The sequence below is a fragment of the Gorilla gorilla genome, chromosome 14 (assembly GCF_029281585.2).
Source record: "Gorilla gorilla gorilla isolate KB3781 chromosome 14, NHGRI_mGorGor1-v2.1_pri, whole genome shotgun sequence".
Classification (NCBI taxonomy): domain Eukaryota; kingdom Metazoa; phylum Chordata; class Mammalia; order Primates; family Hominidae; genus Gorilla; species Gorilla gorilla.
In genome coordinates this window covers 23,015,357-23,159,535 of record NC_073238.2, presented here as the reverse complement: position 1 = coordinate 23,159,535, position 144,179 = coordinate 23,015,357, and positions in this window count along the sequence as shown.

Below are 144,179 nucleotides of genomic sequence, written 5' to 3'. Positions count from 1 at the left end.
CACTCCCTCTCCCTCGAGCCTGGAAGGCGCACTGGGCTCATAGGGGTGGAAACCTCTACCACGGCAGAGGCACAGCGCCAGGGCCAGGATGCTCGCTTTTATTTCAGACGTGAAAACCGAGGCCCGAAAGAGACAGCCAGTGTCCAACCCTGTCCAACGTCTCTGCTGATCGCGCCTCCTGTGTGCGGCCGGGGCCGGTGTGAGGGCAGCGGGCCCACCGCACGCCTGGCCCGCCCCAGGGCCTCGAGCCACTTCCTCAGGAGCTCCTGGCAGCTGCAGCGACGGCGTGCCCAGCGCCCGAGGGTCCCATGGAGCCAGGCTTCCCAGCACACAGGTGCGGTGGAGCCTCGGGGCAGGCATACACCCCGCGAGCTTGCGGGGGCTGGGCACTGCGGGTCCTCGGGTGGGGACTCTGGAGTTCAGTCTTGAAGGACAAGGTGACTGAGGGTCAGGGAACCAGGAGGGTAGGGAGGGTAGGGAGGGGTGCCTAGGCCTAGTGGGAGAAGCATGTGAAAGTTCCCTAAGAGGGCTGGGGGTGAACAAGTGGGCTGGGGGTGAACAAGTGCTCGGCCCGGCCTCTCCCGGTAGACTGCTCTGGTGCCCCGGAGCCTCCCTTCTCCAAGGCCCCACGTACGCTCCCAGAGGGGTGACGCCCTCGCCCACGCTGAGCTCTGAGTGCTGCACGAGAACTCCCAGAGCCGTGTGCACACGCACTCCCCATGTTATATGTAGGACTGAGGCACCAGGACCAGGAACTGGCTCAAGCTCGTAGAACTTCATGGCAGGATCTGAAACAGGCAGATCAGCTCCAAAATCCATGTTCTTTTCAAATTTTTTAATTGTGGTGAAAATATACCTAACATAAAATGCACAGTTGTACCATGTTTTAGTGTGGGGTTAACTGGCATTAAGTGCACTCACATTGTCACATATCCCCTACCACCGTCCATCTCCAGAACTTCTTCATCTTCCCAAAAGGAAACCATACCCATTGAACACCAACTCCCTCCTTTTGTTAACCACTGCTCTTTCTGTATTTGAATTTGCCCATTCTGGGCCCCTCATGTAAGTGAAATCACAATGTATTTGTCCTTTTGTGGCTGGCTTATTCCATCTAGCACAACGTCCTCAAGGTTCATACGTGTTGGCACGCCTCTCAGAATTTCCCTCCTGGCTGGGTGATATTATAGGCTCACGCCTATTATCCTAGCTGTTAGGGAGGTAGAGGTAGGAAGATAGCTTGAACCCAGGAGTTCGAGACCTGCCTGGGCAATATAGCGAGACTGCATTTTCCACAAAAAGAAAGAAAGTAAGAAAAAAAAGAATCTCCTTCCTGGTAAAGGTTCAGTAACAGTCTACTGTATGCATAACCACATTTCACTTGCCCATCCACTCACCCATAGACCCTCAGAATGCTTCTACCTTTTGACTCTTGTGAATCACGCTGCTTTGAACATGGGTGTGCAAATATCTGTGAGAGTGCCTGCTCTCAAAAAAATCCACATTCTTGGCACCATGAAGAATCACCTCTCACAGACACCAGGGAAAAGCAAGTCTGTCTGAGAGCAGAGGGTGAGGAGGGGAAAGCCGGGCTGCGGATCACAGTGGGCGTAGGAAAGCCCATCCGTGTGTTCCCATGTGTGGGAGGAGAGAGGAGATATGCCCTCTAGTGAAGGAACTCTTGTAGCAGCCAGCTCCATTCCTGCTTGGCCTGCGGAGGGCCAGCTCAGGAGCCCAGACCAGGAAGAAGTCAAATGACCGACAAGATCCATCAGGAAGCAGAAGTGTGCTGTGTCTCATCGGCAACAACAAACAGAGCTAGGACCAGCCACCCACCCCTCAACCCAGGGGAAATGCACCCACCACGCAACTACCACCGCTGCGCTCATGACACTCTCAGAGACAGGCACGGGAGCTCCTGGCAAGGCACAACCAGGGCAAGTGACAGTTTGCCAGTCCTGGGCAAGCAGACACTTATCCTCTCTCCAGTCCCCAATCCCACCAGCCTGCACAAGCAGAGAAACATCCTGCATAAATTAAAAGATTATCCGGATCATCAAAAGATCTGAGCAAACAAAACGACTGAGTCAAAAAACAAAGAAAACAAAACAAACAAAAACCAGAACAACAACAGAAGAACACTCACTTTTACAGAGAGATTTGAGCCCATCCCAACAGAGTACAACGCTCTTTCCAAGCTCATGGATGGCGTTTGGGAAAATTTAGCTGTGCTAAAGGAGCAGGAAAGCCTCAGCCCCTTTCCCAAGAATTGCTGTTACACAAATCACATTCTCTCACCAGGGTGCAAAAAAATTAGAAACATACAATAACAAAGACCATGTTAAAAGTGCATTTTGGGGCCGGGCATGGTGGCTCATGCCTGTAATCACAGCACTTTGAGAGGCTGAAGTGGGTGGATCACCCGAGGTCAGGAGATCGAGACCAGCCTGGGCAACATGACGAAACCCTGTCTCTACTAAAAATACAAAAAATTAGCCAGGCATAGTGGCAAGAGCCTGTAAACCCAGCTACTAGGGAGGCTGAGGCAACAAAATCACCTAAACTTAGGAGGCAGAGGTTGCAGTGAGCTGAGATTGTGCTACTGCACTCAAGCCTGAGCGACAGAGTGAGACTCTGTCTCAAAAAAAAAAAAGAAAAAGTGTGTTTTGGAAACAAAGTTAGTTTTCACAGTGAAAATTATAAAATGCCTGGAACTCAATAGCAATAGGGTATTACATATTAAAATTATGAAACTCAACAAAATTGACATTTAGGGAGAGATTTATATCCTCAGATTAATTTGTCAGAAACAGGATAAAAGGAGAAAGCTAATGATAATTTGAGTAAAAGAGAAAATAAAAACTAAAATGAAAAACTTTTCAGAAACAAACTACAATAAGTGTGTGACCTATCAAAATCTCTGGATGTGTCCAAAGCAGTTCTCAGGGGAAACGTTATAGCTGGAAGTGTTTGTTAATATGCTTCAACAAAAGACATATAAAATTATATAAACTAAGTAAACATACAAGAAGCTTTTTTAAGGAAAACAAGAAATAAATGTATTTAATTTTAAAACAGCCATAATAAAAGTAGACTTGATAAATAAAACCCAAAACCACTTCTTTGAAAAGACCGTTAAAAAAACCTCTGAGAAGTCAAGCAAAAGAGAAAGAAAAGGCACAAATTTTAAAATGTTAGATTTAGAAAAATGGCATAATAACCAACGTGGAGAAGCTGCTTCGAATCAAGGAGATGGGAGGCCAGCTTCATTCCATGGGAGGCCAGCTTCATTCCAGTAGGTTCTGTTTCACCTGGATGAAATGGAAGATTTTCTTGGAATGTATAAATTGGCTTAGCAGGAGGCAGAAAACCTGAATAAACAGAACAAACAGAAATGGTAAGCAGGTGCTCGAGGGGCTCCATCAGCCTCCAGGGATGGGCTGCTGTGTTAGGGAGGGCCAGAGCACAGGGGAAGTGGAGTGTAATTCTTTCTACAAGATTAGCAAGCTGAACTTGAATCTCACACACACACACACACACCACAGTGACATGGAAAGAATCCACAGGACACTTATGAGAGGTAAAAATAGAAAGTTTCTGCACAAAACAATCGTGTGTGTTTAAAAGATACCATGTGGCAGAAAATAGTGATCTACGTTTGCCAGTGTCTAAGAAGAAACCTTGAAGGCGCACGCCAGACTGGCAGCTGGGTTGGCTAGGGAGGAGACGATGGGGTGGGAGCAGCTAAGGATGACACACACTCTTTTAACTCTGTTCCTGTGTTGCCGGGACGTTTACAAGCTGAAGATATATATTTTTAATTAATTATTTTTTTTTAAATTTTACTTTAAGTTCTGGGATACACTTGCAGAACATGTAGGTTTATTACATAGGTATACATGTGCCATGGTGGTTTGCTGCACCTATCAACTTGTCATGTAGGTTTTAAGCCCTGCATGCATTAGGTATTTGTCCTAATGCTCTCCTTTCCCTTGCCCCCAACCCCTGGATAGAACCTGGTGTGTGATGTTCCCCTCCCTGTGTCTACGTGTTCTCATTGTTCAACTCCCACTTATGAGTGAGAACATGCGGTACAAACTGCAGATATTTATACATTACTTTAAAGTAATTAAGTTAAACTAAACTAAATGTAAGCCAACTACATGTAAATAAATAAAACCAATAATTAATAACAAGATAAAAGTAATTAATACTTTAATAATTATTAATTTATTTCTCAGCTAAAAATTAAAAATTTAGAAAATGTGGAAATGTGTTTCATAATAGGAGGATATTTAAAATGAAAGGGCATTTCTGTAGTCAAAGGGGTAGGAGACTCACCCAAACAAGACACAACCTCAAAACCAAAAGGAAAACTATCAGGTTTGATTATACAAATACTGAAAACCTCTGAATACATGAAAGGCAAATTCTATATCCCATGAAACTACCCTTCAGAAATGAAGAGAGAAATAAAGACATTCTCAGAGGAAGAGAATATAGGAATTTGTCACTGGTCAATTTAGAAATGCTAAAAAGTGGCTACAGAAATATGTTCTGTCATTTCCACAATACAAAAAATTAAAACAAAAAAATCAAAATAAAAAAATGGCTATAGAAAGTTCTTATGCAGAAGGGATGAATATGGGACTATGGGAGGAGGGACAAAGGAAAGACCAGAAATGTGGATACATACGCGAGACAATCCACAGTTCTTAAAATCACATTTGACGACTGAAACAAAAACTATACCACCACCTAATACTCAAGCCAGTGATTTATACAAGTGGAAAAGGTAAAGAGACATAAATGCAAGGCAGGTTTCCACACTTTGAAGTGGTAAATACTGGTACCAGTAGACTACTATATTACAATACACATATTGTAACATCCAGAGCAAACACTTTAAGACTATACAAAGAGATACACGCAACATTATACAGAAACAGATCAAGATGGAGGGAAAGAAAAAGGAAACAAAAAAGCAAATAATAAAAACATCAGACATAAGCAATTATGTAACAATAAGCACCTTAAATGTAAATGGTCTAAATAAACCAAAAGACAGATTGATGGAGAGCCTATAATAAACACATGGTCCAACTAAATACTGTTCATAAGAAACTTCAAACTCACTTAAGGACCTAAGTAGGTTGAAAGTAAAAGAATGGAGAAAGATATCCTGTGAAATCATTAATTTTTTAAGGCAGCAGGAGTGAATATATTAATATCTCATGAAGTAGACTTCAAGCAAAATAATTTACCAGAGCTGGAGAGGGTCTTCGCTGAATTTTAAGATCTAAAATTTCCTATGCTGCCTTGACATCTTTGAGCCTCACAGGGCCCCAAAGGCCTAGCTGTGGGTTTTCCTGTTTCTACCAGACACCCCCTACCCCGCCACCCAACAGGAAACGCTCCCCACCTGGCTAGTTCTTTTATCAGCCAGAACAGTTGCACCTCAGCCTAAGAAGCTTCACTTCACCTGTCTGCCAGCCCATGAGTTTATTCAAACAAGCCAATTGCATTCCCCCTCGGGAACCATTGGTCATTGTGTGCTCTTGTTACTACCAAGCCCGCCTGCTTCCTCAGCCCCCCAGCCCTCACTCCGCTACAGAGTGCGGTGCCCATCTGACCCTGTGTGGCATGCAGTGTCCTCCTCTGAGCTGTGGGTATATGTGACTAAAACACTGCTGTCAATCTCATCCATCCACGCCAGGTGTCGTGTTCACCCATCGCCTACACTTTAGGGCAGGTACCCCTCCTTCACCAATGGGGTGAAAAGGAAGTGACCACAACAACTACTTAATGCCAAAAGGATTAACCCACCAAGAAGACATCTACTTCAACATCCTCCTCTTAGCAACTGTTAAAACTAGGCAGAGGCTGGGCACAGTGGCTCATGCCTGTAATCCCAGAACTCTGGGAGGCAAAAACAAAGGATAGCTTGAGGCAAGGAGTTCGAGCCTGGGCAACATAGCAAGGCCTCATCTCTCCAAAAAATTTTAAATTTAGCCAGGTGTGGCGGCACACACCTATAGTACCAGCTACTCAGGAGGTTAAGCCAGGGGAAGTACTTGACCTTAGGAAGTCAAGGCTGCAGTGAGTCATGTTCGTGCCACCGCACTCTAGTGTAAGTGACAGAGTGAAACTAGGCAGAAAAGGAGCAAGGATTTACAAAAGATCTGAACAGCCAACAAGCAAAATCTGACATCCATAACACTCCACTCCCCAACAGCAAAACACACACATTTTTAAAGGCAATAGAAATCTACCAAGATGAAGTACATTTGGGGCAATAAAAGAAATCACAGCAAATCTCACCGTGCCCCTCTCTGCGCCTTCTTTTCTCACCATGGGGAAGCGTTTGGGGGCCTCTTGAGGGACCCCCTAGATGCTTCTACTCAGAGCCCCCAAAGCCGAGGAGCCTCCACTCCTCTGTCTGCAGCCTCCCCTGTCGGTTCTCGCTACCCAGGGTTCAGTGGCCTGGGGGCTGACGGAGGGGGTCGCCTCTGCCAAGGCCCCTCCCAGCGCCTCCCTGGCTCTTCCAGCCCACCTTCCTCCCACGCTGGCTCACGCAAAGTGCTCTGGTCACCAGGAGCCCTTCCTGACCAGCCCCGGCCCCTTCTTGGCCTTCGCCCACCTGGCCTCCCCTGGAGCCCTGACCTGGGTGCCGGGCCTGCTGGGTCCAGAGCCCACCCCGCCCTGAACAACCCCGAGTCTCAGCCACCCTCAGTTCTTACCCTTTCACAGCTGGGGAGTGGAGCCTGGGCCTGCGCCTGCGCCGCCTCGCCGCGCCTGCGCCGCCTCGCCGCGCCTGCGCCGCCTCGCCGCGCCTGCGCCGCCTCGCCGCGCCGCTGTCCGCCTCGCCGCCGCGCCGCCGCCGGCCGCCTCTCCGCCGCGCCGCCGCCGGCCGCCTCTCCGCCGCGACGCCGCCGTCCGCTTCTCCGCCGCCGTCCGCCTCTCCGCCGCGCCGCCGCGCCGCCGCCGACCGCCTCGCCGCCGCCGTCCGCCTGTCCGCCGCGCCGCCGCCGTCCGCTTCTCCGCCGCCGTCCGCCTCTCCGCCGCGCCGCCGCCGACCGCCTCTCCGCCGCGCCGCCGCCGACCGCCTCTCCGCCGCGCCGCCGCCGACCGCCGCCGGCCGCCGCTCCGCCGCGCCAACGCTGGCCACCTCTCCGCGGCTGTCCGCCTCTCCGCCACGCCGGCGCCAGCGCTGCGTGCCTTTGCGAGTGGGGAGCTGCGTTCTCCTCAGCACAGACCCGGAGAGCATTGCGAGGGCGGAGCTGAGTTCTCCTCTGCACAGACTTCGGAGATACAGCTAAGGCAGAGCAATGTTGTCCTCAGCACAGACCCGGGCGGGCGGGCCGGTGGCACCGCGAGGGCGGAGCTGCGTTCTGCTCTGCACAGACCTTGGGGGCACTGCCTCGCTTTGGGACAACTAGGGGCCGCACGGATGGTGAATAAAATCCTTTCTGTTTGCAGCCCTGTTTGTGGTTGGTGGCAGCGATGGACACTGCAGCCAGCCAGAGTGTAGAAAGGCGTCGGGGTAAGTGCGCTATCCAGGCTGCACTGTGGGTGGCCTGGGACGGGTTGGGAGCCCTATCTCAGGCGTCACTGCTCGTCTTGGGTGGCCGGTTGGGTGTGCTATCTGGGGCTGTGCTGCCTGCACGGGGGCGGGGGTGGTTTGGGGGCCCAAACCCGGGCTGGACTGCCTTTGGTGGGGAGCCGGTTGGGGGCACTATCCCAGACTGTATTGCTGGCAACAGTGAGGTGGGCTAAGTGTGCTATTCGGGGCTGCACTGTGCGGCTGTGGGGGGGGGGGTGGCGGTTTCGGGTTGAGGGCGCCATGGGGTGCTGTAATGCCCATGGTGTGGGGAGGCGGGGCAGTTAGGGTATGTTGGGTGTGTTATTGGGGGAGTGACACTGCTGGTGGTAGGAGGCAGGGTGGGTTGGGGGCCATATCAGGGGCTGCACTGATTGCTTTAGCTAGGATTTCTGGTACTGTGTTAAACAACAGTGGTGACAGGGGGCATCCTTATCATGTTCCAGATCTTAGAGGAAAAGCTTTCCATTTTTCCCCGTTCCATGTGATTCTAGCTGTGGGTGTCTTTCCTGTAGTTTTTATTATGTTGCGGTATGTTTCTTCTGTGCCCGTTTCTTTGAGGATTTATAGCATGAAGGGATGTTGAATTTCATCAAATGCTTTTTCGGTTTCAGTTGACGTGATGATACTGTTTTTGTCTTTTATTTGGTTGATATGATGTATCACATTGTATGTTGAGTGACTCTTGCATCCCAGGGATACATCCCACTTGATCATGATTAATTATCTTTTTAATGTATTACTGAATTTGATTCACTGGTATTTTGTTGAGGATTTTTGCATCAACATTAGAGATCCTGGCCTGTAGTTTCCTTCTTTGATGCTTTTGTCTGATTTTGGTATCACAGTAATAATGGTCTCATAGAATAAGTTTGGAAGTATTCCCTCCTGTTTTTCAAAATAGTTTGAGCAGGATTCGTACTAGGTCTTTAAATTGTTTGGTGTGAAGACATCAGTTCCTGGGCTTTTCTTTACTGGGAGACTTTTTCTGATGGCTTCAATCTCATTACTTTTTACCAATCTGTTCTTGTCTTGGATGTTTTCGTTGTTTAACCTAAGTAGGTTGTATGCATCTAGGAATTTGCCAATTTCTACTAGGCTTTCCAATTTCTTGGCATATAATAGCCAGTTATGATCCTTTGAATTTCTGAAGTATTAGTTGTAATTTCTCCTTTTTTTAATCTGTTGATTTTATTTATTTGAATCTTGTCTCTTTTCTTAGCCTGGTTAAAAGTTTGTCAATTTTATTTAGCTTTCCAGAAAACCAACTTTTCGTTTAATCTTGTGTGTTTTTTATTTCAATTTTGTTTGTGCTACAATCTTATTTATTTTCTTATTTTTGGTTTAGTTTGTTCTTTACTAATTCTTTAAGATATATTGTTTATTTGAAGTTTTTCTTTTGTTTGGATGGTAGGCACTTATGGCTGTAAATCTCTGCCTTTGTACTGCTTTCTGCATAACAAATTTTGGTATACTGTGTTTTCATTACCCTTTGTTTCATGAAATTTTTGAATTTCTGTCTTAGTATCTTCATTGACCCACTAGTCATTTATTCAGGAGGGTAGTGTTTAACTTCCATGTGATTGTATTGTTTCCAAAATTACTTTTCTTATTGATACCTAGTTTTATTCCTTTATAGTGAAAGAAGATGGCCACGGAGACAGACAGCGGCGTGGTCAGAGTGGTAGGAGCCGGCCATCAGCGAGAGCTGCTCCATGCCTGGCTGCTGGTTCCTAGAGCCTGTGGCCCACTGGCTTGCCTCACTGTGGTTGGTGGTGGTGGTGACAGAGAATGCAGGACGACCAGAGTGGTAGGACAGGGGCTATCCAGGGCTGCACCTTTCGCAGTGTGGGGTGGGTTGGGGGCGCTATCCAGGGTGTCATTGCCTGCATTAGGGGTACTGGTTGGTAGCACTGTACAGAGCTGCACTGCCCACGGCAGGGAGGGTGGGTTATGGCTGCTTTCTGGGGCTGCAATGCCCATGGAGGAGGACAGGTTAGGGCACTATCGGGTATACGCTACTGGCGGCATTGGGTGACGGAGGTGAGGGGCGCTATTGAGGGCAGGACTAGCCGTGGAGCGGGGGCGAGTTTGGTGCTATCAGGGGCTGCACTGCTGGTGGCTGTCAACAGAGTTGGCATCCAAGGAAGGAGTGGTTCTCCTCTCCCTGACTCCACACTCCAGAGAGCGACCCACTCTTGGTCATACTGGAGTGTGGCAGGGCACGCAGCGCTTGCGTGGGAATCCTGAGCATGGCAGAGCCCCCACACCCACCATGGTTCCTGGGCCTGTGTACTCTGGGTCTGTGCCTCAGAGGCTGCCAGGCACCCCTGGGGACACCACGGGGGACAGGGCCTTGTGCGTGGAGGCGTCCGGAACAGGAATTGGCACCTGGGTGCGGAGGGTTGGCTGGGTCTGAATTTTTCTGCTTCTCCTGCTCCCCGAGGAGTGCAGCCCCAGTGGGCCCAATGGTTCCTGTAGAGTGGGGAGGTGGGTGCTGTGGTGTCTCCAGCACCCACCCCAGACCCCAGTTCCCGGCCAGCTTGGGCCAAAAGGAGAGGCTGGACTTTGGAGGGTGGGTGTGAGTGCCTTTGCTGAAACTGGCCCCTGCCACCCAGTGGCCGGCATGACAAGTTGAGGCTCTAACCCTTCCACCCCTCACATTTTTCTCTAGGCTTTTCTGGCTTTGCCCGCCCAGCTGCTCCATGCCAGGAGGAGGAGGAGACCCCTAGAGCCTGCGACACCATGGCTCGCCTCGCTGCGAGTGGGCAGCAGTGACGGAGACTGCAGTGCACCAGAGCGGTAGGAGAGCGGCCGCGCTAGGAGGGCAGGCGGCTGCAGCCAGGGTTGGGGGTCAGGCTTACAGCGATGGACGGGCTGCAGCAGTGGCCAGGTGGTAGGAGCCTTGTAGGGAGGGCTGGTGCATTGGCAATGGGCCTGGCTTTGCCCTGTGCCTGCCGTGGATCTGGCCCTGTACTGCCCTGCCTTGCCCTGTACCTGCCCTACTGTTACTTGGACTCTTGGCCTTGTCCTGCTCTGGTCCCATCCTGACCCTGTCTTGGCCCTGTGCTACCCTGTCCCTGCCCTGGTCTTGCCCTGGCACTGGCCCTGCCCTGAACCTGCACTGGCCTGACCTTGGCTCTGGCCCTGGCTCTGGCCCTGCCTCTTGTCCTGACCCTGGTTGTGTCATGGCACTGGCCCTGCCAATGGTCATGGTCCTGCTCCTGTTCTGGCCCTGACCTGGCCTTGGACATGTCCTGGCCCTGCTTTGGCCCATCCCTGCCCTGGCCCCACCATGGGCCTGCCTGTTCTGCCCTCTCCTGGCACTGACCTTGCCCTGTCATGGCCCAGTGGTGCCATTGCCCTGCCTTACCCTGTGCTGGTTGTGCCTTGGCCCCGCTTGGTGCTGGCCGCTCCCTGGACCTGCCCTGGACCTGCCCTGACCCTGCCTTGGCTTTTGCCCTGCCCTCACTATGGCCTGGCCCTGGCCCTAGCCCTGGCCCTGCCATATCCCTGGCCCTGCCCTTATCCAGGCCCTGCCCCTGCTTCTGCCCTGGCCCTGGTCTGGAACCTGGTCCTGTCAAGGACCTGCCCTGACTCTGCCATGGCCCTGGCCTTGCTCTGCCTTGTTCCTGGCCCTGACCCAGACCCAGACCCTTTCCTGGCTCTGCACTGGACTTTCCCTGGCCCTGAGCTGGCAGTGGTCTGCCCCTGGTCTTGCCATCACCCTGCCCTGCTGCGCTATGGATGTGTCATCACCCTGCCCTGGCCCTACTCTGCCTTTGACCCTGCCCTGGCCTTACCTTGGCCCTCACCCTAGTCTTCGCTAGAACCTGCTCTGGGGCTGGCCCTAGCACAGACCTGGCCCTGATCCTGGCCCTGGTCTTTGTCCTGCCATAGCCCTGGCCCTGAAGTGGACTTGGAGTTGTCCTGGCCCCGGCGTAACATGGCTCTGCATTGGCCTGTCTGTGCCCTGCTGCTACCATCACCTTGCTCTGCTCTGTCCTGTCCCAGTACTGACCCGGCCATGCTATTTTCCTGCCCTACCCTGCCTTGGCTGTGCCCTGGTTCAGTTCTGGCCCTGGCCCTGGCCCTGTCCTGGACATGCTCTGACACTGCCTCAGCCTCGGTACTAGCCTGGCTCTTTCTTGGCATCAGCCCTGCTCTCTGTGTGGACCGGCTCTTGTCCTGTCCTGCACTGGCTATACCATGCCCTGCCCTGCCCATACCATGCCCTGCCCTGCCCTGATTCAGCCCTGGCTCAGCCGTGGCCCAGCCTTGGCCTTGGCATTGCCCCTGGTCCTGCCATATTTCTTGCCCTGTCCCTACCCTGGCCTTGGCCCTGACCCTTACCTTGCCCTGGCCCTGCCCTTGCCCTAACGCAGCCACTGGCCCTGTCATGGCCCTGCCCTGGACCTGACCTGGCCATTGCCCTTCCCTGCTTGAGACCTTTCCCTGGTTCTCCCCTGGCCCTGACCTTGAAATGCCTGGCCCTACCCTGGCCTTGCACTGCTCTGGCCCTTGCCCTGACTCTGGTCCTGTCACTGGCCTAGCCCCAGCCCTGTTGCTGGTCTTACCATGGCCCAGACCCTGCCTTGGCCCTTCCCTGACACTGTCCTGGACCCTGGCTGTGCCAAGAACCTGCACTGTCCTTGCCATTGTTTTGCTCCTGCCCTGAACCTGGCCCTCCCCAGGTCTTGGCACTGTCCTGGCCCTGCCCTGCCCTGTCCCTATGCTTTCCTGGCCCTGCCTTGCCGGCCCTGGCCCTGCCTTGGCCCTAGCCTGGCTTTGACCCTGCCCTGACCCTACCTTGGCCTTCACCCTAGCCTTACCTGGGCACTGTGTTGGACCTGGCCATAGCACAGACCTGGTTGTGGCCCTGGTACTGCCGTGGCCCTGTCTCAGACCCTAGCCCTGCCAGGTACCTGTCCTGGCCCAGCTCTGGGCCTGGCTTTGTCCCTGGTTCTTAGATGAACATGGCCCTGCCCCTGCCCTTGCTCTTGCCCTGGCACTGGCCTTGGACATGTCCGTGGTCCTAACCCTGGCCCTGCCCCGGAGCTGCCACTGTCTTGGCCATGCCCTGGCTCTGGCCCTGCCCCAGCCCCAGCCGTAGACCTGCCCTGGTTGGTCGTGCCCTACCTTAACCCTGTGCTATCCTGGGCCTGCTCCACCCTGCCCTGGCCCGGCCCTCCCTTTGGCCCTGACCTGACCCTGCGTTGGCCCTCACACTGGCCCTAGCACAGACCTGGTCCTATGTGTGGCCTTGGCCTGGCATTGACCCCTGCTCCTGACCCTAGTCCTGCCATGGCCCTGGCCCTGCCAATGACCCTGGCAGCCCTGACCCTGGCCCTGTCTTGGCCCTGGCCCTGAACTGGCCCTGCCCTGACCCTGGCTCTGAAGTGGATTTGCAGGTGTCTTGTCCCTATTTAACCTGGTCTTAACCATGGCCCTCTCCCTCCCCTGGCTCTGTCCTGGTCTTCTGCTGACCCTGACCCAGACCTTGGCCCTGCCCCAGCCTTGTCCTAGATCTGGCCATGGCCTGCCTCTGCCCTGGACCGGCGCTGGCCCTGGCATGGACCCTGGCCCTGGCCATTCACTACTTAAGGCCATACCCTGGCCCAGCCCTGGTCCTGACCCTGTCCTGGCCCTAATTTGGCATGGCTCTACCCTGGCATGCTATTCTGGCCCTAGCCCTGACCCTGTCCCTGTCCCTGTCCTGGCCCCAGCCCCGTTGCTGGTCCTGCCATGGCCCTTGTCCTGACATTGCCCTTTCCTGGTTCTGACCCTGGCCCTGTCCCAGCCCTGCTCTGGCCCTGGTCTGAACCCTGGCCCTGCAATAGACCTGCCTTGGTCCTGCCCAGACCCTGGCTCTGGCCCTACCTCTGCCCTGGCCATACCCTTGCCCTGGCCTGGACCCTGGTCCTGGTCCTTGTCCTGCCTCAGCCATGGCCCTGGCCCTGCCCTGCCTGTGCACTGTTCTATCCTGGGCTGGCCCTGCCATGGCCTGGTCTTGCCATTGCCCTGCCCTAGCCTGCCCTGCTTGTGCCCTAGATCTGCCCCGGCCTTTGCCCCTGTCTTGGTTCTAGCCTTGACTCAGCCCTGGACCTTCCCTGACCTTGCCTCAGCCCTCGCACTACCCTGGCCTTGCCTTGGCATTTGCCCTACTCTCTCTATGGCCTGGCTCTGGTCCTGCCCTGCTCTGCTCTTGTTCTGTCCTGGCCCAGCCCTGGCCCTGGCTCTGGCCCTGCCGTATCACTGGCTCTGGTCCTGTCCTTATGCAGACCTGACCCTGCCACTTCCTTGGCTTTGGGCTGGACCTTGGCCATACAGTGACCCTGCCATGACCCTTTCCTGGCCCTGGCCTGGAACCTGGCCCTGCCAAGGACTCGCCGTGGCTCTGTCATGGCCCTGGCCCTTTCCTGGATTTGGATGTGTCCTGTCCCTTATTTGCCCTGGCCCTTCCCTGGCTCTGCCATACCCCTTCTCTGGGGTAGGGCCAGGGTCAGGACCAGACCAGGGCAGGGTCAGGACCAGGGTAGGGCCATGGTAAGGCCTGAAGATGGGAAGGGCCAGGGCAGCAGCTGGACCAGGAAGGGTCAGGGCCAGGGATGTAGTAGGACTAGGGGCAGAGCTGGCACTAGGGCTGAGCCAGGGCAGAGCAGCAGGAGAGATTACATTAGGCTGTTACATAAAATTTTTATTTTTGATTTTTAAGATAACTATAGTAGTAGTAATGTCTATACTATACTGTTTGTAATAGTAATAATATTTGCAGTAATCACTAAATTTTAACTAATACTATCTTAGCTTCCAGTAGTGTTCTATGAGTATAATTTTATCAATATGTAAATATGTGAGGCATTGATTCTCGCAATAATTCTATGTGCTAGGTACTTACAGCATCCCCATTTTCCAAATGTAGGAAACAGGCATAAAGAAGTTAAATACTTGGCCAGATTACTCCTGTAATCCCAGCACTTTGGGAAGCCAAGGCAGGCAGATGGCTTGAGCTCAGGAGTTTGGAACCAGCCTGGGCAACATTGTGAAGCCCCATCTCTACTAAAAATGCACAAAAAGAACTAATTTAAGTTTCTTGTAGGATTCTGGTTATAAAACACTGGTCAAACACACAGGGCATGGATAGGGCAGGGCCAGGGACAAGGTCAGGCCAGGAAGGGGCCAGGGCCAAGGCAGGGCCAGAGCTGGACTTGGAGGTGTCCTGGTCTGATTTGCCCTGCCCCAACATTGGCCCAGCCCTGCTCTGGCACGTCCTGTCATGCCCTGCTCTGGCACGTCCTGTCATGCCCTGTCCCTGGCCTGAGCATTGGCCCTGGCCCTGTCCTGCTTCTGGCCCTGCCCTGGAGTTGACCAGGCACTGCCATGGCCCAGTCCTGCATTGCCCTACCCTCCTCTGCCCTGGTGCTACTATGGCCCTGCTTGGGCCCTAGCTCTGCCTCTACTCTTGACCTGCCCTGACTCTGCTCAGCCCTGGATCTACCCTGACTCTGCCTTGGTGTTGCCCTCCCATCTCTATGGCCTGGCTCTGGCCATGCCTTGCACAGGCCATGCTCTGCCCTGCATGTCCCAGCCTGGGCCCAGCCCTCGTCCTACCATATTCCTGACCCCAGCCATACCCTTGTTCTGGCCGTGACCCTGCCATGGCCCTCTCCCGGCCCTTCCTTGGTCCTGCCCTGCCCTTCTATGCCCTGGCCTTGCCCTCACCCTGCGTTGGCCCTGCACTGGTCCTGCCCTGCCCTGGCACTGCCTTGGCCCCAGCCCTGCCTTCTCCCTGGCCTTGCCTTTGCCCTGCCCTGGCCTGACCCCAGGCCTACCGAGTCCATGAAATGGCCCTGGACCTGCCTTGCCATCCTCTGACCTGGCCCTGTATTGTCCCCACCATGCTGTGGTCCAGTGCTTGCCCTGGCCCTGTTGCTAGTCGTGCCACTGTTATGGCCCTGCCCTGTTTTTGGCCATGCCCTGTGCTACCCTAGCCCTGCCCTGCCTTGGCCTTGGCCCTACCATGGCCTTCTCCTACCCTGGCCTGGCCCTACACTGGCCTTTTCTACCCTGGCCTTGCCCTTCCCTGGTCTTGCCCTGTCCTGGCCTTGCCCTGCCCTGGCCTTGGCTTTGCCTTATCCTGGTCCTGGTTCTGCCCTGACCCTGGCCTTGCTCTGGATCCTCTCTGGTTCTGCTTTCTCCCTGGCCCTGCCCTTGCTCTGGCCCTGTCCCTGGCCCAGCCTTGACCCTGACCCTGGCCCTGACAATCCCCAGGTCTGACACTGGCCATGCTTGGCCCTGGCCCCTCCTTTTGGCCCTGCCCTGGCCCTGCCTTAGCCCTGTGCTATCTTAGTCCTGCCCTGGCCCTGAACTCACCCTGGCCCTAACCTCACCCTACACTGGCCCCGCCCTACCCTGGCCTTGCCCTGCCCTGGCCCTGCCTTTGGCCTGCTCTGGCTCTGGTTCTGCCCTGGCCTTGCCCTTGCCCTGGACCCTCCCTGGCCGTGTTTTTTCCATGGACCTTCTCTGGCCTTGCCCTTGTCCTTTCCCCTTTCTGGTCCTGCCATGTTTCTGGCCCTGTCCTGTCCGTGTCCTGGACCTGACTCTGGCCCTGGACCTCCCTGTCCCTGCCCTGCCATACCCTGGCCCGTTCCTTGCTCTACACTGACCCTGCCCTGCCTTGGCCCTGTGCTACCCTAGCCCTGCCCTGGCCTTCTTCTGACCTTGATCCTGCCATGGCCCTGGCTCTGCCATATCCCTGCCCTGGCCCTGGTTCTGCCCTGCTTCTGGCCCTGGCCTTGGTCCTCTCATGTCCCTGGCTGTGACCCTGCCCCTGGTTTTTCTCTGGCCATGACCATGCCCCTGTTCTGTCCTATCCCTGGCCCTGTCTTAGTTCTGTCCTAGACCTGGCCTTTCACAGTACTTTATGCTTAGTAAGGGCTCCATGGTGTCTGTGAGTTGAATGTGGTGTTCATAGTATCTGCCAAAACAGAAAGAAAAAAACCAAAATATTTTGATAAGAAGTTAAAGCTTTGTATATAATATGCCTTGAATTGTAAGTGCCTGTTATTAGTTGTATTACATATAGGTCATGGTTTTGTACACATAACTCCAAACCATTGATACTGTTAAAAGAATATATGAATATATGAAAGAATGTATAAACGTAAGAATGTATCAGTATCTAATGACCTTTCCAAATTAATTTTTATTTTTAGCTCTATTAGATTTTTCTCAGTGTAACAAATGTTTATTCCTATGTAATTAAGGGCGTATTTCTTGTACAGAATATTCATATTACCTAATTGAAAATTATATGATACAAAAATATAATACTATTTTTAGGCCAGGCATGGTGGCTCATACCTGTAATCCCAACATTTTGAGAGGCCAAGTTTGGAGAATAATTTGAGTCCAGGCGTTGACCAGCCTGGGCAACATAGTGAGACCTTGTCCTTATTAAATAAATAAATAAATAAATAAATAAATAAATAGGTTGGGCACTGCGGCTCATATCTGTCATCCCAGCATTTTGGGTTGCCAATGCAGGAGGATTGCTTGAGCCCAGGAGTTTGAGACCAGCCTGGGCAGAATAGCAAGACTCCATCTCTACAAATAACAAAATATTAACCGGGTGTGGTGGTGCGCACCTGGGGTCCCAGCTACCTGGGAGGCCTAATGTGGGAGGTTTTCTCGAGGCTGCAGTGAACTGTGAATGCACCACTGCATTCCAGCCTAGGCCACAGAACAGGACCTTGTCTATGAATAAAGAAATAAATAAAAATATAAATAAAAATAAGTAGAAAGAAATATAAGTAAATATAAATATAAATACATATAAATATAAAAATGCATGCATGAAAAGAAACAATTTTTAAATTTAACATCACTGAGGGCATCCTATCCATTTCATTTCATGATTCCATTACGTCATTTCACTTAGATGAAATCATAAGATGACTTGAGATGAGATGAAATGATGAGATGAAATGACAAAATGATGAGATGAGATGATGAGATGAAATTTTGAGATGAAATGGTGAGTAGAAATGATGAGATGAAATGATGAGACGAAATGACAAAGTTGAAAAGAAATTGAAAGGAGATGAGATGAAATGATGAGATGATAGATGAAATGATGAGATGAAACGAGATGAAATGATGAGATAAAATGAAATGAAATAATGAAATGATTTGAAATAATGAAATTGAAATGAGATTAGATGAGATGAAATAATGAGATAAAATGAGATGAAATGAGATGAACGATGAGATGACATGATGAGATGAAATGAGATGAAAAATGATGAGATGAAAAATGAGATGAATGAAATGAAATAATGAAATGAAATAATGAAATGAGATGAAATGAAATGAAATGAAATAATGAAAGGAAATTATGAAATGTAATGAAATTGAAATGAGATGAGTTGAAATGATGAAATGAAATGATGAAATGAGATGAGATGAAGTGAGATGAAATAATGAGATGAAATGAGATGATGAGATGAGATGAAATCATGAGATGAAATGATGAAATGAAATGAAATGATGCATGAAATGAGATGAAATGAGATGAAATGTAATGAGATGAAATGAAATGACATAATGAAATGAAATAATGAAATGAGATGAAATGAAATAATGAAATGATGAAATAATGAAAATGAAATGGAAATGATGAGATGAGAAGAAATGATGAGATGAAATGAGATGAGATAAAATGAGATGAAATGATGAGATGAAATGAAATGATGAGATGAGATGAAATGAGATGAAATATGATGAGATGAAATATAATGAAATGAAATGAAATGGAATAATGAAATGGAAATGAGATGAGATGCAATGAGTTGAAATGAGATGAAATGATGGGATGAAATGATGAGATGAGATGTGATGAAATGATGACATGAAATGATGACATGAAATGATGACATAAAATGAGATGAAATGTAATGATGAAATGAGATGAGATGAAATGAGAAGAAATGATGAGATGAGATAAAATGATATGAAATGATGAGATGATGAAATGATGAGATGAACTGATGAGATGAAATGAAATGAAATAATGAAATGAAATTGAAATAAATAAAATTGAAATGAGATGAGATGAAATGAGATGATGAAATAAAATGATAAAATGATGAGATGTGATGAGATGAAATGATGAGATGACATGAAATAATGAAATGAATGAAATTGAAATGAGATGAGAATATAGGAGATGAGATGATGAGATGAAATGATGAAATGATGAGATAAGATGAAAAGAGTTGATGAGATGATAAGATGAAATGATGAGATGAAAAGATGAAATGAGATGAAATGAGATGAAATGAAATGAGATGAAATGTAATGAGATGAAATGAAATGACAATGAAATGAAAATGTGAAATAACGAAATGAGGTGAAATTAAATGAGATGATGAAATTAAATGATGAAATGAAATAATGAAATGGAAATGATGAGATGAAATGACGAGATGAATGATGAGATGAAATGAGATGAAATGATGAGATGCAATGATGAGATGAAATGATGAAATGATGAGATGAGATGAGATGTAATGATGAGAGGAAATGATGAGATGTAATGAAATGAGATGAAATGAATGAGATGAAATAATGAAAGGAAATTGAATTGAGATATGAGATGAAATGAGATAAAGTGAGATGAAATAAGAAATGATGAGATGAAATGATGAAATGCTGAGGTGAGATGAGATGAAATGAGATGAAACGATGAGATGAAATGAAAGGATGAGATGAAATGATGAGGTGAGATGAGATGAAATGAGATGAAATGAGATGAAATGATGAAATGATGAGATGAGACGAGAAGAAATGATGAGATGAAATGAGATAAAATGAGATGAAATGAAATGAAGTGAAATGAAATAATGAAATTGAAATGAGATGAGATGAAATGAGATAAAATGATGAGATGAAATGATGAGAAGAAATGAGATGAAATGATGAGATGAGATGATGAGATGAAAAATGAGATGAAAAATGAGATGAAATGATGAGATGAATTGAAATGAAATGAAATAATGAAATGAGATGAGATGAAATGATGAAATGATATTGAAATGAAATTGAAAGATGAGATGAAATGATGAGATGAAATGATGAAATGTTGAAATGAAATGATGAAATGACTAGATGTGACATGAAATGATGAGCTGAAATGATGAGATGAAATGAGATTAAATGATGAGATGAAAAATGATGACATGAAAAATGAGATGAAAAATGATGAGATGAAATGAGATGAACTGAGATGAGATGAAATAATGAAATTAGGTGAAATAATGAAATGAGATGAAATAATGAAATTGAAATGAGATGAAATATTGTAATGAGGAAATGAGATGAGATGAAATGATGAGATGACTTGAGATGAAATGAGATGAAAAATGATATGAAAAATGATATCAAAAATATGAGATGAAATGAAATGAGATTATATGAAATGACAATGAAATAAATGAAACTAGATGAAATGAAATGAAATAGTGAAATGAAATGATGAAATGAAATAATGAAAATGAAATGGAAATGAGATGAGATGAGATTTGATGAAATGATGAGATGAAATGATGAGATGAGATGGGATGAGATAAAATGAGATAAAATGATGAGATGAAATGATGAGATGAAACGATGAGGTGAAGTGATGCACTGCCACGTGTGTGTCTATTCTTTTTCCCAAGCAACAAAAATTATAATTCATTAATTTTAATTTTATTTAAGAATATTCTTAAGAGTTGAAGGAAAAATAATATCTGTACATTATGCGTTACAATCTAAGTATAAATAATACATAAATATATTAAAACTTACAAAGAATATGTTTTGGAATCGAATATACCATGCTTCTGTGATGACAGTTATTTCATGCTGGTTGTCACAATTTTACATGAAAAACTAATGAAAAAATGTTTTTAACTGTTTCTAAAAATAACAGTTTCCAAAACAGTTTTACATTCGAAATATGAAAAAGATGTCTTTGTGTTCCTTAATCTGATGAGATTTTCACACTCTGCACATAATTGTTAGATTTTTATTGTATTGATAAATTGTATATCAAATAAAAAATGTTATTACCTCTTAAATTAGGATTTTTAGGTGATATAGGCAGAAAGGAAGGCAAGTTTTTATAACTTTGTCTAAATGAACTTTCTAAATGCCTGAGTATTAAAAGATAGCATGTCTATAAATCACAATGTATATATTACTGTATGACCTAGGACCAATCAAAACCGTTACCTCTGATAACATTATATTGTGCCCAGTATAAAATAGATATAATAATACCTCAAACTTAAATCCAGGCATTGTCATTGAATATCTTAAGAATATGCAACAAACGTGCTTTTAAAAATACAAGCTAGTGATTGTACCAAATTTGTAAATCACATAGGATAGTGGGTCATTTTAAGAATATTAGTTATTTCAATTATAAACGTGGATGTCTTTCCTTTTTTGTGTTTTCTTTAATTTCTTCCATTAATATTTGTCATTTTTGTTGTCGAAATATTTTACTTCCTTGGTTAAGTTTATTTCTAAGTACATTTTTGTAGCTATTGTAAAAGGAATTACTTTCTTAATTTCTTGTTTCAGCTAGTTTACTATCAATATGTAGAAATGCTACTGATTTTTGTATGTTGATTTATATCGTGCAACTTTATTAATTTCATGTATCACCCTAAGAAGCTTTTGGTAGAGTCTTATTTTTTTCCGTGTATAAGATCACATTGTCTTTAAACAGGGACAGTTTGACTGTCTCCTTTCCAATTCAGATGTCCTTTATTTCTTTCTCTCACCTAATTGTCCTGGCTAAGACTTTCACTATGTGAAATATGATTGGTGAGAATAGGCATCCTTTTCTTGTTCCAGTAAAATCTTTTTCTTGTTCACAATAAAATCTTTCACCTTTTCCACACTCAGTATGATCTTAGTTGTAGATTTGTCCTTTATGTCCTTCTGTGTTAAGGCATATATTTTCTATACTAAATTGTTGAGGGGTTTTTTGTCATGTAAGAATATTTAATTTTGCCAAATGCTTTTATTGTGTTTATTAATTTAATCATATGGTTTTCAGTATATATCCAAAGGAAAGAAAATCAGTATATCAAAGACTTACCTGCACCCCGATGTTTATTACAGCACTATTCACAAAAGCCAAGATATGGAATCAACAAAAGTGTCCATCAACAGATGAATGGATAAAGAAATGTGACATACATATATAATGGAATACTATTTAGTCATAATAAAGAACAAAATCCTGTTATTTGTGGCAACAAGAATGCAAGTGGAGGGCATTATGTTAGGTGAAATAAGCCTGGCATAGAAACATAAACACCACATAACTACGTGTTCTCACTTATGTATGGAAGCTAAAATTTTTAATCTCGTAGAAGTAGATAGTAGAGTTTTGGTTACCATATCCTGGAAAGAGTAGGAGAAAGAAGAGTATAAAAAAAATGTGGTTAATACATACAAAATTACAGCTGGAGAGAAGGAAGAAGTTCTAGTTCTCTACAGCACTGTTGGGTGACTGTAGTTAATGGGAATTTATTGTGTGTTTTCAAATAACTAAAATAAAAGATTTTGAATATTCTCACTGCAAAGAAATAATACATGATTTAGGTAATGGATATGATAATGACTCTGACTTGATCTTTACGCATTGCATAAATATATCAAAATATCACTCTGTACCCCATAACATGTACATTTATTATATGTCAATTAAATTTAAAAGAGAAAAAATGAGGTAAAGGTAAATATACATAATTTAATTACTTTTTCTTCTATAAAACCCGAGTCAGTACCAAGAAGAGTCAATTTATTAGTTTTCTAAAATAAAAAAAATCAAAATCACCAAAAAAGAGCAATATCCAAGAAAACATTGAAAATGAAACACAACATTTAGTAAGAATAGAAAACTTGGGCACTGTATCACCCTGTTCCTAGATACCGATTTACTGATGGCCATTTAAATAGAATTTTATTCTGTCTAATTCATTTATACTCCCAGAGTTCGAAATTACATTTTACCTACAATAAATGAGATAACACTTGTAAATTATATGGTACTCTGCCTAACACACGTTAATAACTCAATACATGTTAGCAATAAGCTTTTAGTATAGTAGTCAAGGTATTAATTTCTCACATTGCAATTTCCTTCAAAGACATGAATACAACTTTTCTAATGACTCCTTGTTCATCAAGATACCTCTTCAAATTATTCTATTTGTTTCATTCAGTATATTTTCTGTGTATACCGATATTACACTCTTTTCTTTTTTTGAGATGGAATCTCATTCTGTTACTGATGCTGGAGTGAGGTGGCATGATCTCGGTTCACTGCAACCTCCACCTCCCAGGTTCAAGCGATTCTCCTGTCTCAGCCCCCCAAGTAGCTAGGACTACAGGTGCATACCACCATGCCTGGCTAATTTTTGTATTTTTAGTACAGTCAGAGTTTCACCTTGTTGTCCAGGCTGGTCTCGAACTCCTGACCTCAGGTGATCCACCCACCATGGCCTCCCAAAGTGCTGGGATTACAGGCATAAGCCACCGCACCCAGCCTGATATTGCACTCTTGGATTTTGAACACTGAATATCTTTTTGAAAGATTACACCTCTTTACTTCTTTGTGCTTCAGAAATTATTTTCCTTCAAGTCTTCTAAGAGTCTAATGAAGAATGAAGTCATGTTTTATCACTTTTGTCCTTAAAGATTTCAGACATGCTGAAACTGATTGAAGTATCATTTGCTACTAGATAGATTAATTATCTCTAGTTGTAGGAGTGGATACATCTTTAATGGTCTATTTTGGGTTATTGTCTTATTTTTGATGCAGTATTCTATAAATAATTTATTAAACCTGGCATCCTTGGGTGAGCATAGATTTTTCAACTTTGGTGTTATATTGTGTTTGCTTTTAAAAACTGCTTTTGAGGCCAGGTATGGTGGCTCTTGCCCATACCCAGCACTTTGGGAGGCCAAGGTGGGCGGATTACCTCAGGTCAGGAGTTCAAGACCAGCCTGGTCAACATGGCAAAGCCATGTCTCTACTAAAAACACAAAATTAGCCAGGTGTGGTGGTGCATGCTTGTAGTCCTAACCACTCAAGAGGCTGAGGCGAGAGAATCACCTGAACCTGGGAGGCAAAAGTTGCTAGGTTGCTGTGAGCCAAATTCGCACCATTGCCCTCCAGCCTGGGTGAAAAGAGCAAAACTCTGTCTCAAAAAAAAAAAAAAAACCCACCAGAGACTGCTTTTGAATGGAGTTGTACATATAATTTTTATGAAAAAAATTATCAAGTACATAAGTTCATAATAGAAAAACTAATAATACTCCAGGCACAAGTTAGTACTAAAAAAATTATGTTGAATATGCTCTAATACAACATGCTTTTTCCCTTCATGAACTATTTGTGTTTTACTGAGAAGAGTCATTGTTTATGGTAGACATTAGACTACAGATGAATATATACTTTAAACACTCTTAGTTGCTTTCTTAATTTTATATCTGCTGCTTTATGCTTCTGTTTATTTTCATTCTTTCCAATGTCCACATTCTAGTAAATTTGAATATTTTAATCCAAGTTTATATACTATTTAATATTGCTTGTATAGTTTAGTATTTTTAAGACTCAAAAAGGTTTACAGAAAGAAAAAGATCAACATGTTATTAATCATTTAAAGATCATTTTAAAATCTTTGACCTTTATATTTTAATGAATAAAATGTTAGTAGTTATTAGTATAAAATAATTTATGTCTTTTGGACTTAGCATCCAGTATTTCTTTTTTAATAAAGAAAATAATTATTCTCTTGCAATGTACTATGTTTATCTGGGTTTTGAAAAGTGATGTTTCCTAATATGAGAAAGCCATTTACATTTTTAAATCTACAAAGGCAAATGGAATGGTACTAAATTATTTACATAATAATGTTTAGATGGTGGCCCTTATAACATTCTTTCTATACTTCCTACAGAGTTGGGGATATGCAATCCTAGAATATTTCTGGGAGCTAATCCTTTAGCTTGATGAACGAAACAAGACTTTTAAATAAAATTAAACTTTCAAATTATCCAGGTAATGGGCCTGTCTTTTAATTCAATGGATATGGAACATAATGAATTAACCCCTGTTCATTGGGTAATAAGTTCTCATTCCTATAATACTCAAAATGTCCTTTAATCTTTAATTTTTGATAGTCATATCATTATCCCTAGGTATTTTAGCTTCTATCTTAAATTCTAAAATAATTTTGAAATAGGAGAAAGTATTCTTTATTACTATATGTATTAAACATCATGGTTTTCAAATTTAACTGCAAATGTATCTTTTTATTGCTTCTTGATGACGCCCTTCACCCTATCCACATTGTCACTACCAAGTGGTGATTACTTTTCAGGTTCACATACTTATTCTTTAGAAAAATCTTCTCTGTGCCTTATAAAGAATATGATTGTTGGCATTCAAAAGCCAGCAAAGTATACATTATTAGCCCATTGCCTAACTCATTTCTTTAAGAAACTGCACTAATTACCCACATACTTATGTTTTTATTTCCTCATTATTTCTGGAGAAAACAAATACTGGTAACATGATATTTGTAAGAGAGAAAAAAGTCTTTTCTTGAAAAGTGCTGTCATTGTAGTACTAACTTATAGTATCAACTTCTTTATAAACTCCTTATACACTTTTTATTCTGAGAGAAATAAAAAAGCTAAAAGTCAAATGACTTTTTTTACTCTCCATATTATAAGCACCCATCTTGGTAATTTAGGGTCTTTATAGTTAAGGTAAGTTGTGTCATACCGAGGTTACAAAATAAAAAGTATTTCGTCTCTTTGGGCCTTTCCTTATTCAGTAATACTGTCAGTTTGGCTTTTTTTGTAGGTCAACTTATTGAACTCAGTATTCTGAAATAATATGTTTACTATCTTTTGATAAGCACTTAAAATATTAGATTTATTGTTACTCTTCTGCCTTTATTGGGCTGGAAGAATAATTGTTTCACTCCACAAAAGCCAAGTTGCGGAGAAAAACACATAGACATTCAACTGCAAAGCAGAGAAACTTGACTATTTTCTGCAATTTTAAAGTGTATATTGAATAAAACCATCTTTTTATTTTCTTTTTTGCTCACTGGCAAATATTAACAACATCAAGTGTATTATTATAATGTTATCTAGTTAAAAATCTCAAAAAGTTTTCATAATTACCATTTAAAAATATATAAATAGGTGACCTAATGTTAATTTGTATTGTCTGAGACCATGTCTGTTATTTCATTCTTTACAATCAGTAATGCAGAACCTAGCACTTAATAGATACTCAAAAATTATTTGCTGAATAAAAAAAGTTTAAACATGTAATATATACAAAATGTACTGGAAAAAATGCACCGAACAATTTTGTTATACCAGTTTAATGTAAATATTGCCTTTAAAAGATAATATAGTTTTCAGGTGTCTACAGTGATTTTGTAATATTTGTGCACAGATAAAATAATATTTCCAAAAATGTAATCCAGTGGGGAAATATACTTTCTAAATTCTAGATTTATAATTTAGGTTTAAATTATAAAATCATTAAATAAGACACAAGTGAAATGTAGTCAAATATCCCCTTGGAAAAAAATTAAGTGGCCTTTAAAGTGAGGTATTCATATATGTAATTTTACAATCCTCTAGTGATAGAATTAATTAAATACACCACCAAATTGATTAATTCCTACAGTGTTAAAAGAGAAGCACTAACAATGCCAGTGACCATGTAACATGGATTTAAGCTACAAGTCATAGAAATGTGATGAGAAGCCTCAGCGCTGTAAAACAGAGGGTGAAGGAAAGCTTTTCCTCTCTCAAATGAGCTTTGCCCAGGTATACTTCTTGAAGGATAGGAAGTTGAAGTGTTCAGGACTTTTATGTCTATTCTGCTTTGGCTTAGTTTACATGATTCTTAGTTTATTAGCCTAGAAATGGCCAAGAAAACTTAAGTCTCAATAATTAGTTATAAATATGAAGTATCCCCAATTTTTAAGATAAAAACAACTTATAAATGTATTTGTCTGTAAAAATTGTGTATATTTTTACAGAACATCTATTTCTTTTTTTTATATTTTTTAATTATACTTTAAATTCTAGGGTACACATGCACAATGTGCAGGTTTGTTGCATATGTATACATGTGCCGTGTTGGTGTGCTGCACCCATTAACTCATCATTTATATTAGGCATATCTCCTAATGCTATCCCTCCCCCCTCCCCCCACCCCACAACAGGCCCTGGTGTGTGATGTTCCCCTTCCTGTGTCCAAGTGTTCTCATTGTTCAATTCCCACCTATGAGTGAGAACATGTGGTGTTTGGTTTTTTGTCCTTGCGATAGTTTGCTGAGAATGATGGTGTCCAGCTTCAACCATGTCCCTACAAAAGACATGAACTCATCATTTTTTGTGGATGCATAGTATTCCATGGTGTGTATGTACCACATTTTCTTAATCCAATCTATCATTTTTGGACATTTGGGTTGGTTCCAAGTCTTTGCTATTGTGAATAGTGCCTCAATAAACATACGTGTGCATGTGTCTTTATGGCAGCATGATTTATAATCCTTTGAGTATATACCCAGTAGTGGGATGGCTGGGTCAAATGGTATTTCTAGTTCTACATCCCTGAGGAATGGCCACACTGTCTTCCACAATGGTTGAACTAGTTTACAGTCCCACCAACAGTGTAAAAGTGTTCCTATTTCTCCACATCCTCTCCAGCACCTGTTGTTTCCTGACTTTTTAATGATCGCCATTCTAACTGGTGTGAGATGGTATCTCATTGTGGTTTTGATTTGCATTTCTCTGATGGGTCTATTTCTTTAAAACAAAGGGAGGGGAGTCTCTCATTTACATTAGTTTTTTTCATAGCCTTTTGGACTTTGCAATTTCTACGTTTTGGAACTTATTTCTTAGTTTTTCTATGCTAAACTCTGTCCTGGTCAGTTCCAGAGTGTATGAAGAACCAAATGATGTAATTGTATGTGACCTGGCTGTAGTGGAACAAATTTGACTCTTAAGTATGCAGGCTCTAATTTTCCTGTCTGGTTTTGGTAAGTATTCCTTACATAGGTTTTTCCTTTGAAAATCTGGGATTGAGAGGTTGATGAATGAAAATTAATCCTTTCACTTTGTTGTATATAGGTTTGCAATAATTAGGTCACAGTGGAGTTTTAAGGTCATGAAGGGGGCTGATGACTTACAAATAATGGGCTCTGATTGGGCAACTACTCATCTGAGTTCCTTCCATTTGACCTAATTAAGCTTGTGAAATTTACACTAAGCCATGAGCTCATTTTTAAAGTTTTATTAAAAGATTTTCAGCTGTTCCAAATGGGACTTATTAGTGGAATGTGTTTTAAAGGATCATATCAGATGAATGAAAGGTATTTGATCCTTTCTTTCCTTAATAATAAAATGATGGTTTGGAAAAATAGACTACAGTCTAACCACAGTGCTATTATTAGGCTTTCTTGTTAAACATAGGTCTAAGCCTAAGTATGTCAATACAACAAATACTTACTGTTTCATTTCTAGTAATAAAAAAAAAACAACAAGTCTTTCTGGCATAAGGATGATTTTCATCTGGTTATTTTGAAACATTTTTGTAAAATAAATTTACGTCTATAAAGAACATTTTTATTTGTAAGGAGGGGTATGTCTCTGTGCACTGGAAGAGAGGGAGGACTAAATCACTGGGAAGTCTTATGATAAAGACGCCATTGGCTTAAATCAGCAAAGCAAGCCATCCCTTGGTTTAAGGTGTTTTTCCTGGCCATCCTGTCTTGACTAGAACTTTACCTACACCTTCCTTTTTGGTTTAGGCAAATTATATCTAAACCTGAAGTCTCAGCTCTGTGTCTTTGAGATATAAATGTTCTACCATGTCTTCTCTGGAACCTGATAACTATCTATCTCTTTAAAATGCAAGTCTAGGGAGATGACTCATCAGAAAAAGAAAAAAAAAGAGGTATTTGGAAATTGTGCAAATTAAAGCAGCCCCTGATGCCAAAGTCTACACATTCCTGAGTGAGTCAGTTCTGGCCAGTTCTAGCTGGATCAAGAGAGCTCTGCTGGGCAGGCCTGAAGAGCAGCTGGATGGCAGACACCTGAGGAGCCAGGTGCCTGAAATTTCCTCCACCTGCTTGAGGAGCACCAAAGCCCAGGTGCTGGCTGGACAACCCCTTCTGGCTGCCTAAGCAGGTGGCAGAAGAAGGAAAAAAGGTCAGAGGCAGAGTGTTGAACCCTGACTCCCAGGTGGGTGGAAGATGCCTGTCACCAAACTAGGGCCCAGCTTGCCGGGTGAGGTGGGTGAACTGGTGATCCCCCGAGAGAGTGGATGTCAGAACTACATGGTCCCGGACTTCACCTCAGCCAGTGAAGGAGAGAGAGGGTTAATGTTAACTGCACAAGGCTCGCTCTAGCCTTAAATTCTGTAATTCAAACCCTTCCCTTGGAGACAAACATGACAAGGAATTCTGAGGTCAGGGGACAAGAATCACAAGTTCCCTAGTGGGAGACTGAGGAGGCAGTGTCCTTTCTGCCCTTGGTCTACTGGCTAAGAACCTTCCTCAGCCTGACCTTTCCACATTTAACTTTCAGCTCTGTTTGCAATTTTCCTCCTTTAGTGCTGAGGGAATCCCAGTGTTCGATCCTGAAATCTATACATTCCTAATGGGTGGTTAAAAAAAACCTCAGCAAGAGAAGCAGAAAATATTTCCTCTTCCTGAAAAACTGTAGAAAGGCAGGCACCATTCTGGGTGGGACATGGTCCTTACAAAAGTCTTTATTTTTTTTTTTTATTTTGAGATGAAGTTTTGCTCTTGTTGCCCAGACTGGAGTGCAGTGGTGTGATCTCTGCTCATTGCAACCTCCGCCTCCTGAGTTCAAGCAATTCTCCTACCTCAGCCTCCTGAGTAGCTGGAATTACAGGCACCTGCCACCACACCTGGCTAGTTTTTTGTATTTTTAGTAGAGATGGAGTTTTGCCATGTTGGCCATGTTGGTCTCGAACTCCTGACCTCAAGTGAGCCACCCGCTTCTGCCTCCCAAAGTGCTGGGATTACAGGCGTGAGTCACTGTGCCCGGCCAAGATTCTGTTTTGATAGAACACTTGTGTCTCTCTCACCTTGTATTTAGAAAAGTTAGAAAGTAAAGGATAATGCATATAGAAAGCTTTTTTAAGACTCTTAAGAAGTTCATAAATATGGGGCACTATGACTATGCATATGAAAATATTTCCTATCAGTTGGCAGTTACCACCTCTTATAGTGGCATGGAACCTCTTGAGTTAAACCAATGCTCAGTGAGATTTGGTGATTTAGGTAGTGTCATTTTATGAACAAGGGGGACCCTACTCAGGTCTTTTATTTTATTATACTTGTCTTTGACATTCACTCCAGTTAAAGAACTCTTTCAAAAGACCTCATGCCTGGTCTCAAGGAGATTCAAGGGTGTTTGAGTCCTTCCTTTTTATGCCCTTGGAAGATGCTTTGAGGACCCCAGTGATGAATCCCAAGAACTCTGTCTCCATTATCCCTGGTATAGGGCACCTCATCACTCTGGCGTTATCCCTGAAGGGCCTTCATAATAATGTGCTTAAAGAGTCCCCTATTATGTCCTTCAGGATGGAGCTTGACTTGCCCAAATTGCTATGTACATGTTAAAGAGAGGCTGGAACTGAAGTTGGTCATTTCTCACTGGATCAGTCAACAAGATTTGAGTACTTTCTGTGTTCTCTGCGTCATTGTGAGTACTCTGGGGGACAGAATAAGGCATGGCTCCTGCCTTCAAGGAGTATGGAATTTAATAGAATATGACAACATACATGATTGTAAATCTATCTACATGAGAGTGCCTAATTGTGAGATTCCTAATAAATGGCAAGATATGTTCTGAAAATGTGAAACATAAATGAGGTTGAAGAAATTGTGAAAAGTTTAGCAGAGGAGGAATAATTCGTCAGGTCCTTTAAATACAAGTAAAGGGGAAAGGAAGGACCATTTTTAAGTTTAGATATTCCAAGTGTTAGTGGTGAGGTTGATTATGGTATGTCTTCTCGTTGATGAGGGAGGAGACTGGCGAATAGTGGAAAATAAAGTTAAATAGCTAGGGTGGGGCCAAATTATGGGTTTTAATAAAAGCCAGCCATAGAAATTTAGATTGGGGTGGTAGAAAAAGGAAGGCTTTAAAAGATTTTGAGCCAATGAATGACATCATACAAGTTCTATATAAAGAGCAGTGATTTCAGGATGGGAGAGAATGGCATCAGAAAGACCCACTTGAATGCTGGTAAGTAATGTTACTAACAGTGCCATTAGTAACATTAATGTTACTAGGGCCTGGACTGATACGCTGATGGAAGTGAGAATGAAGAATAAAGTAGGATGACAGAGATTTTGACAAGAGTTTTTTAATGAACCTGAAACGGGAAAAGGCGAGATTAACTAAGCCTGCTTGCCATGGACAGCAATGGGGTTGCTGGAAGATTAGCTGTGCGGAAAAAGTTATGCATTTACCTTTGGGCATAATGAAATGCAATTGACTCTCCATATTCATGGGTTCTACATCCACTGATTCAAACAACTGTGGAACAAAATTGTCAGAAAAAACAATACAATGATAAATGATACAAATAAAAAACATGGTATACCAACTATTTATATAGCATTTACATCGTATTAAGTGTTATTAAGTAATCTAGAGATGATTTAAAGTATATAGGAGGATGTGTGTAGGTTATATGCAAATACTACACTATTTTATACCAGTAACTTGAGCATCCATGGATTTTGGTATACAAGGGGGATCCTGGAACCAATTCGCCATGCATATCAAAGGATGACTGTATGAGTTATCTGTAAAATGGTTTGGTTGAAATGTTTAGAAAACAGCTAGAAATACAAGACTGGCTGTTGGATGAAAAAAACATAGGACTAGGAAATTCAGGTATGCTAGTCTTTTTGAGTATTGCTTAAAGCCATGGGAAAAGAGCTCTCTGTGAGTTCCAAGACAGATGCAAGGACTGGCATTCATGCACAGCTTCTAACAGATAAATCTGAAGAGTTCTTAGTATGCATGTTGACTGAAATTACTTCAGAAGTAATTTTTCTCCTGGTGATAAAAGGCATGTAAGGCTATTTTAGGAAATTGAAAAATGCAAAAAGGTATAAAGAAAAAGAAAAGATAATCATTAATAGTACGTTAGTAAACAAGATTTGACTAAAGATATGACTTTCCTCCCGCTTGTTTTCTTATGCATATAAAGGGATAGGAAATATGTATGTATGTATGTGTGTGTATAGGATCATGCACTATATATAGCTTGCTTCTTTTTCCATCATGATAATTTTCCCATGTCAAGAATTACGGCTTGCAAGTGCTTATTCTTAAAGGGCTGCATTGTTTTTCATTATTTGGATTTATTGTTATTTAATTGGAGCTCTATTATTGAACATTTAGACTGCTTCCAAAACTTTTTGCTCTTGTTAATATATTGTAATAAACTTCTGTGAAACACATACTCTTCACCTGCTACTTACATATGACTTCTGTAAGCAGAGACCTCTGTATCCCCAGGACCTAGAAGGTTACCTGGACATAGTAGTTGCTTAATTAAAAAAAAAAAGTATTGATTGAATGAAAGAAGACTATTAAATGTTCAGTTCTTCTTTTTTTATTCTGATTCCCTGTGTATCCAGGGGCCTCTTATTTGTCTGCATGTATGAGTTTGGCTGTAATGAAAGTATTGGCCATATATGACCATAAACAGGCATTCCTATTTCTGTCACAGTTATATTTGTCATTCTGTATTAATACATTTATATCCTGATTTCTATTGAAGCATGGTTATTTTTGTTTGCTTCTAAGCAATGTAGCTACCCTATTGATGATGATAAAAATAAATTTCTGAACCTATAAGACTAAGGATTGGGCCTAGGTTGTGGTAAATTGGCAAGATAATGGATGCTACCCTGTCAAGAGCCCTCTGAAGAGAATAGTCTGCCACCCTTCACCAGGTAGAAACTCCTGGCAGTGCCACATTTTCCAGTTTGACGCCCTGTGATACCCTGAAAAGACAGATGTTTGACTCTTTTCAAATAATATTTTAACATATTTTAAGATGCAAAGGCATTGTGTCAGACTTTTTCCTTAAGAATATATTTCATTACCACTCAGAAGTTAGCTTCCAAAAGAAATAAGTGTGTGCAAAGGTTTATGATAGTGGTGTAGAGAAGTTTTTAAAATAAATGTGCATCTTTTATGGTAATAAAAGCACATTAATGAAGAATTTTTTAGGTCCAGTTCACAGATTCTTGTGCCTGGGGAAAACTTTATTAGAAAATTAGATCATTTCTAATTTGATTAGGGGAAGTCTAATGGGAAAACTTTTTAACTGAGCGGTCCAATTCGAAACATGAATATCTGTGCTGGAAGCTTCTATTGAACTTTACTTAAGTCACATCTAAGACCCGCTGCCTGTCAGTCCACCATTACCCTAACAGTGGTAGAAATTATTTATATGACACCTAGATCTTTTTTTGTTGCACTTTTAAGCTGTGTAGGAAACACACTGCCCACATGTTCATACAACACAGAGTGATTATCCACTTAGTTCCTAAAAAGTTGTATTTGGTTATGGGGTTTGATCCCACTTGTCCAGGGTTTAGGTGAGCTACTGAAGATTAGGATATCTGGGTACCTCTTACTGGAGAATCCATTCCTGTTTTCATTTCATTCCTGGGGGCAATATTCAATCTGGTGTGGCCCTCTGTATTATAAAATGTTTCCCAGATTGTGTTTATCTGAAATACAAATCCAAGAAGAAGCATGGTGTTAATTGCCATGGAAAAAAGATTCCAGAGTCAAGAGCTTGAGAAGTTCTATTCCTTCTTTCATAGGTTCAATTGTTTAACCCAGCATTTTTCAAACATATTTTACTCCTAGAACCTGTTTTTCCTCAGACATATTTAAGAAAAAAGCGTTTTGTAGAACACATTTGGACAAATGATACTTTATATCATTGCTTTGTTTTTTAAATTTTAGTTTGACTCAATTTTACAGTTTCAGGATTTTGTTTCTGTTTCAGGTTTTAAGCTTTTCTTTTATAAATAGTTACTTTCCTAGTCTGAAATCTATACATTGTTTCAGTAAAGAATTCATTATGTAAATTTGCCCATCATTCATCTAAAGGGAATAAACGTTAAATTTTTTTTTTAAATTTTGACTTGTGTCACATATGAGAATATAAAGTATATCTGTACAATAAAGGAAAATGAAACATCAAAGTATCTACCTCAGGTTAAGAAGCAGAACTTGGCTGAGCATGGTGGCTCACACCTGTAATCCCAGCACTTTGGGAGGCAGAAGTGGGAAGATCACTTGAAGCCAGGAGTTGGAGACCAGCTTGTTCAATAAAGGAAGACCTCATCTCTAACAACAACCACAACAGCAAAAAATTAGCCAGGCACGGTGGCACATGCTTATAGTCCCAGCTACTGGTGCAGCCTTGAACTCCTGGTCTCAAGCCATCTTCCCACCTCAGCCTCATGTTGTAGTGAACTTTGTTATGCAGTGTCTCCTATTCTACATGTGCAGGAGTATTTTTACAGTATGTACCTGGAGTGGAATTGCTTGGTCATTGGGCATGTGTGTGTTCAGCTCTATTGAGTGACATCAAACTGTTCTCCAAAGCAGTTGTACCAATCTACACCCTCACCAACAGTGAATAGTCTTCCCATTGTTCTTCCTCAATGAAACTGGATATTCACAGCCTTTTAGGTTTTTCCTAGAGTATGAAGTGGTATCTCTTTGGGGTTTTAATGTTTATTTCCCTGATTAGAATTGTAGTTGAGCATCTTTTATTATGTTTATGGGCCATTTATGTTTTCTCTTCTGGGAAATTCCTATTCGGGTTTTTTGCTCATTTTAAATGTTGTTGTTTGTGTTTTTCTTATATAGGAATTCTTCACGCATTCAAGATGCACATATGTTGTTCAGAATAGTACCTGAGACATAGAAACAACTTTGTAAGAATAGCTATCATTATATTACCATTGTATTTAATCCTTTGTTTTTATGTGTTACAATTATCTTCTGCTAGTTTGTGGCTTATTTTTCATTCTGTGATGCTAATTTTTTAACCTAGTATTCTATTATTTTAAAAATACACAATCTTGAGTAGTCTACATGTTCATAACCATGACATATTCATGTTGCATATGTTCTGTGTCATAACCCAGAACTTTTTTTTTTTTTTGAGATGGAGTTTTGCTTTTGTCACCCAGGCTGCAGTGCAATGGCCTGATCTTGGCTCACTGCAACCTCTGCCTCCTGGGTTCAAGTGATTCTCCTGCCTCAGCCTCCCGAGTAGCTGGGATTACAGGCACCTGCCACCATGCCCAGCTAATTTTTGTATTTTTAGTAATGACGTTGTTTCTCCATGTTGGCCAGGCTGGTATCGAAATCCTGACCTCAGGTTATCTGCCCACCTTGGCCTCCCAAAGTGTTGAGATTACAGGCATGAGCAGCTGCACCCTGCCAACTTTCAGTCTTAAGTACCATTTTTTGCTGCTGTTTCTTTTTTTGAACCCCAGGAAAAAATTAACTCATTTAATCCCCTATTCAAACTGTTACAATTTTATTTTCAGTGTTGTCGCCTGGTTGTAGATGCATTTGTCTCTCCAAATGCACTGTGATTATTTCAAAGACAAAACATTTTTGGCATTGTGATATATATATATATATATATGTATATATAGGTATATAATATATATTTTATAAATATTTATTTATATTTTATATATCATAAAAATTATATATATATATAAATGCCACTTATCCCTAATATAGGGACTCGATTAGTTTCTGTTAGTGTGGAGACAAGTCATATCATGGCTAGGGGCCACGATGGTAGGAGCAGTCAGAGGATTTCTTGCATTGTGATGAGTGCATATAAGTTAAATGAGCCACTTATCAGTAGATTTGATAGCAGGATAACAGTTATATCACTGATACCTAGGCAGTACATGACACTCGCTAAAGAATAGATTAATCCTCATGCTCTTCATCTTCCTCCTAATCTCTTTACCTGTGCTGCCCTCCAGCTTTCAAAGTGCTCTGAGTCATCACTTACACAGTGTTCCTTAGCTGCCCCTTCAGTTGGCCAGTGTTTCTGTGCCCCAGTGTTCCTGAGAGTTAGAACACAGAAAACAGAGCAGGCTCTTGCCCACATCACAGAACATCTTTGTCTCCCTGTGGATCCCGCACATTTGTTCATTAGAGCTCAGGAATTGCCAGAGACTGGCTTTTCTGGCAGTGGACACTAGATTCTTCAGAAGAATATTGGTTGAAATATTCCTGCTGTGACAGTTCCCTGCATGCAGGGCAGGAATGTGTGCTTCTTCCCAGCAAAGGCAGAGACAGGGCCTACAGAAACTGTGCCCGCAGCCTATAGTGATGGGGTCTATGAGGTAATTCAGACAGATGAGGCAGGTGAGTTCTTTCTGGAAGGCTTGTGGGAAGTCTAAGTCCATTTTTCTGAGGGAAGAAAACCAGAAGAATTTATTCTTATGCCATAGAGAGACAAAGATCTACACAAAGTTTGAATCCAGTTTCGAGTAGGATCCGCTCACAGGTTTAAATCTATAGCAGGATATGATTTTATTTTGCACATAACAAAAATGAAAAACTGAGGCACAGAATTCAAGCTTTGCAGAAAAATGTGTTGGCTCCCTAACCAACACACACACACACACCTACTTTCCCAAATTCTTTCCTCCTGTATGAAAAAAACTTAAGGCTGGGCACAGTAGCTCATGCTTGTAATCCAGCACTTTGGGAGGCTGAGGCAGCAGGATTGCTTGATCCAAGGAGCCCAAGACCAGCCTGGGCAACATGATGAGACCCTGTCTCTACAAAAAGAAAAGGAGAAAAAAATTAGCTGAGCATGCCAATAGTCCCAGCTACTAGGGAGGCCGAGGTGAGAGGATTGCTTGAGCCCAGGAGGTCAAGGCGGCAGTGAGCCATAATCCAGCCACTATACTCTAGCCTGAATGACAGAGCAAGACTCTATCTCAAAAATGAAGAAAGAAAGAAAAAAAGAGAGAGAGGGAGGGAAGGAGGAAAGAAGGAAGGAAGAAAAGGAAGGAAGGAAGTTTACAGAGTTTTTTGAGGTGTTAGTGTTCCCTAAATTGTATGGTCTTCAGAGGTTTACCCTCCTATAGCTTCAAAGGGTGAGTCCTGACTGGTAGGAAAATCAATCACACTCTTACTTGCCAGTGATTCATTTAGGGAAGACAGCTAACTAAGCTCTTCCACTTTGATTATTTCATTTAATTGTAACAACCATCTTATCATGACTTCTTCAAAATTGCCCTGCCAGTAAGTGTTGGAGGACTCCCCAGAAGCAGAAACCACCATGCTTCCTGTATAACCTATGGAACTATGAGCCAACTAAAGGTGTTTCTCAGTTATTTCTTTATATCTTTGGCCAAAATTAAAGAGTTAGGCTTTACTCTCCAAGATACTGCAACAGACAAAAACAAGCCACCACTGTTTTCTAATGTTGTTTTCTTGTTAATTCAATCAACAGGTATTTTCTGGTAAGTTTAGTGTTCCAGAGACTGTTAACCTGGTGATGCACCGGTTAATAAAACATCCTTAAGAGAAATAAAAGTTTAAAAATAAAACAGATGATAAAATGCAGTAGTGTACACAATGCCACTTATCTGCATGTCTTCTGTCTCTCACCCATGATCCAGAAAATGTCTTTAGTATAAGCCGTTGATAAAGATGCCTGAAAAATTTACGTATAGAACATATAGTCACAAAATTATTTATTTCCTTTGACATCCCTTGTTACCTCAAACAGAATTTACCACTCCAATTCGATTTCTGAATACATGGGAGTTAATAGAATACTCCTAATCCATTTATAGGATCTACAGTAAGTAAAAAAAATTAAAGACATCTGAAAACTATTTTGTGAGTCCTTAAAATCCATATCAACAATCATGGAATATATTAAGTAATAGACCAAAAATTAATCATCATATTAACCAAAAACACATAACAAGACAAGATAACTAAATATTTTCATTTGGAAATTGGAAAATTTAGTCAATTTTAAAACTCAGCAAATGAGATCATTTCACAGAAGTAACCCAGGTTTGCTGGTAAATTAAAATTATGACATTTTGTTTTGGTTTGGGAGGGTAGTTCCTCTTCTGTAAACTGTGTACTCACATAAGAAATATATCTATGTTCTCATGGACACTTGCTGTAGAGGTAATAATATGAAGTTAGCTCAGGGATCAGGGCCTCACAGTGCAGTGCTGGTAGCTTTTTTTTTTTTTTTTTTTTTTTTTTTTTTTTTTTTTTTTTTTTGCCCTGCACCTTGAGTAAAAGTTTCCTGAGGCATCTCCGGAAGCAGAAACCACCATGCTTCCTGTATAGCCTATGGAACCGTGAACCAACTAAATGTATTTCTCGTGTATTTCTTTATAGCAATGCAAGAACGTACTAATACAGCTAAGCAGAGGCCATCAGGACCAGCAACAGTCTGAGCTGGATGAGAGACAAAGCTAAACTTTGAACAGCAGCAGGAGCTGCCAGGGAGACAGAAAGGAAGGACGGACTCCTAAATTCCAAGATGTCTCCTTTAAGTCTGTAAGAAGCTCAGCCACCGTCTCCTTACCTGACTCCTCTGGGAAAGAGTTTCCCTAGGTTAAGCCATACAGGGATAGAGTAGGAGATGCCATTTGGATCTAGGAGCAGAGGGCAGAGACTCAGCAGGAAGAGTGTCTCTAAGAGAAGGAGACACAGTGGAGCAGGTGTGTAGGTTCACAGGGCCAGCTATGGGTAGAGTCGGGTGTACATTTTTAGAAGCCACAATTCCCAAAAATCTCCTGACTATAACATCAGTGCACAGAGCCAGTCAAATGGAGGAGGGGTGGGTCCAGGCAATTCAGGAAGAAGGAAAGTAACAAATGAGTGGTTGCAGGAGGACAATTTTTCTGTCGAGGTCACTTGACAAAACATTGTCTCCTCCCCTTAACTTCGGAAACAAGCAATGGAGGGTAAGAGTGTTGCCTGGGCCCTGGGGGCAAAGGCAGTAGATAACTTCTCTGTCGTGTTCTCCAGAAGGGCCCATTCCAGCCTCACAGGCCGAGAAGTCTGTTCGGTTCCCAAGTACTAGAGATGCTGCTATAAGGGGACTCCCAAATTTCCTCCCTGAACCAGAGGCTGCCCAGGATTTTCTTCCTGTTTTATTTTTTCCCAGGAAGAAACTTGCCTGTAGAATTACAAGGTTCTATGGTTCTAAATTCCAATCTAGTCTTCCACATCATTTTGAAGGTATAATATTATTTGTCAAAGTGGGATGATAGAAGATATGTGTGGACATAAAATTAAATTGTTGACAAGGAAAAAAACTAAAATAAGAAAATAAGAGAGAAAAAATATATGTATGTACAGTGGTTAGCTAGAAATATGCCTTTTAAATATTTGGCATGTGGTATGTGGGCCTCAATGTGCACTATTGCACTTGCTTCCCAAATATTAAAGGATGTCTTTTAAAAGAAAAACCTCTTGCTAAAAGGTTAACAGTTAAAATAACCACAGTGGCACAGGTACCAGTCATTAAGTGAAACCTTTCCTCTTCCCAGAATAGTACCTGTTCCCAAGCCAGCTTCTTTGAAATTCACTTTTCTCTCCTTTACTATTTAGTTTACAGATTGTATAGTAACAATACAGAAACCACAATAGTAGCAAAAAAATAAAGAATATTTTTAAATGAAAACTCACATCCTAACTCTACCAAAACATGAAAATTAAACCTGAATGCCTCCCATTCCTGATATATTTTTCACCTAAATATTCAGCTCTGGGATTGCATTGTTTTTGGATTGAGTGGAAATTATTGCCTGGTCTTGAAATATTCCATAATGTTTGTGTGTGTGTGCGTGTGTGCGTGTGTGTGTGTGTATGTCTGTATGTGTGGTGAATATATTTCTTTTTGTTCAGAGCAAAGATTTTTTCAGTATGTATATTTATTTTACGCAGATTATGCTAGTAATTTTCTACAAATGTGCTTTTTAAAAAATAACCTTTAATTTAAAAATATTCTTACTCGGTGGCCCACAATTGTTAAAAATGCTACTAATGGAGCTGGATATGGTGACAAACACCTGTCACCCCAGCTACTTGGGAGACTGAGGCAGGGGTATTGCTTAAACTTGGGAATGGGAAACCAGCCTGGGCAACATAGTGAGATCCCAATCTCAAAAATCAATCAATTATTAAAAAATAAAATAAAACACTACTAATAGCTTTTTAAAAAATAGTTCTTAACCAATTTTCCTAGCACCTTCCTTTCCTCAGTGAAGTATAGAAATACGTGGTCAGGCACTGTGGCTCACACCTATAATCCCAATAATTTGGGAAGCCAAGGCATGAGGATCAGTTGATTCCAGGAGTTCAAGACTAGCCAGGGTGACATAATGAGACTTGGTCTCTGACAAAATTTTTTTTTCTTTAATTACCAGGGCATGATGGAGCATGCCTGTAGCCCAGCTACTTGGAAGGCTGAGGTAGGAGAATCACTTGAGCCCAGGAGGTCAAGGCTGCAGTGAGCCATGGTTGCACTACTGCACTCCATACCTGGGTGACAGAGTGAGACACAGTATCAAACACAAACAAACAACAACAAAAAGTATTTGTTTTAGAAAAAACATTTGGTGAGGTTTGGGCTTAAAAGTATATTATTCTAAAATATTCATAAATATTCTCTAGTAATAAGATTAAAGTGACAAAGACAAACTTTTTTCCTGTGCAGTTCCATCTCTCACCTTCCCATAATTTGTCTGTCCCAGCCAGCTTCCAAAGGAAATTATTTACAAAATAATGTCCGCATCCTGGGTCTATATATCTATTGCCTATGAGGAGAGCGTTTAAGATCTGAGCCATCTTCAAGTCTTATATTTTGTGTATAACTCTCATGTTTTTGCAGGTTAAGTAAGTTTGTATACCCTTTCTTTTATTAATCTGTGTATGGTCAGTTCATTTCGGGTAATCTTCAGAGGGTGAAAGCGGAAGTTTTTCACTTCATTCCTACTGTGACAACTAACTACCTTCTTACTTATTCAATTGTTTTAGTCTATATCAACACTTTCATATACATTTACTTTTAAACAAAATTTTGCATCATTACACTTAAAATTTTATTTACCTTTTAAAAAGGAAATTAAAAACAAAATTAAAAATTATAAAATTTTACATAATAAAAATAAAATAAATGATTTATATAAAAATTAATCTGACCTGTGAAAAACACTATCCAGAGGCCAGGCGCAGTGGCTAACGCTTGTAATCCCAGCACTTTGGGAGGCCGAGGTGGGTGGATCATGAGGTCAGGCGATCTAGACCACGATGAAACCCCTCTCTACCAAAAATACAAAAAATTAGCCAGGCGTAGTGGTGGGCGCCTGTAGTCCCAGCCACTCGGAGAGGCTGAGGCAGGAGAATGGCGTGAACCCGGGAGGCGGAGCTTGCAGTGAGCCGCAATGCACCACTGCACTCCAGCCTGGGCGACAGAGCGAGACTCCGTCTCAAAAAAAAAAAAAAAAAAAAAAAGTTAAACATATCACACCACCTAGTCATTCAAATCCTGCTTATTTGCCCAAGACAAATGAAAGCGTATGTCCAAACGATTGGACAAACATTCGTAGCAACTTTATTTGAAATAGCAAAAACAACTGGAAGCAAACCAAATGTCCATCAAGAGGTGAATAGATACACTAACTGTAGAATATCCATAAAATAAAACTTTTTTTTTAACTACGGGGCAAAAAACAAAAAACCAAAGTTAGAATCTAACTTCTTGGTAAATACATTCACTATTAGGGTTTTTATAACAGAGAAGTCATTCTTTATTAACACTCTTTTGACTATGAAAATATTTTGACATCAAATATCTGCAAAATATGAAGAAACAAAGGACACACAGCTTTTTCTATTTTTTATTTTTATTTTATTTTTATTTTTTTGAGAAGGAGTCTCTTTCTGTCACCCAGGCTGGAGTGCAGTGGCGCAATCTTAGCTCACTGCAAGCTGCGCCTCCCGGTTCACACCATTCTCCTGCCTCAGTCTCCCAAATAGCTGGGACTACAGGCACCCGCCACCAAGCCCGGCTAATTTTTTGTATTTTTAGTAGAGATGGGATTTCAAGCCAGGATGGTTTCAGTCTCCTGACCTCGTGATCTGCCCACCTCGGCCTCTCAAAGTGCTGGGATTACAGGCATGAGCCACTGGCCCCGGCCCCAGGACACACAGCTTTAAAATTTCTCCTTGGTCTCACCCAGTGCCAACCACCTAAAACCTCTCATTTTCCCCCAGACATTTCTTCTGCCTCCAGGATGGAGGTAGAGAATCTTGGCCTTGGGCCACGCACTGGGGACCATGCTGGGCTGCCGTGGTCAGTGACGGACTCAGGTTCTCACCAGGATCCCCAAAATAGGCCCCTGAAAAAAATGTTACCATCAGGGTGCGATCCCTGATTCTTGTGTCTGCTGGAAGGAGGAAATCAAGCCAGGAACATTGTCAGGATAGAGATGAAAATGGGGCTCACTTTTCTGTCTCTTGTGATGTCAGACAAGCCTTTCAGCTCTGTCTCCTCAGCCCTCATGGAATTGTTTGGTGTGGACGCACCGAGATTCTGAACTGGGTCCCCTTTCCCTCTGCCCTTCTCTGGGGCCAGATTCTGAGCTCTCCATTCCAATTTTTCCCCCAATTTGCCCTTGCATTTATTTATCTGGATTACTGTCTGCCTGTCCCAAAGAATAAAAGCTTTATCACAGTGGGGGTTTTGTTTAAAAAAATAATAATAACAGCTATATTTTTAAGATCCACGACACTGTCCAGCATATCGGTGGTATCTGATAAAAAATGTTTGTTGACTGAATGAACAAATATATTATTCACAATTCACATTATCCTGAACTGGCTAGAAAATTAAATACCTGATATCAGTATTGGCAACATTATGAATTAAATATAATTCTGATACAGTGCTCGTGAAAGTCTAATATGAAATGCTCATTTTAGAAAACACTTTCTTGTAGATTTGAAAATGTTTCATCTCCATGAACTAGTTGTATATCTGCAAGTTGTGTATCTTTGGGTTAGGCAGAATAATTGCCCCCCACCAAAGACAGCCACATCCCAGTCTTCAGATAAGGTGAACATGCTAATGTAAGTTAGCATGTTCAAAGGGACTTGGCAGATGTGATTACCATTAAGGGCATTGAAATGGGGAAATTACCTTGAATTACCTTGGTGAGCCAATCTAATCTCATAATTACTTGAGAGCAGAGAATATTTTCCGGATGCTAAGATTCAGACAGGTGGCAGTATGAGAAAGATGTGGCCTGCTATTACTGGCTTTTAAAGCAGTGGTAGGGGGCCACAAGCCAAGGAAAGCCAGTGACCTTTAGAAGCTGGGAATGACCCAAAGTTTACAACCAGGAAGAAACTGAGGATCTACAACCACAAGGAACTGAATTCTGCCAACAACCCAGATGCTCTTTTAGAGCCTTCAGAAAGAAATGCAGCCTGCTAACATCTTGATGTTAGTTCAGTGAGAGCCATGCCAGATTTCCAACCAAAACAATTCTAAGACAATAAGTTTGTGTGTGTTTTTTAAAACTGACTCAAATCTTACAAAAATGTGTTCCTTTAAGCCACTGAATTTCCGGTAAATTGTTACAGCAGGAATAGAAAACTGATACAACCCTAGAGAAAGTCTTGTACATGTGCCCTATAAACACTCAGCAGAATTTTTTTAACTTTTTATTGAGTTAAAAAATATATATATAATTTACCATCTGTACATTTTTAGAGGACAGTTTAGTGGTGATAAAAACATTTATATTTTCTTCTCTTAATCTCCTCTTCCCACTCCCCTTGCTGGCCTCTAGCAACCACCAATTTACTTTCTATCTTCATGAGATCCACTTTTTTACTGCCCACATATGAGTGACAACATGTGGTATATGCCTTTCTGTGCTTGGCTCATTCCACTTAACCTAATGGCCTATGTTCATTACGTTAAGCCAAATGGCCAGCGCCACCTATGTTGCTGCGAATGACAGAATTTCATTCTTCTTTGTATCTGAGTAGTATTCCATTATGTATATATATGACTTTTAAAATCTATTCATTTGTTGATGAGCACTTACGTTGATTCCATATTTTGTCTATTGTGAATAGTGCTGCAGTACACATCGGCATGTAGATATGTCTTTGCTACATTAATTTCCTTTATTTTGGATATATATCCAGTAAAGAAATTGCTGGACCACATGGTAGTTTTATTTTTACTTTTTTGAGGAACCTCCATACTGCTCTCCATAGTGGCTTTTTTAATGTAGATTCCCACCAACAGTGTACTAGTATTTCCCTTTCTCCACATCCTTGCCAGCATCTGTTATTACCTGTGTTTTTGAAACAAGTCATTTCAACCACGGTTAGATGATATTGCATTGTGATTTTGATTTGCATTTCTTTGACGATTAGTGATATTGAACATTTTTTCATCTTCCTATTGGCCATTTGTATGTCTTCTTTTGAGAAAATATCTGTTCAGATCTTTAGCCCATTTTTAAATTGTATTTATTTATATATTTTTAACTTATTTTTTTAGAAGCAAGGTCTTGCTTTGTCACCCAAGCTAAAGGGCAGTAGCATAATCATAGCTCACTGTAACCTCAAACTCCTGGGATTAAGAAATCCCCCTGACCAGGCGCTGTGGCTCACACCTGTATTCCCAGCACTTTGGGAGGCTGAGGCGGGCAGATCACGAGGTCAGGAGATCGAGACCATCCTGGCTAACACGGTGAAACCCCGTCTCTACTAAAAATACAAAAAATTAGCCGGGCTTGGTGCTGGGCGCCTGTAGTCCCAGCTACTCAGGAGGCTGAGGCAGGAGAATGGCGTGAACCCCGGGGGAACAGAGCCTGCAGTGAGCCAAGATCGCCCCACTGCACTCCAACCTGGGCGACAGCGAGACTCCATCTCAAAAAAAAAAAAAAAAAAAGAAAGAAATCTTCCTACCTCAGCCTCTTCAGTAGCCCATTTTTCAATCAGATTTTTTGTTTGTTTATTATTGAGTTGTTTGAGCTCCTTATATATTCTACTTGTTAATCCTTTATCAGATAGATAGTTTGAAAATATTTTGTCCCATTCTGTGGTTGGCTCTTCACTTTGTTGATTGTTTCCTTTGCTTGAGGCTCTTTAGTTTGATATAATCCCATTGTCTATTTTTGCTTTTGTTGCCTGTGCTTCTGAGGTCTTACGCAAAAAAATCTTTGCCCAGACTAATGTCCTGGAGCATTTCTCCTATGCTTTCATTTTTTCTTTCTTTTTTTTTTTCACGCCATTCTCCTGCCTCAGCCTCCCGAGTAGCTGGGACTACAGGCGCCCACCATCATGCCCCGCTATTTTTTTTTTTTTTTTTGTATTTTTAGTAGAGACGGAGTTTCACCGTGTTAGCCAGGGAGGTCTCGATCTCCTGACCTTGTGATCCACCCGCCTTGGCCTCCCAAAGTGCTGAGATTACAGACGTGAGCCACCGCGCCCGGCCTTTCCTATGCTTTTTTTTTTTTTTTTACTAGCTTCACAGTTTCAGGTCTCAGATTCAAGTCTTTAATCCATTTTTATTTGATTTGATTTTTGTGTATGGTAAGATGGGTTTAATTTTATCCTTCTGCATATGGTTATTCAGTTTTCCCAGGATCATTTATTGAAAAGACTGTTGTTTTCCCAGTGTATGTTCTTGATGTCTTTGTCAGAGATGAGTTATTTGTAAATGTGTAGATTTGTCTGCTGTCTCTATTCTGTTCCACTGTCGTATGTGTCTGTTTTTATGCCAGTAGAAATATATTGGCAATAGTTAGTACAGAAAAGCTGAAACAATGAAAAGACAAAAGTGAATTATACTGATATAATTCATTATGCTCACTAAATGCAATAGCATACAGCTAGGAGAACAATGTAGTGCACAAGGTATTAAAATACAACACAATTCAATATACACAGTGCTCACAGTGGCCATCGTTAGAGTGTTGAAGAAGGGGAAATAGTCAGCAAAAGTTGTACAGGTGACTTCAAAAGTAATCATAAGCACTTATGATTACTTTTGGCTTAATTTCTTAAACCAAGACTGGAGACACAGGTGTTCATTATGTGCTTATTATATATATAAAATAAATATTTTAGAAATATATTGTTTCTATTCAGTATTTCATAAAGTAAATCAATAGAAAAGGTTAAAAAGCAATGCACACATATTTCAAATATTTTTTGCTCCAAATTATATAAACATTGCATAGTTATTGCCCTCGGCCTGGCAAGGTGACTCACACCTCTCATCCTAGCACTTTAGGAGACTGAGGCAGGAGGATAGCTTCAGCCCCAGAGGTCAAGGCTGCAGTGAGCCTTAATTGCACTACTGCACTCCAGCCTAGGTGACAGAGCAAGATGCTGTCTGAAGATAAAAATAAAAATAAGTTAATAAATAAATATATGTTTATATATTAACTGATTTTATTAACTATATATATATATTTGTTGTCTTGGTCTATAGACAATCTTACAGTGCTTAAGACTTTGATACTGAGAACAGATCTCCTAGGTATATGCCGTGTTTCTGGGGTGACATGATGCTCTCATCTGGCCTCCGTGAGCCTAATTCTATCTTACATTTACCCCACTCTTCAACAACAACTTGGGGAGGTGTCCCTAAACATTCCTAGGTGAACCCAAACCTGTGGCCCTCAACACATTTCTAGGTAAAGCAAGCTCCTGACATATCTGTGGATATCCTGTCATTGGAAGAAGGGGGAAGAGACCATCTCAAAATAATTCATTTAACATAGCTTTTCAGCATTAATTTTATTTTGATAAAGAGACACACAGTAAATAAAATTTCTAAAAAACTATAAACTTTCAAGCATTCTCACACTAAATCTAGCCCTGCTCACATGCCAGGGAAATATAAAGGTAATCTGTTTCTCAACCTGACCAGGATGCTACAGAAATTAAAAATAAACTCAATCCCTGGATCCCTACCAAAGGGTCATTTCATATGGATCAAAGTTCTGGAAAAATTATTTGTCTGGAAATAGACTAATTCTCCAAAATATAATTGAAATAACAACCTTTGGAAAGGGCCAAATACGGCTCTTATTGAAAGAACAGCTAAATATAGGTCTGATGCTCATTCCGTGTGGACAACAATAGCAGCCATTCCCACAAATGGCTGATTTGTGGGAAGTAAACACTACTTTTGCAGAATCTTACATGATTTCAGTAGAAGGGCAAGGATATTTCAGTTGGGAACAGATTGCTCCGTGGTAATGTGATCACTATGTACTGAACAATGGCTCTTTCTTCCTAGCGTCAATGCAGATGTTATTTTCCCCTTAACTATTATCATTGCTGTTTCTAACCACATAAAAGTGTATACTTTATATATCTGAAGTAAATTCATACTAGTGGTGTAACATCTCCAGCCATTATTTAAGTGTAAAAACAGAAATGGTATGATGTGTTTACTTACTGTTTTATACTCCTAACGCATGAAGAGAAGATCCTTTTATTCATTGCCTATACTTTTATTTCTAAACTTTCTGTAACACTTTATCTTATATCCAGCATAGAATTGAGATTTGCTTTTTGATTGAATCTGAGAATATTTTTTCCTCTAGTAAGAGTTAAGCCCACTTACTTTTAATGATAAATTGTGTTTGGTTATATTTTGATTACAGTATATTATGCTATGATTTATATGCATATATCTGTCTTTTGCTTTCTTGTTTGTTTTTATTGCTTTTGTTTTGATGTTGTGATATTTGGAAGAGTGAAACTTTTATTCTGATGGCTACCTTATGTAATTTCATAAAATCATCTCTTTCTTTAGACAGTAGCTAATGTCTCTAAACTAAGAACAATGGTATTAGCTGTATTCTCTTTCTTGTCCTCCCTATGTGATTTTTCATCCCACAATTTGATTTAATCATATTAACTTTGTTTCCCCTGGTGCCATTAAGTATGCTTACATTTCTATAAACAATATCCTTTGACTCCCAGGCATTACAGATGAGCAGTCAGTAAAATCATTCTGAGGAATACTTTCTCTTTCCTTTTCTTCCATTTTTCTTAGTTGTGTCATTTCTATATTGCCAGAGCACCTACAGTTGCATTTCTTTCTGTCAGCTTTATCCAGCATTTGTTTTTGTCTTTTATTTGAAGTTAAATATATTCCTTGCTGACTACAACACTGGGGGAAGGAAGGTTTCTGTTGTCATTGTTGTGCTTGTACAGTTGTTTATTTAAAAACATTGGTGAAAACAAAAACTGTATGTAGATGGAATGGAGTTAAGACAGAAAATGAGAGAGACTGATGATGAGTGTGCTTATTCTAGACTGGGAGGCGTGGTACACTGAGCAGTGTCTCCAAGGCCACAGGAAAGGATGCTTGATTGTGAGCAGGTGTACTTTCCACTGGAGGAGAGAAGTCCTGCGCTCAACAACCTGTGCAGAACCAGAAACTGGTAATGGTTCAAATCAACTTACAGACCTGGAGGTAGAAATTTAAGAAAACTCGTTTAGCACCTAGTTTCCTAGAAAATATTAGCTACTATTTGCTGAGCATCTGTCAGTCTGTAGCATGGAAGATCTGAGTACAGGGGAAACTGGATTAGTAACAGTGGGTCAGAAAATTATATAATATTCAACCAAAATTCCTGCTTTACATACACAGCCCCTGGTATTTCCAGAACTAGAAGGTAAAGAAATTATTTGTTCTTGAACTTGCAGAAAACTGCCTTTTCCCTTCTTCTCTTGCATCTTAACCTGGAGCTTCCCTTTTCTTGAGCCTCAGTGTGCTTCCCAACTCAATTTATAATTGACTTCCTGCAGTTTCTCCTTAGGTCAGGGCTTTGTTTTGGGGGTGGTTAATTTGTAGGGTTCATAGGAAACAGACCACTCACAGCACTGCTTTTTGCCATCCTCACTCTCAGCTATGAGTTGAGGCCCAGGAAGCCTTCTGCCAGCCTCAGCTGCTGTTCTCAGATTAATCTGCTAAGTTCTTTTTGCCTAGTAAGAATCTCTGAATTTAGGAACATAGATGTTAGCACTTGGATTTCTAGGTTTTCCAGTTCCCAGGGCCATTAAACATTTTTTTCCTTTCCTTTTCTTCTTCCAAAAAAATTGGTGATTCCCCTGGGTCCCTGTGGTTTAACCTCACAAAAGGTCCATGATGACACCCTGTTACATTGTTTTGTCATAGTTAATACCTTGTTATCCCAGTTGCTCAGTCAGTTTTTGTGAGAGATTTAGGGATACTAATAAAACTGTGCTGCTACTGCAACTAACATCTTGCATAAAGGCCCTATTAATTAAAATGTTTATTTTGCATGTGATTTGAACTTGTAATTTTTATTCAAAATTTTTCAACAGAGATCCAGAAAAGACCCTCCTTATATTTTTAGTTTTGTGCATTGCAACTCTTTTTAGTGAAAAAAAAAACATGAGAACAACACAAGTGATTTTAAAAGAATAAGCCTACAATCCATTAATTATAAAATGAAATAGTATGCAGGTGTTAAGAATGAGGGAATCAATAAGAACTTGTGTGGGGTAACTACAAACTTTTAAAAAATAAATTTAATGCTCATGTGACCATATTATCGTTAAAAAAATACAAGGATATTTGCACACACCTTCAAGCAAAATGGGTACACGCATTTAAAAATATTTAAATTAAGTAAATTGCCCAATAATTTAACTTTGTATAATTCTATGTTCTCTGATTATTTTCTGTGCTAGAAACAGACATTACTGTTTTGTCTATTTCATTTGAAATAATTGTAGTCACATGAGGTTTAAGTTATAATACAGAGAGGTCACATATGCCTATTTTCTAATTGGATATCTTATTTATTACTATTGAGTTTTGAGAATTTTTTACATATGCTAGATGTAAGTTCTTTGTGAGATATATGGTATGCAAATTATTTCTCCCACTCTGTAATTCATTTTTTCAACCTCTTTACATGGTCTTTCTAAGAAAAAAAAAGTGTTTATTTATTTTAAGGAAGCCCAGTTTTATCACTTTTTCCTTTTGTAGATTTTGTTTTTGATATCAAGGCTAAAAATTATTTGCCTAGCCCAAGGTCTCAAGAGTTTTCTTCTATTTTAAAAAGTTTAATGAATTTATTTATTTATTTATTATTTTTGAGACGAGGTTTCGCCCAAGCTGTAGTGCAGTGGTGCCATCATTGCTCACTGCAGCCACTAACTGCTGGATTGAAGTGATGCTTCCACCTCAGCCACTTGAGTAGTAGCTGGGATTACAGGCGCGAGCTACCATACACAACTTTAAGTTTTATAGTATTACATTTTACATTTAAGCCTGTGATTAATGTGAGCTAAATTTTATATAAAGTATACATTTACGTCAGTCTTAGTTTTTGTACCTGTGAATGTCCAATTGCTCTAGCACCATTTGTTGAAAAAGATATCCTTCCTTTAAACTGATTTTGCATCCTTGTTAAAAAAAAATCAGTTGAATATAGTGTGGTCTGTCACCTTTTAATAAGATAAAAACATTGGCACTCACCAGATATCGAAGTTTAGAAATTTTTTTAAAGCTAAACTTCTGAAAATAGAATAAAAACACCTTCACATGTCAAATTAGTCAATTTGTATAGGACTAATTCATTTAAATATATTAAAATACAAAATAATTCAAACCACTAAAGTGATAATACAAGACTATAAATTTAAAGGCTAATTATTAAGTCAAATTGCTGTATTCTACGTGTTAGAGTGAGTTCAAAAGATCCATTGTATTACTGAATAGGCAAAAGTTTTAATTTCAGAGGACGAAACTGATATACTACTGCCACCTTGTGGATATTCTGCTATTACAGGCTATTACAAAAAGCAATGAGGGTATGTAATCTGTTCTAACAAGAAGCATTTCCTTTTTTTTGTCGTTTTTATTATTGTTATTATTACATTCTAAGTTCTGAGATACATGTACAGAACGTGGAGGTTTGTTACACAGGTATACACATGCCATGGTGGTTTACTGCACCCATCAACCCATCATCTACATTAGGTATTTCTCCTAATGCTATCACTCCCCCAGCCTCCCACCCCCCTGACAGGCCCCGGTATGTGATGTTCCCCTCCCTGTGTCCATGTGTTCTCATTGTTCAACTCAAAAGAAAAACAGAAACATTTTCTGCTTTCCCAATTTCTTAAATACAATACAACTTTATGTTTAATTTAACTAACTTAATTTTTTGAGACAAGGTCTAGCTCTGTTGCCCAGGCTGGAGTGGAGTGGCGTGAATATGGTTCAGTGAAACCTCCACCTCCCTGGCTCAAGTGATCCTCCTTCCTCAGCCTCTCGAGTAGCTAGGACCACAGGCACGCACCACCATGGCCAGCTAAGTTCTTTTTTATTTTTTGTAGAGATGAGGTCTCACTTTGTTGTCCACGTTGGTCTCAAACTCCTGGGCTCAAAGGATCCTCTTGCCATGGCCTCCCACAGCGCTGGGATTTATAGGTGTGTGCCATGGCACCGGGCCTAAGAAACTGTAGAGAAGCCTTTTTTTCTTTCATAAAAACAGTTGTAGATATTTTCCTTATGGAATTTATTTGTGGTGAAATATTTTAATAGACGGTTTAATTTGTTAAATAATTTGTCTCAGATAATAATAATTGATTAATATTAAAACTACAAAACAAGTAGGGTCTTCTTTTTCTATGAAAAATGAAAGTTGATTCTGACATTTATGTAAACATTTTAAATATTCAAAGTATATAAATGTGAAGTCCTATCAAGAGCAATTAGGCAAGAGAAAGAAATAAAGGGCATTCAAATCGGAAAGGAGGACATCAAATTGTTCCTATTTGCAGATGACAAGATCTTATATATAGGAAAACCTGAAGACTCTACCAGAAAACTTTTAGAACACACAAATTCAGTGAAGTTGCAAGACACAAAACTAATACTCAAAGATTGGTTGCATTTACATATATGAACAACAAACTCGCTGAAAAAGAAATTAAGAAGGCAAACCCATTTACAATAGTTACCAAAAAAACCCCCAGACATAAATGTAACCAAGGAGGTAAGATGAAAACTACAAAACACTAATGCAAGAGATTGAAGAGGATACAAACAAATGTAAAGACATTCATACTCATGGATCAGAAATATGAATGTTGTTAAAGTGACAGTACTACTCAAAAGCAACCTACAGATTCAATGCAATCTCTATCAAAATACCTATGAACATTCTCACAAAATTAAAAAAAAATCTAAAGAGATTTTATGGAATCAAAAAATATCCTGAATAGCCAAAGCCATCCTAAGCAAAAAGAACAAAGCTGGATGTATCATGCTACCAGACCTCAGGATATACTACAAAACTGTAGTAACCAAAACATCATGGTTTTGGCATAGAAACAGACACATAGACTTATGGAATAGAATAAAGAACCCAGAAAATCCACATATCTCAGCCAACGGATTTTTTACAAAGATGCCAAGAACACTCATTGGGGAAAGGATAGTCTCTTCAATAAATGGTGCTGGAAAAACTGGATATCCATATGCAGAAGAATGAAACTAGACCCCTGCCTCTCACCCTATACAAAAATCAACTCAAAGTATCTGAAATACCCAAATATAAGACCCAAAATGGTAAAGCTACTAGAAGAAAACATAGGCGAGATCCTTCAGGACATTGCTCTGGGAAAATATTTTATGAATAAGGCATCAAAAGCACAGGCAACAAAAGAAAAAGTAAACAAATGGGATCACATCAAGCTAAAAATCTGCACAGCAAAGGAAATAATAAAGTGAGTGAAAAGACAACCTACAGAATGGGAGAAAATATAAACTACTCATCTGGCAGGAAATTAATATCAAGAATATATAAGGAATTCAAACATATCAACAGCAAAGAAGCACAACAATCTAATTAAATATAAACAAATGCTCTGAACAGACATTTCTCAAAAGAAGACATACAAATGACCAACAAATATATGAAAAAATGTTCAACACCACTAATCAGCAAGGAAATGCTAATCAAAGCCACAGTGAGGCATCATCTTACTCCAGTTAGGATGGCTATTATAGAAGAGACAAAAATAACAAATGCTGACAAAGACGTGAAGAAAAGGGACTTCTTTTTTGACAGAGTCTCACTCTCCTTCCAGGCTGGAGTGCAGTGGTGGTGTAATCTGGTTCCCTCTGCTTCTAGGGTTCAAATAGTTCTCCTCCCTCAGCCTCCTGAGTAGCTGGAGAAAAAGGAACACTTATGCACTGTTGGTAGGAATGTAAATTAGTGCAGCCAGTATGGAGAACAGTATTGAAACCCCTCAAGCAATCCCACTACTGGGAATTTATCCAATGGAAAGAAAAGCATTATATTGCAGAGACATCTGCATCCCCATGTTTATTGCAATAGTGTTCACAATAGCCAAGATATGGAATCAACCTAGGTTTCCAACAACAGATGAATGGATTTTTAAAATGTGGTATATATACACCACGGAATGCTATTTAGCCATAAAAAAGAATAAATAAAATCCTGTCATTCTCAGCAACATGGATGGAACTGGAGGATATTATGTTAAGGAAAATAAGCCAGGAATAGAAATTTCAACACCACATGTTCTCACTCACGCAGAAGCTAAAAAAAAAGTTGATCTCATAGAAGTAAAAAGTAGAACAGAGGATACTGCAGGCTGAAAAGGGTAGGGAGAAAGGAGGAATAGTAAGAGATTTGTTAATGGATACAAAATTACAGCTAGGTAGGAGTAATAAGTTCTAGTGTTCTATAGTACTGTAGATGACTATAGTTAACAATACTATATTATGTAGTTTAAAATACCTAAGAGTAGTTTGAATGTTCCCAACACAAAGAAATAATAAATGTTTGAGATGATAGATATGCTAATTGCCCTGATCTGATCACCATATACATGTACTGAAACATCCCCGTACAGGCATGAATATGTATAATCTTTGTCAATTTAAAAAGTCAAAAAAATTAATCTTGGAGAATGCATTTGAAGAACTTGTACTCAAGAAATCAACTTAAGAACCTGGGTCTCCTTGGAATTTGTGTTTTCTAGACCAGTACTTCTCCAAATTAAAGCAAATTTAGGCTGGGCATGGTGGCCCATGTCTATAACCTCAGCACTTTGGAAGGCCGAGGCGGGCAGATCACTTGAGGTCAGGAGTTCGAGACCAGCTGACCAAACATTGTGAAACCCTGTCTCTACTAAAAATACAAAAATTAGCCGGGCATGATGGCATGTGCCTGTAATCCCAGCTACTTTGGAGGCCGAGGCAAGATAATCGCTTGAACTGGAGAGGTGGAAGCTGCAGTGAGCCGAGATTGCACCACTGCGCTCCAGACTGGGCAACAGAGCAAGACTCTGTCTCAAAAGAAAAAAAAAAGCGAATTTAGTTCACTTTGGTATTGTGTCAAAATGTTGATTCTTTTAAAGTAAATCTAAAGAATTTAGATGTAGTTGAATCTTGTCATCTGTTCTTAATTTTTTTAATAAAATATAATATTTAGATTCAGAGTAAATCTAAAGTGAGACCTGAAGCTGCTCCCAGGTGATACTGATGCTGCTTATTTTTGCCCAGATTTTGAGTCACAAGGTTCTAAATTATTGGTTTGAAGTCCTACATGAGTAATCACTTGGGGAGCTCAATTAACACCCAGCAACAGACTAATTATTAATAAACCAGAATCTTCAGTATTAGGCTTCAATCATTGGCAATTTTTTTTGACACACAGTCTCCCACTGTCGCCCAGGCTGAAGTCCTGAGGCCAGAATGAGACTAGGACATGGTTCCTTTGCCTAAGTAAAGTGAGGCAGACAATGGAATACTTCAGACTTCAAATTAGTATGGTAAGTGCTATGAAGAGTATGATTAGAGTACATTATTTACCCAGAAAAGGGTCACTCAGCCCAGCCTGGGAGTTAGAGAAGGTTTCCTGAAGTCTTGACACGTGAGTCATGAAAGGACATAAGGAGTTAACCACGTGACAAAATAAGCTAAGAGAATTCTCAACAAAAGACAAAATATTGGCAAAGGTTTTTAGGCATATACTAGCTTAGTATTATTGGGAGAATGTAATGATTTTCTGTATTTCAAAAGTGTAAAATACAAAGTGGGCCATGATATGAGATAAACCAGTAAATATGTTCTGGGAACAGATCATAGAAGGGCATGTATGCTGACCTAAGGAGCTTAAACTTCAACTTCAGTTCATGGGAGCCAATGACAAGATCTGAGCAGGGGAAGGATGTGGCTAGGGGGGCATTTTAGACAGATAAGATCCTCTGTGGATTACACCTAGGCTAAGCAACGGGTTAAAGTTGTTGTCTTAAGACAATAGTCCAGGTAAAAGATATTAAAGTTTTAAATTAGGATGTTAGTAGGAATGAGGAAGAGGGATGGATTTCAGAAATAGTAAGGAAATGTATTAGCAGGACTTGATTAGTGATTGACTTGGGGAAGGAGGGGAAGATAGAGTTCAGGATGACTCCGAGACTGTCTGGTGTCGGTGGCTAATGACTGAAGCTATTAATAGAGGTAGGAAATGCAGACCAAAAACAGGCCCGGGGTGAGAGATGATAAATTTGAACTTTAACATGTTGAGTTTGGACATCCAGGATGAAATAACCACAAAACATTTAAATATACGAATCTGAAAAGGTAAGCATCATAAGCATATTAGCTATTGGTAAAATTCTGATACTTAATGAAGTCTCGCAGGGAGGCAGTACAGAGGCAAGCAATGGGCTGGGGATAAAACATAGGGAAATATTATTTAAATAAAGATGAAAGAAAAGGAGCCCACAAAGGAAGCTGAAAAGGCATAGTCAAAAAAAGAGGCTTGCCAAAGTGCCACCTTTGAAGCTCTGCTGTTACACTTTATAAGGAAACTTTTGGTTACCTGGGATTGCATGCATTTATAAAAGTTTATATTATTAGGAAGACAATAATAATGATAAGGCTTTTTCTCATTGTTGTCAGTGTAATTTATCTATTTAATTATAGAACCTAGTTCCAGGATGCTTAATGTGAAGTATATACTTGGGGCAAAATGAATTATATCTTAATAATAATCTGGAATTTTTCTCTCTAACTTGACATATTTTAAATCTTGCTAGATTTTCAAAACGTCATACCTCAAACCACCGCCAGATGGCTATGAGAATGTTACAAATATTGTGCCACCATATAATGCTTTCTTAGCCCAAGTCATGCCAGAGGTAAAATAAAATACATTTGTAACCCAAGTCTTTAAATGGTTCTTTTGCTATATAAAACCTGTATAGAGGACTAAAACCAAGGAAATTAGGTGAATCATTCATGCGGATTCATTGTTTGATATTCAGAACTATGAAAATCTCATTCCTCAAATTTAAAAAATTATAATAAAATAGAAAAGAACACCAGACAGAGAAAAAAGAAACAAAACAAATACATTAAAAACGGACCCTGCGAAGCAGATGCCACTCTTTGAAATAACAAAGAAACTGCTGAACACGCCTTGAATGCAGTGAGGCAGTAGGTGTCTTTTTGTTTGTTTGTTTTTGTTTCGTTTTGTTTTTTTGAGATGGAGTTTCGCTCTTGTCACCCAGGCTGGAGTGTAGTGGCACAATGTGGGCTCACTGCAACCTCCGCCTCCCAGGTCCAAGCAATTCTCTTGCTTCAGCCTCCTGAGTAGCTGGGATCACAGGTGCACACCATCACACCCTGCTAGTTTTGTATTTTTTTAGTGGAGGCAGGGTTTCTCTATGTTGGTCAGGCTAGTCTCGAACTCCCAACCTCAGGTGATCTGCTCACCTCGGCCTCCCAAAGTGCTTGGATTACAGGCGTGAGCCACCACGTTAAAAAGGGAAACTTCCTATTTGCTCTCTAAAGGTTTGCAGAAAATGAATGGACAAAACATAAATTAATAGAAGAAAGAGGCAAAAAAAAATTCTGTAAAATATAGGGGAAAAATCACAGGGTCTCACTCAGTTACCCAGCATGAAGTGCAGTGGTGTGATCATGGCTCATTGCAACCTTGAATTCTCAAGCACAAGTGATTCTCCCCCCTAAGCCTATGGAGTAGCTGGGATCACAGGGGCATGCCACCATGCCCACATACGTGGGTATTTGCTGGAGAGGAGATGGAGACTCTCTGTCCTGGATGTGAAACAGGTGACTGGCATCTGGGTAAGGATGACATTCCCTCATTGCTAAAGAGTAAAAGAGGAAAGTGTCATGGATAGTGCAAGCAGGGACATGCCCTGACCTAGTGAGGTCCAGAGGCTTATATTGTCCTTCATAGGAGAGTGGGAAGAAGCGAGTGTAGGCAACCCAGGGGAAATAAATGACCTAAAATAAAAGAAATACATCATCAGAAGTGTAGATGTATTAGGGTTCTCTAGAGTGACAGAATTAAAGGACTATATACGTATATGTATGAAGGGGAGTGAGATGGTTAATAATGAGTGTCAACTTGATAGGATTGAGGGATATGAAGTATTGACCCAGGGTGTGTCTGTGAGAGTGTTGCCAAAAGAGATTAACATTTGAGTCAGTGGGCTGGGGAAGGCAGACCCACCCTTAATCTGGTGGGCAGAATCTAATCTGCTGCCAGCAAGTATAAAGCAGGCAGAAAAATTTGAAAAGGAGAGACTGGCCTAGGCTCCCAGCCTACATCTTTCTCCCATGCTGGTTTCTTCCTGCCCTCAAACATTGGACTCCATGGCTCTCCTTTCTCATCAGTTTGCAGACAGCCCATTGTGAAACTTATGATCCTGTAAGTTAATAAACTCCCCTTTCTAAATAAACATATATATATGTGTGTGTGCGTGCATATATATATATATGTATGTGTGTGTGTGTATGTATATATATATATATGTATATATCCTGTTAGTTCTGTCCCTCTAGATGTCACTGGCTAATACAGGAAGTTTATTAAGTACTAACTCACACAATCACCAAGTCTCACAATAGGCCATCTGCTGGATGAGGAGCAAAAAGAACCAGCCAGAGTTCCAAAACTGAAGAACTTGGAGTCCATGTTCGAGGGCAAGAAGCATCCAGCATGGGAGAAAGATGTAGGCTGGGAGGCGAGGCCCGTCTCTTTTCACATTTTTCTGCCTGCTTATAGTATGGCTGGGTTGGCAGCTGATTAGATTGTGCCCACACAGATTAAGGGTGGGTCTGCCTTTCCCAGCCCACTGACTCACATGTTAATCTTTTTTTGGCAACACCCTCACAGACACACCCAGGATGAATACTTTACATCCTTCAATCCAATCAAGTTGACACTCATTATGAACCATCACAAGCCCACCCCTTGTGAACTTGAACCCACACACATCTCCTGAGATCATACATAATCTTAAAATACAGACAATAGTAAGGTCATAATTACCCCAACATGATAAACTATCCTTCCTACAACTGGAAATGCATCAATCCCCAACCCAAATACTATTACATAAAGTAAACAATACTTAAATGCTGATATGAGGTCAGCAAATCTATGTCACCTGATAAAGAAAAGGGAAATGAAATGAAGATATTTTCTTAGTACAAGTGCTTACATGCACAAACATGTTTTTAACAAAAGAAGGAAATACTCATGATAGTTCCAGTCCTCATTTCCGCAGCTGGTCAGGTGGTCGTAGCTGGTATTGATAACTACTTTCTTCCACTATTCATTCTGTATTCCCTTTGCCTTCAGCAAGCACCTCAGCAGGTCGTGACCCGGAGAGGATCTGGACCATTTGTAGTCCTAGCTGGATTGGGTATAGTTTCCCATTTACCTTAATCAGAGCACATGATAATACCAGGAGACGCCCTAATGGATCTCCTATATTCCATGCATACTCTTCCTCACTTCCGTTGTGGAGTAGCGGACTGACTTCATCTTGATAGTCTGGGTCAGTCACTGCCGCCAACACTGTAACTCCATTCTTAGCTTGTTGACTTAAAGGTAGGAGGACCCCAAAGCGTCCAAGTGGCCATCTTAACTTCCAGTTTAGTGGAATCGTTATTGTGTCTCCTGGTAGCAGCGTTCTTCCCTCTGGAGCTAAGATGACTAGTAAAGCAGAACATAATGTCGTGGGAACAGAAAGCAAACATTTTGCTAGTGCATCATAGTGAGTGGTTCCACTTTCACATCCACCCCCTTGAATCCTGGATCTGTGAATCCTGGCTATGGGAGAAACAATACCATACATTGGGCGCTGATTCAGAGCACACATGGTCTTCTGGAGTATGGTGCCCCGGCCCGGCAAAGTATTGTAACCTAGTTGACGTTGTAATCGCGAGCTCAAAAGGCCGTCCCACCATTCTATCAATCCAGCTGCTTCAGGAAGATGGGGAATATGGTAAGACCAGTGAATTCCGTGAGCATGAGCCCACTGCCTCACTTCTTTACCTGTAAAGTGAGTGCTTGGTCAGAGGTAATGCTGTGTGGAATACCGTGATAGTGGATAAGGCATTCCTTGAGTCCATAAATGGTAGTCTTGGCAGAAGCATTGCATGCAGGTAGGCAAACCCATATCCGGAGTAAGTGCCTGTTCCAATGAGGACAAACCTCTCTCCTTTCCATGGTGGAAGAGGTCCAATATAATCGACCTGCCACCGGGTAGCTGGTCGATCACCCCAGGGAGTGATGCCATACAAAGGGTTCACTGTTAGTCTCTGCTGCTGCTGGCAAATTGGGCACTCAGCAGTGGCCACAGACAGTTCAGTCTTGGTGAGTGGAAGTCCACATTGCTGAATCCATGCATAGCCTCCATCCCTGCCACCATGGCCACTATGTTCATGGGCTCATTGGACAATGACAGGGGTGTCTGAGGAAAGAGGCTGAGTGGTATCCACAGAACGGGTCATCTTATCCACTTGATTATCAAAATCCTCCTCTGCTGAAGTCACTTGTTGGTCAACACTCACACAGGGTACAAATATCTTCAGTTTTTGACCACTCAGAGAGGTCCATCTACATACTATTTCTCCAAGTTTCTTTGTCACTAATTTTCCAATCATGCTTCTTCCAAGTCCCTGACCATCCAGCCAAACCATTGGCTACAGCCCATGAATCAGTATATAACCGCACATCTGGAAATTTCTCCTTCCATGCAAAGTGCACAATCAGGTGCACTGCTCAATGTTCTGCCCACTGGGAAGATTGTCCTTCACCACTGTCCTTCAGGGATGTCCTAGAATGGGGCTGTAGTACTTCAGCTGTCCACTTTTGGGCGGTACCTGCCTATTGTGGAGAACCATCTGTGAACCAGGCCCTAGTCTTCCCTTCCTGTGTCAATTGCTCAAAGGCAAGTCCCCATGAGGTCATCAGTGCAGGCCGTGGGAGAGAAGGCAGGGTGGCAGGAGTAGAGACCATGGGCAATTGAGCCACTTCCTCATGTAACTTACTTGTGCCCCCCAGGACCTGCTTGAGCCCAATCACTTATACACCATTTCCATTTGATGATGGAATGCTGCTGTGCATGACCCACTTTATGGCTACATGAATCAGAAAGCACCCAGTTCACGATAGGCAGTTCAGTTCGCATGGTGACTTGTTGACTCATAGTCAAATGTTCAGTTTCCACAAAAGCCCAGTATAGGACAAGAGCTGTCTCTCAAAAGGAGAGTAGTTAACTGGAGAAGATGACCGGGCCTTGCTGCAAAATACTAGAGGCCTCCACCATGATTCACCTATGGAGGCCTGCCAAAGCCTCAAAGCAGCATTCCTATCTGCCATGGACACCTCAGGGGGACCCAGCCTCCCCTTCATTCAAGGGGTTCTGGGTCTGTAAACTGGCTCAAGGCTGGAAATTGATTGAGGGGCCATGAATCTCTGTTTTTATAATTCCAATTAGTCTTTTATCTGTTTGACCTTAAGTTTCCTCCTTACATAAATTAAGTAGGAATGCATTAGTCTTCCTGTCAGTTTCACTTCTAGGAACACTGTGATTAGTTAGCCAATGCCAGAGCTCCACATGAGTCAGACTGTTCAGATTGCTGCTTTGTCTTTTCTGCCCATTACGGTAGCTACGCCCACCGTGCCTTTGAGGGTTGAGTGCTACCACTTGGCCCCTGCCACTTCAGGATCCAATTATTCCAAATTGTATTTAACTTTTGTAACTGAGTGACTGCAGTTCTCACCATTAGATCTGACATACAGAGAAGAGCCTTTACAGGGCTCTTCAAAGACGCAGGCGCTGTCCTCACAAATCTATTTTGCAAGGTGTTTGTCAAGGGTATTAGGTACAGAGTCACTAAACTCCTTGCCTCTCACGAGCGATGATTCATTAGTGTAAAATGAATTTGTTTTGCATAGCTCTTTAAACGTTTCATGCCAAGAACTGTCAATGTTCTCTACACTATTAAAAGTAGAGTCCTTAGCATTTTGGAATCTAATCATATTTAGCAGCCAAATCCAGAAACCCCAAAACCAACAAAAGGACTCCAACCTTAATATTCTGTTCCTGCAGAACCATTCCTGGTACCAAAATCTGTATTAGTGAGGGTTCTTTAGAGGGACAGAACTAATAAGTTCTATATATATATTACATATTAACTTACAGGATCACAAGGTCCCACAGTAGGCTGTCTGCAGGCATGAGGAGTGAGGAGTAAGGAGAGCCAGCTCGAGTTTCAAAACTAAAGAACTTGGAGTCCGATGTTCAAGGGTAGGAAGCATCCAGCACGGGAGAGAGATGTAGGCTGGGAGGCTGGGCCAGACTCACTTTTTCACTTTTTTTCTCCCTGCTTTATATTCACTGGCAGCTGATTAAATGGTGCCCATAGATTAAGTAGGGGGTCTGCCTTCCCCAGACTACTGACTCAAATATTAATCTCCTTTGGCAACACCCTCACAGACGCACCCAGGAGCAATGCTTACATCCTTCAATGTAATCAAGTTGACAATCAGTATTAACTATCACAGGATTACAGACCTGAGCCATCACACACAGTGTTATTGTATATTTCATACAATTTCCTGATTTTCCCATTTTATCTGTGACTTAATAAAGTTTTTCAGCTATGACCCCAAACTGGTAATACTTGAAAGCACATTCAAATGTATTTTGCAACAATTCATGACTGGCAAAATATTGAGCCTTGTGGAAAGAGTCACCTTACTTCCCCTTCAGCTGTCAATTCCCCATCATTACTATCACTTCCGGGAGCACATTTTACAAAACTCCTTTCCTCTCTATGGTTTCTTTAGAGTTGCTCCATGAGGTTACAATAAGTTACAACTAATTACTGTCATGAGATTGGGAAGTCAGAGTGGTGGATTCATGTACACTGACACCTGAAGTAAAACACATGCAGTTAGGTGTGGACTGGAGAATCACCTGGAGATGTGCTGCAGGCAGCTGAGAGCATCAGCACCCCCAGCCCTGGGCTTCCCAGACAGGACTGAGGATCATCACATGGTGTTCAGCACATACCACCAGGGGCAGGTGCACCCTGGCTTCTGAAGTAGCACCTGAGAATCCCCTGTGTCTAGTACCTGCTTCAGGAATAACATTCCATAGGCTTCGGAAAGACTGCGGTTTAGACTCTAATTTATTCAACTTGAATAATTTCTCCTTGAAATACTGAGAATAGCTTCTCTTTTGCTGCACAAATTCCGATTATCCCGTAACAGACTCCTCAGCTGGACTTATCTCTCTTCTTTATTCAGTCAGGACAGGCACTGTCATGTCTTTTCTGCTGGGGATGAGGGCGAAAGTGGCTTAGGGTTCAGAGGAACCTCCCTGGCCTCCTCTAGGAAAATCTCCCGATGACTTTCCAAACCTGACTGAGTTTGAGAACTTCCCTCAGCAGATAGAGGCACCAGAAGGAGCATTGGGGCAGCCCAGCCTCACACATCTGCTTCTTTGGGGTTTATGTTATGACTTGTAACACTGTGGGAGGGGTACTGTCACTCTGTTGACAGTAATAAGTTGCAAAATCTTCAGGCTGCAGGCTGCCGATGGTGAGAGTGTAATCTATCCCAGATCCACTGTCACTGAACTGAGAGGGAATCCCACTTTGCAGACTGGATGCAGCATAGATCAGGAGCTTAGGAGTTTTCCCTGGTTTCTGCTGATACCAATTTAAATTATTGCTAATGCCCTGACATTCCCGGCAAGTGATGGTGACTCTGTCTCCTACAGATGCAGACAGGGAGGATGGAGACTGGGTCATCTGGATGCCACATCTGGCACCTGAAGTTGGAAACATAAAAACAAATATTCTTGCAATTAATCATGTTATCAGAGGACTTCCCTGAAGTTCCAGACAGTACTGAGCACACTGACCGAGTATAATCCTAGTGTTCTCCTTCCTTACCTGGCAGCCAGAGCCCCAGGAGCCCCAGGAGCTGAGTTGGGGCCCTCGCGTCTGTGCTGTGTCCTGACAGGGGCTGACTCCTGCACCGGGTGTGACCAGCCTATAAAAAGTCTTCAGGACAGGGGGCTGTGCTCTAGAAACAGGCAAATTAGCAGGGGATGGGGCAGGCTGAGCACAGCTGCAGGGCTGGCTCATCTCAGTAACTCAGCACAGGGGCACAGTATCCCCAGAGTCCCAGGTCAGACCAGGGCAGCACAGATTTACCTTGAAAGAATACACTTCTCATTGGTGGCCATACGGTTACAGAACTTATTTTTGGAGTGAATTTTCAAAATTTTAAATCAACCTAAGACTAGATTAAATAATATATTTATACTTGTATTAGGAGTGTATAGGAAAGCATCATTTTTGGCAGAAAATTTACAATAAAGTTGTAGAATGTGGGGCTGTCAGAAATTTCAGTTAGTCTCAATTAATTTGATGAGTGTAAAAGTATTTAGTTCTATAAGAACAATGTCTCTGTCAGTGTGAAATTGCTTCTTTTTTGAAATGAATATAAAAAGAATTTATCAGAAGCATCTTTAATAAATTCAACAGAATTTACTAACAAACTTGAGACATTGTTCCTAGGAGTAAAAGGAAAAACAATTCTCTGAAGATGCACAAAGATGATAACTGTGTCACGCATAGATCTGCCATTATCCAGAGCTATGGGTCTCTTTAAGACCCAGGGGCTAAATGGGCTGCACCTTATTCTTGGTGTGATGATCCCCATATTCTATCCCCTTTCCTGCCTTTGGTATAATTTCTTATGGTTCTCCAGCATGGAGAGCTGATTAGTAATACCAGGTCTCATTATTTCAACTAAAATCTCTGTTTCACTCGCGGACTATAGGAGCCTGGATTAAAATCAACTTGAAGCCCTCTATCAATCTAGGCTCAAATAGTCAATTGCTTCAAAGTAGGATGACAAAGGCCACATCCCCTGAGTAATGCTCTGAGCTGCGCTCCCCACCAGCCTGTTCCAGGGGTCTCAGGAGCATCTGCCCTAGGGTCTGGCGTTCTGGAGAGCAGGTGAGGGGGCAAAAGCCAGGTCAGTGAACCTCTCTCCTTAGCGAGAGCAGCTGCTGCCCAATGCATGTTCTTGCTATGCACCAGGGCATCATCCGGACCCAGATGCCAGCCACCCTGTCTCACATCCATTTAGAGAGAATCTCCATCTTCTGCCAAGACACTGCCCATGTAGATGAAAAAGTATTTTGCCTCCAAACATATCTTAAGCATTGATTTGAACCTCAATACTTCACACAGATGCCTTTGCCCAGGGCGTGTCGGCCTGGCTCAACAACAGGGGAAGTGGAGCCAATTACATCAGTGTCAGTGGACTGAGAAATACTCCAGGGAGTAGTTCTCATGCACGACTACCAGTGGCCAGACCAAGGTAGTGCAGCCTGTGCACAAACCTCCTGCTGCTTTTCCAGAGGACTGGATTTCTGGGAAATGGCTACTGAACAGGCTGCCAGGATCCATATATCCAGATTCAGAGAGATACATCTCTGGATTCAAATGCGCTTTTTCTTTGTGCATAATTTTAGCAGTCATTGTTACTACGCCTTGGGGATTCTAGTCATTATACTTCAGCTGACTCTCTATGGCCCTTTCTCCCCTTCACTGCTCTATCTGAACCTGGGGAAGCAGCTCAGGCTGCAAATGAGGCAGACCTCATGGCCTGGAATTGACAGCCTAGGACGGCTGTCAATCAGTGATGACAAGGGAGGTGTACACATCCCCCAGCTCCCTCACCTCTCAGGTGGAATAACAGAGGCATTTTTCCTGTGTTTCTATGTGGGCTTGAGCTCTCGTCATCCTCAGAGGTGGCTCCTTCTGAGGCACCTTTCACTTTCCCTTTCCCTCCTCCCCTCCCTTGCTCACTTGCTTGTTTCCCACACTTGGTAAATATACTGCCTGCATGCGAATCTTTGGCATCCTTCTCACTGAGGGGACCCAACCTAATGCATTGGAAAAATCCTCATTCTTGGAGGGCATCGTTGGTTTGAATTATTGCCACTTCTCATGTTTTAATGCATAGGGAAATTCCAAAAATTTAGGAAATCTTTAAATTCCCTTTGCCAATCTTTCTTAGATTTGATTTTAGCAGAGATTCATTTTCTCTAGGTCACAAAATCACAGAAGCCTTCCACAAATGGCTACACAACATAGAGTCCACATAGAGCAGAGACTCAGAATCTCCCAGGATTTGACATCCACACATCAGACAGTCCTAGAGTCTCAGGTTTTTTCTAGGTCGATCGCCTCATAAATCTGCCTTGTGATATTTTTATTCTACCTTAGGGAAGACCATTGTGTGGATGATGAGGGTTGTTTGTGGAATGAATAATACACCCACTAAAGACATCATTGTCCTAATATCTGGAATCTATGATCATTACTTATGAATATGTCAAAAATAACTTGGCAGACATGGTTGAGAATTTTGGGGTCAGGAGAGTATCCTGAATTATCTGGGTGAGACCATCATAATCACAAGGGTCCACGGACAGGGAAACTGGAGTGATGGAAGAAGGGGCCATGCTGCTAGGAATGTGGGAACATCAGAAAGATGGAATGCTCGATATTGGATTCTCTCTCTTGAAGCCTAGAATGAATAGAGCCCTATTACTCCTTGACTTTACTTCATTGAGACTTCTGACCTCCAGAAATGTAAGATAATACACTTGTGTTATGTGGAGCAGTAAGGTTGTGGTAATTTGTTACAGCAGCAACAGGAAACCAATGCAAGGGGAAGGGGTGTGTTTTACTTCCCTAGTGTATCACTGTCCTCTGTTCTCCCAAATAGTTCTGTGTTGTTGTGTTTGCTGTCAATTTCAACAAGAGACAGAAAACATTTTTCTATGAGGAGAGCTAGGACCACAATTCTTCTTGTGTAGAAAGTGTCTTGAGTAATTCTCTGGGTTAGGTCTTGTACAATCTTGGTATCTGAGAGCCTGGAGGTCATCCCTCACAGCACATGAGAAGAGGAAGGGGATGCGGGTTTGCTGTTTTAACATTTGTAGGGCAAATTCGATGTACAAGACCCATTCTTTTTTTATTATTATTATTGTTCTTTAAGTTCTAGGATACATGTGCACAACGTGCAGGTTTGTTACATATGTATACATGTGCCATGTTGGTGTGCTGCACCCATTAACTCGTCATTTACATTAGGTATACCTCCTAATGCTATCCCTCCCCCCTCCCCCCACCCCAAGACAGGCCCTGGTGTGTGATGTTCCCCTTCCTGTGTCCATGTGTTCTCATTGTTCAATTCCCACCTGTGAGTGAGAACATGCAGTGATTGGTTTTTTTGTCCTTGCGATAGTTTGCTGAGAATGATGGTTTCCAGCTTCATCCATGTCCCTACAAAGGACATGAACTCATCCTTTTTTATGGCTGCAAGCGAGGACTGAGTCAGAGAGATGGGGATGGCAGAGGAGACAAAATGTGGTCAGGGCCGTGTAAGATGTGACCCTGCTGCCATATCTGAAAAAAAGGCTGTTGGTGTTTGTAAAGGCTTTGGGCAAATTGTGCTTTGTAGACAAAACTGTAGAAGGGTCTGGCTTTAAGCTTAGTGTCAGCGTGATGAGGACTAGACGTCGCAGTGAGCTTGTGTTAAGAAATCCACCCTGCACTTCTGGCTTTGTCTCTTTTCTGGTTTTATAGGTGGTGGGTTCCTCTATGGAATGAACGTGGCTCTGTGGAAGGAACATAGTTAAGGTCAGACAGACCTAGATTCCAAGTTCAGCTTCAACAACTGCTGACCAAGTGACTTTTATGCAAATCAGCCATGTGCTGTCATGAACAGTTTCCTCATGTGTGAAATGGGGCACTGAGGATGTGAAGGGGTGTCCTGAGGGTTCCTCCAGCTGATGCACCATGAAGTGTACATACATGTATAGGCAGACACACACACATACATGAGAAGAGTATCTAGTGCCCCTTTTATGCATTCTTGAGTAACTCAGAATGTTATGTGAGATATCAACAGTCATATGTCATTTTCAACTAAAATTATCAATATTTATCTTATAACTAACAGATGCTTCTCTGTACACTGTAGGTTTCATGTACATTTCTTCAATCACAAAATTTTTCACCAATCTATTTATGTCTAGTATCAGAAAGTTAAGCAAGGAGATTGCAAACCAACACAACACCTTTAGTCTGGATTTTCCCGGAGCCCCATTTGTGTTAGTGTCCTCGGGCTACTGTAACAAGTTCTCAAAAATGTGGTAGCTTCAAACAACAGGAATGGAATCTCTCATAGTTCAGAAGTCCAGATCGGTTTCACTGGGCTAAGATCTTGGAGTCATCAGTTCTGGCTCCTTCTGAAGCTCTAGGGAGCAGTCTGATTTAGCTCTTCCAGCTTCTGGTGGCTTCTCTCTCCCGGGATGTGGACACATCACTGCAATCTCTGTCTCTGTGTTCACACTGCCTTCTCCACTTCAGTCTACGCTAAATGTCTCTCTACCTCTTGTTTTTTTTAGGACACTTGAGTTTGCATTTAAGTCCCAGTTGATTAATCTAAGACCATCTCCCTGTTTCAAGCTCCTTAATTTACACCTGCAAAAGCTGTTTTCCCAAATGAGATATATGCATAGTCTTCTTGGAATGAAACCTCACTATTTGGGGATGATACTCAGTACTACCCCATTACATAACCAGGTCTCAGTGCTAGTCCTGTACATACATCACAATCTCTCTGTCTTTCTCTCTCTCTCTCTCTCCACACACCCTGGCTTCCTCCTTTTCTCAATGTCATAAATCTCTTCAATTCCTTAAGTGTATCCAGTGATGCCTATAAACAAATAAGTATCTGAGAAAAGTCTCAATCAGTTTAGAAATTTATTTGGTCAAGGTTAAAGAAATATCAGTGAAACAGCCTCAGGAGGTCTTGAGAACGTGTGTCAAAGGTCGTCGGGCTACAGGTTGGTTTTACACCTTTTAGGGAGACGTAAGATATCAATCAATACGTGTAAGCTGTACATTGCTTTGATATGGAAAGGCAGGACAGCCCGAAGGAGGGGGGATGTTGGGGACTTCCAGGTCATTGGTGGATTCAGAGATTTCATAGGTGGTGGAAAGCGTTTATCTAATGACCTGTAATCAACACGAGGGAGTTTCTGGGTTTAGAAAAAGGGTTTTGGAGCCAAGGTTGCATCATGCAGATGAAGCCTCCAGGTAGCAGGCTTCAGAGAGAATAGATTGTAATTGTTTCTTAGTAGACTTAAAAGGTGCCAAACTCTTAGTTAAATCTGTCTGGGTCAGGAAAGAGACTTAAAAAGGAATCTCTACAGAATGTAGATGTTTCCCACAAGAACCAGCTTTGCAGAGGCATTTTTAAATACATTAAATAACAATATCTTGGGGAAAATACTTTGATTTCTCTTAGGACGTGGTATCTGTCACATTGGTATCTTATTGTTATAAGGAGTTTTCTTTGCCAGTCTCAAGGTCTCTGTCTTCATATTAAAAGATGGTCAGTTGTGCCTGAATTTCAAAGGGAAGAGGGTAAGTTAAGGCATATCCAATCATCCGTTCCGATCATGGACTGCATTGTATTTCAGGTTGATTTTGGTTTGTCCTTGGCTGAGAGGAGGAGTTCACTCAGTTGGTTAGGGAGCTTAGAGTTTCATTTTTGGTTTACACACCTATGTCCAGGTAAGAGGACCCCACACAGGAGGGCTTGCTCAGAATCTGGCTTGCAGGGCTGCTTACAGACCTTCTATGTCTCCTGTTGTCATGCACAAGGAAGGACACAGCCAATGACAACCCTCAGCCATCCGGGGAGAAGCTGTGTCTGCACAGGACGGTCATGAGCTGTGAGTCTAGAGACCTGTGATTGTCTTCAGGGGCCTGTGGTCCTCGGCTTTCATAGGAGTTGTGGGGGCACTGGCTCAAATAGCATCCACCAGGATTCTAATCAGAATATCTCATTCACAGAAGGCAGTGGGTGATATGACAGCACAGAGGGACTCTGCAGGGCCAGCTGCATGGAGCACTCTGGGAGAGTCACTGGCACCCGTGCTAGACAGAGCTTCATTCAACTTCTGGAGCACACAGATTTAGATCTCTTTACATCATTTGGAAAGACCATTTATCACTCTGAAGGAAACCACTGTAATTAACTAAGGTAACATCTTTAATAGGTAGAAAAAAGTGATTATTTTATTGCCAAGATGATTACAAGAAAAGAAACAAACAGAAAATAACATGAAGGAAAGAGCAACACTAGACTGAGGGCTTTGGGTAAGAGGTTGAGACTTAGTAGTGAATGCCCTGGGCCATCTTCTGTCAAAAGGGAGGGACAATCAGCAAAGGGAAATATGCAGTAGAGGCAAAATGTTGGTTATCAAAAGAATCCTAAGAGAAAACAAGAAGTCTCCTTCCTGAGCATCATGTTGGTGTGCGGAAGATGCACATAATCCCCCCATTGCATGCCTTACACTTTACAGCAATTAGGGCTCAGCATGAATTTAGAAGACACCATTCACTTCACAGCAGATGGGGACACAGTCAAAGCAGTGGTGAGAGGCAAGGCTGGGCTTTCAGTCTCAGAGCACAGAGCAGGTTCCCCACTACTCCGCACCCTGGTGTCTCCTCCCAGATGTTCCACCTCATTCTTGCCTTAAGGGCTCCAAGTTGTTAATGGGACAGTAGCCCTCTTCCCTTCCCAGGGTTTCTAAGAATTTGACTCTCTTTTGTGTATTGTGGGGTTTGTTTGCCATCTAGAGGCAGGTTTTTGGCATAGCAACTTACAGGCTTTTTCTACTTGCGATAGCGAAAATAAATACATAAATAAATTCATCATAAATAATAAATTTACTTAATGCATTGAATCTGTAAAAAAACAAGGTCAGTGTGAGAGCTTAAAAGGAGCCTGATGAGGTTAAAAAGACAAATTACCTTTAGTAAAGAACAGTTGGAGCAATAGATGATTCTTTCTTTAATCAATGACCTTTTACGAGTAATTATCAAATGGTAAATAAAACTTGAAATAAGCTGATAAAATATAATTTTATATGCAAAAAATATTTCCAAGAACCATACAAATACATTTTCAGATTAAAACAAACAAAAAATGTGGGTTTATCATCAGATCCGCTAAATGGAAGATTTCTCAAATGTGTGCTTGGAGCAAAAATAACACTCATCCCTATTTGAAAGTTCAAGATTTTTGAGCTTTAGAAGAAAACAGCTTTCCCTTCACTCTGTTCCACTCACGCTTCTGAGGATGGCCATGGGGCAAAAAGCCGCGGTGGCGGGGGGCAAAAAGCCGTGGCGATGGGGGGCAAAAAGCCATGGCGGCGCGGGGCAAAAAGCCGCGGCGTCGGGGGGGGGCAAAAAGCTGCGACGTCGGGGGTCAAAAAGCCACGGCAGCGGGGGGCGAAAAGCTGCGGTGGGTAAAAAGCCGCGGCGGCGGGGGTGCAAAAAACCGTGGCGGGCAAAAAGTCGCGGCGGCGGGGGGAAAAAAGCCATGGCGGCGGGGATGCAAAAAGCCGTGGCGGCAGGGGGCAAAAAGCTGGGTCGGGCAAAAAGCCGGGTTTGGCCAAAAGCCGCAGCGGCAGGGGGTAAAAAGCCGCGGCGGGCATAAACCCGAGGCGGCAAGGGGGCAAAAAACCGCGGTGGGGAAAAAGCCGTGGCGGCGGGGGGGGCAAAAAGCTGTGGCGGCGGCGGAGGGCAAAAAGCCGCGGCGATGGGGGGCAAAACGCCGTGGCGAGTAAAAAGCCGCTGCAGTGGGGGGCGAAAAGCCGTGGCGGGCAAAAACCCGCAGAGCCGGGGGAGCAAAAAGCCGGAGCGGGCAAAAAGCCGCGAGGCGACAAAAAGCAGCGGTGGCGGGGAAGCAAAAAGCCACGGCGGACAAAAAACCGTGGCAGCGGGGTGGGGCAAAAAGCCACAGCAGCGGGGGGCAAAAGCCGCAGCGGGTAAAAAGTCGTGGCGGCAGGGGGAAAAAAGCCGCGTCGGCGGGGGGCAAAATCCGCGTCGGCGGGGCAGCAAAAAGCCACGGCGGCGAGGGGGGCACAAAGCCGCGGCGGGCAAAAAGCCGTGGCTTGGGGGCAAAAAGCCGCGGCGGCGGGGGTAGAGAGACGCAAAAAGCCGCGGCGGGAAAAAGCTGCGGCGGCGAGGGCAAAGAGCCTCAAAAAGCCGTGGCGGCGAGGGCAAAGAGCCCCAAAAAGCCGCGGCGGCAGGGGCTAAATTCCGCGAGGCCAGGGGCAGAAAGCTGCGGTGGCGGCGGCAGAAAGTCACGGCGGCAAAAAGCCGCATCCGCGGGGGCAAAATAGTGGAAATGGGGTAGAAGTCCAGCACAGCTTGGCATTCCTGGAGTGTGATGTGGAAGGAAAAGTGCAGAGGAAGACAAACAAAGATGTAAGTAGGCTTGACTCAGTGCAGCTAAGAACCCAGATGTTATCTTGATGTTATCTATCAGCTAATTTTTTGTATTTTAGTAGAGAAGGGGTTTTACCACGTTGGCCAGGATGGTCTCAATCTCCTGACCTCATGATCCACGCACCTCAGCCTCCAAAAGTGATGGGATTAGAGGCATGAGCCACAAAGTGCTCAAAAAATCTATTAATTAAAAAATGTGTATGTAGCCGTCTTTAATCTACAATGTCCATTAGCAGATAAATACTATAAGCAAAATAACAATGAGAGAAACGTAGACTAAGATACTCTGATTTATTTAATAAAAATTTGAAAATAGACCAAATTACTGTATGATTTAAAAAATCTGTTACTATTGAGGATGAGGGTTAGTGTTTGGAAAGGGGCAGGAGAAGTATCACTACTTTTAGTAATGTTCTATTTTCATACATGGTTATAAGCAAATACATGTGTTTCATTAATCAAGGTATCTACATTTAATCATTGTACTTTTCTGCATGTATGATATATGTCAATAAAATGTCTTAAATTATATACAGCAGAAATAGACAAAACCACAAGAAGACATACACAGATGTTAAACCTAGAGAGAAATTTGAATATAAGTAAGTCACTGAGTGACTGGTAGAACAAACCGAAAAATAATCAGGATGGAGAGGTTTGGAACAGCATGATTAGCAAAATTGGCATATCTGTCCTTTAATATAGGCAGAAACATAGTTAGATAAAAAAAGCACTTGTCTCAGAGTATGATTTCTGAAAATAGTGGAATCGAGTTTGAATCTAGTAAGTACATATAAATAAATGTCTTAAAACTCCTCTTATGTTAGCTAATTAAGAAATATTATTGTAATAGATATTAGAAAATATTTTAATAAATTGAGTGGATTTCACAGGCTAAGGAAATGATCCTACTTGCATTTGATAGTTCAATTAGATACATATATACCTATAGGCAGTTTAAAATATTTCTAATAACTTTATATACTTTTAAAAAGCATTGAAATCTGTCTGCACTATCTGGTCTATAGAGTACACACACAAAACATGATTATGGCTCTTCTGCTATAAACTTCAAATGTCTAATTAATACAAAAATCTAGAATGAGACGGGTTCTTTGCAATTTTTTTTTACCAAATATAGTATAGGAAAGATAGCTGCAAATATACCTGACACACTTATCTGTGAGTATGGTGGTAGCCTTTTTATTTTATTTATTTAGTTTTTTTTTGAGAGAGGGTCTCTCTTTGTCACCCAAGATGGAGTGCAGTCATGTGATCAGAGCTCACTGAAGCCTTCACATACTGTGCTCAAGGGATTCTCCCACCTCAGTCTCCTGAGTAGCAGGGACTGCAGGTGCATGACACCATACTAGGTAATTTTTGTAAAGATGGGATTTAACCATGTTGCCCTGGCTGATCAAGAGATCTGGCCCCCTTGGCCTCCCAAAGTGCTTGGATTATAGTTTTGAGGCACCGCGATCAGCCCAGCCTGAAAAAAGGCTGACTAGAGATCTTTATCTATGTATATCTATATCTATCTATAAAATAAACATATGTGTTTATTATATAAAAATATTAATATTATATAAAATTTTTTTCAAGGTAGAAATATATAAAGAGGGTGCATATAGAGCCTGGGTCATTGTGTAGTGAAGCTCAAGGCATCTGAAGAAATGCCCCTTGCCTCTTTTGTCTGGGCTAGAATCCGAGACGGGAAAGCAGCAGATGCACTGGTTCCCAGGTTCTTGGCATCCTACAGAGAGAAACATGTCTGAGCTACGGTAGCGTTAAACACCCTTGTTCTTACTCTCCTGTTTTATGTAGTGAGCAGAGACTAGCTTCATGAGAACAGACTGTGACAGTCAAGGCTGTCTGTTATTTTGTGCAGCATTAATTGAGAAATTCTAGCACCTGAAGACCTCTGGGTCATTGGAGGGTAGGTGCAGGCCAGGAAAGGGAAGTTTGCATCCCTCCTGCTGTGGAGAGAACCATTGGGAAGCATAGACCTTGTCCTAACCGAAGGCAGACCCCATTGCTAACCAGCTTCTCATCAGCCAACCCTGGATGAGTGTCCATGTCTATTTACTAAATAATCCTTGTTGATTTTCTTCATATGGGCAAAGTAAGGTTTACAGGGAATATTGTTCCTTTGAACACTCATCGTGCAAACCCCTTCCTGTTGTGGGAAAACAGGCTTCCATATGTGTCTTATTGGGAAACACATTGGCAATTTCTATGTTTTTACTGCATCTATTTCATGGATATGGGAACTGAATATTGCCCATCAAAGTCTCACCTGATGTTGGAAATTGATCTGAGAGCATGGAAGGACAGAATTCTTTCTTTGTTCCTGGGCAGCGGTGGTTGAGGGATCATTTTGTGGCAGCTACAGTGGCAATGATGGAGGCAGAATGGAGGGCTCAGTACCAAGACAAGGAGAGACTTGGCCTCACAATGGCAGCGTTTCAGGGGTGCGCTCCACAGAACATTTGCTCACATGGTTTTGGGCATTGTCTCTAACTACATTGCTTCCCCAATAGGTTGACCCATTCTAAATAACTCCTTTTCTCTTTAGAAAAGCAAACTTCATCTGTATGACTTGCAATTGTAAATGACACCAATTGGCCAGTTATCATTCAAATTCTCTGTTACTTAATCCTGCCTTTTCCTGACGTATGCAACTTTCCCCTAAAAAATTGGACACTTTGTTGCTTACTCATTGTCTTTACACATTTTAAAATGTTGCTTTATGCCCCCAATCCCTAACTACAATTTCAATGTTTTGCAAGTAGAGTCCATGTGTTCTTGATTTACATGAAGCTCAAAATAATGGTTATAGTAACTAGTACTTCATAATTAAGCAAAAAGCTCTTATTGAAAAATGACAGAACTATACATAGGGATGGCAACATGGAGAGATATTTCGTGAGATCACAAAGTTATGGTGTGGCAGAAGTAGAATGCTGAGTAGAGACTCTGTGTTCCCAATCATTTCTACCAGCAGCTTTCTATTTGGATGTTAATAATGTTCTTATGTGGGCAACCCTACATATTTGCCAATGTTTAGTTCATTGACAAAGAAATAGAAAGAGCTTCAAGAACACTCTAATCTTTAAAAAATAAAATACCTATAATTGGCCATACGAAAAAATTGGTACTTGACATATACTGAGATCGTTTTATTTTGTGCTAGACAAATAAGTCATAGAACAGAATGTGCTTTAAATATTATGAATAGTGCTTGCGTGTGTGTGTGTGTGTGTGTGTCTATAGATGCATATTACGCCCCTGAAAACTTTTATTATTCTTTCCAGGAGAGAGACTGCCAACTTTTGAACCTAACTAGAACAAGTATATTGCTTCTTCATATTTTGATTAAGGCAAAGAGAGTCTAGTTAAAAATAATTCAACTTGTCGTGGAAATGCTATAAATTGCTGTGAAGTCAGTTGCTGCCTATGGCTTGTCAGAGCAAATATATTGTACAAATCTTAGGGGAGAATTAGTGCTTATGCATTAAAATCAAATCATCTTGCAGCACACTGAGAAAAAGGTTAGATTTTTAAAATAATTTCAAAGTCATGAAAAGAGCAAATATGCTCCACAAAGAGCCTAGCAACCCTCAATGACCAATGCCCCTTTAATATAGTTTGGTATCTGAATTAGAATCCCAGAATCTACAAATTCCTCTGGGTGCGGGTGCTGCATTTTGAGGATTTTATAACACTGCCATCACCAAGCTCTCTTTTGATATTCACTTTAAGGAGATAATTTACGGGCAACCAGAGAGCACAAACCAAAGTAGATATCTATCTAGATAGCTAGATACATCTCCATATCATTGACAGGATACATTCTGTCCGAGTGTGAGTACAACCTATGGATGTGGTTCGAGAGAACATGTGTTCCACCTCAATGGCAGATCAGGATTATTCCTTCTCATCTGCGGCAATGGCTCAATGTGTTAAGGAGAGGAGCGAGACAGCAAGAACCGCATTCATTCAGTCATACAGACGAAAAGGAGGAATGTCGCCCAGCACTCTAAACTGACCCAGAACCCAGCTCATGTCTCAACTGCTACCTCTCCTACTTAGAAAGAAGTAACTCCACCAAAGCAGGGTTCTGGACAAATATATTTTTATTGATCATATACAAATAGATGAAGATGAACTTGGATGTTAAGAAAAATAATACTCTACAAAATCGAGAGTAGACAGTCGCCCCTAGACTTAAATTAAGGGTGTGTACGTCAGATAATTTAATCCAACGTATCAGGTAAAAACTTGAACAAACCTTTTGGCCTCTTCCTTAAAATTCAGGGAAGCATGTCCTCCACAAAACAGAATCAAAATATAAATAAAAGACTGGCTTAAGATGAAAGGAAAGCTTACAAATGAAAAGCCAGATGAGAGGCACTTAACTGAGAATGAAAAGAAACTGAGTGGACAAAATAATTATGAGAAGATGAACATTCAAATCAGAAAGAGGGAAAGAAGCTTATTTGATACTACGGGAACTCAAAAGAGAGTGAACACAAGTGTGAAAATTCCAAGAGTAAAGAAAAGTAGCATAACTAAATTAAGAGCATGAGAAAATGTATACAATTTTGAGTAATAAGAACAAAAATAAAAAGTAACTATTTTATGTTATATTTTAGTAGAGCAACACTGAAGACGAATGAAAACAAGAAATAATATTAAATATGAACATATGGAGAACAGAATAATATTTTTAAAATTTTTAGTTTCTAAGCTTATCTGAAATTTTAATTTTGTTTTCTTATGTAATACCAGAGTTATTAGGAAGGTATTATCTAATAACACTATTTTCGGTGATATTTTAAGTAGCTGTCCTAGAAAAATTTCTATTTTTTAAAAATGTATATTTAAAAATACATTAAATGTGTATATACATCAATCATATATATCGATTTGTTTTTCTTGAATTGCAAATGAAATTTGTATTTTTGTGTTCCTGGAATAAAATAAACTTGAATGGATTGTAATATATTATTCATGCTGTAATTCAACGTATTTGAATACTTTAAGAATGTTACATTTATAGTTAACAGATACTGACCTATAAATTTTCTGTCATAATGATGCCGTGAGACAATCAAAGAAGAATTAAAATTTAAATTCATGTATTCCTACTTTTTGCTCTGTTCTCTAACTGTAATATATTTTAATTACAGATGGAGGAACAGATAGATGTTAGATAAATAGGTATATAATAGATAGATCATCCAAAATTCTTATTCTTGTGGTTTTATGTAGTCAGTTTTTACCTCTATTTTTCTACATGTTTATCCTTCCAATTTAGTTCGTTACTTCCTGCACCTTTGATGTCATATATATAAACAGGAAATAACACATGGTGGCCAGGATGTAGAGAGAGCCACAGGACTTGTGAATAAAATCCACAGGCAAGGATGTGGCGATTCCTTTTGCAATATTGGAGGGAATGTCAAACCCTATGTTTGCTGTGGAAAAGAGTATGGTAGTTCCTCAAAACATCAAAATGGTATTGCCATATGATTCAGCAGCTCCACATCTCAGGATAGCAATAGAATTGAAAGCAGAGTCTTGAAAAAATATTTACACATCCATGTTTGCAGCAGCATTATTGGCAATAGCTAAAACGTAGAAGCAATTGAAGTGTCCAACAACAGATGAATGGATAAGCAAAATATGATATATACATACAATGGAATATTATTCAGCATTAAACAAGAGGGAAATATTCTGACATATGTTGCAACTTGGATGAAACTTGAGGATATTATGCCAAGTGAAATAAGTTAGTCAGTGAAGGACAAATACAGTATAATTCCATTTGTATAAGGGACTTAAAGTGGACAGAATCATAGAGATAGTACAATGATGGTTGCCAGCAGCTGGGGGGAGGAAGAAATGGGGAAGTGTTGTTTAATGGATATAGAGTTTCATTTTCACGAGATGAAACGAGTTATGGAGATGGATGGTAGGGATGGCTGCACGATGTTATGACTATATTTAGTACCACTGAACTGTTCACTTAAAATGGTTAACAGAGTACATTTTATGTTATGTGTATTTCACCACAATAAAAAAATACAATACCTTAGGAACATTTTCCTGAAAGAGTCCACATAAAATTCATTTTAATGCCTGTGTTTATGCATAGCTTTCTATTTTTCTCTTTTCTATTTGTGTTCCAAATTAGAATCTAATGCTAATCAAGCATAGTGGCTGTGTTTCTTGCTTCCTCTAGTCTGCAGGTAGCATACAAATATAATAAACTACTTATTCGTGTCACATCTGTTTATTTTCTGCCTTATACCAAGCTTGTGGGATTCTCTTAAATACAACATTTTTATACTTACACCTATGCAATACCCATTAGCATCGCCTTCCTAAATCAGGGGAAATTGAGTCTCTGTAAGGTGCGGTAACTTACTAAGATACAAAACTCAGCATTAAAGTCTGTATACTTCAATATCCCGCCCTCTTCTCATTTGTTTTTACTGCCTTTTATGTGTGTATTAGATGTTCAATAAATTCTCTTTTTTAAACTGAATTTAAGCCGTGGAGCAGTGTTTTGTTGAACAATAAATATGATATTGGACACTCTTCCTCCCTTTCATTTATGATGCAGTTCATGAAAAAGAGAAATTCTTTCACTGTGCTAGAAGCTTAAAATAATGAAAATGCCACTTTCTACATTCAACAGAAACTGAAGGGAATCAAGATGAATTGGATGAGACATAGAAAACAAGTGGGAAATAAATCTAGTACAATTTCCCCTTTGTGTACCTTTGTTATTTAGCATTTGAGAGAATGTTTCCCCCAAATATCTTCCCATCTTAATTCATGTCTATAAAGTAGACATTTATGTCTCACCTTGTCAAGAAGGGCAAACTCTAACATAAACATTTCCCAAAAATGCTTCCTGCTAAAACGTAAGCTCAATCTCGCTAGAAATTAAGCTCACTTCATAAAAATTAGTTGGCAGCTAATCTTTGCATGCTGTTCTCTGAACTTGAGTGAAAGCTGTCCATCAGGCCTACAGGGAATGACGGAAAAGGTGACAACAGAAGATGAATGCTATGTCACTAACCTTCAAAGATGACTTTCCTTTTCTTTCAAATTCTTGATATCTTAAGACTTCATTAATTCATCTTTCTTTGCCCTTGGTTCAACATTGTGCTATACCAAAACTCATGTAAAACAATGATGTATTGTAATAAAAATGGCATTTTTCTTTCATGTAGATGCAAGCTATCTGGCATTTTTACAATCAACATACTTCCGTTGTTAATTATTCATTCTGTATTGGAAGTAATTGATAGGTATTTCTGAAGGGATGAAGGTGTTTCTGTGTTCATTGTGATCCAAACTTTTTTAGACCTAGTGGTGTTTGTAAAACAATTTGTGCCAGCTGACCAAGGACCACTGTGGCAGAAAGCAGCAAACTTGCATAAGATGTCACTGCCTCATCAGTTGGCTTTGAAAACTAAGGGCTTACTCTATAGTCCTATGAATCAAAGACATTGATAGATGTAGTATAAGATTACAATCATATTTTTCCTTTTGACATTCATATTATAAGGCATGATGTATTGCAATTAATCTCAATTAGCTGATCACAATTAAAATTAATAATGATTATTATTGCTGATAAACAATCATGACTCTCCTGTTCTCAAATGTGCAAGTAATTCTTGTAATTTTAATACAAATTTGCATATTATTGATTTAATCTCATTGTATTTGGTTCGTGGATCCAATTTATTAAAATATTGATAATGGGGTAATGATTTCTCTCCCCATTTCGTTTACACTAAAAGACACAATTCGTACAATGGTGTGCAAGCCCATCATGATCTGCCGCATGTTAACCACCAAAATTCTTTTATGTCTTCACCCTTGATCTTACCAGTGGTCCTGGCCAACTCACTGTCCTCTGGACATGCTAACATGCTGCTATCTGATGACCAAGACTCTAGTTAATTTCTGGGCTTTGAGAGATAGCCCTCCATATATCCACTGATCAGCTCATTCAACTTCCTCAAGTCTTCACTGAAACCTCACATTCTCGATGAGACCTATTCAGTATTTCAAACTGCCTCCCAGCTGCAACACTTCAAAACCCCTTAGTCTTCTGTGTATTTTTGAAAGGATTTATTGAGATATAATTTACATAGTGTAGAGTGCACACATTAATGTCTACAAGTCAATGGCTTTTAGTATATACACAGATAAGTGCAGCCATCATCACAATGAATTTTAGAGCATTTTCGTCACTTCAAATAGAAACCTCACCTTCTCTAGCTGTTAACCTCCTATGCACTCATCCCCTACTCAATCCTAAGCAACCATAAATCTGTTTTCTGTCTCTATAGATTTTCCTATTCTATTTTCATCTAAATAGAATCAAACAATAGGTGGCCTTTTGTGCCTGGCTTCTTTCAGTTGGCATAATGCTATCAAGGTTCATATGAGTATTGGTACTTTATTTCTTTTTATAACTGTATAACATTCAATTTCGTGGATATAACGTTTTGTTTATCCAATAATATTTTTATTGACATTTGAGTTGTGTTCAGCCTTTGGCTATTGTAAATACTGCTGCTAAAAATACTTGTGTACAATTTGTGTTTGAACACCTCTTTCCAATAATCTGGGTGTATACCTGGGAATAAATTTCTGGGTCATTTGTCAATTTTATGTTTAATATATTTAGAAGCCATCAAACTATTTTCCAAAGTGGCCAGTTCTAGCCATAGAGTATCTAACTGTGGTTTTGATTTGTAGTTGCCTGATGAGTGATGCTATTGAGTATCTTTTTATGGGATTATTGACCGTTCGTGTATCTTCTTGGGAAACACATCTATTCCTGTCACTTATCAGTTTTGAGTTGGGATATTCGTTACTGAGTTAAAACAATTTTTCTATATTCAAGATACATATATATAAAGACATATAGATATGTGTTTTTCAAATATCTTCTCACAATTTCTGAGCTGCCTTTTGACTTGCTTGGTTGTCCTTTGAAACACCAATGTCTTTAATTTTTAAGAAATTTTAAATAACTAATTTTTATTTTGTTGCTCATGTTTTTGGTGTTACAGCTATTTCTTTGCTAGATCCAAAATCCTGAAGATTTTCCCATATGCTTTATTCTAGCTCTTGCATGTATATCTTTAATTCATTTGAGTTAATATTTTTGTATGCTTTGGGGTAAGGATTCCAATTTATTATTTTGCAAGTGGTGATCCATGTGTACATTGTTGACCCAGTTTGTTCAAAAAATGTCTCTTCCTCATCGAATTGCACATGGCACCACTGTAAGAATCCATTGACTATAGACACATAGTTTTATATATGGACTCTCAATTCTCTTCCATGAATCTATATATTTTTCCTTCATCAGAATTGTGTTGTCTTGATTACTGATGCTTTGCCGTAAGGTTTGGAGCACGGGGGTGTGAATTATCCTAATATGTTTTCTTTCTTCAAGACTATTATGGCTATTTTAAGTCCCTTACAATTCCATGTGTATTTTAGAATCAGCTTGTCAGTTTCTAGACAGAAGTCTGTTGGGATACTTGCAGGGATTACGTCAAATCTGTAGTTCAACTTGTAGAGTACTACAATATTAAATCTTCCAATTCATGGCTGTAAGATATTTGCTAATTATTTAGATCTTCTTTAAACAATAATTTTTAATTTTCAGAATAAAATCCTGTATCACATTTTCCAAATTAATTATTATTTCTTTTTTTGATGCTATTGTAAATTGAAGTGTTTTCTTAATTTCATTTTAGGGTTTTCATTGTAGATGTGTGCAATTAATTTTTGTATATTTATATTGTATACTGTAATATTGCTGAAGTAATTTACTAGTTCTATCGTTCAGTGGATTCCTTAAAATTTTCTATATACAAGAATGTTCTTTGCAAATAAAGTTTTATTTCCTCCTGTTCAATATGGGTGACTCTTATTTCTTTACTTGCCGATTTGCCCTGCATAAAATCTTCAGTACAGTGTTGACTAGAAGAGGTCAAAGTATGTATCCTATTCTTATCTCTGACCATAGCGGGAAAGTATCCTTTCTTTCACCACTAAGTTGAATGTTTGCTGTTGGCTTTTCACAGGTGCCATGTATCTGGTGTAGAAAGTTCTCTATTCCTGGCTCATTGAGTTTTTATTTTCATTTTTAATCATTAAAGCATTTGGATTTTGTTAAATGTCTTTTCAGAATCTATCGAGATGATCATGCAATTCTTGTTTCTTATTCTATGGATAAGATGTATTACCTTAATGGATTTTGGGCTGTTAAACCAACCTGAGATTACTACTATAAATTTCACTTTGTCATAGTGTATAATTCTTTTACATGTTTCTAGATCTGATTTGTTAGTACTTTTTAAGGAATTTTGCATTTATACTTATAGTAGTTTTATTTTTCTATGCTATTTGGACTAATTTTTGTATCAAGGTAACACTGGCCCCACAGAATAAATTGGGAAGTGAATATTTCTCTTTTTAAAAAAAGTTAGTCAAGAATTAATATCAATTAGTCAATACTAACAAATATGATTAATATTATTAATTATTAATTTCTCTAATGTTTTCTTCCTTCTGCTTGCTTTAGGTTTAGTTTCCTATTCTTTCCAGTGCCTTAATGTGGAAGGTCATCTTATCTCATCCTTTCCTTTGTCTTTTCATTTTCGAAATAGTGTCTTTTTAGCATCAGGTGAGCTCCCCTGGTTGGTAGTACTCCATGTTTATTGCTGTACAACAATGACAGGTAATATGTCCTGAAGACAATGGAAACTTAACATTCAAAATCCTCCTAGATTCCACCTTATGTGATATGTCTCTTCCTTTGATTGGTCCTAATTTCTACCCTTTCTCTATTATAAACCATGAGTACAATGGCATTCAATGAGTTCTGTGAGTCTTTCTAGTAAATTCTTGAAACTGAGGGTGTTCTGGGGAAACCCCTGATCCGGCAGTTGGTGTCAAAAGTACGAATCGTCTTATATGGCCTCTTCCTTTGAACTTTGCATCTGGACCCAACCTCTACACAGTTTGGGCCAGAAGTCTCATGTTGACTTTGCAGCCTAAATTATCTTGTAGATTGTCTAATCCTCAATAAATTTACTTTCATCAAATATTGTATTTGTTACCCCAAAATTGCCATCATGTATTTTTCTCCAAATAACTAACATTAGGAGAAATAGCCAGCTGAATCTGTAACTCAACAGAAACAAGTGATCCATATACCATATAAGTGGCCATTTCATTTTGCCTCCTTCCACCAAATCTTAGCAACCTCAACCATTGCCATGAGCCACTGTAGGCCTACCATCTACAAACCAACAAGTATCTTTTAACAACACTTCATGCTCCCATTTGATAAATTTCCCAGCAAAGAGATGCTTACTTTAACTCTATGCAAGTGGCTCATATTCGCAAAGTCTGCACATATTATTCATGTAGTGTGAGAAAATCATCCCAGCGATGCCAGCACATTCTCCTTCCCATGATCTGCTTAGTTTGCAAACATATTCAGGCCATGGGTGAGAGATTTGTATTTCACAGTACAACAATTTTATGGAGGACATTGAAACTTAGATTGAGCACTTTAGTACAGTCACACATCACTGAATGATACGGATACGTTCTAAAAGATGCATCCATAGGCAATTTCATCATTTTGCAAACGTCAGAGAGAATATTACAAACACCTAGTTTGTACAGCCTACCATGTCTAGGTTATATGGTAGAGCCTGTCTCTCCTAGGCTACAAACCTGTGTATTACATTACTGTACTGAATACTGCAGGCAATAAGAACACAGTGGTAAGAGGTTATGTATCTAAACATACTAAAACATAGAAAACTATGTAAAAATGTGTATTATAATCTCATGGGAACACTTTTGTATATGCAATCCATCTTTGACTAAAATGTTATTGTGCATGACATGACTCTCTATGACAAAAATAAAATAATACATTTTAAAAAATGTACACATGTATCAAACATATTGTAAAACTAAAAATATTTATTCAGTGTAAGAATTTGTAATGATCACAAAATGTTCACAGCTTATATTTAAGTACAGTTTCAAATGCCTAGTGCAATTACTATTTATTTCTTTGTGTATTTTAAACACTTATATAATAAATATTTTTCAGGTTCAACAATATATATCAATCCTACAGGCTTTTATGAATATTACTTAAAATCAACTGGTAAATTCATGTATATATATGCATACCTGTATCAGTGAGCGTGTGTGCATGTATGTTTGTGTAAACGTAACTGTAATTGGATGCATCCTTATATTTACCCTTACCTACAAGATTTCCAAGATTTATTTATTATCTTTAGATGACGGGCATTTAAATATTTACCAAATACAACTGTAATAGTGGAAAATATCAAGATGTTATTAAATTCATCTTGTGCACATAATTGTTTCTATAAATCTATGTTTCTTGCAAAAATTGCAGTAATGCTCATGCACAAAATAATTTTCTAAATAAAAAATAAAAATGTTTTCTCAGTCATTAATTCTTAAAATTATTTCTCCCCAATAATTAATCTGAATTAATTCTTAATTCTTAATTATAGAATAATGTTGCCCTTCAGAGTTCAGAAACTTTTACATGTTGTACACATTTCACTAACCAGAACAACTTCTGAAATATTGGCATTAATTAATGTCACTCAGCAATTATTGGTTTCAAAGGCATTAAATACCATTCATATTCTGAATCACAAGGGTACTTTGGCATCTTATTTAATCAAGCTCTTTGTATCATCAGCTACACTTTAATTACTTAACAAACATTTCTCTGTGTGAGAAAGATTGAGCACGTTATTGAGCTTTTTTAAGTTGCAACTTTTGCTTAATCTAGAGATAGGCAATGCTCCCCATAAGGGACAAAGAGAAAAATAAATGAGCAACAGAGATGTGACAGGCATGGAAAAAGACACCACATTTATCAAATAAATAGGGCCACGAATGACGATAATGGGGATCAAATCTTGAGATACTGACTCAGTTTATAACCGCACTGTATAATAGAGCAAATCACTTGTTAATTTTTTTACAAATGGAATTTAATTTAATTAAGATGAATACAGTGTTTTAAACAAGGCAGGTCATCTTAAAATAGTGGAATAAAGTGATAAAACCAATGTAAAAATCGTAAACATTTTATAAAGAATTTTTGTCATGTAATTTAATATTTTTGTTTATTTGAAATCACCCAAATCAAAATAATTTTATCTTAATTAAGAAATAATCCTCAGAAGTTTAACTAATTTTTACTTTATAATACTAGGTTTAAAAATTCTTAACTATATTTTTAATCACACAGGCTTATATATAAAATAGACATAGGATATGTATTTACATGTTCACAATATTATATTGTAATCGTTCCTATGGTTGTGGTTTTTCAATAGAATTAATAAGTACTTTTAAAAAGTTTCAATTTCAATGGTATATATATTTGATTTTTCTTTGACAAAGCATACATATATTGATAGGTAATAATATGAAAATCTTCTAAAGGCATTACAGGAACATGAAAATATAATTAAATACTCACTAATCTGTAATGTTTTATGTAAGCGGAACACATTTAACTGAAAATTGCTTTTATATAATACTCAAACGAGACTAAAACCTTTTTAACCAGCAGAGTAAGTCTTCAAATTGATAATCTGAACTATATAAGAGGGGAAACTTCAGGCACTCAAATATTTGAAATGCTACAAAATATTTATATAAACTATTATTTCACAATTTCTGTTTGCAGAGTGCTATACAGTAATCAATATAAATGACATCTCAAGTCTTTCTATAGCTTTGACCACATTTACCTCCTAATTTTAATTATTAATATGTTAGAGCAGTGCATATAACTAGACTCCGATCTTCCTTTTTAATGAGTAAAAATACGTCCTTTGAGACAGCATTAAAGAAAGAGCACCTTGTATAAATTCAATGCCAAGAGACAAGATATTTTTTATTCTGCAGTCTTGTTCTTTTATACAGCAATGTAATTAATAATAAGAAGAAAAGCAGGACATAGATGTGGAGTCTATTTTAATCAAAAATTGTCTATAGATTTTGATGATAAAATTTAAAAATCTACTATATTTAGTTAGTTAGAAAAAACTAGGTTTTGGGAACATATTTGGTCAATAAAACACCCCTATCAGATGCTGACAAGAAAAAAAGTTAGGTACCATCTTTCTTCTCTGCAGATGGCCTGAGATGGGTTAATTTGAAAGAATGCTTCCAAACCTGAGGTGACCCCTGAGAACAGCATAATCCACTGCTGTCTCCTACATTGTTTCTCAGTCTGTGCTCTTTTAATTTTGGGGGGGAGGGTAGCCAGTCCTTTAAAGTGATCTTCAGCATGATGGCAGAGCCAAGGAGTGTGGACAGGTGGCACGGTGTCTGACTTTGTTCCAGCAGCCACTTGGGCTTTCTCTGGGTCTTCTCTGCCCTAGGGATAGCACCACTATTGAAAACATATCTTCGTGATATTCTCTATGCCAGGAACTCCCAACACATTTTCCTTGAAACTGATGAAATGAATAAAAATAAACCAAGAGATGTGCTGTTTGTTTCTGCTTCCTCCTTTCTGCAGCCCTTCTTGATCATCTAATATTTTTAAATACATTGTCGATCACCAAAAGGAGCATAAGGGGTATATTGATTTGTACCAGATATATTAATAGCCCAGCCCCTATTCCTTACCTGTAGCTGCTGGGAAGAAAACCATTCTTAACACTCTACAAGGTCTCATCTCCAGAATTTGCAGCTGTTTCTAGCTGAGGACTTCCTCTAGCAGCATGGGAGGTTGATACTGGGCATGAAGTGGGAAGAAATGGTGAGGGTAACTAAGAAGAATCTCCCTGGATTCAGTGATGTAATTCTGAGGCATGCTCCACATAGCTTCCCAGAGAATTAAGCCCAGATATCTAACACAGGAACTTGCCTCTTAACACGTGTGGTATTGGCTTTTCTATCTTTTCTGTTTTATTTTGTTCTCTCTTCTTTGTCTCACTTTTGCTGTGTCCTCACTCCTGCTTTAAGAATACCCAAACAAATACATTCATTTATTATTTTAGACTCTCAGAACACAGTTGATAGTTGGACTTGTAATCTATGACAATCAGCTTGGATGCTATACTAACAGGAAGATGGTGAACTCACAATGTCTAATTAAGATAAAATATAAAAATATATTGATTCATGTCCAAAGATTAAAAAACCTAAGCGGCAGTGTCACAATTTCTTCTTTTTAATTTACATGGTTTCTTAAACGCCTACAATTATTTTAAAGGAAGACTTGGGTCTAGGAAAAATAGAGACATATGGAATAAATTACTAACCCATTTCTCCTTGAAATCCATGAGATGATGGATGATTTTTCACATATATTTCTGAATTGAAAAGCTAGTTGCGAATTATTTTTATAAGCATATCCTTATGTAGTATTTTGTTTTTAACAGTGAATTGAAGGTTTAAAGATTAAATTATTCTATTCAGAGAATAAAAAGCAATTATTTCACAACGAGAACATGTGTACGTTGACAAGACATTTTAAAGTCTAGATTTTAAAATAGGTCCCATATAGTTTTGAGTCAATTAGAATATGTTTGTATCAGTCTGTCTACAGTTTTACACCTGCCAAAATGTACTTGAACTACAACAACTGCCTTGAACAATTTTGAAATTTATGATTCCTCTGAAACTGATTAAAAGAATTATGGTAGAGTGAAATTCTGACTGACATAATTTGGGAGAGAAATTATTCCTTGGACATCAACCCCTGCCAAGATAGTTTATAATGACATTGAGACTTTTTGATTTACAAAATTTGTTATATAAAACATACTAAGATGATGGCAGATACTACACAGAATTTAATTAAAATTTTACTACAATTAAATGTCTAAATAAGTTAGAAGGATACATGGTACATTTAATTGTATGCTTATATATATTATTTGTGCATTTTTTCCTAGAGTTGCTTTTGCTTTAGTTTGTAAAACGGTCTTATTTTTATGATAATGTAGTATATACTAAATAAAGAAAAATCAGGAAATAGAAAATGAAGAAGAAAACATTAGCTAATGTCCACCAAATAAAAATTGTGCAATCTCTAAGCACATGAACGATGCATTATTTTTACAGCATATACAATGTTTATGCTTCACAGTGTGAGGTAGAGACTGCAAAACCTTGAACTTGGGACAAATAAGTAAGGAAATTTTCACAACATATTAATATTATAGAAAATGTTGAACTTAACAGTTAAGGTACAAGTAGTGAAAAATGATAGTATTTAAGGAGATCTAGAAAATTTAATCTATATCAGTAATGTGTGAGAAGTATTAGAATAATGCTTGTATTTCTGGATTGGCATCGATTTCTATTGAGACTGGAAACATAATAGAAGTGAGGGAAAAAGAATTTAAATTGTGGATACTTGAGTTTTATACCTACGAGTTTGAGAAATACATTTTGTTACTATCAAAGCAGTTGGCACAAGAGTGTACAAAATTCCCTAATTGTGTCTATGTGGAGAAGACATAGACAAACAGAGAATAGCAAAACAGAAATAGCAAAAAAGCACAAATAAATTTTACCTGTATTTTTACGTAAAAGCCAATTAGAGAAGGAAAACATGAAATTTGTGTTTCATCAAAATTTTTCTCTTTCTCATAATATAGTTGAATATATTACCGGAAAAAAATTGAAGCACTGGTATGTTCACAAAAAAAAGTAAAATATAAGGTCAAAACCATGGGAATGCAGGGAGCAGACAAAATATAACTAAACACCAAAACTGATTTTGCCCTATGGACGTGTACCAAAATGAATGAGTGCAGATTCCTACTGTCATACATCACATAGGACAGTAAAGAAATACACAGTTTTTCCCAAGATAGGACATCACACAGGAGCTCCTCCCTAAAGCTAGGACCAAAATTTATATCCTCAGTATAAAGAAGAATCAGAGGTAAATTAGTCCCATTTCACATTCCCTGGAAATGGCAAATAAAAATGACTTGAGATTGGAGAGATTTAAAGAAACTCAATCACTAATGATTTACAGCAAGTAATTTAAAAATTGTTTAAATGTGCAGTCCAAACATACGTCCCAACACCTTTAGGCCAAGAATTAACATAATGTGGTCCGAGAATGGTGGTGCCTTTAGTAGAATCACAAAAAAATCCAAATTCTCTTTGGCAAATTTTCTACTTACTAATCCGCAAAAGTGCACAAAAATAATTTTCAGAGAAAAATAAATATTTGTCATTCAAAGGCATCTAAGTACGCAAGGAAATGATATTCCACCATTTGAAAAGAAAGTAGAAAAGGAGTACAAATGGATCCACAAAGGTTCCTTAGTAGAAATATCACTGTTAGATTATAAAGCACATTTGCTTTCAAAAAATTTTTTAAAAAATGAATATGTTGTTAGGAGACTAAAAAATTGATGTAGCAAACTTGAAAAGAAGTTTGTATAAAAATATAGTTATTTTAAATTAAAAACTCAAAAATGAACTCATCAGATTAGACATGGCCATGGTGAGAGTTCATAAATATTTCAGAATGCATTACAGAAAATTTAAAAAAATGTACAATGTGGACAGAATGATGAAGAGACATGGAAGATACAGTGAGAAAGTGTAGCATGTGTTTAGTGAGTGTTCTCATAGAAGAAGGGAACTGGGAAGGGATAATATGTGATGATATTTTGGCTGAAAGTTCTCTAGACTTTTGTAAGACACTAATCTGCATATTCAAAAATTCCATGCATGCTAAGCAAGCTACAATGGAGATTAACCTACACCTATGTATCTCCTAGAGAAATAGTAAACAACCAGGAAGGGAAAAATATTTCAATTAGTGCTAGAAAAATGAAATTACTTTTAGTCATATTGAAATCTGAAAAAATGAAAGGTAAAATAAATAATATTATTTGTTAAGAATAATAATGCCATTCTGAAATTCTCAATGAAGAAAAATATTCATCAACCTATGGCTAAATAACATATTTAGAGACAAAAAACAAAACGCCACCGGCAGAATTCCACTAAAGAAACTAAAGAGAAACTCTGAAAATATTCTTCAGAAATGTTGAAGTTCTGAAATCAAAGAATGAACACAGAGCAAAATATATTGTAAACATAAAGATAGATCTAAATAAAAAATTAGGTGTTGAAACAAAAATATATTTAAAATTAGATAATCACTGCAATATGTATGTTAGGAAGAAAATTATTAGGGCTGAAGTATTCAAAGAACCCTTAATTGTCTGACAAGAGCAGAAAAGTGAGTATGACTTTGCAACTGTTTTTCTTTTTCGAATGGAATGGAATGGAAGGGAATTGAATGGAATTGAATCGAATGGAATTGAATGGAGTGCAATGGAATGGAATGGGAGCTGAGATTGTGCCACTGTGCTACAGGCTGGGTGACAGAGTGAGACACTCTCGAAAGAAAGGAACGGAATGGAAAGCAGTGGAATAGAATGGAATGGAATGGAATGGAGTGGAGTGGAGTGGAGTGGAGAGGAGAGGAGTGGAATGGAGTGGAATGGAATTGGATGTATTGGAATATAGTGGAATGGAATGGAATGGAATGGAATGGAATGGAATGGAATCATCATCGAATGGACTCAAATGGAATTATCATCGAATGGAATCATCATCGAATGGAATCGAATGGAATCATCATCTAATGGAATTGAAAGGAATCATCATCGAATAGACTCGAATGGAATCATCATTGAATGGACTCGAATGGAATCATCATTGAATGGAATTGAATGGAATCATCATCGAATGGAATCGAATAGAATCCTTGAATGGAATCAAATGGAATCACTGAATGGAATTGAATGGAATCATCGTTGAATGCACTCGAATGGAATCATCATCAAATGTACTCAAATGAAATTATCATCGAATGGAATCGAATGGAATCATCATCGAATGGAATCATCATCGAATGGAATCATCATCTAATGGAATCAAATGGAATCATCATTGAATGGAACTCAATGGAATCATCAAACGGAATGAAATGGAATCATTGAATGAAATCGAATGGAATCATCATCAAATGGAATAGAATGGAATCATCGAATGGAATCGAATGGAATCATCATCGAATGGAATTGAATGGAATCATCCAATTGAATCGAATGGAATAAGCATTGAATGGAATCATCGAATGGAATCAAATGGAATCATCAAATGGAATCGAATGGTGTCATCATCGAATGGAATCATCCGATGGAATTGAATGGAATAATCGAATGGAATCGAATGGAATCATCATCCAATGGAATTGAATGGAATTATCATCAAATGGAACCGAATGGAATCATTGAAGGGAATCGAATGCAATCATCATTACATGGAATCGAATGGAATCATCATCACAAGGAATAGAATGGAATCATCGTTAAATGATATCGAAAGGAAACATCAAACAGAATCAAATGGAATAAATCAAATGGAATAGAATGGAATCATAATTGAATGAAATCGATAAGAATCATCAAATGGAGTCGAATGCAATCATCATCGAATGGAATCAAACGAAATCATCAAAAGGAATTGAATGGAATAATCATAGAATGGAATCTAAAGAAATCCTGGAATGGAATCAAATGGAATCATCGAATGGAATCAAATGGAAACATCAACGAATGGAATCGAATGGAATCATGGAATGGAATCGAATGGAATCATCATCACATGGAATCAAATGGAATCATCGAATGGAATCAAATGGAATAATCATTGAATGGAATCGAATGGAGTCATCGAACGGAATTGAATGGAATCATCATCGAATAGAATCAAATGGAATCATCGAATGGAATTGTATGGAATCATCATCGAATGGAATAGAATGGAATCATCATGGAATGGAATCTAATGGAATCATCAAAAGGAATCGAATGTAATAATCATCAAATGGAATCCAATGAAAGCCTCTAATGGAAGGGAATGCAATCATCGAATGGAATCGAATGGAATCATCATTGAATGGAATCGAATGGAATCATAGAATGGAATCGAATGGAATCATCATCGAATGTAATCGAATGGAATCGAATGGAATCATCGAATGGAATCGAATGGAATCATCAAATGGAACTGAATGGAATCATCATCAAATGGAATCAAATGCAATCATCCAATGGAATTGAATGGAATAATCATTGAATGGAAACATTGAATGGAATCGAGTGGAATCATCAAATGGAATCGAATGGTGTCATCATCGAATGGAATCATACAATGGAAACAAATGGAATCAAAGAATGGAATCGAATGGAATCACTGAATGGAATCGAACGGAATCATCATCAGATGGAATCGAATGGAGTCATCCGATGGAATGGAATGGAATCATCATAGAATGGAATCCAAGGCAATCATGGAATGGAATCGAATGGAATCATTATCACGTGGAATCGAATGGTATCATCATCACATGGAATCGAATGGAGTCATCATCAAATGGTATCGAAAGGAAACATCGAATGGAATTGAATGGAATAAATCAAATGGAATCAAATGGAATCATCATCAAATGGAATTGAATGGAATCATAGAATGGAATCATCAACGAATGAAATAGAAAAGAATCATTGAATGGAAACAAATGCAATCATCATCGAATTTAATCAAAAAGAATCATCATCAAATGAAATCAAATGGAATCATTGAAAGGAATCAAATGGAATAATCATTGAAGGAATCGAATGGAATCCTTGAATGGAATCGAAGGGAATCATCAAATGGAATCGAATGAAATCATCATTGAATGGAATCAAATGGAATCATGGAATGGAATCGAATGGAAACATCATCGCATGGAAGCAAATGGAATCATCAAATGCAATCGAAAGGAATAGACATCGAATGGAATTATCGAATGGAATCGAATGGAATCATCAAATGGAATCGAATGGTGTCATCATCGAATGGAATCATCCAATGGAATCGAATGGAATCATCAAATGGAATCATCGAATGGAATCGAATGGAATCATCATCACATGGAATCGAATGGAGTCATCCAATGGAATCGAATGGAATCATCATCAAATGGAATTGAATGGAATCATCAAATGGAATCGAATGGAATCATCATCAAATGGAATCGAATGGAATCATCAAATGGAATCGAATGGAATCATCATCCAATGGAGTCATTATTGAATGGATTTGAATGGAATCATCATTGAATGGAATCAAATGGAATAATCATTGAATGGCATCATCGAATGGAATCATATAGAATCATCGAATGGAATGGAATGGTGTCATCATCGAATGTAATCATCCAATGGAATCGAATGCAATCATTGAATGGAATCGAATGGAATCATTGAATGGAATCAAATGGAATCATCATCGTTTGGAATCGAATGGAGTCATTCAATGGAATCCAATGGAATCATCATCAAATGGAATCAAATGGAATCATCGAAAGGAATCAAATGAAATAATGATTCAATGGAATCAAAAGGAATCCTTGAATGCAATCGAATGGAATCATCAAATGGAATCAAATGGAATCATCATCGAATGGAATCATGGAATGGAATCGAATGGAAACATCATCACATGGAAGCAAATGGAATCATCAAATGCAATTGAATGGAATAAACATCAAATGGAATCATCAAATGGAATCGAATGGAATCATTGAATGGAATCAAATGGTGTCATCATCGAATGGAATCATCCAATGGAATCAAATGGAATCCTCGAATGGAATCGAATGGAATAATAGAATAGAATTGAATGGGATCATTGAATGGAATTGAATGGAATCATCAAATGGAATCGAATAGAGTCATCCAATGGAATCGAATGAAATCATGATCGAATGGAATCCAATGGAATCATCAGATGGAAACGAATGGAATCATCATCAAATGGAATTGAATGGAATCATCAAATGGAATCTAATGGAATCATCATCGAATGGAATCGAATGGAGTCATTGAATAGAATCAAATGGAATCATCAAAAGGAATCAGATGGAATCAAATGGAATCAATGAATGGAATTGAATGGAATCATCATCGAATGGATACGAATGGTATCATCCAATGGAATCGAATTTAATAATCATCAAATGGAATCATCGAATGGAATCATATAGAATCATAGAACAGAATCGAATGGTGTCATCATCGAATGGAATCATCAAATGGAATCAAATGGAGTCGTCCAATGGAATCGAATTGAGTCATCATCGCATGGAATCAAATGGAATCATCGAATGGAATTGAATGGAATCATCATCGCATAGAATTGAAAGGAATCATCATCACATGGAATCGAATGGAATCATCATTGAATGGTATCAAAAGGAATCATCGAATGGAATCAAATGGAATAAATCGAATGGAATCGAATGGAATCATATTCAAATGGAATCAAATGGAATCATCTAATGGAATCATCGAATGGAATTATCATCGAATGAAATTGAAAAGAATCATTGGAATCGAATGCAATCATCATTGAATGGAATCGAATGGAATCATCATCGAGTGGAATCAAATGGAAACTTCGAAAGGAATCAAATGGAATAATCATCAAATGGAATCAAATGAAATCCTAGAATGGAATCGAAAGGAATCATCGAATGGAATCGAATGGAATTATCATCAAATGGAATCGAATGGAATCATGGAATGGAATCGAATGGAATCATCATCGCATGGAATCAAATGGAATCATCGAATGGAATAGAATGGAATCATCATCGAATAGAATTGAATGGAATCATAATAGTATAGAATCGAATTGAATAATTATCAAATGGAATAGAATGGAATCCTCAAATTTAATCGAATGGATTCATTGAATGAAATCGAATGGAATCATCATTGAATGGAATTGAAATGAATCATTGAATGGAATCAAATGGAATCATCATTGAATGGAATTGAACGGAATCATCAAATGGAATTAATGCAATCATCATCGAATGCAATCAAATGGAATCATAGAATGGAATTGAGTTGAATCATCATCGCATGGAATCGAATGGAATAATCGAATGGAATCAAATGGAATCATCATCACATGGAATCAAATGGAATCATCATCGAATGGAATCATCATCGAATGGTATTGAAACAAATCATCAAATGGAATCTAATGGAATAAATCGAATGGAAACGAATGGAATCATCATCGAATGGAATCAAATGGAATCATTGAATGGAATCATCATAGAATGAAATTGAAAGAAAACATCGAAAGGAATCGAATGGAATCATCATCGAATGGAATCAAATGGAATCATCATTGAATGGAATCGAATGGAATCATCAAAAGGAATGGAATGGAATAAACATCAAATGGAATTGAATGAAATCCTCGAATGGAATCGAAAGGAATCATCGAATGGAATCGAGTGGAATCATCATTGAATGGAATCGAATGGAATCATTGAATGGAATCAAATGGAATCATCATCGCGTGGAATCAAATGGAATCTTCGAATGGAATCGAATGGAATCATCATCGAATGGAAGCGAATGGAATCATAGAACATAATCGAATGCAATCATCAAATGGAATCAAATGGAATAATCATCAAATGGAATCTAACGGAATCATTGAATGGAATCAAATGCAATCATCATTGAATGGAATCAAAAAGAATCATCAACGAATGGAATCGAATGGAATCATGGAAATAAATCGAATGGAATAAACATCGATTGGAATCGAATGGAATCCTCAAATGGAATCGAATGGAATCATTGAATGGAATTGAATGGAATCATCTTCTAATGGAATTGAAAGGAATCATGGAATGGAATCGAATGGAAACATCATCACATGGAAGTAAATGGAATCATTGAATGGAATAGAATGGAATCATCGAGTGGAATTGAATGGTGTCACCATCGAATGGAATCATCCCATGTAATCGAATGGAATCATCGAATAGAATCGAATGGAATCATAAAATGGAATCAAATGGAATCAACAAATGGAATCGAATGGAATAATCATCAAATGGAATCGAATGGAGACATCCAATGGTATCAAATGCAATCATCATCGAATGGAATCAAATGGAATCATCAAATGGAATCGAATGGAATCATCATCGAATTGAATCAAATGGAATCATCACAGAATGGAATCATCATCCAATGGAATCGAATGGAATCATCATTGAATTGAATCGAATGGAATCATTGAATGGAATCGAACGTAATCATCGAATGAACTCGAATGGAATCATCATCGAATGGAATTGAATGGAAACATTGACTGCAATCAAATGGAATCATCCAATGGAATCGAATGGAATAATCATCGAATGGAATCATCAAATGGAATCAAATGGAATCATTGAATGGAATCGAATGGTGTCATCATCAAACGGAATAATCCAATGGAATCGAATGGAATCATCAAATGGAATTGAATGGAATCATCATCCAATGGAATCGAATGGAATCATCATCGAATAAAATCAAATGGAATCATGGAATTGAATCGAATGGAATCATCATCGCATGGAATTGAATGGAATCATCATCACATGGAATCGAATGGAATCATCATCAAATGGTATCGAAAGGAAACATCGAATGGAATTGAACGGAGAAAATCGAATTGAATCAAATGGAACCATCATCAGATGGAATCAAATGGAATCATCGAATGGAATCATCATCGAATGAAATCGAAAAGAATCATCAAATGGAATTGAACACAATCATCATCAAATGGAATCAAATGGAATCATCATCGAATGGAATCGAATGGAATCATCGAAAGGAATTGAATGGAATAATCATTGAATGGAATTGAATGAAATCTTAGAATGGAATCGAATGGAATCATCGAATGAAATCAAATGGAATCATCATCGAATGGAATCGAATGGAATCATGGAATGGAATCAAATGGAATCATCATCGCATGGCATCAAATGGAATCATCGAATGGAATTGAATGGAATAATAATCGAATGGAATTCAATTGAATCATTGAATGGACTCGAATGGAATCATCGAATGGAATCGAATGGAATCATCATTGAATGGAATCGAATGCAATCATCGAATGGAATCGAATGGAATCATCATCAAATGGAATCCATTGCCATCATCATCGAATGGAATCGAATGGAATCATCGAATGGAATTGAATGGAATAATCATCGAATGGATTCGAATGGAATCCTCGAATGGAATGGAATGGAATCATCAAATGGAATCCAATGGAATCATCATCGAATGGAAGTGAATGGGATCATAGAACAGAATCAAATGGAAGCATCGAATGCAATTGAATGAAATCATCATCAAATGGAATTGAATGGAATCCTCGAATGGAATCACATGGAATCATCGAATGGAAACGAATGGAATCATCATTGAATGGAGTCAAATGCAATCATCATCAAATGGAATCGAATGGAATCATCATCGAATAGAATCAAATGGAATCATCGAATGGACTCGAATGGAATCATCACCGAATGGAATCAAATGGAGTCATGGATCGGAGTTGAATGGAATCATCATCGAATGGAATCAAATGGAATCATCATCAAATGGAATTGAAGGGAATCATGTTAGAGTGAAATAAAATGGAATCATCGAATGTAATCAAATAGAATCATCATCAAATGGAATCAAATGGAGTCATCATCTAATGGAATGGAATGGAAACGTCATCGAATGGACACGAATGGAATCATCTTCGAATGGAATGGAATGGAAACGTCATCGAATGTACTCGAATGGAATCATCATCGAATGGACTCAAAAGGAATAATCACCGAATGTAATCGAATGGAATCATCATCAAAACGAATCGAATGGAATCGTCATCAAACGGAATCTAATGGAATCATCATTGAATGGAAACGAAAAGGAACATCATCGAATGGAATCGAATAGAATCATCGAATGGACTCAAATGGAATCATCATTGAAAGGAATCGAATGGAATCATTGAATGGACTCGAATGGAATCATCATCGAAAGGAATCAAATGGAATCATTGAATGGGCTCGAATGGAATCATCATCAAATGGAATCAAGTGGAATCATCGAATGGACTTGAGTGTCTGTTCAGACAGGTCTGGGGGATATCTAAAGGACTCATGAAAGGCTGTTTTTTTCTGTGTTGCTAGAAAAAAGAACAGATAAGGAATGGACATTTTTAGGAAACTCTGCAAGGAGACCTAACTAACCACAGATGCTTAGGGCAAAAATTAGAGTTTACACGTATAGTAGTAGATCACCTTCAGCACAGGAAGAAAAGTTGGAGAAGAGTATTTGGAAAACTAAGACATTCAAAATCATTCACGTACATCAGAGAGTCTAGAAAGTCACATGTATGCATAGGTTAAGCCACATGCTGACAAATGTCATAAGAAGACCCTACACTTTTACCTTGGCTGATCCCTCCCATCAGTGCAAGCTCTGTGCAAGAGTGAACTTGAACTTCACTCAGTGCAAGAGTGAACACACACTTTGTGTCAGCTTTAAAGAACCCAGCACAAAGCCAGTCGGTATGGCCTAGAGACATATTTTGCTGGATAATGATTACCTGTTTTTCTTTGTTTTTGTTGTATTTGCCTCTTTGCTTAGTTCCTGACATACAAGAAAATCACTATCAAAATATTAGCTTAACATTTGTTAAGGAAACAAAATGACTTCGGTGACCACACCTTATAAAGCAAACAGTTATGTAAATCACTTTGGAAAATTTCACTAAAAAAAATCCTTAACAATATAATAAGTAAAGAAAATTTAAAACCACAAAACATTACTGTGTTTGTCGGGGGGGGGTCTGATTTACAGAGTAACCACATAGTAATTATAATTATTATAATGTCCAGTTTTCAAAAAAAGTTACAGGGCATACAAAGAACGGGAAAGTATGGCTCATCCAAAGGAACAAAACAAATTGACAGAGAATATCTCTAAGGAAACTCAGACATCAAACTTACTAGACAAAGACTTTAAAACAACTCTCTTCATTATACTCAAATGAAAAAAGGAAAACATAAACAAAGAAATCAAGGAATCAGAAAAAATATTAAAAAGTAGGAATATCAACAGAGATAACAGAAATTCTGGAGCGGAAAACTACAACGATAAAAATTTAAAAATCACCAGAGGGATTTAAGAGTATATTTGCACACACAGAAGAAGTCATGAGCTTGAAGATAAGAAAATGGAAAATACTGACTCTGAGAAACAGATAAAAAATGAGCACAGACTAATGAATCTGTGGGACATCATCAAATACACCACCATTCATATTCTAGAAGGATAAATTATGTTGTTAAAAACTTTACCATTCTTTCTTTTCACCTTTCTTCCTTCCTCCTTCCCTCTCCTCCTCCTTTTTACTTTTCTTCCTCTTCCTTTCTCTTCTTCTTTCTCTCCTTCGTTATCCCTTTTGCTGTTTCTCTTTCTCCCTTTCTCTTTTTTCTTTTCTTTCAATTATCTCAATTACTAAGAGATGTTTAAGTACCCTTACCATGTGAGTAGATATGGTTATTTCTCCCTTTAGTTCTCTTTTGAGATTTATAGTCACTCTAAGTAAAGAGATAACCCAAACATAAGCCTCACAAACAGGCTTTCATACCATTCTTAATTTGGTCCTGTAATTCTTCATTGCTGTATTAACTTTCTGATGCTTTTAAGGATGTTTTATAACAAATTGTTTAGTTTTTTCCAATGGAGTGTTTATTCTGAATTATCTAATTCATATTGTAAGTATAGAGGGAGTTTAATATAAAATTATTAAACTAATATTTGTGAAAGAATGTATTTGTGCATTTAACAAATATGTTAATCTTCAGACTGTTATTGGGCAGCTGAGCATACAGGAATAAAAATAACACAATCTGTATGTACAATATTTATGGAATACATTACTGGAACAAATAAATAATTTAGTTAATAACATGACAAAGAAAAGAAATTGTATACACTATAAAGCATAGTAATGGAATAATGAAGATTAAAGTTATTAATATTAGGTAGAAAATGAAGGGTATCTTTGAGAGCAGAACTCAAGGAAGCAAGCAATTCGCCTTATGAGGAAAGAGTAACCTGTGGATAAAGGAGAAACTGAAAAATTTACAAGTCAAGACTTTTTGAGCAAAAACAAAAATATGACTATTAGTCACCAATTCAGTGCAGTGAAAAGAAAGTTGAAGAGATATCTTGGAAGTAAACCATGGTGTGGAAGAGCATGTAGGGTTTTGATAATCATGGGATGATTCTGAATTAATTTTAAATGCGATAGGAATATATGAGATAATTTCACCAGAGAATAACATGATTGTGTTTGCAATTCAAAGGGGTGTATCTGGTGCACTGTGTAGAATAAACAGGTTATGTGAGCAAATAAATTGGGAGGCTACTGTAATCCAGAGAAAAAAGGTAGTGACTTAGGTGAGAATGCTGTCAGGGTGAGTGGTATTAGTGGTGAGAAGTTGTTAGGCCATGGATGTATTTCATAGGACTGGCCAAGAGAACTGCAGCTAAATTGGAGTGTAGGGAGTGAAATGGAGAACTCGAAGATGACTCTCAGCACTGGAAGGTGACAGCTGTCACTGAAGCATGCTGATGGCTCTTATTAAGAGAGTTACTTGGGAATGGTAAGCTCAAAACTTCTCACTTTCAAATTTATGAAAAATATTGTTTTCAGAATGAATGACTTTGGGATCAGAAAGCCACCGTTCTAATTGATGGTTCCACGACTACACGGGCTCACACTCCTAAGAGCAAAAGTAAATCGTCACAAAGGTGCTTCCTGATAATTCTAGGGAATGGAGAATTACTGTAACATCTTTCTGATTTTAGGAGAGGTAGCAGTTCCCTTTTTAGCCTAAACGCTATTTTTTTTAAAGCTCAGCCAAGAGACTCCATTATAATTTTCAAATGTATGTAACTTAAATTCTCATATGAAATACCACTACGCTTAAATTAGTCAAAATGTTTTCCCCATCTACAACTCTATCTTGTCATTGCAATCATTTTCACAAAAGTGACTGCAGCTCACAGACCCTAAAAAGAGAAAATCCAGGGTAGGTTATCTCATCTAGTTAGTTTCGAAGACAGGATCTAGAGATTATTTAATATGAAATAGGTCACCTGAAATGTTTACTGAAAACAGCTTGGATCAGCCCAGTTTTCTACCACTGAATCATGCATTTGCTTTAAAAAACACAACAACTCTGGGGAATATCGGCTGCTTCCAACTGTGTTGAAGGTGTTAAAGAAAAGAGCATAAAATTAAAAATGATCATCTGAGGCCTTTATAGTCTCTGCTCAAGAGTCTAGAGTCTTCCATTCTTAACGAAACACCCAAATATCTTAATAATTGGGCAAAATCTAAATATCAGAGTGATAATTTTATCTTGAAGATTGTTAAATTATAATGGTGATTCACTACCTTGCCCCATCTCTGAGTCAAAAATTAGGTCTTTGTTTAGGAATCAATGGTACTCTGCAACTTGGAAATAGGAAGATTTTGGAAGACTCAAACATTGACTTTCTTGTGTGCAAAAAAAAGACGTATTGAGATAAGACAAGTCTTTCCTTGCAAGGATACTTCTAATGCTCATACACCACCTCCCCTAACGTTAATATAGCTTCCAGGTCACTAACCAGTGTCAGAGAGCAGCCTATGCAATTAGAAATTCAAAAGATGTCGAACACAGGGTCAAGCCTAGAATAAGAAGTCTTAGCTAATTAAGATTGCTTTTTCCCCCAAATTCATATTAACAAAAACTTGGATATGTCAGAGAATGCATTCTAAGTTCACTCAACCTAGGAGGGAGAAACATAATCTTAAATTAAGAGCTGAAGCATTCTTGTCCTAACAGAAAGCAAGGAAAACGAAATATCACACCACAGGAGGGATTTCACCAATTAGTGTCAACATCAAAACCTTAAAACAGGCAAGGAGAATGCAGATTCACAATGAACTCTTGTACTTGTTTTGTTCAGAGAAGAGATGGTTCTGAGAGAATGACAGTGAACTAACCCCAGCTGGTTTAGTTGGTGCTTTCAACTGCTGTTTCTGATCAACTCCTTTAGCTAGAATAAATTGATGAGGATTTTGGCATGTGGTATTAGAGATGGTTATTAATTTTTTCCTCTTATTTGCATTGTTCAATGCAGGAAATACTAGCTGTATATGGCTACTTCAATTCAAATTAATTACAATGAAATATACATAAATACTGAATTTGTTAGTCACTCTTGGTTGATTACTGAATATCTTCAGCTAAGATTTCCCATCTAAATACACTAAGAGGTGGCTTAGTTAACTGGTTGTCCACAAATATTGAAGCTGTTGTTAACTCCTGATATATCCTCTGCAAAGAGAATATTCATGAGCCTCCTCCTGAAATCAGCAGCCTAGAGATAGTTTTATAAATTGGATACCAGTTGGAAATCTATACTCTTTAAATTTTCGAAATATCAGCTTCCCAGGGAAGAAAATCAAATTCATAAGATATGTTAGGACAATTTAACTCAAGATGTTCAAAACTGAAATGACATATTCTACAATATGTGATAAAAACCACACCCTAACAACTTAAAAGCAAAACAGGGATTGACCTTAAAGACTTGCCTTTTCCTCATCCCCCAGCCAATCAGTTTTCAAATCTTGCATTTTATTTTGAAAGGTCCTTATCCCTCTGGTCTCTTGTTTCTAGACTTGGCACATATTTAAGTTTGTAACCTCTATCTACCGACTTTTCTCTCTTCAAACAGTATCAATGCCTGCCAAATGTGAACATACAAAAAACAAATCAGAATGTGCCATTCTGATTTAAACTGCTTATTAGTTAATACCCTCAGGATAACATCTGGGTTCTTAGCTGCAATGATACAAGCCTACTTAACATCTTTTTTTGTCTTTGGCTGCACATTTCCTATCACATCACACTCCAGCAAAGCCAAGCTGTGCAGGACTTCTACCCCATCTACACTATTTTGCCCCCTCGCCGTCGTGGCTTTTTGCCCCCCCACCGCTGTGGCTTTTTACCCGCGGCGGCTTTTCGCCCCCCGCTGCCGCGGCATTTTGCTGCCCGCCTCTGTGGCTTTTTGCCTCCAGGCCGCCACGGCTTTGTCGCCCCACCCCACCTCGGCATTTTGCCCTCTGCGGCTTTGTGCTTCCCAGACGCCAGGGGTTTTTGCCCGCCGCAGCTTTTTGACCCCTCGCCGCTGCGAATTTTGCCGCCATGGCTTTTTCGTCCTCCTGGGTTTTTGCCCCCCCCCCACCATTGCCGTGGCTTTTTGCCGCGCAGCCGCCGTGGCTTTTTGCCCGCCACGGCTTTTTGTCCCCCCACCGCCGTAGCTTTTTTCCTGCCATGGCTTCTACCCCCCTGCCCCCGTGGCTTTTTACCCGGGGCAAATTTTTGCCCCCACCCCGCCTCGGCTTTTTGGCCGCCACGGCTTTTTGCCCCTTGCCGCAGCGGCTTTTTGCCCATCGCCGCGGCTTTTTCCCCACCGCGGCTTTTTAGCCCCCGTGGCTTGTTGTCCCCTGCCGCCACTTTTTGCCCCCACCGTGCCTCGGCTTTTTGCCCGCTACGGCTTTGTGCCCCCCTTGCCGCCGCGGCTTTTTGCCCCTCTGTCGCGGCTTTTTGCTGCCCCACCGACGCGGCTTTTTGCCCCCAGCCAACGCAGCTTTTTGCCCCCTGCCGCTGTGACTTTTTACCCGCGGCAGCTTCTTGTCCCCCGCTGCCGCTGCATTTTGCCCCCCGCCGCCGCGACTTTTTCCTCCTCCCCCGCCGTGGCTTTTTGCCCCCCACCGACAAGGCTTTTTGCCCCCTGCCACCGTGACTTTTTACCCTCGGCGGCTTTTTACCCCCCGCCGCTGCGGCTTTTTGCCCGCCCCGGACTTTTGCCCACCCCCGCTGACGTCGCTTTTGGCCCCCCGCGGCCGCTTTTTGCCCCCCCACCTCCGTGGCTTTTTCTCCCCCGCCACCGCAGCTTTTTAACCCCAGTCGCCACGGCTTTTTGCCCCTGCCGCCACGGCTTTTTGCCTCCATAGATTTTTGCCCGACCCGGCTTTTCCCTCCTCCCCCGCCGCCGCAGCTTTTTGCACCCCCGCCGCTGTGGCTTTTTGCCCACCGCGACTTTTTGCCCGCCGCGGCTATTTGCACCCCCACTGCCGCGGCGTTTTTCCGCCCGGGCTTTTTGCCCGCCGCGGCTTTTTACCCGCCGTAGCTTTTCGCCCCCCGCTGCTGCGACTTTTTGCCCGTCATAGCTTTTTGCCCCCACACTATCGCGGCTTTTTGCCCCCCTACCGCAATTTTTTGTCCGCCGCGGCTTTTTGCCCCCCCCACGTCGTGGCTTTTTGCTGCCCGCCGCCGCGGCTTTTTGCCGGCCGTGGCTTTTTGCCTCCCCCCGCCGCCGTGCCTTTTTGTCACCATGGCTTTTTGCCCGCCGCCACCGCTGCTTTTGTCGGCTGTGGCTTTTTATCCCCCCACCGCGGCTTTTTGCCGCCCGCTGCCGTGGCATTTTGCCCCCCCGCCACCGCGGCTTTTTGCTCGTCCGCCGCCACGGGGTTTTAACCGCCGTGGCTTTTTGCCCCCCAGCCGCCATGGTTTTTTGCCCGCCGTGGCTTTTTGCCCACCGCGGCTTTTTGCCCCTCCGCCACCGCGGGGGTTTCACCGTCCCGGCTTTTTACCCCCCTGCCGCAGTGGTATTGTGCCCGAAGCGGCTTTTTGCACCCCCGCCGCTGCGGGTTTTTGCCCCCGCCACCGTGGCTGTCACTGTGGCTTTTTGCCCCCGCCCTGGCGGCTTTTGCCGCCACGGCATTTAGCCCCCGCCGCCGCATCTTTTTGCCCCGGCCTTTGCTGCGTTTTGCCGCCACGGCTTTTTACCCCGCCTCCGTGGCTTTTTGTGTATTTTTGCCCCCACCGCCGTGGCTTTTTGAGGTTTTTTTTCCCCCGCTGCTACGGCTTTTTGCTGTCGCGGCTTTTTGGCCCCGAAGTCACGGCTTTTTGCCCCCGCCGCCATGGCTTTTTGCGTCTTTTTTCCCACGCCTCCGCAGCTTTTTACACCCGCCCCCACTGCTTTTTGCGGCTTTTTGCCCCCTGCCGCTGTGGCTTTCTGTGGTTTTTTTGTCCCCGCTCCTGCTGATTTTGCCCATGCTGCTGTGGCTTTTTGCTGCTTCTTGTCCCCCTGCCGTGGCTTTGTCCCCCGCTGCCATGTTTTTTGCCTGCACCCCCGAGGCTTTTTGCTGCTGCGGGTTTTTGCCCCTGCTGCCGCGGCTTTTTACCCCACTGGCGTGGCATTTTGCTGCCGCCGACAGGGCTTTTTGCCATCGCTGCTTTTTGCTTCTGCGTTCCTGGCTTTTTGGCCCCGCCGATAAGGCTTTTTGCCCCCACTGCTAAGGCTTTTTGGTGTTGCGGCTTTTTGCCCCTGAAGACACGGCTTTTTGCCACCGTGGCTTTTTGCCCCCGCCACCGCAGTTTTTTGCCTGCGCCGCTGAGGCTTTTTGCCGCCACGGCTTTTTGCCCCTGCCACCGTGTCTTTTTCCCCCACCACTGTGGCTTTTTGCCCCTGCTGCCACGGCTTTTTCCCCCTGCCGCTGCAGCTTTCTGTGGTTTTTTGCCCCCGCTTCCACTGATTTTGCCCCCACCACGGCTTTTTCCCCTGCCGCCGTGGCTTTTTGTGGATTTTTGTGCCCGCAACCGTGGCTTTTTGCCACCACGGCTTTTTGGCTCCACGCTGCAGCTTTTTCCCCCGCCGCAGCGGCTTTTTGCAGGTTTTTGCCCCCACCGCTGTGGCTGTTTTCCCCCGTCAGTGCGGCTTTTTGTTGCCGTGGCTTTTTGCCCCGGCCTTTGCTTCCTTCTTATTTAATCAGAGCCTTATTTTGAACGTCAGGTCATCAAATCTGGAAGGTGATAACACCAAAAGAGAACACTGGAGCTGTGGGAGGGAACAACTGGGGAAAACAAGAGGACTCTACCCAGGAAAAGAGCAAGAACACGCAGACCAACATCTCATCTGGAGGAAGTTCAGAAACACTGGAAAGCTCACACCCAGACTCAGGATCACAATATGGACCCAGGAAAAGTCGCAAAATCTCCCTTTATTCTATTGCCTTTAACCAATTTCACTATTGTCAGTTAAATATAACATTTTAACCCACCTGAAGGAGCCGAAAGAGATTCTCTGGAGGAGGGAACAGGTGATGAGACAAAGCCAAGCAGGAAAGAAAAACAAGGTATCACTGGAGGATCTGAAGTCTCTGGTGGACACAGAAGAACAGACTTCAACTCTGATGTCCACTGCAAAAGTAAATGTCAAATGTAGCTGTGAGAAGATTCACGGACATTTCCACAATAATTGCCTGGCAAAGATAAAGTGTGGTCAAATACAGGCAGAAAATGGATAAAATGAAGTAAGCCAGTATCAACTGTCAAACCCAACATGTCTGGTTATCAACAACGACTATTACATATATTAATGAGAAATACCAAAGTCACAATAAAGAAATAATTAGAAAGGGATTTATAAAAGATACAGGTATTATAACTAATTAAATAAGATATATAATGTAACTATAATTCATATGTAAAAATCTCTTGAAGAAACTGTGGACATAATGCAGGACTAGATAGGAAACTGAGAGATGAAAATACTAAGTAATCAAATGGAAATACATGAGAAATCAAAAGCAATGCAGTATAAACATTGAGCAATCTTTGGGCACACCCCTCATTAAAGCTGGCTCAGCTTTTAAATGAAACCATGCACTTAAAATGTCACTAGAAATTTAACAAGTAAATTGCAAAGGAAAAGAGAGTGAAGAAACTAAACAATATCAAGAGTGTAGTAAATGTATACTTTAATTCTGAAAAGTAGAAATTATAGATACAGAGAAAGTATTTGAAAAAATAATGGTTAAGAATGTTCCCAATTTTGTGAAAGACACTGAACTACAGATCCCAGAATCACAGAGAACCCCAAGCAGAGTAAACACAAACAGACACAGACACACACCACACATCCAACATGGACAGCGTGGTTAAAGAAAAAGCGCTCACATCACACACCACACACACTTCATCAACTTTATTCCTTTTGCTTAGTTGTTTTAAATTTATTGGCATTTATAGTATTAAATAGAAGTCTATAATTAAAATATATTATTCTATGCATAAGTCTGTCCATGCTTACCATGATCAAATACACAGCTTGGTGCAAATGAGTGTAACTGTGTTGTTAGGAATTTCACTATTTCAAATAAAAATGGTGTTTTTTCCAGGCTCTGTGTTGAATCACTTGTAATGTATGCCAATACAATCCTTTTTAATTAAAGGATTTTTTAGGTTGGCAGATAATGATTGTTTATATTTATGGGGTACAGGGTGATATTTCAATACATCTCTGCCATGTGGTTTGACCAAATCAGAACAATGAGAAAATTCATCAGCTCAGACATTAACATTTATTTGTGTTGGTAGCATACAAAATGCTCTCTTCTGGCTACTTGTAAATGTACAATATATTGTTAGCTGTAGTCACCCTACTGCACTGTAGAACACTAGAGCATGTCCCCCCTGTCTACCTGTAATTGTGCATTTGTTAACAAGCCTCTTCTTGTCTCTCAGTCTCCTCCCATTTGGAGCATCTCATAACCACTACTCTACTATTTACTTCTAGAAGATCAACTTTCTTAAACTTCCACATTAAATTGAGAAAATGTGGTATTTATTTTTCTATGTCTGTCTTCTTTCATTCAACATAAGGCAGTCCAGTTCCAACCATGTTGCTTCAAATGGCAGAATTTCATTTTTAAGGCTGAATAATATTTCATTGTGTAAATTTACCTCATTTTATTTATCCGTTCATCTGTTCATGGACACATATGTTGATTTCACAGCTTAGCTATTGCAATTAGTGCTGCAGTAAACATGGGTGTACAGGTATCTCTTCAATTTTAGTTTTTTCTTTTAATTATTTAAATAGATAAATACTCAGCAGTTGGATTGCTGAATTATATGGCAGCTCTATTTTTTTCCCATGATGGCTATACTAATTTACATTTCCACCAGTGGTCAATAAGAGTGTCCCCTTCTATACAGCCTTGCTAGCTTTTGTTTTCCTTATTTTGGCTTTCTGTTAACAGACTTTCCAGCAAAGATGGAGGATGAAAAGATATCTCATTGTGAATTTGCATGTTCCTGAATATTAGTGCTGTCTAGCAATCTATGTGTGCATATATACTTATCATCTATCTATCTATCTATTGATCCTTTCCACGTCTTCCTTTGACAGATGTTCATTCATGTTATTTGCCCATTATTATTCACATTATTAATTGCAGTTCAGTTAATTTTATATGCTTTATAGTAATCCCTTGTCAAATGAACAGTTTTCAGATATTGTCTATCATCTGCAGGTTCTCTCCTCACTCAACTGTTTCCTTTACTGGGCAGGAGCTAAAATTCCTTGATAGAACCTGGACAGGTGGGCTGTGGAGCTGTGGGACATTGGAGGAGAAGAGATGGTCTCCACTTGCTGTAAGCTCACACTCTGTTCTTCGCTTGCTCTCTGAACCATTTTATGAGGGTAGTGATGAGCCCTCACTAAATTTAATTTAATTTTCATTAAATGGAAATTAAATGGAAATTGTATATCTTCTCAGCATGAATCCCATGGGCAGTCATGAATTATTCTTCTGGTTATAGTAAATGATTTTTCTTGGCATGTTCATTACTAGTAATTTTCAAAGTCATTTCATTTAAATCTTTGATGCTTAACTTTTTGTTTTTGCTATGGCATTCTTTCTTCTATTGAATCTTCCCTTTAGCATTATAACATGATCCAGTACCCAGGCTCAGTTGTCATTAATAATAACCACATATGTCAAAAGCTATGTCTTCTTTCCACAGCAGACATGATTTTCTCTTTTCTGGGGATGAACACACACTGCGAAGCTACCTCCACTCACAAGAACATATGCACGATTATGATATTTTCATTTATTTGACTAATAAGTTATATTATTCTCCCTTCAAGTTCTTCACCCCTCAGAAGTCCTGGACAAACTCTTCTGCATCTGGTCGAACCATAAACTCAGAAACCAAACCACATGGTGAGTAAAAGCTCACTTGGTTCTGGATATTGGGTCCAGCTCTTCCCCACTTATGTCCCACAGCACCTCAGCCCACCTGTCCAGGTTCTATCAAGAAACCAAAACTCAGGGGCGGTTCCAAAATGGCCAAATAGGAACAACTCCAGTCTACAGCTCACAGTGTGAGCGACACAGAAGATGAATGATTTCTGCATTTCCAACTGAGGTACCAGGTTCATCTCAACAGGGACTGTCGGACAGTGGGTGCAGGACAGTGGGTGCAGCACACTGAGCATGAGCCAAAGCAGGGAGAGGAATCGCCTCACCCGGGAAGTGCAAGGGGTCAGGGAATTCCCTTTCCTAACCAAGGAAAAGGGTGACAGACGGCACCTGGAAAATCGGGTCACTCCCACACTAATACTGTGCTTTTCTGATGATCTTAGCAAACAGCACACCAGGCGATTATATCCCGTGCCTATCTTGGAGGGTCCTACGCCCACAGAGCCTTGCTCATTGCTAGCACAGCAGTCTGAGATCAAACTGCAAGGCAACAGCGAGGCTGGGGAAGGGGGGCCTGCCATTGCCAAGGCATGAGTAAATAAACAAAGCGGCCAGGAAGCTCGAACTGGGTGGAGCCCAACGCAGCTCAAGGAGGCCTGCCTGCCTCTGTAGACTCCACCTCTGGGGACAGGGCATAGCCAAATAAAAGGCAGCAGAAACCTCTGCAGACTTAAATGTCCCTGTTTGACAGTTTTGAAGACAGTAGTGGTTCTCCCAGCATGCAGCTTGAGATCTGAGAATGGACAGACTGCCTCCTCAAGTGGGTCCCTGACCCCCAGGTAGCCTAACTGGGAGGCATTCCCCAGTAGGGGCAGACTGACATCTCACATGGCCGGGTACTCCTCTGAGACAAAACCTCCAGAGGAAGGATCAGGCAGCAACATTTGCTGTTCACCAATATTCACTGTTCTGCAGCCTCCACTGCTGATACCCAGGCAAACAGCATCTGGAGTGGACCTCCGGCAAACTCCAACAGACCTGCAACTGAGGGTCCTGACTGTTAGAAGGAAAACTAACAAACAGAAAGGACATCCACACCAAAACCCCATCTGTACATCACCATCATCAAAGACCAAAGGTAGATAAATCCACAAAGGTGGAGAAAAAACAGAGCAGAAAAACTGAAAATTCAAAAAATCAGAGTGCCTCTCCTTCTCCAAAGGAAGGCAGCTCCTCACCAGCAATGGAACAAAGCTGGATGGAGAATGACTTTGATGAGTTGAGAGAAGAAGGCTTCAGACTATCAAACTTCCCCAAGCTAAAGGAGGAAGCTCAAACCCATGGCAAACAAGTTAAAAACCTTGAAAAAAGATTAGACGAATGACTAACTAGAATAACCAATGCAGAGAAGTCCTTAAAGGATTTGAAGGAGCTAAAAATCATGACACAAGAACTACGTGATGAATGCACAAGCTTCAGTAGCCAATTTGATCAACTGGAAGAAAGGTTATCAGTGATGGAAGATCAAATGAATGAAATGAAGTGAGAAAAGAAGTTTAGAGAAGAAGGAATAAAAAGAACAAAGCCTCCAAGAAATATGGGACTATGTGAAAAGACTAAATCTATGTCTGATTGGTGTACCTGAAAGTGACAGGGAGAATGGAACCAAGTTGCAAAACACTCTGCAGGATATTATCCAGGAGAACTTCCCCCATCTAGAAAGGCAGGCCAACATTCAAATTCAGGAAATACAGAGAATGTCACAAAGATACTCCTCAAGAACAGCAACTCCAAGACACATAATTGTCAGATTCACCAAAGTTGAAATGAAGGAAAAAATGTTAAGGGAAGACAGAGAGAAAGGTTGGGTTACCCACAAAGGGAAGCCCATCGGACTAACAGTGGATCTCTCGGCAGAAACTCTACAAGCCAGAAGAGAGTGGGGGCCAATATTTAACATTCTTAAAGAAAATAATTTTCAACCCAGAATTTCATATCCAGCCAAACTAAGCTTCATAAGTGAGGGAGAAATACAATCCTTTACAGACAAGCAAATGCTGAGAGATTTTGTCACCACCAGGCCTGCCCTAAAAGAGCTCCTGAAGGAAGCATTAAACATGGAAAGGAACAACCAGTAACAGCCACTGCAAAAACATGCCAAATTGTAAAGACCACCAAAGCTAGGAAGAAGCTGCATCAACTAATGAGCCAAATAACCAGCTAACATCAAAATGACAGGATCAAATTCACACATAACAATATTAACCTTAAATGAAAATGGGCTCAATGCACCAATTAAAGACACAGACTGGCAAGTTGGATAAAGAGTCAAGACCCATCAGTGTGCTGTATTCAGGAAACCCATCTCACGTGCAGAGACACACACAGGCTCAAAATAAAGGGATGGGGGAAGATCTACCAAGCAAATGGAAAACAAAAAAGGTAGGGGTTGCAATCCTAGTCTTCGATAAAACAGACTTTAAACCAACAAAGATCAAAAGAGACAAAGAAGGCCATTACAGAATGGTAAAGGGATCAATTCAACAAGAAGAGTTAACTATCCTAAATATATATGCACCCAATACAGGAGCACCCAGATTCATAAAGCAAGTCCTTAGAGACCTACAAAGAGACTTAGAATCCCACACAATAATAGTGGGAGACTTTAACACCCCACTGTCAACATTAGACAGATCAATGAGACAGAAAGTTAACAAGGATATCCAGGAATTGAACTCAGCTCTGCACCAAGCAGACATAATAGACATCTACAGAACTCTCTATGCCAAATCAACAGAATATACATTCTTTCAGCACCACACCGCACTTACTCCAAAACTGACCACATAGTTGGAAGTAAAGCTCTCTTTAGCAAATGTAAAAGAACAAATTATAACAAACTGTCTCTCAGACCACAGTGCAATCAAACTAGAACTCAGGATTAAGAAACTCACTCAAAACCATTCAACTACATGGAAACTGAACAAACTGCTCCTGAATGACTGCTGGGTACATAATGAAATGAAGGCAGAAATAAAGATGTTCTTTGAAACCAACGAGAACAAAGATACAACATACCAGAATCTCTGGGACACACTTAAAGCAGTGTGTAGAGGGAAATTTATAGCACTAAATGCCCACAAGAGAAAGCAGGAAAGATCTAAAATTGACACCCTAACATCACAATTAAAAGAACTAGAGAAGCAAGAGCAAACACATTCAAAAGCTAGCAGAAGGAAAGAAATAACTAAGATCAGATCAGAACTGAAGGATATAGACACACAAAAAGCCCTTCAAAAAATCAATGAATCCAGGAGATGGTTTTTTGAAAAGATCAACAAAATTGATAGACTGCTAACCAGACTAATAAAGAAGAAAAGAGAGAAGAATCAAATAGACGCAATAAAAAATGATAAAGGAGATATCACCACCGATCCCACAGAAATACAAACTACCATCACAGAATACTATAAACACCTCTACGCAAATAAACTAGAAAATCTAGAAGAAATGGATAAATTCCTTGACACATACACCCTCCCAAGACTAAACCAGGAAGAAGTTGAGTCCTTGAATAGAACAATAACAGGCTCTGAAAATGAGGCAATAATTAATAACCCACCAACTAAAAAATGTCCAGGACCAGACATATTCACAGCCGAATTTTGCCAGAGGTACAAGGAGGAGCTGGTACCATTCCTTCTGAAACTATTCCAATCTATAGAAAAAGAGGGAATCCTCCCTAACTCATTTTACGAGGCCAGCATCATTCTGATACCAAAGCCTGGCAGAGACACAACAAAAAAAGAGAATTTTAGACCAATATCCCTGATGAACATCGATGCAAAAATCCTCAGTAAAATACTGGCAAACTGAATCCAGCAGCACATCAAAAAGCTTATCCACCGTGATCAAGTGGGCTTCATCCCTGGGATGCAAGGCTGATTCAACATACGCAAATCAATAAATGTAATCCAGCATATAAATAGAACCAATGACAAAAACCACATGATTATCTCAATAGATGAAGAAAAGGCCTTTGACAAAATTCAACAACCCTTCATGCTAAAAACTCTTAATAAGTTAGGTATTGATGGGCCGTATCTCAAAATAATAAGAGCTATCTATGACAAACCCACAGCCAATATCATACTGAATGGGCACAAACTGGAAGCATTCCCTTTGAAAACTGGCACAAGACAGGGATGCCCTCTCTCATCACTCCTATTCAACATAGTGTTGGAAGTTTTGGCCAGGGCAATCAGACAGGAGAAGGAAATAAATGGTATTCAATGAAGAAAAGAGGAAGTCAAATTGTCCCTGTTTGCAGATGACATGACTGTATATCTAGAAAACCCCATCATCTCAGCCCAAAATTTCTTTAAGCTGATAAGCAACTTCAGCAAAGTCTCAGGATACAAAATCAATGTGCAGAAATCACAAGCCTTCTTATACACCAATAACAGACAGAGAGCCAAATCATGAGTGAACTCCCATTCACAATTGCTTCAAAGAGAATAAAATACCTAGGAATCCAACTTACAAGGGAGGTGAAGGACCTATTCAAGGAGAACTACAAACCACTGCTCAATGAAACAAAAGAAGATATAAACAAATGGAAGAACATTCCATGCTCATGGGTAGGAAGAATCAATATTGTGAAAATGGCCATACTGCCCAAGGTAATTTATAGATTCGATGGCATCCCATCAAGCTACCAATGACTTTCTTCACAGAATTGGAAAAAAACTACTTTAAAGTTCATATGGAATCAAAAAGGAGCCCGCATTGCCAAGTCAATCCTAAGCCAAAAGAACAAAACTGGAGCCATCACACTACCTGACTTCAAACTATACTACAAGGCTACAGCAACCAAAACAGTATGGTACTGGTACCTAAACAGAGATATAGACCAATGGAACAGAACAGAGCCCTCAGAAATAATGCCACATATCTACAACTATCTGATCTTTGACAAACCTGACCAAAACAAAATATGGGGAAAGGATTACCTATTTAATAAATGGTGCTGGGAAAACTGGCTAGCCATATGTAGAAAGCTGAAACTGGATCCCCTCCTTACAACTTATAAAAAATTAAATTAAGATGGATCAAAGACTTAAATGTTAGATCTAAAACCATAAAAACCCTAGAAGAAAACCTAGGCAATACCATTCAGGACATAGGCTTGGGCAAGGACTTCATGTCAAAAACACCAAAAGCAATGGCAACAAAAGCCAAAATTGACAAATGGGATCTAATTAAACTAAAGAGCTTCTGCACAGCAAAAGAAAGTACCATCAGAGTAAACAGGCAACCTACAGAATGGGAGAAAATTTTTGCAACCTACTCATCTGACAAAGGGCTAATATCCAGAATCTACAAAGAACCCAAACAAATTTACAAGAAAAAAACAAACAACCCCATCAACAAGTGGGTGAAGGATATGAACAGACACTTCTCAAAAGAAAACATTTATGCAGCCAAAAGACACATGAAAAAATGCTCATCTTCACTGGCCATCAGAGAAATGCAAATCAAAACCACGATGAGATACCATCTCACACCAGTTAGAATGGCGATCATTAAAAAGTCAGGAAACAACAGGTGCTGGAGAGGATGTGGAGAAATAGGAATACTTTCACACTGTTGGTGGGACAGGAAACTAGTTCAACCATTGTGGAAGTCAGTGTGGCAATTCCTTAGGGATCTAGAACTAGAAATACCATTTGACCCAGCCATCTCATTACTGTGTATATACTCAAAGGATTTTAAATCTTGCTGCTATAAAGACACATGCACATGTATGTTTATTGTGGCATTATTCACTATAGCAAAGACTTGGAACCAACCCAAATGTCCAACAATGATAGACTGGATTAAGAAAATGTGGCACACATACACCATGGAATACTATGCAGCCATAAAAAAGGATGAGTTCATGTCCTTTGTAGGGACATGGATGAAGCTGGGAACCATCATTCTCAGCAAACTATCACCAGGACAAAAAACCAAACACTGCATGTTCTCACTCATAGGTGGGAATTGAACAATGAGAACACATGGACACAGGAAGGGGAACATCACACACCGGGGCCTGTTGTGGGGTGAGGGGAGTGGGGAGGGATAACATTAGGAGATATATCTAATGTAAATGATGAGTTAATGGGTGCAACACCCAACATGGCACATGTATGTATATGTAACAAACCTGCACGTTGTGCACATGTACCCTAAAACTTAAACTATAATAATAATAATAAAAAAAAGAAATCAGCACAATTGGAAGGCTACTCCAACAGAGAGAATTTGGACCTATTTAATTAATAGACTGGAATTCACTCAAAGACACTCTCCTATGGGATCTCAAACTTAAGCAGATCTCTGTAAGCTGAAGAAGTTTCCTCAACAGATATTTTTCTCTAGACATCCAAAAACGCAAAAACACATTTTGGGTATTTGTGCATGAGTGATCTGTAGAAGGCCTTGGCCTATTAATGAAAGTTCATGGATATATGATAACTTCATCACTTACTGTGCACTCACACTTCACTGGTTTCAAAAATTCCTCACCTGTGTGATGGGGCAATGCAGGAGAAGACACAATAATGCCATCTTCCTCATGAACACAACTCTGCATTCCCCAGATAACTTAGCCCTGCCTGAGGGGAGAGCTATTAGCTTTCACAGTCCAAAAGCATTTTATTCCCTGGAGCCTGAAGAATAATTTGGATGTGGAACAACCTTGTACTTATAACAGAGAAGGACAGAGGTCAGACTCCCACTGGATTTGAATATGTTTTCTTGTTTTCCGTTTATTTTCTGGTTGATGTGAAGCATTTTCTTGCCAAAAATTACAGCCATGACATTTGATAAAATCTGCTTCATCTGATTTTCCCACCTGTGACATTTGTACTTCATCAAGTGAGCAATGTGCATACCTTACAGGAACAATTACAAAATAACTCTCTAAGTCATCAGTATCACACAAACGCTATCCTGTCCTTACTGCCAAATATCTTCTGGAAATATTTAAGTAAAAATAAATCATAAATTGCATCTTTAAGTTAAAAGTAGCATAATGTCCAGAAACTCAGGAACTCCCTTTGCCAAAGGTACTCCCACCAGAACTTACAACCCTTAGTCTGCTTCCTCAAGGACACAGACATTATCACCCTATGGCTTGATTCATCAAAAGCCCATGTATTTCCCATTTTACCTTCAGTTTTATATACTGATTAATCACAAGCCGATACAGCAAAGTATTTTAAGGGATTGATGTGCTACGCAGAATCATTCAACAGGATGTTAAAGATGGCTTCCTGGCCAGGCGCGTCAACTCATGCCTCTAAACCCAGCACTCCGGGAGGCCGAGGCGGGGGGGATCACCTGAGGTCAGGAGTTCGAGACCAGCCTGACCCACATGGAGAAATCTCCTCTCTACTAAAAATAAAAAATTAACCGGGCGTGTTGGTGCATGCCTGTAATCCCAGCTACTCGGGAGTCTGAGGCAGGAGAATCACTTGAACTAGGGAGGCAGAGGTTGCAGTGAGCTGAGATCCTGCCATTGCACTCCAGCCTGGGCAACAAGAGTGAATCTCCATCTCAAAAGTAAATAAATAAATAAAAATATGCCTTCCAAATATTCCAAATAGATCTTCCTAAGTATCTTCTTTATTGGCGTCAACTTGGAAATTCTTTATTTTAGAAGAGATATCAGAGAAAAACTGCTTCGAATATTGTAAAGGGGGCTTATTAACATTAATAAGAAATGCAGCAGTGACTACAGGATGTCAATCCATAGGTTTATGAAGTAAAAATGAGGTGGGTTACATAAGCTGTTTTGAAAGGATTATCCTGTGCTTGTAGAATCAATACCAAGGGTGGCATCAGTATAAGGCTGAACAGGCAGTTGCTGGACACACATCTTTGTAGAAGGGAGTTTTATATGGTGTTGGTGGCTTCTATCCAAGGTTGTGATTAAGCAGAGTCAATTTATGGTAGTTCTTCTTACCAGGAGTATGTGCATGCGAACCCTCCTTCATGGTCATTCCTAGTTCCATTTGTCAGGGTTTAAACACAAGTGGCTCCATTTTGATTCTGACAACTTTCACACACTATTTCTAACACCACTGGCGAGGAAGGTGACTTTGTGGTAGCTTGCACAGCACAGGACAAATTTCATATCCACATCCCATTTTGTCCACACAAGCTCATCCCCTTCACTACTATTGGCCACTTCCATTCCCAGGTGAGTCTCCACACAACACACTGGAGGGTCTCGTGCAATGAGAGAGAAGAAAGTCCCATCAGCCTCTCCCATGTGGCTGCAGGAGCCACAGCCTGAGCCCCACCTGAGCTGCAAGGAATGGGCTTAAGCCCTGGAGCTTTGGCAGCAGGAACCACATCCCCACTTTACAGGGAGCAGCAGCAGTACAAGGAAAAGCAAGAATAACAACAACAAATAAAGAGAAACAGAATGGGCTAGGAGTAAAAGGGGCCGCAGATCAGTGCTGATACTGATTGGCATGCTTTATTGTTGGTGGAGAAGGGTCAGACATAAAACTTGTGAGGTTCTATCTGACATTGATCTGGCCCAGCCTCTGTCTTGGCTGAGGTTAGGATTGCTGAGACTGTTCTCCTCAGGGAACCCCACTAAAGTTCCTGTCCCGAATGTGACTGGAGAAGATTCACCAGATTACCCTTAGCTTCCTCAGGGCTGTGATCCTGGTGACCACTGGCAGAGAGATTGCTCTACATTTAGGGGCTGTGAGAAGGTTTCCTCCTGGTACAACAAAACTGTGGTATTTTAGAGATGTAGAGCTAGACACAGCATCATGAAATATGAGAGGGTCCCTGGAGGAAACATGAAGATGGTGAGGCAACCCCAGACCCTGGCAGTAAACCAACCTCTCATCTCTACCCCCAACTGCTCTGGGGCTGGCCCTGTACTTCCTGCAACCTGCTCTTTCCTGGTGGTCTTGAGTCCCCTCTGTGGTCCTGAGTCTTCCTGGCGGTCCTGAGTGCCCTGCCAGCAAGGTTTGTGTCAGGGCTCACAAGGACACCTCCTCATTGAGTCTTTCACAGTAATACTCAGCTGTGTCCTGGGCAGCCATGGAGCTGAGCTTCACAGAGAACTGGCTCTTGGTTGAGTCATTGTTGATGGGGACATGGACCTGGGTGGAGGGAGCATGATGTGTATTCCTTGGTGATCGACTCTAGTAACTGTGCCCCAGCCATTCCAGCCTGTTGCCCAGGGGATGGTGGATTCAGCTCAAATAGTATCCATGGTAAAAAAGAATCCAGACACAGCACAGGTGGAGGGCAGTGTCTGAGGGCCTCATGGGTCCTGGACCTGACTCCTGCAGCTGCACCTGAGACAGGACACCTGGAGTAAGAGGGAACATCCTGGTGAGTCACACACAGAGCTCACTTGTCCCCATCAACCCATTTCTTATTTCTAGATTCTGACACAGAAAAACTGTCATCCATCAAAGACACGTAAAAAGTTGATCTAATTGAGAGAAAGATTAACGCCTTTCATGGGGGAAATTGTGCTCAGGCTGATGACAGAGCAGTATCTAGGGTGGAGAGAGGCTGACAACAGCCAGCATTGTTCTCCTAAACAGAGTTTGAGGAGAAGTGTGCATGTGCCAGGAGCCCCACACATATAAGGGGTAGGAACCACGGCGACCCTCAGTCTCGGAACCTCTTCTCAGGGGTGATTTTCCTGCTCAGGCATCAGATCAATCACACAAACTCATTCCTCCTCTGAAAGAGCATCCCTCTGCCGAGTGTTCAAGGCATCCATTGTCACCCCAAGGGCAGGAGGGCAGGTGACAGAAACAAGCAGGTTTGCTGGACAGAGAGGGAAGAATAGGAGTAGGAACCGGGGAAACACATGGTGCCCAGGACCTGTGGCCTACAGTCCTCCTGCTTCTTTCGGGTTCCCAGCTGGAGCTGACACACTGTGAACTTTCCTGGCAGTCGTGCTTCTGGAGGGAAGATTACGGGAAATGCTGAGTAAGTTCTCCTCTTTGCTGAGCACAGAGTTTTCACTCTCTGTGGTATGTGGTTTTATCCCTCCCCGGTTGAGTCACCCCTGCTCATCCCTCCCTGTTGCTCCCCAGGTTTTGCTTCTTTGCTCATAGGAGAACTGACAACAGCGAGGCAAGGGATTGGGTTAGGAGGCCAAGGGCAAGTGTGGCTCCTCAGCGAAAAATGTCAAATATAAAGTTGAGTTCCCTTCCTCTTTCCTATAAGAAAGGCTAGGGTTTGGAAATACGAGGGTCTGGAGGAGGTGACAATTGGTTCCATTTCCCCCAAAAGAAGCCAGCCAACCAGAAAGTGCTTCTTAAGAGCCTGATATGAGACTGAGACTAAGAAGTCCAGTGGCTAAGAAGTGGTCTCTGCTCCCAGAGAGTTTGAGGTCTAATAAATTGTTATATTGTGTGGCAGAGACTGTGTGTGTTATGGAAGGACGATGGGAAAAATGGGTATGATGAGCTGCAGCTGGCAGAAAACTCTTGGAAGATGCTGATTTTACAAGGACAAATAGGATATGTGTGTGTATGTGTGTGTGTCTGTGGAAACGGAGCAGGAAGAGTGTAGCATCTGACCATGGAGTCACACTGACACAGGCTCAAATTCCAGCTTCTCAGTTATGTTCATTCATCCATCCATCTATTCATTCAGCTTATATTGATGGAGGGTCAGGAACTGTTGTAGGTTTGGTGAACACAACAGACAACAGCCCTATTCTATGCAGCTTTCATTGCAGTAAGGCTGCAGAGTGACCTTGGGCAACTCAACCGCCCATCCCTTAGCTTTCAAGCTGCAGTACTGCCCCCCACCTCACAGGCTGTGGATTCCTAAGAGCCGTAATGATGATGATAAAATAAGTACTATTTATTCAGCACTAACAACTACCAATACTCTGCTAAGCATTTTGCAAGGATAATTTCCTCTACTCTTCACAACTTCCCCAAGGGACAGGGTTTTACAGATGTGGAAACTGAGGCTTAGAGAATTGAAATAATGATCCAGAATCAAGTGACAGAGACAGGATTCAAACCTAGCAATCATAACCACTGCAGTAAAGGTAGCCCACCTGAAGTGTGTTGGGAGTGGCTGGAACTGACACCTGAGGGGCTCTGTGACCCATCAGAATTCTGTGCTTTTCCTGCCGAGAGCTTCTTCTAGGAAGAGGTGGCCACGACAGCCGATAGAAGGCTGTGACCTGAGTGCAAGCCTCATGCCAGCCACTTTCTGTATGTGAGACCATGCTGCTTGCCAAAAGCTGTTAGTTCCTTCCATTCTGGCTGGCTGGAAGAGATTTCTCATGGTTGCACGTGGGGAGAGTTGACATGTTTATGTGGAGGTAATGACTGTGTTGGCTCCTTAAGGAAGAATTAGGATGAGAGCCCAGTTCCCTGTTCGGGGACTTGAACTTAGATTCTCTGGTGGCCTGGAAAAGATGGATACCTTGCAGGTTAATGTAGGAAGTTACCATCCCATGACAATTTTATTTTACTCTTCTTTCCTTTGCCCATTAGCTACTGCAAACTTAAATTTACCTATAGTGGAGAGTGGTAATAGTCTACTTCAAAAACAGCAAATTCCCAGGGATTTGCCCTCACTTTTGGAATCTTAGCTAAATATTTTTTTCTCTATGGGATCACCCTCTTTTGCATGTGACTGAGGCAAGCCTTAAAGATCAAGCTGATGTTAGAGCAGAGGAACTGCTGGTTGGTAAGGATGCCTCAGAGATGAAAAGGGGAGGAGGGTGGTCTCAGAGAACCAGAAGAGGAGTGGGAAAGTCGGCCCTGGAAGAGGACTTCTCACTCCTTCCCCAAGCCTTGCCCTGTCTCTTGACCTCCCTTGACTCCCTGCTCTTCCAGCTCAGCTTTGTCCATGGGCTGGACTGAATATTGCCAGCAGGTAGTCATAAGGACCCATGCGATCCCCCAAATCAATACTGAATACAAAGAAAGCTGTTGTTTCTGCTTCTCTGGCAGGAGAATAGGAAGTGACCACTGGCTTGAGAAGGGCTGTGCTACCAAAGTAAACCATCACGGGACTGGTTCTGAAATGATCCAATTCCCTGTCTCTTTAGGATGAATCTCTTTAATCCAAGTACATTAAATTGGAATGTAGTGATCATTCAGATTCAACTAATGTTTATTTTATGAAGTGGCTACTATGAACCAAGCACTGGGATAAAGCTTTAGTACAGTTAGGCCATTTTATTCACTTAAAGAGCAAAGGGCTCAAAGTTTACCTTTCCGTGATCTATGAGAAAAAAGGTTTACCAAGCATATGAGTGCTATATGCAAGATTGCCAAGGGGAGGTTTTAAACCACTTACAAGGACAAACTGCTTCCCAGAAGCCTGCCAATGCTTCTTAAGTACTCTCTTGTGTGGGCAAACACAGATCCAGGAAACAAGCGGGAAGGACCTAGGACAAAAAGTCAGCAGGCTAGATTCCACTTCTAGTTCTGCACTGAAGTAGTCACATGCCTGCTATTGCATGGTGTCATCTAGTCCCCATTTCTTGTCCACAAAACTAGCAGAAGCCCTCCACAAAAGCCTTGCTGAGCAAGGGGTTCAGTGTGCCCCTTTTGCATAAAAAAGGGAGAAAATAAGAACATGCACACACATTTGTATTTGCTTCCATGTTCACAATGACATCCATAAGCTTATTTAAGAAATTAATAATCATGGTTACCTATGGGGAGTGGAGAGGTAGGAGTGAGACCTGGGCAGATGGAGACATAGATGGGAGGAAGATTCCTCCCCATGGATATATTGGGTTTTGTTGAACCATAGGAATATATTACCCATTTAAAAATTTAATTCGTGGGAAGGGCCTCCTAAAATCCAGACATAATACTATGTAGAACTTCCAAACAAAAAGAAAGTCACGTTGGCATTACCTGTTCTATTATACTGATGTTGGCTCTTCCTAATCATTCGTTTTTTTCTAAGTGCTCCCACTATCCTTAAATTGTTCATTTCTAGACTCTTGCCTGGGGTGAATGATATTCCTCAGTGCCAGGTCACTGGGCAGAGATTTTTCACTGTATTGGATCTCTTCTGCTTTCTCTACTTTCTTATTCATGAAAATATGTGTGCATACACACAGAGACATACACACATGTGCACACACACACACGAGCTGACTCCCTTAAACCAGGTAGCTGACCTCCATGGGTCCACACTCTGGGTCCAAACTCAACTGAAGGAAAGTGAACTGAAGGAGGCATTTGTGAATTTGATTCTCCAACCTAAGGACTTTGCTTTTCAAACCAAGAGTGTTCAGAAGGGCACAGACTGCAGAACATGAAGACTTCTGTTACCACTAACATAGTTCCCTGGCTCCATGAGGCATGAACAGCCTCTTGAGAGTGCACCAACAACTCAACATGCCTTGTAAACAGGCCACAATTATAGAGCTTGGTTTTGACTTTTTTTCCAGGGCCTTAAAGTTGATATATTTTTACATTTCCCTGGATTGGAGGGTAGGGGGCATGGCTTTGGGTTTAGCTTTTGCTCTGCTGATTATCTCTTGGCTCTGTGAAAAACCTTGGCAGTGCTGTGGGGAATTGGTGTGGTGGGGAATGGAGGCTTGAAGAGTCAGTTGAGCTACAGACCAAGATAGAGCTTAAGGTGGAAACTTGGATGAAACCTTTAGGCTGTCCCTTCCAGTCCTCAGCGAGAACCTAGGGATCACCATGTGCAATGCTATGTGGATGTGGCGTGTCACACCACAGGCACCAGAGGGAGTTTCTGAGGTGGCAGAGGAGACTGGGCAATATCTTCCAAGCTCCCTTGTGTATTCTGGTTTGGCCCAGCAATGTGTTGCTGCAAGAGCTCAAGGAAAAGTTAACACATGGGAAGGAAAAGCAATCCATTGGGTGACTACATTAGTGGATGGAGAGAGACTTCTAGGATACAGACTTTCGCAAAATATAGTCATCATAAAGAAAATGCCTGAGTATATCTCTAGGCTTTCGAGTATTGTCATTTGCACTGTGTTATTTTTCCCTCCAAGGTGTTATTTGGGGAAAATTGTATACATCCCAGGTTTGAACTTCCAAACAAATGCAAGCTGCAGCCAGCCCCAGAGCTGCAGATGGGCATGTCCCTAGGGTGGCTTTGGAAAAGCATAGTTCTCTCTGTGCTCAGCTCAACCTGCCCCCTCTGCCCTGAGATGCGCACACACACACACACACACACAGACACACACACGCCACTCCCCCCGCCCCCCCCACCCCCACAGTTCCTTCCTTTGCAGAAGAGATGAGAAAACCTCTCTTTCTTTCTACTGTAGAGCAATTCCTGTGGAGGACAAAGACTGTTGCAATGAGCTTTTTGTCTCGGCAGAGTTTGCTAATACATTTAAAAATATTTATTGTGAATGGGTTGGAGGAGGTTGCTGTGGGAAGCCCTGTGTGTTATGTATACCTTTGCATGCTTCAGCAATGCCTGCCCAGTGCTTTGGGGACTCAGCAGATGTCCACAGATCATGATAGTGACTTTGAGGAACCCCCATATTTCTTGAATTTTTCATAAAGAGTGTAGAAAGAGGTCCCAGCACTGGAAAGGAAGGTGGGGAGCTGTTCCCCTCATTGCTTACAGTGGTCTACCTCTTGTAGACACAAACCTCTACCTTGAGGAGCCCCTTTCTGAGGTCAAGTGTGCTTCTGAGAGGGCAGGTGCCAGCCATGCATCACAATCTAGGGAGGTGGGAAGTGTGAAGTTGCATGGAGGCAGGGAACCTGGGCTCTAGATACGACTCTGCCTCTAACATTCTGTGGAAACCTCAGGCGTCTGTCGCTTTGAGCCTTGGTTTTCCATGGGTAAAGTGAGACCATGGAGACCCACCTCATGTAATTGTTGAGAGGATTGTTTAAAATACATGTTTTGGCCAGGTGTGGTGGCTCATACCTGTAATCTCAGCGCTCTGGGAGGCTGAAGCAGGAGGATCACTTGAGACCAGGAGTTCGAGATCAACGTGGGCAACATAAAGAGACCTCATCTCTATAAATTTTTTTTTAATTAGCCAGGAATGGTGGTACAAGCCTCTAGTCCCAGCTACTTGGGAGGCTGTGGTGGGAGGATTAACTGGGTCCAAAAGTTCAAGGCTGCAGTGAGCTATGATTGTGCCACTTTACTCCAGCCTGGGCAATAGAGTGAGACCCCATCTCTAAAATAAATAAATTTGAAAAATTAATACATGTGGAACATTTCAAAAACGTGAAATAGGGAAAACAATGTAGTGAAACTTCATTTTCTCTCATCCAACTTCAGTAATTGTCAGCTCCCAGTTTTGTGTCATCTCTATTCCCACTCCTAGCCCCTTCCCATTATTACCCCTCAATGCCAGAATAGGAGGACTTCATGGCATGGAACAGTGGCATGGAAGTGCCCTCCAGAGTATCTAACACATAGCAGATGCTTAGAAAATGTCTGTGGAATCTGAACTATTTAATAGTACATGCTTTATAATTATTACCTACTGTAGCATGGCCAGAGGGTACAGTATTTCTCACTGCCTTATGGATGAGATGACCTAGTCTCAGGTCAAGTGACTTGCCTAAGATCATGCAGCCACATAGGAATATGGTGCTATCCTAGAACCATGGTTTCCAAATCCCACACGTGTACTCTTGGCAGTATGCTCTGCTGCCTCTGTGTTGATTTTTCCTTTTGAATATCTTCTTAGAGAGGAACAGGAGACTTGTAAAGTTTTATGTGGGCTCACAGTTTAAAGAGAACCTGTTTATGGGGTTGTGATAACCATGTATTCATGGACACAACTGCTTATGTCTGTGAAAGATCAGCAGTTCATCAGACACTTAGTTAGTTACTTTCTTCTCTGATTGTCAGAGTGAAAGGGGAGTAAGATCACTTCTCTCAGGGAGCTCACAGTCATATGCACTGAGTCACATGACATAGAGTGGAGCATGATGAGCGTAATTGCAACAGCATGAACCAAGTACTAAGGGTGCATGGAGGAAGGTTGTTTAACTCCTAGCTTCTGTCTTCATTAAGAATTATCAATACTTCCAGCCATTTATGACAAACCCACAGCCAATATCATCCTGAATGGGCAAAAGCTGGAAGCAATCCCCTTGAAAACCAACACAAGGCAAGGATGCACTCTCTCACCACTCCTATTCAACATAGTATTGGAAGTTCTGGCTTGGACAATCAGGTAAGAGAAAGAAATAAAGATATTCAAATAGGAAGAGAGGAAATTGAATCATCTTTGCAGATGACATGCTCCTGTATCTAGAAAACCCCATCATCTCAGACCCAAAGCTTCTTAAGCTGATAAGCAACTTCACCAAAGTCTCAGGATACACAATCAATGTGCAAAAGTCACAAACATTCCTATACACCAACAACAGACAAGCAGAAAGCCAAATCATGAATGAACTCCCATTCACGATTGCTACAAAGAGAATAAAATACCTAGGAATACAGCTAACAAAGGGAAGTGAAGGACCTCTTCAAGGAGAACCACAAACCATTGCTCAAGGAAATAAGAGAGGACACAAACAAATGGAAAAACATTCCATTCTCATGGATAGGAAGAATCAATATTGTGAAAATGGCCCACAGTAATTTGTAGACTCAATGCTATTCTCATTAAGCTACCATTGAAATTCTTCACAGAATTAGAAGAAACTATTTTAAAATTCATATGGTACTAAAAAAAGAGCTTGTATAACCAAGACAATCCTAAGGAAAAAGAGCAAAGCTGGAGGCATCACGCTACCCAACTTCAAACTGTACTACAAGGCTACAGTAACCAAAACACCATGGTGCTGGTACAAAAAAAGGCACACAGACCAATGGAACACGATAGAGAACTCATAAATAAGACCATACATCTACAACCATCTGATCTTTGAGAAATCTGACAAAAGCAAGCAATGGGGAAAGGATTCCCTATTTAATAAATGGTGCTGGGAGATCTGGCTAGCCATATGCAGAAAATTGAAACTGGACCCCTTTCTTACACCTTATACCAAAAGTAATTCAAGATGGATCAAATGGTTAAATGTAAAACCCAAAACTATAAAACTGTAGAAGAAAATCTAGGCAATACCATTCAGGACATAGGCACAGGCAAAGGTTTCATGACAAAATTGCTAAAAGCAATTTCAACAAAAGCGAAAATTGACAAACAAGATCTAATTAAACCAAAGAGCTTCTGCACATGATAAGAAACTATTGCAGAGTGAGCAGGCAACCTACAGAGTGGGAGAAAAATTTTGCAATTTATCCATCTGATAAAGGTTTAATATCCAGAATCTGCAAGGAGCTTAAACAAGTTTATAAGAAAAAAAAAACATTAAAAAGTGGGGAAAGGACAGGAATGGACACTTCTCAAAAGAAGACATTCGTGCAGCCAACAAACATATGAATAAAAGCTCAACATCACTGATCATTAGAGAAATGCAAATCAAAAACCACAATGAGATACTATCTTACACCAGTCAGAATAGCTACTATTAAAAAGTCAAAAAACAACAGATGCTGGTGAGGTTGCAGAGAAACAGGAATGCTTTACACTGTTGGTGGGAATGTCAATTAGTTAAACTATTGTGGAAGATAGTGTGGGAATTCCTTAAAGATCTAGAACCAGAAATACCATTTGACCCAGCAATCACATTACTGAGTATATACCCAAAGGAATATAAATCATTCTATTACAAAGATACATGCACATGTATGTTCATTGTAGCACTATTCACAATAGCAAAGACACAGAATCTACCGAAATGTCCATCAATGATAGACTGGATAAAGAAAATGTGATACATATATACCATGGAATACTATGCAGCCATAGAAAGGAATGGGATCATGTTCTTTGCAGGGACACGGATGGAGCTGGAATTCATTGTCCTCAGCAAACTAATCCAGGAATGGAAAACCCAAACACTGCGTGTTCTCACTTATAAGTGGGAGCTGAACAAATGAGAACACATGGACACAGGGAGGGGAGCAAAACACACTGGGGCCTATCGGGAGATGGAAGGGGGTAGGGAGAGCATTAGGCAAAATATCTAATGGATGCTGGTCTTAATACCTAGGTGATGGGTTGATAGGTGCAGCAAAATACCATGGCACACGTTTACCTACGTAACAAACCTGCACGTCCTCCACATGTACCCTGGAACTTGAAATAAAGATAAACATTTTTTAAAAAGAGCTATCAATACTTCCAAAAGTTGTGACCCTGGAACCACGGCAATTTGTACTCACGCTTATACAATCCTAGAAGCTGACTTCTAGGTTTAATCTTTTCATGAACTAGGAGTCTTCATTAGGTCAATGTACCAGATTAACAATGACCACACCAGGAGAGGTGCCATCTACTTATCTATTAATATTAACACTGAAATTTTAGGCCAACTGTAAAGAGCTAACCAACTGTGAAGTGTGGGAACTTGATCTACACTTCTGACAGCAATTGCAAATTCAAGGGTCCCTATAACTTGTTAGAAGGGCTCATAGAACTCACTGAAGTCTGTTGTACTTAAGTTTATGGTTTATTACAGGGAAGGGATGCAGGTCCCTTCTTCAACCAAGGGAAGAATTGCATAGGGTGGGGTCCCAGAAAGCAGCAAACGCAGAGCTTCCGGGTGTCCTCCTTCCATCAAGCCAGGACAGTGTTTCTTTCTCAGCATCGGCATGTGACAGTAAGTTCAGAGTATTGCCAGCCAGGGACACTCATGCAAGCTTTGTGTCCAGAGTTTTTACTGAGGCTTGATCACATTCCACCTGCATGGTTGACCTTCAGTCACCAGCCCTTCTGGAGGTAGACCTGATACAATGTGGCTCAAAACCCCCTTCATAGATCTCGTTAGATTGTCCAGTGGCCAAAGCCCCAAGGCAAACAAAGACACTCCCATCAGGCAGGGCATTCTATGGAGATCACTTCCCAGAAGCTGAAGGTGGGGGCCAGCTGCTGCAAAGGCGCTCTTTGGTTGAGCGGGGTGGGGGTTGGGGGGTGGCGGGACCAGGGTGGGACCAGGGACCGGAATGTGGGACAGGATGCAGAGTGGAGAGGCTCGCTCAGGTGAAGGCACTACTGTGGCACCACTGGCTCCTGGGTCCTGGCTCCAGGTGGGGAGAAGCAGTTTCTCTTTCTGGGGCAACAAATAAAATCCCTCCGGGCACAGGAGTGCTCATTGCTGGTTGGTTATGCCAGTCTGTCTCTATTTTTGAAAGAACTACAAGAGGGAGGAAAAGAATCTAGAGAAGTAAGTACAGATGGATTCCTCCCTGAGGCAGAAGCTGGGGTCTGCGGGATGAAGCACAGATGCAAAGCCATTGTCCTGCCACCCAGCAGTGGAGTCGGAGATAGATGGCATGAATCCAGAATACCATGGGAATGGGTCCTTGCCCTGGGCCAGTAAACATTTGAGACTCAGAGCCAAGAGATAGGATGAGAAGATTGCAGTGATGAGACCCACAAAGGGCAGCAGCCATCTCTTAAGGGATCAACTTGGAGACCAAATCCATCGCTTCTTGGAGGTCCAGTAGCCCCTGCACCCTCTGTGCTTTGCAGAGACATCCTGCAGTTCAGGGAAGAAACGGAGCTGAAGGGCATGTGGAAGAAGAATGTCACGGAGATGCAAGGGGTTGGGTTATTGGTTGGCTTAAGGTCAAATCATTATTTGCTGCCTGAAGAAAAAAAAAAGACCTTGCTTAGGGACAGAAGTCCTTGTTCTGGTCTTAGGTCAGATGAGGGGGTAAAGCAACTCTTCCAACTCTCATGGAATTGGGTATTTTGCCACCAAAAATTTCATGATCCAATAATGATGATCATAATCAGTGAATGCTGAATTAAACTGAAAATAGTACAGGACTTCTCCAAGCCTTTACTATGAATTTGCCCATTAAATTCCCTAAAAGAGAGAGAGAGGCTATGCGTATTGAATATCTGTTAGTACCTGGAAAATCCAGTTTTCTGTTTTTCAGTATGGGGGAGAACAGAACCCCACTTGAGGGTTGAAACAAATTCCTCTGAATACAGTATGGGGAATTCAGAAGAGATTAAAAGAACATACGATTGGAATTATTCAGATCTGGATGAGAAGCCTGGGTCAGCTGTTTACTAGTGTACTAGTGTAACCCTGGTCAAGCAACCAAACTTCTTGGGTCTTAATTTTCTTATGTATAAGATGAGACTAATAATTCATATCTCAAAGTTATTGAGAGGAATAAATGAAATCAGGTAAGTAAAGAATCCTTAAAAGAGCCTGTAACATAGTAAGCATATAAGAAATGGATGGATGCATGCATGCATGGATGGAAGGATGGATGGATGGATGCATGGATGGATGCCTGGATGGATGGTTAGATGGGTGGTTAGAGAGATGGAAGGATGGGTAGATAGATGGATAGAATGATGGATGCCTGGATGGATAGGTAGATGGGTGGGTGGAAGGATGGAAGGATGGGTAGATAGATGGATGGAATGATTAATCTTGGCCCACTACCTTAGCTAGATAGGGTCATTGTTCTAGCACATACCCAGACCATCAAGCATGAGTTTGTGTGTATGCACATGCTTGCATGCGCACATATGTGCATAAGTATATATGTAAGCACTCATGCATGAATTTTCCTTTTCCAAAAGGAAATCTTTTGGAACCTTTTCCAAAGACAGAAAAGTTAGAAGCTCTTCCACCATGCTTCCATAATATCCTGGCCGTGGCTATATCACAACTACTCCACTGCACTGTAACTGTTTCATAGCCCATCTATCTCTGTTAGAACACTAAGCATCCTGGACCACAAAGGTCATAGGCCAGTCCCTGCAACACCATGAATGCTTATAAAATCATTGTAAAATGATTCTTCTCAATTGTCTAGGCAGGTAGGGCCACTGCACCAGTGACATCTGAGAGGCCTGACCCGACCAGCCTATCAGTGTATCTTAACCCCTCCTGAGGGTCAAAACAAATTCCTCTGAACTCAGCACTCACTAGGGAGTTGGAGGGGGCTGACGACAGGGCTGGTGTCTAGAGTAGGATGAGATGAGCTCTGGGAGCCATAGCAGTGCAGAGGTTCCTGCCATCAGCATTTCAGGGTATGGGCTGAGCATTTTGACATTTCAGGGACCGGATGCAGCAGCTCACGCCTGTCATCCCAGCACTTAAGGAGGCCAGGGCAGGCGGATCACCGGAGGCCAGGAGTACATGATCAGCATGGCCAACAGGGTGAAACCCTGTCTCTACTAAAACTATAAAAATTAGCCGGGCATGGTGGTGGGCGCCCGTAATCGCAGCTACTTGGGAGGCTGAGGCAGGAGAATGGCTTGAACCCAGGAGGTGGAGGTTCCAGTGAGCCGAGATCACACCACTGCATTCCAGCCTGGGTGACAAGAGCGAGACTCTCTCTCTAAATAAATAAAAAAACGTGCCACAGAAACCTGCTCCGTACTCACCTCACCCAATGTCAGAGTCAGGGACACAGGGCTTGCCCCACAGGGTGGGATGACAGGAAGTCCACCCGGGCCCTGACCCTCCTGACCGCCCCTCATCTGGGGGTACCCTAACCCTTTTGGACTGCAGGGTGCCCTGAACATTAGGACTGTGGGGTACCCCAATCCTTTAGGACTGTAAGGTGACCTGAACATCAGGGATGTGGGGTACCCCAACCCTTTAGGACTATAGGGTGCCCTGAAAATGACGGCCAGGGGGTAACCCGACCTTTTAGGGCTGTGGGACACACTGACTTCTTAAGACTATGGCTGGTGCCTACGGGAGTCCAAGGGATACCAGGCCTATGTGGGGAGGGGGCAGAGGCAGAAAAGCAATGGGGGAGGTGCGGGGCATCGGCTGTCCCTGCCCTGGAGAGGATGGGGCCAGCCAGGTAGGTGTGCAGCCAGGACCACTCAAGGACTCAAGGGAGAGATGCGGTCGGGGAGAGAGGAGGGGGGGATGGGGAGAGAGGAGGGGGTATGGGGGGTGGGGAGAGAGGAAGGGGTGCCGGGGAGAGAGGAAGGGGTGCCGGGGAGAGAGGAAGGGGTGCCGGGGAGAGAGGAAGGGGTGTCTGGGAGAGAGGAAGGGGTATTGGGGAAAGAGGGGAAAGGGGACAGAGGGGGCGGGGACAGGAGCTGGAACCGGGGTCACAAGTGGAAGGCCAGGACCCTGGGTCAGGAGCGGGAGCCAAGACCCAGGGTCACATGTGGGGCTGGCCACCTGACTGGAGTGTGGTCTTCAGTCATGCTGTCACCAGCCTGTGGGACCTCAGGGATGCAGTGAGGGAGCCAGGCCTCAGGGGCCTGGCCTGGATTCTGCCAACTCCCATCCCTCAGCCTCACCGAGAGGCCACTGACTTTGTCACTGCACAGAGATCCCATCTCAGGGTTCTGGGGCCTGTGCAGGAGAAACGCAGGTGCAGGGCCACGTGCCCACACTGCCAGCATATGTGCTCCACAACCAAACTCCTACAGCTGTCATCATCTCTGGGCTGCAGCGCCTGCCGGTGACAACTCCCTGACCACCTCTCTGTGGTCACACTCCTGTCCCCGTGGGTAGAAAATCCAGTGATGCATGTAGACAAAGAGCCCTCTGCACACCTGGAACCCCAGTGCCTTGGGAGGCCCAGGTGGGGGGATCACCTGAGCTCAGGAGTTTGAGACCAGCCTGGGCAACATGGCAAAACCTCATCTCTAGGAAAAATTTAACCATCAGACGGACACGGTGGTGCACACCTGTAATCCCAGGTACTCAGGAGGCTGAGGCAGGAGAATCGCTTGAACCTGGGAGGTGGAGGTTGCAGTGAGCCAAGACCGCACCATTGCACTCCAGCCTGGGTGACAGAGCGAGACCCTGTTTCAAAAAAAAAAAAAAACCATTTAGCCATTTGCATGATGAGGACCATAGAGAATAAAAAATAAAATGAAAAGAATCTCAACAACTCACTCTCCAATTCCTTTAGGAAAATGAAATGAGAAACATACACATGTGAAGTATTTAGTATTTCCTGCAGTTTAAGAAACAGAATCCGGAGCCAGGCAAGGTGGCTCACGCCTGTCATCCCGGCACTTTGGGAGGCTGAGGCGGGTGGATCACCTGACGTCAGGAGTTTAAGACCAGCCTGGCCAACATGCTGAAACCCCATCTCTAATAGAAGTACAAAAAGTAGTAGCCGCGTGTAGTGGCACACGCCTGTAGTCCCAGCTACTCAGGAGGCTGATGCAGGAGAATCACTTGAACCTGGGAGGTGGAGCTTGCAATGAGTCGAGATCGCGACACCGCACTCCAGCCTGGGTGGCAGAGCAAGACTCTGTCTCCAAAAAAGAAAAAAGAAAAAAAGAATCCTTGTCAGTCTACAGACAGACAAGAATGCCAGTACCACCCCGTCATGATGAGGGCCACTTCTGCGGGATGCACAAGACACAGCTCACACCTGCCCCTACACACAGCCATTTCTGACCCCAAATAGCGAGGCAGTCACTTCAGACCCAAAAGGAACGTGAAGCCTGCGGCCCTGCACCATCCGCGTGCCACTGCGCTGACTTAAAGCTTCTCACGGGCCGGGTGTGGTGGCTCACGCCTGTAATCCCAGCACTTTGTGACGCCGAGGCAGGTGGATCACCTGAGCTCAGGGGTTCGAGACCAGCCTGGCCAACATGGTGAAACTGTCTCTACTAAAAATACAAAAATTAGCCAGGCATGATGGCAGGCACCTGTAATCCTAGTTACTCCAGAGACTGAGGCAGGAGAATGGCTTGAACCTGACAGGCAGAGGTTGTAGTGAGCCGAGATCATACCACTGCACTCCAGCCTGGGTGATGTGGCGAGGATCCATCTCAAAAAATAAATAAATAAATAAAGCTTCTCATGAATGATGAAACCAAAATTACCATCGCATCTGCACTGTACAGATCTGCCTGCTACAACCAGCAGGACCACAGCCAGGCTGCAACTCACTTTCCTTACAAAAAGCACCAGGGATGACCAGGAATTAGTCCCCACCAGGTGACACTCACAGCCTTACCCACACATAGGAGCCCCACGGACATATGGATCAAATACAATACGAGAGACACACATCACATCCCATTCTGTGCAGCCAACACAGTGCACATTCAGCATACGGTTTGGTTTGCTTTTTGTTTTTTTCTGAGACAGGGTCTCACTCTGCCTCCCAGGCTGGAGCGTGGTGGTGCAATCTCAGCTCACTGCAGCCTCCACCTTCTGGGCTCGAGTGATCTTCTCACCTCAGCTTCCTGTGCAGCCAGGACCACAGGTCCCATGCCCAGCTATTTTTTTTTAAGAGATAGGGTCTCACTATGCTGCCCAGGCTGGTCCTGAACTCCTGGGCTCAAGCAGCCCTCCCCATTTGGCCTCCCAAAGCGCTTGGCACAGGGTAGATTTTAAGTTAAAAATCTCACAAAACAGGCCAGGCGCAGTCTCATGCCTGGAATCCAGCACTTTGCAAGCCCAATTGGGGTGTTTTTTTTTAGTAGAGACGGGTTTTCCCCACTGGAATCCAGCACTTTGGGAGGCCAAGTGGGGAGGGCTGCTTGAGCCCAGGAGTTTGAGACCAGCCTGCAGAGCATAGTCTCAGAGACTCTGTCTCCATGAAAAAAAAGCATGCACGCACACACACACACACACACACACACACACACACACACACACAGAGCCAGGTGTGGTGGTGCATGCCTGTAGTCCCAGCTATTTAGGAGGCAGAGGTGGGAGGATTGCTTGAGACCAGGTGGTAGAGGCTGAAGTGACCTGTGATCACACCACTGCACTATCTAGCCTGGGCAACACAGCAGAAACATGCCTCGAAAAATTAAACGTTTACAGGCCAGGCACGGTGGCTCACACCTGTAATCCCAGGACTTTGGGAGGCCAAGGTGGGTGGATCACCTGCAGTCGGAAGTTTGAGACCAGCATGACCAACATGGAGAAACCCCATCTCCACTAAAGATACAAAAAAATTAGCCGGGCGTGGTGGTACATGCCTGTAATCCCAGCTACTCAGGAGGCTGAGGCAGGAGAATCGCTTCAACTCGGGAGGCAGAGGTTGCAGTGAGCTGAGATTGTGCCACGGCATTCCAGCCTGGGTGACAGAGCAAGACTCCATCTAAAAAAAAAAAAAAAAGTTTAGAAAACAATATACACAATATGATTTTTTTTTTTCTAAGAATTTCGCTTGTTGCCCAGGCTGGAGTGCAGTGGTGCAATCTTGGCTCACCGCAATCGCTGCCACCCAGATTCAAGCGTTTCTCCTGCCTCAGCCTCCCGAGTAGCTGGGATTACAGGCATGCACCACCATGCCTGGCTAATTTCTGTATTTTAGTAGAGACGGGGTTTTACCACATTGGCCAGGTTGGTCTCGAACTCCCGACCTCAGGTGATCCGCCTGCCTGGGCCTCTCAAAGTGCTGGGATGACAGGCGTGAGCCATTGTGCCTGGCCATGAATCCAGTTTTGATACAATTTTGAGAAACACAAATGTCTATATACAGACATACACAGGTATATCTATTATCCATGCATGCGTGCCTACACACACTCACAAATGTGTGTGTGCATGTGTGTATACTTATACATTTTGGTGATATTTGGTGATATTCTTCTAGCCCCATATAGGACTGCAGGAACATAACCAAATCTTTTTTTTTTTTTTTTTTTTTTGAGATGGAGTCTTGCCCTGTCACCCAGGCTGGAGTGCAGTGGCACAATCTTGGCTCACTGCAACCTCCACATCTCGGGTTCACGCCATTCTCCTGCCTCAGCTTCCTGAGTAGCTGGGACTACAGGTGCCCACCACCACGCCCGGCTAAATTTTTGTATTTTTAGTAGAGACAGGGTTTCACCGCGTTAGCAAGGATGGTCTCCATCTCCTGACCTTGTGATCCGCCCGCCTCGGCCTCCCAAAGTGCTGGGATTACAGGCTTGAGCCACTGCACCCGGCCAACCAAATCTTAACAATGCTTATCTCAGGGTCAGGTGCAGTGGCTCACGCCTGTCATCTCAGCACTTTGGGAGACCGAGGCAGGCTTATCACCTAGGTCAGGAGTTCAAGACCAGCCTGGCCAACATGGGGAAACCTTGACTCTACTAAAAATATGAAATATTAGCTGGGCGTGGTGGTTGGTGCCTGTAATCCCAGCTACTCGGGAGGCTGAGGCAGGAGAATTGCTTGAACCCAGGAGGCAGAGGTTGCAGTGAGCCAAGGTTGTGCGATTGCACTCTGGCCTGGGCAACAAGAGCAAAACTCTGTCTCAAAAAAACAAAACCAAACAAGAAGAAAAACAAACTTGCAAACCTATTATAAAACAGCCACCCCCTGGCTGGGCATGGGGGCTCATGCCTGTCATCACAGCACTTTGGGAGTCTAAGGCGGGTGGATCACCTGAGTTCGGGAGTTTGAGACCAGCCTGGCCAGCATGGAGAAACCCCCATCTCTACTAAAAATACAAAATTAGCCGGGCGTGGTGGCAGGTGCCTGTAATCCCAGCTAGTTGGGAGGCTGAGGCAGGAGAATCGCTTGAACCCAGGAGGCAGAGGCTGCAGTGAGCCGAGATCTTGCCATTGCACTCCGGCCTGGGCAACAAGAGCAAAAGTCTGTCTCAAAAAAAAAAAAGAAAGAAAAAGAAAAAGAAAAACAAATTTGCAAACCTGTTATAAAACAGCCACACCCTTGGCCTGACGTCGTGCCTCACGCCTGTCATCCCAGCACTTTGGGAGGCTGATGCAGGCCTTGAGCTCAGGATTTTTAGACCAGCCTGGCCAATGTGGTAAAACCCTGTCTCTACCAAAAATACAAAAGTTAGCCAGGTGTGGTGGTGCATGTTTGTAATCCGAGCTAGCTGGAAGGCTGGGGTGGAAGGATGACTTGAACCTGGGATGCAGAGTTTGCAGTGAGCTGAGATCATGCCACTACACTCCAGCCTGGGTAAGTGAGTGAGACTCTGTCTCAAAAAAACAAACAACGGTCACTCCCAACCAACTCACATTAAACCGTTCTCTCAAGGGCTATGGATAAACAGTTCGAATTTTAAGAACACAGGCTGCCATGAGACATTTTAATTTTTTTTTGTCAGCAGAGGGTAGAAAGTTACAAAACTCAATGACAGGAAATTGCAAATACCTAAGATTAGTACGCAAAATATCAACGTAATCTTTTTTTTTTTTTTTTTGAGATGGAGTCTCACTGTCTCCCAGGCTGGAGTGCAGCGGCACAATCTCAGCTCACTGCAAGCTCCACCTCCTGGGTTCACAACATTCTCCTGCCTCAGCCTCCCAAGTAGCTGGGACTACAGATGCCCACCAACACGCCTGGCTAATTTTTTTGTATTTTTAGTAGAGACGGGGTTTCACCGTATTAGCCAGAATGGTCTCGATCTCCTGATCTCGTGATCCGCCTGCCTCGGCCTCCCAAAGTGCTGGGATTACAGACTTGAGCCACTATGCCTGGCCTTTTTTTTTTTTTTAAACACTTGTGAAGGTACACAGGTAAATGATCAGAATTTTTTTTTTTTTTTTTGAGACGGAGTCTCACTTTGTCACCCAGGCTGGAATACAGCGGCATCGTCTCAGCTCACTGCAACCTCTGCCTCCTGGGTTCACGAAATTCTCCCACCTCAGCCTCCAGAGCAGCTGGGATTACAGGCATGGGCCACCACACCTGGCTAATTTTTTGTATTTTTAGTAGATACAGGTTCTCATTATGTTGGCCAGGCTGGTCTCGAACTCCTGACCTCAGGTAATCCGCCTGCCTTGGCCTCCCAAAGTGCTGGGATGACAGGCATGAGCCACCGTGCCCAGTGTAGATTTACTGGATTCTAAAATGCACAATTCTCTATGTTTCGGTGTTTCTGAAACCAAGGTCATCTCACCATCCACAGGAATCTTCAATAGTTTTTCTTTTTTTCCCCAACAGTTATTACATCACTGATGCATCTTAAAAGTCGCTGGTATTTGAAAGTCAAGAAAACAGGAAACTCTCAAAACCAAGTTCTGAAAGCCACAGGGTGTTTCTGCTAAGCTGGCTGCAGCCTCCTGTGTATTTCGAATACCAGCCACAGAGCGGTGGCCACATCTCACCCAGGCAGGCCTCCATAACAGCTTCAGTACCATCTGAGTGGTGAAGTTACATATAAAAACCTGAAAAAGGCCGGGCATGGTGGCTCACGCCTGTCATCCCAGCACTCTGGGAGGCCGAGGCGGGCAGATCACGAGGTCAGGAGATCGAGACCATCCTGGCTAACATGGTGAAACCCTGTCTCTACCACTAAAAATACAAAAAATTAGCCGGGCGTGGTGGTGGGCACCTGTAGTCCCAGCTACTCGTGAGGCTGAGGCAGGAGAATGGCGTGAACCCGGGAGGCGGAGGTTGCACTGAGCCGAGATCGCGCCACTGCACTCCAGCCTGGGTGACAGAGTGAGACTCTGTCTCAAAAAAAATTTAAAAACAAACCTGAAAGAGCCAGTGTCCTTATACGAAGGCTGGAATGTAACAAAGACCCACCAAGAGTTTTGCCCAGGCCTTTCCTGGGCCTTGAAAATATGACAACGAAGGAATTCCTAACAGGACCTGTTTGGGTTTATGTAGTTTTACTGGGGATCTGAAAAACTCCCCTTATCTCGGGTAATCACCACAGCACCTGGACGCACGTACATTAAGTCAATTTACTGAGGCTCCAGAGAAAGGTCTTCAGGACTCAGACCTTTGTTATAGATTAGAAGAAGTTAATACCTTTTTTTTTTTTTTTCTGAGGCCGAGTCTCACTCTGTCGCCCAGGCTGGAGTACAGTGGCACCATCTCAGCTCACTGCAACCTCCATCTCCTGGGTTCAGGCAATTCTCCTGCCTCAGCCTCCTGAGTAGCTGGGACTACAGGTGCCCATCACTATAACTGGCTAAGTTTTTGTATTTTTAGTAATGACAGGGTTTCACTGTGTTAGCCAGGATGGTCTCAAACTCCTGACCTCAGGTGATCCACCTGCCTTGGCCTCCCAAAGTGCAGGGATTATGGGTGTGTGCCACCGCGCCTGCCCCGCTTATGTCTTTAGATGAATGCACACTTACACATAGACATATAAAAGGTATATAAGCTCTGGAAAACTTTGTAATTTTGAGTCAGTCTGGTGATAACTTCCAGACCTTCTCCCTGCACCTGGTTACAGAAATAAAACCTATCTTCTCTCCCAGTTCATCCACATCTCATTATTGGGCCGTGAGAATAAGCAGGCCAAGCTTCGGTTTGCTCCGGGAACAAGAGAAGTGACATTATCCTACAATAATCAGTTCTTTTTCCCCTCTTTTCCTCTGTCAGGACATAGTATCAATAACAGAGAAGACAGTAAGACACTCACCACCTCATTAGCAAGAACGTTAATCCCCACCGCTCCCCTCCCGCACCTCCCAAAACCACTGGGAGGGCACCGCTGGGGGACACGTGGCCATGTCAGGAAACTGGAAGAAAGGAAGGCAGGGCTGGGCGCAGGGGCTCAGGCCTGTAAGCCCAGCACTTTGGGAGGACGAGGCCGGTGGATCACTTGAGGTCGAGAGTTTGAAACCAGCCTGACCAACACGGAGAAACCCTGTCTCTACTAAAAATACAAAATTAGCCGGGCACAGTGGTGCACACATGTAATCTCAGCTACTCGGGAGGCTGAGGCAGGAGAATCACTTGAACCTGGCAGGCGGAGGTTGCAGTGAGCCAAGATCGTGCCACTGCAGTCCAGCCTGGGCAACAGAGCCAGGCTGTCTCAAAAAAAAAAAAAAAGAAAAAATTCTTACAGAGAAGAGGGTCTCGCGATGTTGGCCAGGCTGGTCTCGAACCCCTGGGCTGAGGCAATCCTCCTGTGTTGGCATCCCACAGTGCTGGGATTACAGGCCTGAGCCACCGCGCTCGGCCATCTATGGCTTTTTATCCCCAATATAAGACAAGGAAGAGGCATAGCTCAGGAGTGAGCTGAGTCGACACCAGGTGGCGCCCAGGTCCCGAGCCTGCTCTGTCTGCAATGCAGCCTTCATCCCCCGACCTGCACGTCCCCTCTCATCCCAGAGCACACCCTCCGGGGCCATCATCCCCCCACCCACAGGGCTCACCCTCCAAAGGACCCCAGGGCCTGCGTGGTGGTCCGTGGACTCGCTTACCGACCCTCCTTCTGCTCGGCCTCCTGAAGCCACTGGATGGCTCGGAGGGCACGGGGACCAGGTACTAAAGGATAATGATGGCTACACACACGTCCCTAAGCTCACCACCTGGGGACGCCCTCATTCCGTCTCTCATTCTATTAACAGGGGAGATGGAGCCCAGGAGCCGGCTACACACACACACACACACACGTCCCTGAGTTCACCACCTGGGGACGCTCTCATTCCGTCTCTCAGTCTATTAACGGCAGACAGAGCCCAGGAGATTGACAGCTACACACACACACACACACACACACACACACGTGTCCCTGAGCTCACCACCTGGGGACACACCCATTCCGTCTCTGTCTATTAACAGGGCAGACAGAGCCCAGGAGATTGGTGGCTACACACACACACACACACGTCCCTGAGCTCACCACCTGGGGACGCCCTGAGCTCACAACCTGGGGATACCCTCATTCCGTCTCTCAGTCTATTAACAGGGAAGACGGAGCCCGGGAGACTGACGGCTACACACACGCACACACAGACACACACACACACACGTCCCTGAGTTCACCACCTGGGGACGCTCTCATTCCATCTCTCAGTCTATTAACAGGGCAGACAGAGCCCAGGATTGATGGCTATACACACAGACACACACACACACACACACACACACACGCTCCTGAGCTCACCACCTGGAGACGTCCAGCACTCCTCCCACAGCATCTTCGAAGCTCTCATTCTGTCTCTCAGTCTATTAACAGGGGAGACGGAGCCCAGGAGAGGTCTCCGTCCCGTGCTGTCCTGGCAAATCTGGGTCCCGATTCTGAGTTCAATGGTGATAAAAATAATAGGCTATGTCCCCACTAAAGGCTAAATATAGCCAACCCCATTTACCCAGGCTGTGCACCTCACAATTCCACTTGTAGAGGCTCCTACCACCATCTTAGGTCCATCCCCAGAAGGTCCATCCCACCCCCACCCTGCCCCCGTCAAGGTCTCACTCTGTCACCCAGGCTGTAGTGCAGTGATGCAATCTCAGCTCACTGCAACCTCCACCTCCCAGGTTCAAGCGATTCTCCTGCCTCAGCCTCTGGAGTAGCTAGGACTACAGGTGTGTGCCACCACACCCAGCTAATTTTTGCATATTTAGTAGAGTCGGTGTTTCTCCATGTTGGCCAGGCTGGTTTCAAACTCCTAACCTCAGGTGATCCACCCACCTCAGCCTCCCAAAGTGCTGGAATTACAGGCGTGAGCCACCGTGCCTGACCTCAGACACCTTTTGGTGCTTCTGGTTTGAGATGGGGCCTCACTCTGTCACCCAGGCTGGACCGCAGTGCTGCAATGTAAGCTCACTGCAGCCTCCACCTCCTGGGCTCAGGTGATCCTTCCACCTCAGCCTCCAAAGTAGCTGGGACCACAGGCCCCTACCACCACGCCCGGCTAACTTTACTTTTTTTTTTTTTTTTTTGTAGATACAGGTTCTTACACAATGTTGCCCATGCTGGTGTCAAACTCCTGGGCTCTAGCAATCCTCCCACCTCAGCCTCCCAAGTAGCTGGGACCACAGGCACCCACCACCACGCCCGACTAATTTTTCTTTTTTTTATCTTTTTCTTTTTTTTGTAGATATGGGGTCTTACCATGTTGCCCATGCTAGTGTCAAACTCCTGGGCTCAAGCAATCCTCCCACCTCAGCGTCCCGAGTAGCTGGGACCACAGGCACCCACCACCATGCCCAGCTAAATTTTTTTTTTTTTTGGGTAGAGAAGGGATCTTACCAAGTTGCCCATGCTGGTGTCAAACTCCTGGGCTCAAGTGATCCTCTCACCTCAGCCTCCCAACGCGTAAACGGGTGCTACATTTCTGCACAATCCCCGCAGCCTCCCTTATTCTGTTTTACAACTACTCCCACATAAAGTAACGTAGAAAGGCGAGCCCCGTTATTCCTTTAGAAGGTAGACTGGAGCTTGCAAGAAGCTGTAGGATAAAGATTCAGAGGTCAACTGAGATAAAATGAAACACCCAGGTGTTTTTAAGCTAATCAAGAGCCCCTTTCACCTGGGTGATTTTAAACTACCCGAGTGACCCTTTCACACAGGTGATTTTAAACTAATCTAGAGCCTCTTTCACGCAGGTGATTTGAAATGAATCGAGTTCTCTTTTCACACAGGTGATTTTAAACTAATCAAGTGCTCCTTTCACACAGGTGATTTTAAACTAATCAAGAGCCTCTTTCACGCAGGTGATTTTAAACTAATCGAGTTCTCCTTTCACAGAACTAAAAGGGGTGGTTAATTTACACAAATGCGCAGTCTACAGCCACCTGTCCTTCCTAGGGACTTCGGGCTGAAAATGCCACCTGTCACACCTCCAATCCAGGCACTGCAGGGCTGTTAGGAGGGGAATTAGCAGCTGGGATACCCCAATCCTACAATGAGGGGGGTTAGCAACCACTTCTGAAATACCAAAAAGGCCACAGCTTCCTGCAGACGCTTAAGAAACATGCCAATCACAACTGCTTTCCTGAAAAACGCAAGAAGTCCTGGTGAGGGCTGGGGTTGCAGGACGCTTTGCACACCACGGGTAACAGTTTGTGGGGGCACTTCTCTGGGACCGGCTACCTCTTACTGTCCCCTGGACCAGGGGGGCACCGCTGTCATCCTCCTGGCGTCTCCCAGGCCCCTGCCCCACTCAGAGCTCCACCGCAGGGGCTCCCGAGGCTGGACTCAGAACCGCTGGATCCCATCGAGGCCCCCAAGGCAGACATCTCATAGATGTCTGTGCTGGGCGGTGCCTCTGAGGCTCTCCTTGCTTCATGAGGCGGCTTCACCCCAGTCTTGTCTCCCCTCACCTCCTGACACCCTGGGTTCCCCATAGGCCCCCCTCCCCTGCACAGATTTTCACCTAGGCCCTGGGAGGTTGGTGGAGTCCTGGGTTCTAGAAGACCTCAGAGACCCAGGGCAGAGTGAATGTCAGGGGTTGTCAGAAGCAGGGGCTGCCCAAGACCCATTGCTGAGGGAAGAAGGAGTGATGAATGAGATGGATAAACATGTCAGCTGTTCGGCTTTCCACAATCATTATCTATTTTCAGCCTCCGTGTCCTGATGTTTAAAATACAGCAGCTAAAATATCTGGTGGTCTTTTCTTCCTCTTCTGAATGCAGCCACGACATGCCACATCTCTGCCCATGGCCTTCTTGCCTTTGTCTCTAGAGGGTGCCATCAGGGATGGATCTGTCCATGCAGGAAGGAGCCTGAACCCCAGACTCTTGGACCTCAGACTGGGAGAGGGTGTGGGTGAAGGCACGTGGACCAGTGATTAATTGATTGACTGATTGATTTATAGACAGAGTCTCACTCTGTCACCAGGCTGGAGTGCAGTGGCACGATCTCGGCTCACTGCAACCTCCGCCTCCCAGGTTCAAGCGATTCTCCTGCCTCAGCCTCCTGAGTAGCTGGGACTACAGGTGCCCACCACCACACCCAGCTAATTTTTGTATTTTTAGTAGAGACGGGGGTCTTGCCATGTTAGCCAGGCTAGTCTCGATCTATTGACCTCATGATCTGCCCACCTTGGACTCCCAAAGTGCTGAGCTTACAGGTATGAGAGTGCAGGGCCAGAGGATGGCAAAGACAGGGGCTGGCTCCAGGATCCTCAACTATTGGCATCAGGACCGGACTCAGGGCCTCAGTCTGGCAGCATGGGCGTCACCCTGCCTGCCAGGCAGAGCCCTTTGCCCCACCTGAAAGCCCTGTGGTCACAGTGTAGAGGCTGGAGCGGCATGCTGGGGTGGAAAGTGCTGTCCTTTTTGCTCTGTCCCCTGGTTCAGGAGCCCCTGAGAGCGGCTTCTGCTCCCCAAGCTTCCTGCACTCCCTGAAAGTTGTGCATCCAGTGCTGAGTCCCGAAGGCCTAGGGGCATCAGCCCTCCTTCCTGGCTGTGACATGTGGGTTGGAGATTTGCCTGTGTCTTAGTGAAATGCCAGTGGTCAAATTCAACAGGAAAGAGGAAAAAGAAAGCATAAGCCTGAGTCCAGGGTGGAGGATGGTGGCATTGAGGAAGGACCTGGGGCCCTGCTTCTCCCACTGTCCCCAGTCCACACCCTTCTGGAAAGGTCACATGATGGCTACTGCAGCTCCAGGAGTCACTGTATGGACATGAAAACATCCAAGAAGAGGAGGCATCTCCTCCTTTGCATCACTTTTACTGGAAAGGAATGCTTTCCCCAGAAGTCCCCCCACCCCATGTCCCACGCAGCAGACCTGCCTCCAGGTCCTGCTGGTGCAGCTGAGTGCCAAAGGAGATGGAGACAGTGAGGACGTGGAGCTCACAGATTCTGCAGCAGTGGCAGGCCTGCCGGCCAGGACCAAGATCACATGTCTGCTCCAGCATCCTCGGGCTTAACCCCTGAGCTGTCCTGCCTTACCCTCTCCTGAACTCTCTGGCCTGTTGCCACCAGGCCAGCTTAACAGAAAATACTAGAACCTGTGGTTGTTGGTAAATGTTTAACAACTGGCTCTCCAGAGGTCAGGGGTTGGGGTAAGCCCCACATTGAAGGTTTGCTGATTTCCAGGGTATAAACACTCCCACTTTGGTTGATTTCAAGGTACCAATGCAAAGTTCCTGAGTGTGGAGTAGGGAAGAGACACTCACCATCGGCTCTCGTGAGCCCTACGAACTGGCCATAGTGTACCCCTGACTAGAACCCATGGGAATCCATACCTTAGAGCTGGGAGAAGGGATGTCCTACCCAGGCTGCAGTGTAATAATTAAGGCATTAAAGGAGCTGGCTGGACACAAATGAGACCATTTGTTGGATCCCTACGATGTGCTGATCACACACAAATGTTATCTCGATGCCTCATAACTATCCCTTTGTCTGATGAAGAAACTGGGATTCAGAGAGGTTGAGGCACCTGGTGACTTGAATGGAATCAGAATCCAAACCCAGGTCTGTCTTCTTCCAAAGGCTGTGTCCTTTCACCCAAAACAAAGGCCTAGATTCAGAAGAGACCCAGCTCGCTCTCATTCCACCCCGATGACATGCCAGGGGCCAAGATGTTCAAAGTGGAGCATGACTCACAGTCGCCAAAAAGTAGGAAACAACAAATGTCCATCGCTGAGGAGAGGATAAACAAAACGCGGTCCATCCATACAACTCATACCATCAGCCATAGAGAGGAACGAGGCTCTGACACACCCTACAATGCGATGAACCTTGAACATGATGCTGAGTGAC